Below are 108,852 nucleotides of genomic sequence, written 5' to 3' on the forward strand. Positions count from 1 at the left end.
TATCATGCTTGGTCCCGTACTGCGGCACTGCCCCCTGGAGCTCTGGATGCTGACAGGTTTCTTTCCCAGAGGTTATGCTGTTGCCATCAGAGGAGGATGACCCTGCCTGTGGCGGAATAATGGGTTCAAGATCATATATTCATCAGAATGGACACCAAACAGAACGCTTAACCTGCTGTACTTGCCAAAACAGAATCTAAGATGCAAGCAACACAGCAAAATTAATTAAAATGCAAGTTAAGATTTGCTTTTTGCCAAGATTCAAAGCTGTATCCACATCAGGTAATTGTAAAAATGTATTATCTTGTAAAACTTACATTTAAAAAAAGGGGGCAAAGATGCTAAAAATCTAAGGTCCAACTTTATTTTTCCTACGAGTGTTTTGAGATGTCTGCTTCTGGGATTTGGTAATGTTACCTGTTCTTAAGAACAATACAGAAAATGCTTAGTGATGATACTACAGCTTTAGCGAACCTACCTCACAGCTGGCTTGAGAGGATAAATACAACTAATTTTGTATTAGTTGTATACCACTAATAGTTGTATACAGTATACAACTATAGTGCCTAGAGCAGTCCAAGTGCTGAATAATGACAAATGAATAATCATTTGTTGATTAAAACCAAATTAACCAAAAAACTGTAAACCAAAACTCTGTTAAAGAGCTGCACAAATAACACCAAGTATTTATTAGGGTAAATCTTTGGAACGTAGCCATACGTAAAGTGCGAGTACTGACACGTCCTGGATCACAGTTGTTATTCGCAGCAACTCGTTGTGATACCGAAGTTTGTTCTTCACTTCCTTAGGAAGAAGCCAACTCTCGCAGTTGTGCAAATCTGAGGCGTTGTATCAGGAACATAAAGGAAAAGTCTGATGTTTGAGGATATCCCAGTGTAAATTCTTTTTAACTAAGAGATCACATCCAAATAAGAACTGTCTAAAACTTAATAATTAGTTTCATTTGTCGATAAAATCTTGAAAGGTTAATTTTCAGATGTCTTGAGGACGTGGGGTGAGGGCCTTGTATGTCTGATTGAGGCACACGCTGCAGTAGAAACACTGAAAACGACCTCGGGCTGGTCTAGCCTCTCAGCCTCTGCTGGGATCTCTGCTGCCCCATCCAGACACATTTATATGATTTCTCGTAAACGTGTCTAGCTCTGTATAGTCACTTGCGTGTATTCTGAAAGATTAGTTCTTTCTGTGACTTTTCTAAATACTCTGAAAGTAGTTATGAACCTTGGAGGCTGGTCAAAGAAACTTGGAATTACAGGCGTTTTTAAAGATTAATAAATCAGTCACTTTGATTCCGTTATCACTTTTGGGGGAGACGGTATCTAATAAGCATTTTAGATAATAAAACTGGCTGAACTTATTCTAGTAGGACATGTAATCAAATTTGGGGATTGTTGAGAATATTAATCAGCTGAAATATGGCTCCTAGAACCATAACATCGAGTCTCTAGTTAGATTTATAATCCTAAACTTTGCCATTCAGAGAATTTTATAATTGAATTCTCAGTTGTATGGTTAAAAAAAGCAGTTAAATATTTTACTACTTCATTAAGGGCTTTTAAAATAAATCTGATAGAGGAAAGGAAAATAAATACCTGTGTATGCATTGTGTAACCATGAAGAGCCACAAATAACGAAAACAGAATGGACAGTTTCTGAAACAGGTATGTTACACATACTGCAGTTACTGGTGGGAAACCGATAACCAGCGAGTAGTGTCTTCTTAGATCTACTCCCACCGCCAACCCCCCAATACACCTTTCCTCATGAACATTAAATAGGCATTTTATACCTTGTTAAATTCTGTTGTATAATGCAAAGGAAAACAAAAGCGTTCAAATAATCATAAATTCTACATTACAGGTTATATTTAGATGTAGAACTAGAAGAGACAGGATAAATGCAAATGAAGAGGAATATAGCACACCAAGCTTCTAAATGGTTCATGCTTTTGCAAAAAGAAAAATGAGGTATGGAGAAAAGTGTTTCACCTTTGTTATAAAAATTAAGCTAAGGTCGAAGTAAACACTTCAATTTAAATTGCTTTCTTTAAAAAAGAAATTGATTACAGTTCAAAATCACAGAAAACTCAGATTTAATAACACTCAGCATACCTGGAATAATAAGTTCACTTAGCAGTTGCTGTGGTTCATTTCACTTATAAGGGACAAATATTTTTAAAGTACTCGATACCAACAGTGAAAGCCCTCTCTCACCCTGACAGGAATGGATTTGCTGTATTTCTGCTAAACAGAATTAACCATCCTTAGAAAGATTTTAATCCAGTACTGAATTGTTTATAAAATGCCCTATTATCTACTGTAATGTATTGTAAGTAGTCAAATTCTGTATATACTGCTATTTTCTGTGTCTGTTCATTGTAGTGAACTTTTATGTGTATTAGTGAAATAAATTTTCAGCTTTCATGTTGTTTCCTTAACATTTATAAATATAAGTATTAAGATACTTTCCGCTCTTACAGGAGAATAACAAACTTGGTGATGTCTTCGCTTCCGAGGCAACCCAAAAACTAGCTGTTCTGAAAAGGTCGGTGCGTGCTGTTAAGGTGGAGTGAAATTACTCTTGTCATCTCTTAAGCGAGACACCCCTCTGCCATTCCCCTTCAAGACCACAGGTTTTTTACTGGATATTCACAACTTTTGCACCACCATCAGTCAGTAATTTCCCAGGGGCCTTTATTTTTAGACATTATAGAACTTAAATACTGAGTCAAGAAGACTGATAAAATATAAAACATTTTCTGCTAAGCCACATTTGTAGGCAAGCATTTTCAGTGTCTATGTTCTGAGGAAGTCCATTGTGGATCCATCTGCATAGGTATATTTTTCCATGTGTATATATACACGTTATTTTTTATTTAGTTACAGAAAAAACTTGTAGCTCTAACTCTGACTCTCATCCTCTATCACTTACTCTTCCACTCATTACCTAAATCTTGGATTTCTTTGCAGTGCTGTGAACAATCCACCTAAACCCCCAGGCAGTCCCGTCAGGAAGTTCTTGCTCAGAAAGCCCTCAACACACAGCGAGGTGTTACTTCCCTCTCACGACTTCTGCGCATCGCGGACAGAGTGTGTCTGATGACTCAGCGGTGTACTTCCAACAGCGAGGGCATTTTTCCTTGGTAGTTGGCATGACAATTACTTTATATGAAGACTCTTCACGAATATCACCACCTATGAAAGAAAAACACGTGAAGAGTATTTTTGATAGGCCACTGAACTTGTACAACTCCTTATTTTTTAATTGGTAGGCAGGTGCTCCTTTTTCAAAGCTTCCTCCTTCCTGCCTTGGAAAATACTGCTTCATTTGCACATTTGTACATAAACAGCCAAGACAGTGGACTCACGCACTCATATACAACCTGACGGACTGGGGAGAGAGGAGGAATCTGAGACCCTGAGAGACTGATTTTTCCACAGGTCACTGAGTTCTGTATCTACTAGCTCTTCATCTGGGTACAGTTCTGATAAATTACACTGCCTCTCCAGCTACATACTGGTTTAAGAATTTTAAAAAGAGCCAAATTAGACTGACAATGGCAGTGTCCCCACATTACACTTCTTGGTTTGGACAAAAGGAAACAAAAGCTTCTCCACAATGAATAGACCTCAGACTGGTAATGTACAGTAAAGAAAGTAAACTATTTTCTAGTCATTGCACAGAGAATGTAGATTAACATTTTGAAAAGCAAATTAAGCCAGAATCTACTACATGGTCAATGCTGCCAGGCCTCAGATTTCAACCGACGCCTCCCACCTCCTGCCGGTACCTAAAAGCTATTATGAAAAGCACAGACAGCATCACTTTTCCCAAAATATCTGCATGTTTTTCTCTCTTAACATTACTTGGCCTCCTTTCCATCAACGAGAATGAATTAAGTTGACAAAATCCCCTATCAAACAAATAACTACAAAATGCTTCTATCAGTGTGGGAATGAGTTCAATAAAACTTCCTTGATTCTTCATTAACAGTGGCTACATGACACTTTAATTTGGGGTGAGCATAATAAGAAATTTTAGAAGGGTTATAAAATTTTAGAAATTTAGAAGGGTAGCAGGGCTGGGCAGGACTAAGTATCAAAGGACAGAAGGCACAAAAGTCAACCAAAGTAAGGTAGACTGACTTCACATGCAGAGACAATGACTTATTCCCTCTCCTCCCCCTACCCGTGTTCCTAAGATCGGCAGGTACGACACTTTGAGAGCTAGTTTTGAAACCTGACCATTGTTGACACTGCTTCCATAGAAAACCGTATTCCAAGTGTATATGTGCCTTTAGAATACAAGTAGTCCACTGCAAAGCTGGAGATGACCTATAATTATCATTCAGTTCCCCAGATACCGCTGTTACTCTCACCTCCTTCTTACCTTCTAGGTTGATTAGAAATGTCCCTTTAAGCTCAGTGACATCTGCAGTCACTGCTCGTGGTTCCTGAGAGAGCAAAGTTGTCTGGGACGCCATCATTAATTCATTCAGCTGAGAGGTGCTGGAAGTCTCCTCAGCCTGTAGCATCTGGGCACGAGCATTTGCAAGTTACTATCTATCTAAATTAAGCTGTTACCATAAACAGGTTATAAGAAGAGATGCTGCAAGTTCTTGTGTTTGGTGAGGAACCCTTTGGGACCATTACCTCCTGAGCTAATACTATTAAATAAATCAATTCTTACTAGTATAAAAAGGTAATAACTAAAAACTTCTAATCAATTATATTGATTGAGAATACACTGTAAGCCAGGCACTTCACTTTGCTAGATGGCTAAATGTCCATCCAGTATTTGTAATGATCACAAAACAGCTACAGTGTTTTTCATCCCCATTTTACAAGTGAGGAAGAGCTTGCTCAGAGAGGTTAACTTGCCAGGCGTTCCCGACCTGGCAAGTGCAGCTGCAGTTCCAGCCCAGGTCTGTCCACCTCAGAGCCCATACTTCTTCCCTGTATCATGCTTCCTACAGTAGGAGAGGGGTTAAGATACTATCTAAACAAGGATCTGCTTTTAGCAGTGTAGACCAATGGTGACAATCTGAGTAATGCACAGAGCTCTTCTGAAGCACACAATCTGGATATCTGATAAGCACTCTTACATTTTTTGTTGTAGTTTCCATCTTCAAAACGAGTGTGTGAGCTAAGTAATACAAAATTCCTTAAGGAAAAAAAAAATCAGCTCATGACAAAACAGGAGATTCAGAGATTAATTTGGTTTTAACAAATTCATACAGTTAGTAACTGACAGATCCAGGACTCCATTAGCTAGTGTAATTCCTAAGAAAAATACATTCACATTTTTGAAAATCACAAAGTATTTTTTTTCCAATATAAATGATCCAAACAAGCTGTATTGTTTTCAGCTTATTACTCAGACCTAATGAAGTCAAAGGAAACATGACATGTTGGGGAAAAGCCCAGTACTAGGCTGTGTGGCCCCAGCCAGGTCACAGCTTCAATGGGGCTCAGTTTCCTGGCTCATAAAATGGAGTCATCAGCTTCCCAACTTGTAAATTTTAAAATGTGAACATCTTACCAAAATTCTGTTATCTGATCAACAATCTTATACCTACTGGCTATTTCAAGCCTCAAATCTTAATCAATTTAATTATATTATTAAAAGTTTAAATTGAAGTTCCAACCAAATGAGACGGTCATTTTTTAGTAAACTATGATACCAGTAAAACTTTTTTAAAAAACATATTCACTACCAATTTTCTTCTCAAACGTTAAAACTAGAGAAAAATCTTGAGTCTATGTTAAGCTCTAAGTCAGTCTGCCCAATCAACCCCTAAGAATCCCAAGAAGAAACTTCTGATGGCCCTTTTGAAAATTAAAAAATAGGATGAATGCTTTGAGATCACATGATAATTTGCTGGAGCAAATGAATTTTCTTCAGATCTCATGAGAAAAAGATAAAAAATATTTTTGGGGATTTGATTTGAATCTGGTCCAGATGGACAAAATTCTCAAAAGCTCCCGATTTTTGTGTATTCTGATACGACTGCCATATTGTCTAATTAGCCCTGAGGGCTTACATTTCAAATAGAACTTTATTACACCTTCCCATCCCAACCTAAAAAATAAGTATCAACAGTACATGTTTCATAAGAGAAGAAAAAGGAAGCACAGAGAAGTCGGAAACAAAGAATCAGTGATTAGTATTAGGATTAGATAACAGAAATCCTAATTTATAAATTTTTAAAAATATATTATTTACACTGAGATTTTTTAAAACTAAATTTCACATGAAGCTGTATGATATGAACACCATTTCAAAAGGAACAAATTGCTGCTTACTTCTATTATCTCAAAAAGCAGTCCAGGCTCAATCACAATGATAACCTCATACTCAGCTGCATTTCTGCCAGGGATGCTTCCAAGAAATGAATCTCTCATCGCACACGCACTCTCTATTGCTTCTTCCAGTCCAGGCTTCTTCCAGATAGAACTGGTTCTAATCCATCCAGTACGAAAAACACTCTTGGGTTCTTATTAAAAAAAAAAAAAAAGTTAACCAATTTACATATATTTTAAACTGTATATAAAGCTCAAACCATTAAATATTTACTATGCATGGAAAATAAGAATTGTTATTTATGACAGTTAGCATGGAGCCATCCTAAATGCTTACCAAACATTTATATCAACATTTGGAAATGTAAACAAAGGATAAAGATATACAGTGAGATCTCAAAGGATGCCTAGAAGAAAATAAAATAGAAATATCCCAATATTACAGTAGTTGTCTCTGGGTTATAAGTAAGATCATGAGTGACTTTTGTCCTCTTTCTAAAAGTATACAGTTTCTAATTTTCTGTAAGCTTATTAATACAACCAGACAGAAAAAACTATTATAAAAATATTCACAGGCACTGTATGTTTGTTTTAGTAAAAGCCTAAAATATATTTCTGACATTTATAAAGGTATTTAAGAAAAAGTGATTTCTCAATATAGTCAAGCTGCTAATACATTTCAGAAAGCACTTTAAGGTGGCATGAAGACCACGCTGAACTTCATCCTACTCCACACACAGGTGCAGAAACTCCTAAATGATCGAGATGCAAAATGATCGAGGCCACAAAACAGTCACTGTAGATGAATAAGTGCCTCTTTTGTGAAGTAGATAAAATGAGAAGCTGCACCCTTAGCCAGGGCCTTTCTCATTCAGAGAACAAATCAAGTATTTCTTACCTTTAATGTAAGGTACGTACTGGAATACCTCTTCAGCCAAGTGAGGAAGAATGGGAGCAAAAGAACGAACCATTACATCCAAAATTTCGGCTAAGGCAGTCTGACAGGAGCGTCGTTTGGGATCATCCGCATTTTCACAATAAAGCCTGTTGAAGAACAACTTGTTGAGCGGTTGGCAACACTCTGTACGCGATGACTGCCAGGATGGGATCTGCCTCAGGCTGGGTTCATTCTGACAGTGCCTAAGCCTGTGGCTCCAACGTCTTCTAATTAAAGGATAAAATATTCCATCATACAACTTTTTTTTTTTTAATTTATTTATTTTTGTGTGTGCTGGGTCTTTGTTTCTGTGCAAGGGCTTTCTCCAGTTGCGGCGAGGCCACTCAACGTCACGGCCTCTCCCGTTGCGGAGCACAGGCTCCGGACGCGCAGGCTCAGTAGTTGTGGCTCACGGGCCCAGCCACTCCGCGGCATGTGGGACCTTCCCGGACCAAGGCACGAACCCGTGTCCCCTGCACTGGCAGGCGGATTCTTAACCACTGCGCCACCAAGGAAGCCCCATACAACTTTTTTGATAACATCCTCTATGCCTTCCAAGTGTGCCCACCTCCGGAAAAACTCTCATACCTACGCTATGTCCAATTCTGTTTTTCCGATCAATTACAGCTAGAATCTAGACAACTGTGTTAAAGGAAAATTAATGTTAGTTGAAGGTATTTAAAAATGTGACTCCCCACCCCTGCGACCCTCTCAGTGCGTCAAGGGAAGGACTGGGAGTTACAGTCCCATTGAAAGGTCCCTGAGGTGCGGATAGACTGCGGCTGACACCTCACACTGGCTCAGTTACTGTCACACATAAGAGTCACACCGTGTCGCCTGCATTCTGGAGCAAAACATGAAGACAGCACCAAGCCTGCCTCTAAAAGGCTATCGCTGATGTTATACAATGTCATTATATTAATAACTGGCTGAATACTTCTCTCTGAGAAATATCCCCCTCAAGGTCAGCAAACTCCTGAGGACAAGCGGTACGTTCGCTACCTCATATTCACAGCTGGTACTTACTGAGCACTTACTCTGTCAAACACAGCATTCAGCACATGACTTATATTGTATCTTTTCATTTCCACATTCTGAGACAGGTATTATCGTCACCATTTTACAGATTAAAAAACTGAGATTATAGGATAAGTTGCCTCAGCTCATAAAGCTAGTGACAGGATGAAACTTCCTAATCAGACTTGACTCAAGAACCCAACTTCTTAATAACGGTACAGGGCAGCCCCCCTTGCTCGCCTCTGCTTTCCAACATCTGCCAAGCAGTGCAGACGTTCAAGCAGTGTTTGCTGAGTATTTCAATATTCAGTCATACATACCTATCTTTGATTATGCTGAAATAAAAGTTGGAGAGCTCTCTGGTATAAAATGCTCGTAATAGCCGAACAACTTTTCCAAAGTCATACTGCTTATATGAATCGGTAATCTAGGGAACAAAGCCAAAATAAATTTGGAAGCTGGGATAAGCAAATAAAAATGCAAGTCATCATGAACAAAATATGTTCCTTTTCAAAATATGTTTCAAAGGCAGAACGCGAGAGCACTTAAGGATCTTTAAAACGTCGTTTCTGGATATGAAAGTCACCATCCTCAGAAAACACTGAATAGTCTACCCTGAAAACTACAAAAGAACACACAACAAATGAAAAGATCAGGTTTTAAATGATGAAGCCACACCATTTTAAAACAGCAAAGAGTTTAAGTTACCAACGTTCCTTCATTTATGCCTGAAAAGTAAAATTGGGCGAAAATCTGCATGTACGACTCTTAAGGGTATGTGGAAGCAATTCTAATTTTTGAGAAAACACAAAATATTTGTGTTTATATATGAGAGGATATCTTATAAGACAACATAGGAATCATCGTTTCAGTTATTTCTATACTTTTGAGATGTTTATTTCTATACTTCTGCAGTTAAATAAAGTACAACTCTATTTTATTCCTTCCTATTAAAGAAATACACGGAACTGATTTCAAGAGAAAAATGTGGTCTGAGGGGAGGCCTGGGCCTACTGCTGCCACCAACTCCTGTAGTCTTTTGAGAGACCAGGAAAGAAATCATAAGACTTCATACCTAATCAACCTAGGACCATGTGGAATTTATCAACTTTTTTTTTTTTTTTTTTTTTTATTTGCAGTACGCAGGCCCCTCACTGTTGTGGCCTCTCCCGTTGCGGAGCACAGGCTCCAGACGCGCAGGCTTAGTGGCCATGGCTCACGGGCCCAGCCGCTCCATGGCCTGTGGGATCTTCCTGGATCGGGGCACGAACCCGTGTCCCCTGCATCGGCTGGCAGACTCTCAACCACTGCGCCACCAGGGAAGCCCAAGTATAACTTTTTTTTAGTGCTTTTAGATCCTATTTCTAACAAGGAATGCTCCAATCATGTACAACCCAAATTTCAACATACAACTGTGCTATTTCCAAAAGCTTATAAATGTACACTTACCTTGTTTGCTAAATCCTGCAGTAAGTGTAGCATATACTGGTCTATGAAATACATATTGTTAACAGGGACAGAATCTGTTTCTGGGTTGAAACCAGCCACATTTCCCAAAAGAAAGCGGAGAGTATTCCTAAGCTATAAATATTGAGGAAAAAAATATACAGTCAAAAAATATATGAGTCCTTCAGTTATTACTGAAAAATTATTTTCTTTCTCTATAATTTTTATCCAACTCATGTTACTTTCTTAATGGGATACTTTGTTATATCATTCCTATAATAAGACTACAAATGCAGAAAACAAACTCATTTCAAAAGCTCAGTTGCAGAAACAACCACTGTACTTTATACATAAGAACTGAATTTTCATTATATTTCTTTAAAATCTAAGGGCAAATCGCCTTTCAGTGGCCCAAGTTTGTTCATCTGTGTCGGTAAGAATGTTGTGTAGGTAAAAATAAATGGAATAAATGTGCACAGTCATTGAGCACATAAAAAGTATACAAAATTAGTATAATTTCATATTATATTAAAATATAAAAAGACAGTGTATAAAATTATCAGCATTACTACTTATATTTTTAAACAAATAAATTAGCACAGGATATTTTTAAAAGCTCGTAACATGTGGAGAACTCATTTTCATTCAGTTGTGAAGTGCCAACAAAAATGTGCCTCATTTTTTTTTAACAACGACTCAGTAAACTTTTCATTCGGGAATAGTACATAATAGAAAGAGTAGTGACTCTGACCTTGTTAATATCATCTCTGGCAGCATTCAGTACAAATGGACTAATTATCACTTCAGTGAAGACATTGGACTCAGCGACCCACCAGCGAAGGACATCAGCACCATAGGGAGGCTCTTTGCTTTGATCCTTTTCATTGAAGGAAAAAACCATATAAACATATAAATGGCTTTCGATTACAATTTGGTGAACAGAGGCTTTAGGTAAGACTCCTATTTAGAAATGTTTGAGCAAAATGTAAGCATAAAATATAACCGTACTGTAACGAAATAAGGGCTAACGATCTCAGAGATCAGGCTGAATCTAAAACAACAACAAAACTGGAAATAGGGAGAGTTCGGCCCGCAGTCTTGTTCAGCGGCTTCCTGTCATGTCTGTAAACAGCCACTACAGCAGGTGGACAGAGTACTGCCCCAGATGCGTCTGTGATGGGGGAGCGGGCCGGGGGAGGGGAAGGATTGCTTTTCCCTCGCAATATTCCCAAGCTACTCCGACAAAGAGAGCTGATTACTGGACACTAGGAGGGCAGTAAAAAGCCAAGGGAGTAAAATAACAGAGAAGGGCTTTCTTTTCTGAAAGCAACTCCAAAATAAACCAAAGTATCAGCAACCCCAGACTGATGTTCATTAATGACTTGCTTTAAAGTGTATCATTTCCAAGAATATAACAACATTCATTCATTCACTTACTCATGGCTGCGTGGCTTGCGGGATCTCAGTTCCCTGACCAGGGATCGAACCTGGGCCCCCAGAGGGAAAGCGCCAAGTCCTAACCACGGGGCCTCCAGGGAATTCCCTGAAACATGCATTTAGAAGATGCGATCTAATTTTTTTCCTATACTGTTTCTGTTTAACTGTAAAACTACAGTTTATAAAGTTTTAAAGTTCAGACAATTAAAAGAGGGATAGCATGGCTCAGAACCTAACTGGAGATTCAGACCTGAAATGAGTCAAAAGGGCCACAATCCCAACCCTGCCCTTTTTCAAAACAAAAGAAAAAATCACATATCATTTGAGAGTCTAGATTTAAAACACGGTAAAGCATTTGTTATTAGTATAGAAGATAGTTTTGTGAGGTTTTTTTTTACATTGGAGTAACTATATTAATGGTTCTGGCTGCCAACTTAGCCTTAAAACAAAAATAAAATGAATTTTTAGGGAATCACCTACTTGTCCTCCATTAATGACAACATCAGGATCAGTGACATTCCCGAGAGACTTGGACATCTTTTCTCCCTTTTCTCCAAGGGTAAATCCATGAACAACCACTGTCCTAAGAAGACAAATTAGCTATTATAATAATGAAGACGATGATCGTCTTTTCGAAGATGACTCACAGCTTAAAAAGAGTAACTTAGTTTGACATAAAAATCTTTTTTCTTGACAAATTATGTATGAAAACTTTTCTTCAAAGTCTGACTCTCAGCTACTTGTTTATCCTGATAAATAGTAAGCTCTCTTATACACAAAATTTTTATGTTTACATTCACTAAACAATTATCTCCTGAGCAACTATTATGTACTGATTTTGAACATTAAAACTAACCAGGAAAAAGTATGTCTTAAAAAATTATCTTCAAAAGGACAATTTGAGAGAAATATATATCTGCTGTTCTATCGACTTTTAAAAGCATGTCATACAAGAAACATAAAACATGCAAACTGTAAGATGGGTTTTCACTTTAAGATAGCAAAAATCTTAAGCTATTAAAGAATCTTTCTGATTAGAACCTCCATTCACATATTTGAATAAGGAAAAGCTATTCTCTGTAACTAAATAAGAATCCCTAATTTAATAAAATTCACTAAAGAAATATTTCCATCCATTAGCCACTTGTGGAAATTACAAATGTAAGGATATCTGACTGAGGCTGTCCTCAGTCAAGCTAGAATATCCTTCTCCACATCCATCGTGTGGGTTTCTCCACTATTCCAGTCAATGCCGGTTTTAGCTCTTCTAGGAATTATGACCTGTGCTGGAGTGACAAGGCTTCTTTGTATTGCTGTCTCCATTTTTGTCTCTTTTTTTTTTTTACTTCAAACCTATTTCTCTCCTGAGATTGCAGACTGTAAGCTAATTCAGGGCAGTGTTTTATCACCTACATATTATTCAGTAGAGTGCTTCACGCACTGGCGAGTATTCAGTAGAAATACTCAACCGTGTGCTGACTTGTTTAGCTCAGGTGTAATACTTACTTAAAAGGTGATTTATTCCTTGCTGCCACACTTGTTAACAAGGAAGACTGAAACCAACCCCCAAGCTGGTCTTTTCCTTCCAAGTACAAATCTGCTCTTTGGTCAGTACCTCAAAAATAAATATGAAAAAACAAATTTAAGTTAATTAAATAGGAAAATGGAAATGAATATTTATCAAGGTATTAAAATATTAAAAGTAATCATGTTACTTATTTCTTTTTTTTTTTTTTTTTGCGGTACACGGGCATCTCACTGTTGTGGCCTCTCCCGTTGCGGAGCACAGTCTCCGGACGCGCAGGCTCAGCGGGCATGGCTCACGGGCCCAGCCGCTCCGCGGCATGTGGGACCTTCCCGGACATGGGCACGAACCCATGTCCCCTGCATCGGCAGGTGGACTCTCAACCACTGCGCCACCAGGGAAGCCCAGTGTTACTTATTTCTTGTGTCATGCTATACCCAATGGCTAGGTTGCATTCACTTGGGCTGTTACCCTCACTGCCAATTTATTAATCAAGATAAAGAAAATAAACCTTGGAGTATGATCTCCCAAACCACAGATAACTAAAATATTATCTAAATTAGGGACTGATTCATATTAACTACCAATATCAATATTTCCAGTTAAATCTTTTATGAAAATAAACTATTAATTCAACAATTATTTGCTAAGTATCCAATAACTTTATATGTTGTCATTTAATTCTCATAGTAACTCTAGAAAGTAGGTATTATTATTATCCCCATTTTACTGATAAGGAAAGTGAGACACTGAGAGATTTTATAACTTGCCCAAGGTTATGCAGACAGTAAGCAGTAGACATGGAGTCTAAATGTAGACCATCTGACCACGGACCATATGCACTTAACGAAGATATTAAATAAATTAGGAAAAAATGTCTTATAAAGGGCAAGTTATTAACTTCTAATTTCACAACGACCCAGTCAAAAGATGGGCAAAGCATAAAAAAGCCCTATGAGCCAGGGGTTGAGGCACGAGGTTGGTGGCGGGGCAGGGGAGGAATGAGCAGGCAGAGTGCAGAGGATTTTTAGAGCAGTGAAAATACTCCAAGTGATACTATAATGATGGATACATGTCATTATACATTTGTCCAAACAGTAAACCCTAATGTAGACTATCTACTTTGGATGATGATGATGTGTCAAGGTAGGTCCATCCGTTGTAAGAAATGTACCACTCTGGTGGGGAACCTTGATAACAGGGAAGACTGCCTGTGTGAGGGCAGAGGGTACAGGGAGATCTCCGCACCTTCCTCTTCACTTTGCTGTGAACCTGAAACTGCTCTTAAAAAATTAAGTCTTGTGAACCTGAAACTGCTCTTAAAACATTTAAGTCTTTAAGAAAAAACACGGCAAAAGAAAAAAAAATGCCGTACAAATAATTTAGCCTCAAATTCGTTAGAACATATATGTACCCAAGCTTGAGAGCTACTTCAGCATTCAACAAATAACAACAGTTAATTCAAGAGTTAAAAATCCGAAATACGGGACCATTTGGCAAACATCGTAAGTAATGATCATTTCAGTCAAAAATCATCAAGGACGCTTAAACACTAGGTGAAAATCTGGTGAGAAAACAGGGTATTTCCACAGTCTTAAAGTATCTCTCTACAAGATACGGTTGACCCTTGAACAACACTGGTTTGAAATGTGAGTGCCCACTTACACCCTGAATTTTTTAACTAAATACGTGCTATAGTACTACATGATCTGACGTTGGCTGAATCCGTGGATGTGGAACCACGGATATGGAGGGCCAACTATGAAGTTAGACTTGGACTGCATGGAGGGTTGGTGCCCCTACCAACGTTGTTCAAGGGTCAACTGTATGTATAATAATTACGATGGGGAGATGGGGGTGGGGGAGGAGTAACCCTGTAAGAGAAGATGGGCAGGCACCATCTTAACCAAGTGATCAAAGTTAAACATCACCAGCAAAAGACATCATGTGACTTCTGACATGACGCACTGAAAAGGACACAGTATCACTTCTGTGATATTTCTGCCAAAAATGCACAATCTAAATCCAATCATGAGAACACGTCAAAGAAACCCAAGCTGAGGTACTATCTTCTATAAAATAAACCACCTGTACCTTCATGAATGTCAAGTTTATGAAAGACAAGGACAAAATGAGGAGACTAAAGAGATAACTAAATGTCACATGAGATCCTAGATTGGGTCTAGACCCCTTTTTATTTATTTTTTTCTTTTCCCATATAGGACGTTACTGGGTGAAATTGGAGTAAGATCTATAGATAGGTAACAGTATGGAATCAGTGCTAATTTCCTGATTTTGATGTTCATATTGGTTATACAAGAGACTGTCCGTGTTTTTAGGAAATACACACTGAAATATTTTGGGATAAAAGAGCATCAAGTCTGCAACTTACCTTTAAATTGTACAGAAAAAAGTTTGTTTATATATCCATATAGAAAAAATATATATAAAGCAAATGTGGCCAGATGTTGACTATGGAAAATCTAGGTGAAGGTATGTACTTCTTTATACTATTCTGTGACTTTTCAGAATAAAAATGGTTTTCAAAAAAAGGAACATGAGGTCTTTGGGGAAGATTACTTCCATATTTTAAACCTAAACTCAGAACTCTAAGAAACCCCCACAATCCCTTTTTATTTGTAAAATGATGGTGATTTGCTCTCATGTCCTAACATTGAGGATTCAGTGTTGTAATCCTTATGTGACAAAGACTATCTGGGTGAAGGTGGGAGACAAAACTGAAATAATGTAATCAAACATTAAATTAGTTATCAACTAACATTATCAAGCATCTAGCAGGCACTGTGCTATCTGCTCTCTTGGAGATGACAGCCAATAGGGTAGATTTTCTGTTAAACAAGAAATACCTATGTTGTTATCAGGGTGAAAACACAGGTTAGCCTAGTCTATGTAGTTAGGAAAGCCTAGGATAATATAAAATGATAAATGCCTATGCAATGAGAACAAAAATTTTATCCTCAACATCTAGAATGTTACATCTATATCCTACTTTCCTTCTTCCTCTACCAATCTGTAACCATTTAAACGTTTACAATACCAGTACTTAAACCCCATCCCACCCAAAATGTGAACTTCCTACTGGAGACCACATTTTGGATGTAGCAATAATTAATGAGAAGATTAATAACAGAATACTAGGGGAAATCCTTCTCTGAAATAAGTGGAAAATGAAATAGCAGGAAGTATTCCCAAGAAATTTTCATTTCTTCAGAAAATACCTACTTCTGGCCTAATGAAATGACAGTCCATAATCATGAAATCCAACTAACATTCTGTCATCTTGGAGAAATCATTGCTTCCAAGCCTTGATTAACACACCTAAAAAAACAAGGGGTTTAAATAATCTCTAAAATCTTTGCCAGCTCTAAAATTTTTAGTTTTAAGAAAGCTGGCTGTTGCCTAAGGACTTACACTATGCCGAATAAAAGCAATTTGAAGACTGCACAGTGGCTAGAATCAGACTGCCTGGGTCCAAATCCTGGTTGTGGTGCTTACTACCCATGGGGCCTTAGCATACATAACCTTTCCATGCTTCCATTTCTTCCTCACTGAAATGAGGATAACACCAAAATCTACTTACAAGGTTGTTCTAGAGATTAAACACGTAATATAACATGCTTAGGACATAGTAAATACTCAGTAAATGTGAATTATTATTAAGATACATCATAAAGAGCACTTGATAGTTGCTGATGGTATATTTTTTCAAACAGTTTTATATGAAGGAATACTTGCAAAAATGTGATTAGGTATACTAAATTACTTTTAAAATACATGGTCTCCGATTCTGTCCTAGAAACACATGTTGTACCTAATAAAATCAGGCCATTAATAATAGCACAACAAAACAACTAATTCATATTAAGGGTAAAGTCTTGGTGTCTTTCTCATTTCTCATATATGCTGAATTACTGGAATTGGGTAAGGAGCAAAATATCATTCTGGAAAAGAAAGTGTAACCCTAGAAAATTTCTGCAAACAAGAGCCTGTCAAGATGGTGTATGAAACCAGAAGAAAAAGATGGAGGTGGGGAAGTTTTGGAGTAGCAAAGCACTGAGTAAGAAATGAAAAGATAAAGTTTATAGGAACTTTCAAAATGAAGATGAGAAGTTTAGTCTTGGATGGTAAGTAATACGAACCACAGTCAAACTCAAGTGCTGGTATACTGTAGAATCATTTAACAACCTCATATAATTAATTACTGGGACTATTTTCTGTTCTAGTAAGTTTATTTTTAGTAATGCTTAATTTTTTTTCTAACAACAAAAAGCACATTCTCACTTTAAGAAACTTGTAAAACAGTAAAGTTCAAGAAAATAAAATCACATATATTCCTGATACCTGGAGATAATCACTTTATTTCAGCATATTTCCTTCCACTATTTTGTCTATGCATACCAATATTTACATGAGTAAATATCCTACATCTTTGTATTCTGCACTTTTAAAAATTTAACACGCCCTTAAATAATACTTTCCCATGACCATTTAATGTTCAAAAACATGACTTAATGGAGGCATGTCATTCTATCATATGAATGTATGCCATATCACTTTAGCCATTTTTCTACAGATGGACATTGGGTTGTTGGTCAATGTCATTTACTATTTGAAATAACACTGTAATGAATATCTTCACACATAATTTTTCATCCAGATCTGATTACTTCTATACTACAGAACAGATTCCTATAAGTGGAATCACTCAGTCAAAAGACAGAAAACTACTTCAAAGCTTTTGACGCATAATGTGAAAACCCCTTCTGGTAGGTCTGTGCCAATTTACACTTCCACTAGCAGTGTACAAGAGGGAGAAAAGGTACCGTTTTTTTTCTGCCTATTTTTTATCCTTTTTCCTTCCTGCATAGATTTTTTTGTAATTTTATTATTATTATCATTATTTTTTAATATTTTCTTGGCAGCATGTGGATCTTAGTTCCCCAACCAGGAATCAAACCTGTGCCCCTTGCCCTGGAAGTGTGGAGTCTTAACCACTGGACCGCCAGGGAAGCCCCTGCATAGATCTTTTAGTGAAAGAAAAATTTAGAACCTTCTTATGGAGGCATAGTATGTTTGGTGTCTTAAAATTCCAGGAAAAGTAGTGATTAACCATGTGGTAAAAAGTATTTCTTTACAATAACTTTCGCTCTTATGAAAAGTGTAGGAATTCCCTGGTGGCCTAGTAGTTAGGATTCTAGGCTTTCACTCCTGTGACCCGGGTTCAACCCCTAGTCAGGAAACTGATATCCCCCAAGTTGCCTGCGCAGCCAAAAAAAAAAAGTAAAGATTCACGTTTAGAGGAAACAACTGTTCAATACCTCTAGGATTGTGATTTAGGTATGGTAAAAATTTAAAGAATAAACCAACTGCTAAAAAATTACTATCAAAGAGGAATTCGCAAAAAACTGAGTAATCTACAATTTCATTACTAAATTTGTATAATTTTGCTGAATTGATGAATTTTGAGCAAGATTATTATATTGAACTAAGAAGGCAGGTTGTAGAACCAGCACAAACATTTGGCAAAACTACTGTTTAATGTACATACATTTAAAAATAATTTAAACAAAAAATAATTGCTAAAAATAATCATTAATTTTTGAAAGTAAGCTATTAGTACTGTATATGTCCTTAAAAGGGTAACTTTAAAAAAAACTTATTTGTAAATCTAAGTTTCTGTTTCAAAAAGTGATCTCTTTTCTCTACTTCAAGTTATTTATCTGTTAAAAAGAATCAGAAATGATGTAGAATAAATATTTTAAAACACTAATTACTTCACCAGGTGAATGGATAAACCGTGGTACATCCAGACAATGAAGTATTGTTCAGCACTAAAAAGTAATGAGCTATCAAGCCATGAAAAGACATGGAGGAACCTTGAATACATATTATTAAGTAAATGAAGCCAAAGTGAAAAGGCTACATCCTGTATGACTCCAACTATACCACATTCTGGAAAGGGCAAAATTAACGGAGACAGTAAAAAGATCAGTGGCTGCCAGGGGTTAGTAGGGAACAAGGGATGAAAAGGTGGAGCAGAAGATTTGGGGGGCCATAAAACTATTCTGTGTGATACATGCCATTATACATTTGTCAAAACCCACAGAATGTACATCACCAACAGTGAACTCTAATGTAAACTATGGACCCTGGATGATAACGATTTGTCAACGTGGGGTCATCGAACGTAACAAATAGACCACCCTGGTGTGGGATGCTGATAATTGGAAGGCTGTGGGGAAGGGGTTCAAGGGGTATGGATTCTCTCTACTTTTCTATTTTTAAAAAATTTTAAACATTAATTAGTTTTATTTTTTAGAATTTTTATTGGAGTATAGTTGCTTTACAATATTGTGTTAGTTTATACTGTACAGCAAAGTGAATCAGCTGTACATATAAGCCCTCTTTGGATTTCCTTCTCACCACAGAGCAATGAGTAGAGTTCCCTGTGCTATACAGTAGGTTCTCATTAGTTACCTATTTTATACATAGTATCAACAGTGTATATATGTCAATCCCAATCTCCCAATTCATCCCACCACCCCCTTTCTTTCCCCTTTGGTATCCATAAGCTGTCGTCTGTGTCTGTATTTCTGCTTTGTAAATAAGATCGTCTATACAAATTTTTTCAAAAAAATAAAGATATTTTTTAAAAAGTTTAAATATTAATTAGTTTTAAATCAATGCAATAATTAATATCTTTGGTTAACATTTAAGGAATGTTTTAGAAATATGGATATGACTTATTACTTATATTTAATTCACTTTAAATGCCATTCCCTTTCAGAAAGTGTTCAAGTTTCAATTTCTTAAGTTTTACTGACCTTGAACTCACTCACAGTGAAACTCACAAAGAACTCACCAGGTACTTGACCTGGTGTGAAAACAGAAGCGAAATCTCTTTCACTGCCATAAAATCTGTCACCAAAAAGTAAAACTAGATATGTATGCTATGTAATCACCAAATTCAACTCGTTAAACATTAGTAGATACTGATGAAGACTGGTATCTAAAATTAAGCTCAAAATCAAGCTGATTTTACTTTGCAATAATACACTCTCAAGGAAACATGCAGACATTGAATCATTTCATATTAGACTTGATACAAGCCATCTGAGAATGAAAAGTACAATAAGCCTTCCCAGGAAAGTAGATGACTGCTCATTTTGTTTTGTTTTTTAAAGGAAAATCACCTTTGCTTTATGGTTTTTTGAACTATGAATTCACCTAGTATCTGGACTCCTTCCCACCTCATTCTTTCTGCCTATCTTTTGAAATTTTTTATCATGAAAGAAGAAAAGGGAGGAAAACAGGATGAAATATAAACCAATTAATCTAAGTTACTGATCAATCTCATAAGTTTTTTATTTTATTTATTCTTCACTTTTTTTGAGGAAGAGGAATATAAGATCTCAGTGAAAAAGTAGAAACTACAGTCTAAAATTGGGTTTGTGGGAATTCCCTGATGGGCCAGTGGTTAGGACTCAGCACTTCCACTGACGGGGGCCCAGGTTCAATCCCTCGTCGGGGAACTAAGAACCCACAAGCCGCACAGTGCGGCCAAAATGAAATAAAATAAAATAAAATAGGGTTTGTGTATTATCTGTGAAGATAGTTTACTTATGTTCTGGCATCCTCCTATGCATGCAACACACATGTTTTAATGGCAAAATGATTTTCTTTCTTTGAATTAATTAGCTATATATGACATGGAAGGGAAAAATGATTTACTGATTAGGTGCATTTTTACCACTAATTTCATTTGATAAATTATTTCTGTCACTGTCAAATATTTGGTTAAGAACAAACTTGAAATAGTACGACTAAACTCTATCTGTACCACCGACAGCAGCACAGATAGGTTTTAATGACAATTTTCACACAGTTTAACAGTCAGTGGCTCCAGGTATAATTTGCACGTGCTGCACTTGGCAACATAAAACCACTTTAGAAATGTGGTTTTTTTTGCTGCTACAAATGCCAGTAGCAGCAATGCTAGTAGAATTGCTGCTACAATTGTAGCTGCTGCTACAATGCCAGTAGCAACAATTCTCACCAAGGCTGAAGCAGCTAATGAACTTTGAAATATACTTTATAAGCACTATTTCACATATGGCATATTTATTCTATTTTGAAATTCAGGATGCTGCCCCAAATGTGGTAGAAGGTAACTCTTTTTCCTGTTTATAACATAACACTATTTAACCTACTACCTACGTTCTGTAGTGTTATCTGCTGACATTTTCAATAAAACTTAGGGAAAAAAGTACCTAAACTGGCAATATTTTCTCTTGAGTATGGTGGGAGAAACGTATGAAATAGTAATTCTGAAAATTACTGCATACAATATTATAAAAATTATATTAGATCATTATGAATTTTTATGTACAGTTTAGCTATAATACAGAGTAAACATGAATTTCTGTGTATTTTGCTTTTCAAATTTCCTACGCTGAAAGAAAGGCCTAATTAGAGCATTCCTAGCATTTACCTGCTAGGAATCACATTGCTGTCCTCTCAGTAATAAGGTCTACTACCAGAAGTATACCTCAGGTAAAACTTGACCACGATCCCTCTTCATCCCTTTAACAATGGTCAGCTGAACAGGCAAGCTGTTTTCCCACATTCCTTTGCTCCAGAAAGCAAACAGGATCTCCTGGGTAAAACCCAGCACTCAGCAGCAATGTGAGGACCTATCTGATGCAGCGTTGCTTCCCTGGCACCTCATCCCAGTCTTTAACCTCACAGTGGGGACAAGCTCTATTTCATTTCACTTCTAGCTTCTCACTTAGTATCCTTGAAGGTATCTTCTCACATCCAAACACGTCCTCTGTGTGCCTGCTACTACTCCCTTCTAATTCCTGCCCAATCTCGCCTCCCTTTTTATCCATGGAGTCAAAAGCTTCCCCTAACTGTGAGGAAGTAGCAATTAGTCAGCTGTCTGCATAGACAGGGGTAAAGCTGTGAGAAGGTAACAGAGTACAGACGAATGAGAACCGGAAAGCAGGGTACCCGACTTCTAGCCTGACACTAAGCTATGTAACCATCACCTAATTGGACCCTAATCCAATCTCATCTCCTCTTCTGAAAAATGATTGGGTCAGGCTATTTCAGTGATTTCCAAACTTTGTTTTACAGAACTGAGGGCCTTGGGGTCAAGGAGAATGAGCTGACCGAGAGGAGGAAGAAAATTCCCATTTTTATTAATCTTATATATTGTGGTTCTGTATAAAAATTTCAAATGGAAAAAAAAAGTTTAGAAAGCATTGGATTAAATGATTTTTAATCTTTTTTTTAAAATGATTAAAAGATCCAATAGCTCTTCCAGATCTAAAATTATATTATATTATAGCTGATGTACTTCCAAATAAAGCATAAAAAAAAAAGAGTTCTTGATTATAGATTTCTTCTGATAGCATTTATTTATTTTCAAAACTGCTTGATTGGTAGTTAATCTACTATTTTAAATTACCTGGAAGAACATAAGACCATGAAGTTCCACTGTCAAACCAGATGTCCAAAATATCCTGACCTGGCACATACTCCAAAGCATCAGGACCACCAACCTAGTAAGATAATGTAAAAACATTTTAATTACACAGCCATCACAACATTTACAATTAATACCCAAAAAGGTCTTAAGAAAATGAAATACTTACAACCATCAAATTCACATTTTAAAATGAAATTTCAGGCATTTTTAAGTATTTTGCAATTAGGGTACAACTGCTTCATTTGCATGTAAAAGTGATTGTGGCCACTTAATTACACGTTTACTAATGGAAATAGAAACTTTTTATTTCTTGAAATAATCTTCCAATTTGGATTCTTCAATATGTGATGCCATCAGTTAACTCGAATTCATGTCCTACAAAGTCCTGATACACCAATGTTAGGCACTGTTCCCTCACAGTCACAAGTGCCTCTCTCTGCTCAGCCAACAAAGCAGTTAAAATCAATCTTGGCCCTCAGTGAGACAGCAAATATCCCTCACACTCTACTGCTAAACTATATATCCAGCTTCTCTAGCTAAATAAAAATGTCTACTCTCAAACTGCACCGGCTCCTCATTTATGATGAATAAACTCATGAACTTGACATGATAACATAACTACTTTTTAACTCCCAGGGAATCTCGTGTTGTCATTAAATCATGCAATACATAACAAAGGCTGTTAAATACGAATAGAAATTTACCTGAGATAAGACTTCTTTTGGAAGAAGCTGCTCCGGGGGAAGAGTCCACCAGATATCACTGCCATGCTCTTCCACTAGTTTAATAATATGCTCAATAGTCTGGCTATTTTAGGGGGAACAGAGTAAAATTGTTCACTTAATTATTGTGGTTAATACCTAATATTTTAAATTTAAGAAACAGTAGTATTTTTTTCCCTATCTGCAGAATATTTATCCCAATATGCAGGGTATTTTTTCCTATCTTTCCCCCCAAATTTAGTGGTATTATCTTCAGTTACTTGCTTACTTAGTTCCTGCTGTCATCTTAAATTCAATAAAATAAAATAAAATTGATCATATGGAGCCCTTAAAAGAAAAAGAAAAAAAAAAGACTTCTCCTGATATCCCTATTTCAGTTACTGATATCCCTGTTTCTATCAGTCTATTTTCTATCAAGTACCTATATTCAAAACCTGCTAATTATCTACCTCCTCCAATTTCTGCTCAAATTAAGCCAACACATTCTGTCAGTTTCTACCTTGAAATATTACTCAAATTTATTCTTTGAGTAAATAAAAGAATATTAGTCCAATCTCACTGCATCAATACTAGATTGATGCAATGGTCTGACTTTTCCCCTATGCTCATTCCTCTACATGACACATGAAATTTAATTTATATGACACATCTTTGAGAGAGTTGCACTCCTAAAACTGCTTTTATCACACCAATCCCCTCAAAGACTTGCAGTGCCCCCTCACTGCTTATAGGACTGAGTCCACATACATCTGCATAAGAGGCAATACTGTACCAGAGCACAGATTTTGATATCTGATATTTGATAACAGATATCCAGGCTTATATCTTGACTCTGCTACTTTTTATATATATGACCACACACAAGTACTAAAACTTCTCTAAGTATTGGTTGTCCCTTCTGTTAAGAAGAATAGTACAATTTTTGTTCAAAAATAATTTGAGTACCTCCAATGTTTTGGACGCTGTTCTAGGCACTGGAGATACAGCAGTTAACAAGGCAGATAAGATTCCCACTGCAGTGGAACTTGCATTTTAATGATCCTAGATACTCTCGTCAGAATGACTGCAAACTAAATGAGATGATCCAGTAAAATTTAACACATGCCTAACACACAACAGAAAGCCAATAAATGCATATCAAATGAGTACTGAAATTGATCATTATCTTTGGGAAGATAAAATACACAGTTATAAATTGTCTGAAAATTAAACTCAGGGGAAATCTTATACCAAATTTTCTCACAGGAATAATATACTTTTAAGTTATTATCACAGCTTTACTGACATTACAACTTCCTCTAGTTGCTTCCCACTGAGTCACAGAATATATTGGTCAAGAACATAGACCCTGTGTGGAGAGAGGGGAACCCTCCTACATTGTTGATGGGAATGTAAACTGCTGCAGCTACTATGGAAGACAGTTTGGAGGTTCCTCAAAAAACTAAATGTATAGTTGCTATATGATCCTGTAATCTACTACTGGGCATATATCCAGAGAAAACTATAATTCGAAAAGTGACAGATGAATGGATAAAGAAGATGTGGTACACATACACAATGGAATATTACTCAGCCATAAAAAAGAACAAAATAATGCCATTTGCAGCAACATGGATGGACCTAGAGATTATCATACTAAGTGAAGTAAGTCAGACAGAGAAAGGCTAATACCACGTGGTACCACTTATATGTGGAACCTCAAATATGACACAAATGAATTTACCTATGAAACAGAAACACATTCATAGAGAACAGACTTGTGGTTGCCAAAGGGGAGAGGCAGGATGGATTAAGAGTCTGGGATTAGCAGATGCAAACTATTACATATAGAATGGATAACCAACAAGGTCCTACTGTATAGCACAGGGAACTATATTCAATACCCTGTGATAAACCATAATGGAAAAGAATATGAAAAAGAATTCAGTGTGATGCACTGAATCACTCTGCTGTTCAGTAGAAATTAACACAACATTGTAAATCAACTATACTTCAATAAAATAAATTTTAAAAAAAAGAACATGGACTCCAGAGCCAGACAGCTTTCATTTAATTCCTGGCTCTATAACTTACTAGCTATGTGACCCTAGGCAAACCACTCAACGTTTCTGTACCTTGGTTTGAAAATGCATATAGTAACAGTATCATTAATAGAGCTATTATGGATATGAATTGAGCTTATATGTAAAATGCCTAGAACAGTGTCTGGCACATATTAATAGGTATTATATAAGCATTAGCTATTACTTAAACTGATTCTTTTGGGGGTTTTTTGGCCTTGCCACGCAGCATGTAGGATCTTAGTTCCCCGACCAGAGATCAAACCTGTGTGCCCTGCACTGGGAGCACAGAGTCTTAACCACTGGACTGCCAGTGAAGTCCCATAAACTGATTCTTTGAAGTTAGGAAACTTAAGACAGTTAATTTTGTTAACCAGTTACCAAAACACATATCCATATTAATATTTAGAGATTAAAGTACATATACTAAAGCAAACTTTCCAATTATCCTCGTTTCTACCACACTCCATTAATGCAAGTAACTAAAAATGTAGGTCTATGAGAGTCGATGGAAATGGAAGGAGGAGTGGATAGGAAAAAGTTCTAAGTTCTTAATCTGGATCTGCTTCTTAATAATCATGACTATGTATGGCAAATCACTGAACCTCTCTGGGTCTGATAATTCAGATAAAATGAAGTGTTTATGAAAAATTGTTGTGGGAAGCAAAAATCAAATGGGCATTATAAATTAAATATGCTCTACAAATTGATATCCAAAATACCTAAGTTGATTACACTATGAAGGACAGAATGAAAAAGTATAATGCTACCATATCTGTTCTGAAGAAATTATGAATAATAAGAATGTTTAAATGGGCACAAGTCCATATTTCTAATACAGTCACACATTTCAGATGGACTTTAACAATAAAGATAAACTTTTGTGACAAGAGACCATAAAAACTTTGCGCAATAACAACCTAGTTATATGACAATATTTAGTTACATATTACTATTTTAATAGTTTGCACAGAACATTTTATCAGTTAAGAAAATATGAATATACTGTAACAGAAAATCTGAATAAACCTAATGCTATTACTCTTAGAACTAAAAAAAAGACAGATACTAGCAAAGTACATTTATACACAGATATCATACCAATTATGAAATTTTCATTAAAAAAAGATTCTAAATATGAGTGTTATTTTTATTTTGCCCTTCTTTTTTTTTTGGCCGCTTCATGCGGCATGTGGGATCTTAGTTCCCTGACCAGGGACTAAACCCATGCCCCCTGCATTGGAAGCTCAGAGTCTTAACCACTGGACTGCCAGGGAAGTCCCCTCATTCTGCCTTTCTATCTTTACAATGTTATCATTAGATTGTACTTTTCGGTAAACAGTAAAATAAAAACAGTGAAGCATCTTTAAATGTGTTGGAAATAAACAGATAAAAAATACAAACATAAAGGAAAATCATTCAAATTTCATATTAATTTAGAAAATAAGGTAGAGACGTTAATATTATTATTAATCAAAATAAAAGCATTGGGCTTCCCTGGTGGCGCAGTGCTTGAGAGTCCGCCTGCCGATGCAGGGAACATGGGTTCGTGCCCCGGTCCGAGAAGATCCCACATGCCGCGGAGCGGCTGGGCCCGTGAGCCATGGCCGCTGAGCCTGCGCGTCCGGAGCCTGTGCTCCGCAATGGGAGAGGCCACAACGGTGAGAGGCCCGCGTACCGCAAAAAAATAAAAAATAAATAAAAGCATTTATGTGTATACCACAAATTATATACACACATTTATGTGTATACTTTTAAAAGGACTTTACAAACACTCTCTAATTGGATTCATAAAAAAACATATTTATAGCTAAACTGACAGATAAACTGTTCTGTGCCTTGGGGTTCCTTAAATCATGAGCCTAATAAGCAAGTAACACAACTAAAAGCCAGGCCTCGAAACTGTCTCTCCTAAATCATGGCTCGATTCTGCTTTTACTTCCCTATTCAGCCTTTCTAACTCATTTATGAAGACAAACACTGTATCTGTGAACTCACACTCCCCTTCTCTGGGGTTTGCTAAGCAAAGGCAAAAAGACTCTTATTACCCATGTGTAATGAAAGCGTGAACCAGAGACCAAGTCAGGGCAGCAGGGAGTCTCGGGAGATTAGTGTGCTGACAGAGCAGGCACCAAGTCCAAAGAGCAGAGGCTATCTGCGACTTATTAGATACTGACAGGAATACATCATGCTTTTTTTCTGAGCTTCAGTTTCTATGAACATTCGGAAAAGCTGGGAGAAGAAAGGCTCTGTGAAAAATTTTATTCTTAAAGAAGTCCTAACATTGTAGTCAGTAACCTTAACAACTGTAGATGATACTTACATATCCGTTTCACAATGCCTGATTCAACTCTAATGTAACGAAGTTCTTTTTTATATCACTAAATAGCAGATAAGTTCAATGAAGTTTCAGAATTATATTTTAAGTATTACTTAACTATATTCAAGTATCTTAGAGTGTCTGTAACTAAAAATACCCAACAGCAAAGAAAGATTCCAATTTTGCAGCTGGCATGTTATTAAGGCAACTATAAAATCCTACCAAGTTTAGTCAACCAGCTCTAGTCTAACTAAAGTTGAAGTTTTAATTGCTACATTTTCTTATAAAGATATAGGTTGTTCACTTAGATATACAATATAATATTTCAATATGAGAAGAAATTTAATCTTGTATTATATAAACCTTATTTGCAAATATACTTTTTAACTCATAAAGGTCTCTTATTTCAGTGAGGAGGAAAGTTTGGTTTTGTTTTTTTAGTTTACCTAATAATACTTACTAAAAATGGCATAACCATACAATGTTAACTACACCAACGAAAATAATCCTGTAGTAGCTTTTAAAAATCTAGTTTCAAAAAGGCTGTCATAAATAAAACTACATACTACTAAAAATATGACTCATTATTTTTGTGTCCCTTCTGACATATACAGATGAATTTGGACCCCCAAAAAATGTTTTTTCCAGTGTATCGAAAAGAAATATGAAACATTTTAAAGAGGGGAGAGAAGCAGCTCTGCTTCATTAATAGACCAATTCCTACTAATATTTAGAGCAAGACTTGCTTCCTTTCTTTTTATTGTGAAATATAAAAATATGATGTACTAAATGTACTTTAATGGGCATTATCTTCTGTAACTTAATTCTATTTTGAGATCTTAGACAACTATACTACTTAAGTTTTTAAAAACAGGAAAATAAAGACAACTCTGAGTTAGAGTATAAAAACTGAATAAAATTTATGACAAATAAGAATGCAGATTTCAAAGACAAAAACACTCTCACAATCCAAACAAATCAAAATTTAAGTGCACGGAATTATATCACTAAGTGAAAACTTTCTCCTGACTTGTACTCTGGTGGTCTGAATGCTCCTAAAAATATTGTGGCAGAGTTTTAAAAACAAAATTTGCAATAAAAAAACACATATAACCTCCAAACTTGAGAACTATAGTAGATTGCAAAATAAAGATAAATTTAACATTCAAACAAAATCTGAAAAGATAATTTCGATAAAAAATACAAGTAAATGCTGCACAAGTGCTCAAAAGATACTCATTATAGCACTAGCAAAAACTTAGAAACAGCCAAATGTCAGGATGGGCTACATTTATTTGATTTTCATACACAACCATTAAGAGCTAAGCTACCATTTTTAATGGCTACCTATTCATTCTTCCAGAATTGACTTTAATTATTTCTTCTTTTTCATATAATTACATTTCTTTATAAACAACTGTATTAGACATCCTTACAGATATATATATATATCTTTGTACAAGAGATGTTAGTCCTTTTGTTTCCTTCGGATAAATACTTAGAAGTGTAATTTTTTATTACAAAACTTGAGATGGTGATTTAAAAAGTTTTAAGACAATTTTATGGGCATTTCTAGTGATATTAAATATTCTTCCAAAAAACACAAGTAGTCAAAATTTGTCTTTTGAAATGTAAGAATTCCCCCCTTTGTTAATTATACCCTATACTTAACACAAACACACAGTTAACTTATAACCTAAAGATCGTATAAATTACTGTTGATAAAAGTGGGTGAAACCACTTATCACTACATAATCTCTATGCTTCCATCTTAATGCTGTATTTCATAAAGCAGTAAGTCCATCATAAAACTTTGTACTTTACGCAACGGCCTTATCTAAACACACGCATTATGTGTCCTTCTTAGGTTTCAATCCATGAAAATCCGCTAGGTAGTATCAGCCACTACAACACCAACCAATCATTCTAAACGTCGCTATCAACTGGGCTGAAGCTTATTTAACGTGTTACCAGAAATTAAACAGCATTAAGATTGCTAGGTAATGAACAAACTGTTGCTGTCATTTCATTTTCCTGTATTTCGTCCTTATAAAAGCAAAAATATTAAGGACTATAATATTCTTTTCTTCTGGAAGTTACTGGAATAAGAATGAGGTAAGAGGCTAAATGTTTCATATTTATTTACTAAGTTTAATTCTAACACAATGAAATGTGGGGGAGCTCTATTTTTAATTTAATTCTATACTTTATGTTTTGAAGATGACAGGAAACAATTTTAGAGAAATTTTTATTTGATGAACATTATCAAACTTTTTCACCAAAAAGTCATTATTATTAACATGAGCAAAAATTTGAGGTAGCTAAAGCTAACACCCAAACTTGAAAATCCTTGCCTGCTTCTAGTGAATTTCTCACAATTTCCAGAATTTGGGGGCTAAGTTTCCTAAATGCATGTTAACTATTGCATTAATACTCTTAAATTGATTAAATGGTCTGAAATGAAAGAAATTTAACTAACAACCTCTTTTCCTTCCTAGGTGGCAAATGTTTCTACATTTTATCTTTTTTATGCTAAAAAGTATTTGTTTTATTAATTAGTAATAGATTTCCACCTAAATTATAAAGGCATTATATTACAGATTAAGAAAAATGATCAATGATGTTAAAGTCAAAAATGGAATTATTTCTTGAGAAAGTGCAAATGAGAACATTAATTCAAATCAAAATTAAACATCAGAGTTTCAAATCTACCCATCTCTCAGCTTATTCAGAACATGAATAAATCAAGATTTTCTTCTGTGAAACTAGTATCCTTAAGAGAGAATTTATAGACTTTCATCAAGAAAAGCAGAAAGGGGCTTCCCTGGGGGCGCAGTGGTTGAGAGTCCGCCTGCCGATGCAGGGGACACAGGTTTGCGCCCCGGTCCAGGAAGATCCCACATGCCGCAGAGCGGCTGGGCCCGTGAGCCATGGCCGCTGAGCCTGCGCATCCGGAGTCTGTGCTCCGCAACGGGAGAGGCCACAACAGTGAGAGGCCAGCATACCGCGAAAAAAAAAAAAGGAACCTTCTGATCTGCTTAATGGGGTCATCAACTGTAACAGCAACTCCATGTGGACTGTGCACCAATTTCCAGTGGAGATGCTGTTACTTTTGATGGCTACCAACTCACTTCAATGTAGAGGCGTATTCAAGAAAGACAAAAAAAATTATGGTCACTTGATTCTCATTGGATTAAGGAGGAAAAAAAAGACAGCCTTTCATGCCGTCTTTAAAAGCTGACAAATAATTAACATCCATTTTAAAAAATTAACTGTTATGTCACTTAAAGGACCAAAAATGGAAGAGGATTAGAGTCATTATTCAGAAATGGTGTACAGGAAAATGACCTATGAATTGACAGACAGTATGGCTGTTTGTCTGTCATTTCTGTAGGCCAATATTCTGTATATCTCTGCGACTTCAGCATCAGAAATCAACTACACCATGCAAGCAACACAACGGCAGATGCACAAAAAAGAATCTGCTACATACCATGTAAATGTATTGACTGTAAATAAAACATAAATGATACCTGAAGAAAATCTGCTTCTGTTTCTCTGACAAAGCTCACATTTATTTCACCTAGGTCACTGACCAATCGATCTATGTACCATTTTATTGTAGTGATTAAATAATGGTCAAATAAACCAGCTTGCTCTACTTACTTAATACGTACATCGGTCCACTTGAATCACTTCAAGGAAACACCCTAAAAATCCTGCTCTCTAAATATGGAAAAGAATGAGGAACAATGGCAGCGTCTTATAAAGGTTTCCTTAAAAGAAAACTCTGCAGTGTGGAATTTTAAGCAATTCTTGTGTAAACTTATCTCAACTTTAATTCTTAGTAGGGGAAATAAGATATTAGTTTTTATGTGATCAAGCTCTAAATTTTAAGAACAACATATGCAACAATATTTAGGCCAAACAGTCTTAGCTCCAAGTTGTAATAATATTGCAATAGCCTTAAAATCACTTCCTGGTCTCTAACCTCTAGTTTCTTTTCCTAAAACATACCGTGACTCTTCATGCCTACTTAAAACTTTAAATTCCTTAGCCTGGTATTTAAGACTCACTTCAATTTGCCCCAATCAATCTTTCTTAGGTGTTTATCTTTCTGTTCCCCTCACACAACCTGCAGCCCCATTATGGTTCCTGTAAACATGCCATGTTTTTCCCACTCTGGGTCCTCAGCTCCTAATCCCACTACCTTCCCCCATTTGCCACCTAATCCTCCAGGCCCTACTCAAATGCCATATCCTTTATAACTGAAGCAAATGAGCTGTTTTAGGGTTCAATATTTGTTAAAGGCAGAGCCTTTAGTTCTTCCCTCTGAACCACGTTGCCATAAGGTGTCAGATTACCCATGAAGCAGTGATACAAGGAACATTTCAAAGTGAAAAGGAACCTTCACACCAAGGATACTAAGAACTAACTAATACTGGCTAAAGGTAATTAAAAAAAAAAAAAACCAACAGTGTAGTCAACAATTAAAAAAAAACCTAAAATGCATATATTTACAAAAGTACCACCTAGAGAAATACTAATAATGTTGACAATGAAAAGCAGAACCTTTTTACAAAAATGATGATGAACCCCAAGGTAGGACATTCAACTCTGTCATCTCTCCATTACTTAAATTCTCCATTACTTGCTGGCGTCCATGCCTTCAAAACTCTCACTAAATCCTCAACTGATGAAATGTGAAAATACTTACCAAAACACAGTCAAACTCTTTGCTCATGTTCTAGAACTTAGTAAAACGTCCAAAACAAAATTACTCCAAAAAAATGATAACCCAGGATGTATTTGAAAAGAAATGATTAATATTCCCCTTTCCACATCTGTTAATAACAGCAACAATACTGAGAGCCACCTTAATTTACTAGAAGATAAACTAGCTAGATTATCACCTCATCAAGAGCAGGGACCATGTCAGTCTTGTTTACTGCCTCAAAAAAGGGTCTAGTATATGATTAGGGAAAACAATCTTCTTTTTACTGTATAAGCTTTTCTACTCTGAATTGTTCACTAGGTTCATGTATTATCTTTCCAAATTAAAAAAAATTAAGGAAAAAAGAAATAACTAGGAATGTAATCATCACTAGAGTTAATTATGTGCATTCAATTATATTATAGTTTCTTAAATTTTAAATTACCTATACAATTACCTAATGCCATTTCTACTGAGAGGGAGCGTAGACTCGGAGTGAAAGACTGACACTAATTCCTGAAGAAAAATCACATACTGGGCTCCACCACTCAACACTGCTTATCTCTGGGCTCCTGACACCTTATCCCAGCACAGGGCACAGTCAGGGATAATGAATTCTCATAGGAAAATATTCACGGTCTTTGCTTCTACCTATCAATACTGAAAAAATAATCTAGTGTTTGTTAAAATTTCATCCATCTGAAAGGATCTTTCTGAAATTTATATTTTACTCCCCTCAAAAAAGATAGCTATTTTATAATATTTTATTTAACATATATCAAGAGTTTTCAATAGTCCACTATTTTTCCATTTTTGAAGAAAATACAACTCACTTTAAAATGCTGAAAATTTTAGAAAGAGTTCTACCTGTTGATCAAGAATTCATCTTTTGTCTTATGATGAAACACAGGAATTGGAACACCCCAAACTCTTTGCCTTGATATACACCAATATGGCCGCCTGTCCATCATTTCAACCATGGCATTCAGTGCTGATCCAGGAATAAATTTCACTTTTTTTAACAATTCCTGCAATTGATTCACAAATCAAATCCAGTGAGAGCAGAACAAATTTTCTAGAACTGCCACTATTTATCCTAATACAGTTCTTTATTTTAGAGGTTTATAGTCATTTACATGCCCCCTTCCCCCACCAAAAAGAAACTAATCTAAAAACACCATAGATTTCAGAGCACATGAGACAATGTTAAAATAGGACCACAAATGATCTAATAAATAACATCCAGAGCAGACTTCACCTTTGGAGGATGTGACAAGAAATTTTATACTAATTTCCAAGCACCCTAGATCAAAACTGGTAATAACAGGTTTAGTAGAAGTATTATACTTTATTAAACTACAGTTAAAATCAATTCAAACTTGATTTCAATAATTCTTCTTTAATTGCTTAAGAAATAAGCTACTATCTTAGGTGGACAAACAAGGACTGCAATGTAACCTAATTTTACATAGTATGGTTTACAACACAGAAAACACTTTCTCAAAATAAGTTACTTCCTATTTACTGGCTGTCTCTCAAGAACTCTCCTTCCCTCCACCTCCCGCCCCCAAAAGTTGTAAACTACTAGCATTTGCTTTCATTTGTTAATTACCAAGAAAAGAATTGTATAGCAAAAATGTTTAAAAATATCCGTAAGTGAAATATAACTTCATTTTAAAAAGTCTCTCTACCCATCAATAAAAGCATTTTTACATTTTTAGAGCATGTTTAAACAGTTTCCTCGCTTACCTGAACCACCAGAAATCCCCTCCCCCAAAGCGCTTTGTAGCACCACCTACTGGTAGAATGGCAACATTCGCAATTTATTTTGATTAAAAATTGAAACGTGATACTGACTTGATATTTGATTTTGTTAAGGAATAACTATTATTTTTTTAAGGTGGTAAAAATGGCATTAAAATTATGTTTTAATTTTAAATGTCAGATATACATGATGAAATATTTATGGAAAACATAATGCCTAAAAGTTGCTTTAAAAGAATCCAATGGGTAGGAAGTGTAGATAATGGGTAGGGATGCAGATAAAAATAAAATTGGCAAAAAGATGATGATTGTTGAAGTTGGGTGATGGAAACATGGCAGTACATTATTCTCTCTATTTCTGCGAGGAACAACTGAAAATTTTCTATAAAGAAGTTAAAAAAAAATATGGCTTCAGCGTATTGCATCAGCATCAGACTCAGATGTTCTGCAACAAAACTCCGTGCAGAGCTGAAAGTTACAAATTATAACATCTACAGGTAAGAAAAACAGCCTTCACAGAAATGTAAAAAACAGAAGAAAACAAACGGCCCATAGCACAGTTATCCACTCTACATGAATGTAGAAAGCATAAATTGCTTGCATAGCTTTGGCATGGACCCCAAATTGCCATGTCAACAAATGAACCAACTATTAGCAATGTTACATGCAAGCTGTAAAGCAAAATACCTGTATACTCAGCCTGGTTACCAAATATATATTTGAGTTCTTTCACTTAATAGAATCAAGTTGTTCATGAGATATACACACACACAGATACATAAACATACTGAATGAAAGAGCTCAAATATATATTAATATTTAAAATGCCAGTTATACGATATTTGTTAACTCAAAAGAAATAGCTTTTCAAATGAACTGCAATTTCAATTTTAAGGAAGCAAAGAGTTTTAAAAGAGTTTTGCTGAATGCCCACTATGTGCCAGACACTGTTCTGGGAACTTTTATTCACTTATCTTGTGAGGCAGGCATTATTATCACTTTTATACAGATGAGGAAACTGAGGTTCTGAGAGGTTAAACAATTTGCTGAACTGAAGTCCTAATTCTATGCTATTTTCACTACACTGGGCAGGAAATTAGAGCAAGTTAAACTCTTTAAGCATGTATAATGAAGGGATGGAAACCCAAGGTCCTTCCAGATCTAAAATTCTACAAGTTTATGAAACCAAATAATAATAGCATTAATCCCTTCTACTCCCAAAACCCTACCCCAACCTCACATGTAAACCGTTCATACTGAGGGAATGATAAACCCAGCCCTTACAGTAGGATGCCTTTTATACCTTGGCTGTAGTCTTAATATCCATGATATTTACAAACCACTGCTTGCTGGCACGAATAACTACTGGTTTCTTAGTCCTCCAGTCATAGGGATAGCTGTGTACCAATTTTTCCTCTTTCAACAAATTCTTTGCAGCCTGAAGCATCTTTATAACTTAAAAAACAATTAATAACAATTTACATTAGACACAATTAAAAAGCACTATGAAAATCCTAATAACTCTCTAAACTCCCAGGGAGTACTAAATCTGGGCCAACAGGTGACAGTAAGATTAGCCATCTACCAGGTAGCAAAGGCATAATCTGGGAATCTCAGGGCAATAAAAGCAGAAACTGTAAAACCTTAATCAGACTCCCAATTATGCCATTCCCATGGCTCTTCTTTTCAAAGATGACAGAATACATCTAAAATTCTACATCTCAAATTCAGAGTCACAATCTTTCATACTATGAATCTTAAAATGGTCTCCAGGTAATCCAGCATAAACCAGGTATACTGAGTTGAATTCTGTCCCCCCAAAAGATAGGTTCAAGTCCTGGCCCCTAGTACTTGTGAATGTGACCTTATTTGGAAATAGGGTCTTTGTAGATGTAATCTGCAATTAAGATGAGGTCACACTGGATTAGAGTGGGCCCTAATTCCAATGCCTGGTGTCCTTCTAAGAAGAAAGGACACACAGAGACACACAGAGCAAAGAAGAACATGTTATAATAGAGGCAGACTGGAGTGATACAGCTATAAACCAAAGAATGCCAAGGATTACCAGGAGCCACCAGAAGCCAGGAAGAGGCAAACATGAATTTTTCCATAGAGCTTTCAGAGGGAGCAGAGCCTGGCCAACACCTTTGATTTCAGACTTCTTGCCTCCAGAACTGTGAGAGAATAAGTTTCTGTTGTTTTAAGCCACCCAATTTATGGTAATTTGTGACAGGAGCCCTAGAAAATTAATATACCAGATCTAATTAGCCTTAGTCTTAGTGTGAGCAAAGAAAGGTTTTCACAGTACCTGGTCCTTGGATCCATATTTATAGAAAGGCAGAAAGAAAACTCAAGACTGGAGGACCCCTAAAACTGTTGATACATCAACTATCCTATAGGTATCAGTGATATAAGGGTTACAAATGGAGTGCGAGTGTCTGATTCACAGTCAGCATCTAGTCCCAAGGTTGATTTCATCCTTCCACAAAACTAACACTGCTGATGACTGTCTTTATAGTCCTAAAATAACATCACTCTCTGTTGACTGCCTTGATTTGCTTAAACAAGTAGAGCAACTTCAAAGCAAAAGATGAAAAAGTGCCAAACTCCATTTTAAACCATGTGGCAAAATAAAATATAAATAAAATATAATTTTAGCTTTTTGTTTGTTGAAAGTACAAAATGAGAGAATTGTCAGCAAAGGTTACTTCTGGCTGCTTTTCAGAAAATACATATTTATGATACCAACATAAACAGTACTCACCCGCATCTGTTCCCTCTTCAAGAACAGCTTTGTTTTGCAGTTCAGGACCCGCAGCATCTGTGAAGACTCCATCTTCATTCACTAAACAATCCTAAAAAGAGTCATTTTGAACAATTAAAATAAAGTATCAAGACATTTCGTCTTATGACAATATCTAGCAAAGCAGTATACTATATAAAACATCTCATTATAGTCTAGTCTTTCACTACACTGAAAATTTGGGTACTTCTTATTCAGTCAATCAGAATTTGTGAATTTACACATTTAAATCACCAAAGGCAAAATGTATTATTAAAACATACACCTAAAGTTTAATTACAAAAAGTAACAAAATATACTAAAAACCTCAATTTACAGATCTATGGCAGTGTACATACATTGTGGCGACTTTGAGACTTGCCTTTAGCTAAATGGAAAAACTTGCTAAGTAACTGACGTGTGTAAAATAAATTTAGAGAAGACTGTTTAGTCTGAAAAAAATTTAAAAACCGGCTCTTTTCAACTATTTAGTAAAACCCACTTGCCATTTTTCAGGGATTGAAAGTAATTTGTCTATGTGACTTAATACTTGGGGAAAAAAATGCCCCCATTTACTATGCATTCTTCAATTCTAACTCTGACAATTTTGTGCTAATTCTGGGAAATCGTTCTCAATTAGTATGAGTTAATGAGGCTTTGGAGGCTTATTGCACAGAAGCATTTCACAACTTAACTACGATGACAAAAATTATTGTTTATAATCAAAAGTAAAGACATTAGTTAGGGTTTATCGCTTTAATTCTTCAAAAGCAATAATTTAAAAGGAAAAAAGAGGAGCAGTACCATGGACAAGCTGTGTTGAGAAGCTACACTGTAATCTTCCATACCATGAGCTGGGGCTGTGTGAACCAACCCTGTTCCTTTTGTCATGGTCACATGACTGGCAGGTAAAAGAGGAGACACCCTCTCAGAAATGAAAGGATGAGCACAAGTACCATCTTCCAAGTCAACACCTGTGCGGAAAGAAAGCCACAATTAAGAATTATTTTAGGGCTTCCCTGGTGGCGCAGTGGTTGAGGGTCTGCCTGTCGATGCAGGGGACACGGGTTCGTGCCCCGGTCCGGGAAGATCCCACATGCCGTGGAGCGGCTGGGCCCGTGAGCCATGGCCACTAAGCCTGCGTGCCCGGAGCCTGTGCTCCACAGCGGGAGAGGCCACAACAGTGAGAGGCCCGCGTACCGCAAAAAAAAAAAAAAAAAAGAATTATTTTATATAGCAATTCTTCTACCTCTTTAAGATTAGCAACAGACATCAGCTGAAAAGAGCAGAATCTGGGATAAGACTGGGCTCAAATTCTGGCTTTCCCTTTTATTTGTTCTGTGACCTTCAGGAATCTATAAAATGTGAACAATTACGGTTCCTACCTCAGAGGTCTGCTGTGAACATAAACTGGGTTAATGCACGTTAAGCATTTTGGGTACTTATCACAATACTTGCCACACTGTAAATGCTTTAAAATATTAGCAATTATTATAAAAAATAGATAATCAAATGAATCCAAAAAAACTTCTCTAATTTATGTGCAGTTATGTACCTTTTAGAATAGAGGACAAAAAATTCTAGATCAACAGGTCAATGACTAGTACGTTCTAATACTATCTCTGTGGAAACTCGTAGCTTTTCATAATGTTACCCTAAAAAGGTAAGAGATGATAAATAATACCCTACAGTTACTGGGCACCCACATGTACTAGACTCAACATAAATTCTTACCTCATCTTCATAATACTACAAAGCAGCTAACATTATCCCCAATTTACAAATCAGAAAACAAGAAAATATAGGCCACGAATGAGAAGCATATATATTCCTCTGAAACATGGTGGCTAAAAATGGCAATAATTAATTTTTCACAAAGTAATAATTTGAAACAATAATACAGTCTAGAAAAATGACCTTTAAATTTAACCTTAATACTTTCAAAACCCTTTGAGAAGCCACTCAACTTCTGTAACAACATCTAACATGTCAAGGAAGTCTATTAATACCTTTTGCACTTAAAAAAGAGGTGGGCTGTGGTTAATAATACTGTGCTATATATTTGAAAGTTACTAAGGGATTAGATCTTAAAAGTGCTCATCACAACAAAAAAAATTTGCAACTATGTGTGATGATGGATGTTAACTAGACTTATGGTGATCATTTCACAATATATACAAATATTGAATCATTATTTTGAATGCCTGAAACTAATATAATGTTATATATCAATTAAATATCAATTTTTTAAAAAAGAAGTGAGAGAGGTGTATGGAGTAAAGAATATACTGGAGCCTCTAAGTTACCTAATACACCAACAAGGTCCAAAGGGTATTAAATATTAAACATTCTGGAGCTTCTTTCATGCCTTTGACATTAAAAACCTTTTGATTTTTGTTAAGTTTGTTTAAACCTCTAACTGGCTTATATCTAAAGCAGTGCATTTTGAGGCCTTCCTTACTTTGCTAGGCAATCTTTCCATTTTTGAGTATCTATTCTTGTGATTTTTTTTTTTCTTTTGTAAGAAACTCAAAGATATATCATCCCTAAGGATCAAAGGTAATTTTAAACTCCCCTAGATTTCCAGTTATACTTTTTTTTTTTAACATCTTTATTGGAGTATAATTGCTTTACAATGGTGTGTTAGTTTCTGCTTTATAACAAAGTGAATCAGTTATACATATACATATGTTCCCATATCTCCTCCCTCTTGCATCTCCCTCCCTCCCACCCTCCCTACCCCACCCCTCTAGGTGATCACAAAGCACCGAGCTGATCTCCCTGTGCTATGCGGCTGCTTCCCACTAGCTATCTATTTTACGTTTGATAGTGTATATATGTCCATGCCTCTCTCTCGCTTTGTCACAGCTTACCCTTCCCCCTCCCCATATCCTCAAGTCCATTCTCTAGTAGGTCTGTGTCTTTATTCCCGCCTTGCCCCTAGGTTCTTCAGGACCTTTTTTTTTCCCTGAGACTCCATATATATGTGTTAGCATATGGTATTTGTTTTTCTCTTTCTGACTTGCTTCACTCTGTATGACAGACTCTAGGTCCATCCACCTCATTACAAATAGCTCAATTTCGTTTCTTTTTATGGCTGAGTAATATTCCATTGTATATAGGTGCCACATCTTCTTTATCCATTCATCTGCTGATGTACACTTAGGTTGCTTCCATGTCCTGGCTATTGTACATAGAGCTGCAATGAACATTTTGGTACATGACTCTTTTTGAATTATGGTTTTCTCAGGGTATATGCCCAGTAGTGGGATTGCTGGTAGTTGTATGGTAGTTCTATTTTGTAGATTTTTAAGGAACCTCCATACTGTTCTCCATAGTGGCTGTATCAATTTACATCCCCACCAACAGTGCAAGAGGGTTCCCTTTTCTCCACACCCTCTCCAACATTTATTGTTTGTAGATTTTTTTTGATCATGGCCATTCTGACCGGTATGAGATGATATCTCACTGTAGTTTTGATTTGCATTTCTCTAATGATTAATGATGTTGAGCATTCTTTCATCCATAGTTATATTTCAAAATCAGCCACTACTTCAGAAGTCCCAAATTATAGCTTACTAAGGATCCATTTCTATGCTATCTTGGGAATAACTTTCAGAATTTATTCAATTTCCTTATTAAAATCATATACCCCAAAATAAATGTATTTATTTCCTTCCTTGCTCCTTTGATCAAATCAGATAAAAGTAATTTTCAATAATTTAATTTTGAATAAAATTTTAGAGGGAAATTTGTACATTATATGTTGTACAAAGGGCATCTGTCTAATTTTCCACTGGATATTTGCCAAAAATGTTTTTTTAATCTATTGTGCCTTTGTCAATGTTCACATTTTCTATACTCCTATCATGTTCAATGCATATTCTCCTTCAGTTTAATCAATGTAAAATATACTCTAGAAAGGTAGAGGCCATATCTGTTTTGATTCACAGTAAGAAATCTTCAGCAAGGCACTAAACTAAGATCAACCCAATATTTTGATGACTTTGATGGTCAGAATACCTGTAAATCCTTACCAGAAAATGTTGAAATAACCTCAAATGTTGTTTCCAAAGTAGAAGCAACAGATGTTACTTTATCTGCAGCTAAAACGTATAAGTCTCCAGATTTGGAACACTTCACGACAGCATACCTAAAATAAAATTTTCGGAGTAAATTACTAATAATGAAAAAAGAAAAACCACAGATAACATTTTAAATGTTTTACATTATTTTAGAAAAACTAACTTTAAGATCAAAAAAGTACTATTTTCAAGGGACTTCATTCCTTACATTTCTGTTTTCTTTTCCAAAAAAGGTAGAAATAAGGTCTTAAGTAGAATCCTCTAAAGCTTAATAAAATCTATATGAACTGAAACTTATAATCTTTTTTTTTTTTTTTTTTTGCAGTACGCGGGCCTCTCATTGTTGTGGCCTCTCCCGTTGCGGAGCACAGGCTCCGGACGCACAGGCTCAGTGGCCATGGCTCACAGGCCTAGCCACTCCGCGGCATGTGGGATCTTCCTGGACCAGGGCACGAACCCGTGTCCCCTGCAACGGCAGGTGGACTCTCAACCACTGCACCACCAGGGAAGCCCTATAATCTTTAATCTATATGAACTAAAGCTTAATAAAATCTATATGAACTAAGTTATAATTCACTAATTTTAAAAGGATAATAAGGATTAAATAAGATCAAAATAATGCTAAAAATGGAATTGATCCTATTTGTGAATAAAACAAAAATTGCAATAATATACCTACTTTGATTCTGGCATATAACAAACAGCCTGATTGGCTGGAATTGTCCAAGGCTGGGTGGTCCAGACTAAGAAACTAACAGGAGATGAACCATCTGTGAAAATATAATTTTAAATATGCTAGCAAATCAAATGTTATAATTCCATAACTTTAATAAACTCAAGCAACAGATAAATCTTACCTATAAGAGACGCCAACTTAGGAGAAGGTTTCAAGAGAGGAAATTTTACATATACTGAGCAACTGACATGCTCTGGATTATATTCAAGTTCTGCTTCAGCCAATGCAGTCCTAAGGTTTAAAAATATTAAACATAAATATCTGGAACCCTCACAAAATTCTCCCCTTGAATACCAAAAAGACATAAATACCTTGATGAGGGAGACCAAAACACAGGTTTATAAGATCGATAAATCAAGCCCTATAAAAGACAAAGAAAAATGAAAGCTGGAATTCTGTAACACATATTTTAACACACTCAAAGAAAAAAAAAAACTTTTACTACCTTATCATACATTTCATAGAAAATTCTCAACTGTCTGGCTTCATATCTTCCATCAAATGTATAGTAGCAATTATTCCAATCTGCCATTATTCCCCAACGAATAAATGCCGATTTTTGTTTCTCAATAGCTGCCTTGGCAAATGATCTAGCTAAAAACAATAAAGAAACAAAAAGCTTTTGAAAACAAATTAATTCAAATTCTTATTTAGCATGTATCTCTCTAAATGCAGGTACTATACACAATTTAGACTATAAAAACTTTTTAATAGGAAAATTATCTGAAAGTTAAAGTGTTCAGAAGATACCTACAACAAATTCTAAAATTAACTAAAATTTCAAAAGTTAAAATTTTGTTACCATCTCCTCTATTATTGAGAGATCATAAAATGGCCTTACTTTTAGAAAAAATAAACTGGAAAAGTTATTCTTCCTATTTCTCAGTTTAAGAAAAGGTCAGAGAACAATTCTTATTTCATTATATATACACACACACAAAATTAACCAGTACAACCAATAATACTCTTTCATAAGGAAGTATGAAATCTTCACAATCATATCCAATTATAAAATAGTTTAGGGACTTCCCTGGTGGCACGGTGGTTAAGAATCCCCCTGCCAATGAAGGGGACATGGGTTCGAGCCCTGTTCCAGGAAGATCCTACATGCCATGGAGCAACTAAGCCTGTGCACCACAACTACTGAGCCTGTGCTCTAGAGCCCGCAAGACACAACTACTGAGCCCGAGAGCCACAACTACTGAAGACCATGTGCCTAGGGCCCGTGCCCTGCAACAAGAGAAGCTGCCACAATAAGAAACCCATGCACCACAACGAAGAGTAGCCCCCGCTCATCGCAACTAAAGAAAGCCCGCACACAGCAGTAAAGACCCAAAGCAGCCAAAAGTAAATAAATAAATAAACACTGAGGAGCCCTTAAAAAAAAACAGTTTAACATATAAGAACAGAAGGGGGACTTCCCTCGTGGCACACTGGTTAAGAATCCGTCTGCCGATACAGGGGACACGGGTTCGATCCCTGGTCCAGGAAGACCCCACATACCGCAGAGCAACTAAGCCCGTGTGCCACAACCACTGAGCCTGCGCTCTAGAGCCCGTGAGCCACAACTACCGACCCCTGTGTCACAACTACTGAAGCCTGTGCACCTAGAGCCCGTGCTCCACAACAAGAGAAGCCACTGCAATGAGAAAACCGTGCACAACGAAGAGAAGGCCTGGCTCGTCGCAACTAGAGAAAGCCTGTGTGTAGCAACGAAGACCCAATGCAGCCAAAAAAATTAATTAATTAAAAAAAAAAGAAAAAGGGTAGAAGAGTCCTCCCTGACACATTCTATGGAAGGAAAGGATCAAAACAAGAGATCTTTTAAAACAATTTTTAATTTAAAATTTACTTTTGGTTTAGCACCTAAAATAGGTCAAGTCCTAGCCAAGAAAGTAAATAAAAACATTGACCAAAATCATAATTTCAACAAAATGTGAAGACTAAAGAACTGAAAAATGTATTTGGATGTGTTCACAAATCTTTCCTTCATTTCTGAACATAAGTTCTCATAAAAGTCAATTACACAAAATCTTAATTTTCTTTGACACAAAGTGGTTTCCAACAGATGTCATTATAAGCGAAAAACAATAGCAAAAACCAAAAAACAACAGGTGTCTTTGATAAAGCCCTGACTTTTCCAAGGAAGCAGTGTTTACAAATACCATTTTAAAACAGAAATAGAGATTATTTACCTTTCTCTCTAATTTCCATAGCTGAAAGATTCTGAGCTTTTCCACCAAGTTCTGATAATACTTTTATTTCAATGGGTAAGCCATGACAATCCCAGCCTGGCACAAAATGTATTTTGGAACCTCTCATCATATGGTATCGGTTGGCTATATCTTTCAAAATCTGCAAAGATAAAACGATAATCATCATTCACACATAAAGCATGTGGCCTACAATTTATATTCTCTTCTTCTTTTTTTTTTTGCGGTACGCTGGCCTCTCACTGTTGTGGCCTCTCCCGTTGTGGAGCACAGGCTCCAGACGCGCAGGCTCAGCGGCCATGGCTCACGGGCCCAGCCGCTCCGTGGCATGTGGGATCCTCCCAGACCAGGGCACGAACCCGTGTCCCCTGCATCGGCAGGCGGACTCTCAACCACTGCGCCACCAGGGAAGCCCCTATATTCTCTTCTTAATATCATTTTAAAACACTAAGAAAACCTAATTTTAATAAAATTTATATAGAATTACCTATTAAACCTACCAACTCCCTCAAGTTCTACATAAACACAAGAGTAACAAATACCTGATTTTTAAAATGCCATTAACTCCCCCAGAAGAAAGTTGAATTATAAAAGATTCTAAAGTGAAAAGCATTACATCCACATTTACTAATATGTTTGTAAAGTTGGAGTATGCAAATATGCAAACCATACTACCTTTTTAAGAAATGATTTGAGGGCTTCCCTGGTGGCGCAGTGGTTAAGAATCCACCTGCCAATGCAGGGGACACAGGTTCGAGCCCTGGTCTGGGAAGATCCCACATGCCGCGGAGCAACTAAGCCTGTGTGCCACAACTACTGAAGCCCACGCGCCTAGAGCCCGTGCTCTACTACAAGAGAAGCCACTGCAATGAGAAGCCCGCACACCGCAACGCAGAGTAGACCCCACTCGCCACAACTAGAGAAAGCCCACGCACAGCAACGAAGACCCAATGCAGCCATAAATTAATTACTTAATTATTTTAAAAAAGAAATAATTCGAACTTTCTAAATATCAGAGTACAAATTACAAATTAGCTTTACTCTTCTGAAAAAAAATTATTAATGTGAATAATCCAATATTATCTATATTTAGTTAATAAATATCATAGAATCAATGCAGAATTTATAATGCACTCAGAGTATGAAATATCACAGTTAACTTTTGTTTTTTTTTTTTTGGCCACACCTCACGCAGCACGTGGAACTTCCCTGATCAGGGATCAAACCTGAACCCGCTGCAGTGGAAGCATGCACGGAATCTTAACCACTGGACCACCAGGGAAGTCCATGGTTAACTTTGTTATTACTAAAACCCTAAATAAAACAATAGACCTCTTCACTTAGTATAGTTCTAGAACTGTTTCTCAGCTCATTTTAGATAGTAGGGGGCAGCAGAGTCTTTTAAAAAATATATTACCACTAAGAAATGGGGGCGGGCTTCCCTGGTGGCGCAGTGGTTGAGAGTCCGCCTGCCAACGCAGGGGACATGGGTTTGTGCCCCGGTCCAGGAAGATCCCACCTGCCGCGGAGCGGCTGGGCCCGTGAGCCATGGCCGCTGAGCCTGCGCGTCCGCAGCCTGTGCTCTGCAACCGGAGAGGCCACAGCATTGAGAGGCCCACATACCGCATAAATAAATAAATAAGCAAACAAACAAATAAATAAAAATTAAAAATGGGGGCTCAGGGACTTCCCTGATGGTCCAGTGGTTAGGACTTCGCCATCCATTGCAGGGCATGCAGGTTTGATCCCTGGTCTGGGAGCTAAGATCCCACATGCCTCTTGGCCAAAAAACCAAAACATAAAACAGAAGCAATATTGTAACAAATTCAATAAAGACTTTAAAATTGGTCCACATGAAAAAAAAAATCTTAAAAAAATAAAAAATGGGGGCTCAAAGACAAAGAACAGATTTGGCTCCAAGCTTAACTCCTTCTTCCCAAAACTGAACAGTGCAGTAGTCTAGAAAAATATTTCTTCCTTTCCATGTCTCTCAAAAGTAGAAAAGAGAATACACATTCTTCCCACTCACCCCTTCTTCCACGTAAAAGTCTTTCAAACTTCTTACCAAAGGGCAGGGGGGTCTTGTGATCTGGGTGGTAGTCATACTGCATAAACATTCATCTACTGATATATACTTAAGATCTGTACACTTTATGTTATGTATATTACTTAAATCAATCAATATAAATAACATCCTTCCCACTTATCCCTATTCAAAGTTATTTTATTTATTTAATTATCTGTCCCTTTGTGAGAAAATATAAACTCTCTGAAACCAGAGATTCCATCTGTCTTCTTCATCCATAAACTCCAAGCATTTAGAATGGTATGTGGAACTATTCTAAAGTACTTACTGAATAAAGGAATGCATGCATATATGGTCTAGACTGTGATGTCTTATACAGTAGTCACTAGCCACCAGCAGCTAATGAGCATCAAAACTGACTAGTCTAAATTGAGATGTACTGTAAGTATAAAACATATACCAGATTTCCAATACTTAATACCCCAAAATGAATGTGAAATATTTCCAACAAAATTTACAATGGCTATATGTTAAAATGATGGCTCAGATATGTTGAGCTAAACATAATATTAATTTCATCTATTTCTTCTGAAATATTTTTATGTGGCTACTAAAAAGTTTAACTTACCTATGTGGCTCACATTTGTAGCTTGCAACATTTCTACTTTACAGTGCTGCTATCCATCGTGTTAACAGAAAGGCATCATTTAAGCTACTTTTAATTAACAAAAATTTTAATTTAATCATGAGCTAGTAATTAACAATGTCCCTAATAAGGAAAGACAGAAGCCTTTATTAGAAGCCTCTAGTAAAAGAAACAGCAGGGATGCAACAGGAATATGTTCCTAATTGCTCAGTATCAAACATTACCCTCCTCCTCTCCAAACAAGTTCCTCCACACTTTAAAAGCCATTTGTCTCTTTTGGTCATGACAGTCCTCTCTGCTCTCATTTCTCCTTTTGTCTTTCATTTTCCTATCACAATACTCGTGTATTCCTTTGTTTAACAAATATTTGAATGCCTGCAATGTGCCAAGCACTGTCCTAGGAACCTAGAGTATGGCAGTAAACTGGAGAAACAAGGTGCTTCTTCAGATGGAGGAAGACAGAAGATAAACATATTCACTCACTATGAAGTTAAAAGCATGGCAAAGGGTTTGAAAGAGGCATGTGGCTGGTGGTGGTGGCACTATTTTACAGGGACATCAGTAAGCCTAAAGAGATGACATGTGAACAGAGATATGAAGGAAATGAGGAAGGCATCCATCTGAACATCCGGGATGTATCCCAAGCAGAGAAAAACAAGCAAAACTATACGTGGCACTGTCTGAGGAAGAACAAGAACTGTTCCTCCTCTAGTTCCAAAGTGCCCATGGTCTTGGACAGAGCCTCCAACTAGGCACAGAAGAGACCGTTTTGTGGGGTGCCTCAGTTTTTCAGAGAATTACTCCTCGATCCTTAAGCCATGTGGAGCCTACTGCCCTCCATTCCAGCTCTAAGGGTGAACACATGATCCACTGCAGCCATCAACATATTTTATCCCCAAGTCCAAATTGATTACTTCGGGGATAGACTTGTGACCCCAAATAGGCCAAGTACTTGTGTAAGAACTGTTAGAAAAGAAAGGATGGAAGAATGTAAGCCTGAAAATGTTGGGAAATGAGGGGCGGGGGTAAAGGTGAGGGTACAGACATCAAAAGGGGGAAAGGCTGCCTAAGAGTGAAAGTGAGAGAAAGCAACCCCTAATATTATCTGAGTCCCTGGGTGCAGCCATGCAAGGAGCTAAAACTACCATTAAAACAGTCAATAAATTCCCTTTTTTGATTAATCCACATAGAGTTGGCTTTTCTATTCCTAGGAACCAAAAGAATCTGGAACAGTAGAGTTTTGTTTTGGACTTTTATTATAACATACAGTCTCACTGAGTGTATTAAAAACAAGAGACTAGGCTATCTTTCTCAAATTAATTTAAAGTGTCTTCACTTATCATATGCAGCAGAAAGTTCCAGAAGAAGAATGGAAAAGTCAGCCTTAAATAATTTAAAATAGAAGAAATGACTTAAAAGCAACAACTTTAAAGCAAAGATAATACCTATTCAAGCTTCTGTGTGGTAAATAACAATATATTAGACTAAAGATTAGTCCAGACACCTGTTTTGTCTTGTTGATCTGAACCACAACCAGATAATACTGCAGGATACTCCTAATGGATAGAGCAATTCAGTCCTCAGTCTTCCTCTAAATTTTCTTGACTATTTAAACTCATTAACTTTCCAGATTTACTTTTTATCCATTAAGAACATTTAAAAATTTCTTCTGTAAGTGATGGCCTTCCTTTGCCAGAGAGGTATCAGTGAAAACTAGCTAAAACAGAAAGTTCTAAATAAGATGCCAAATCTCACAATACAGAAAATGCCAAGGTTTCAACAAAACTTCACTCATACCCAAAACCAGGAAGATCTGAAACTGAATAAAAAAAGACAGTCACTAGATAACCAAGACTGAGACAAGAGAAATGTTAGAATAACCTGAAAATGACTTTAAAGTAACCATGATAAAAATGCTTAAATGACCAACTGTGAACACACTAGAAAAATATGAAAAAAGAGAAAGCCTCAGCAAAGAGTCAGTAGATATCCAAGAAAAAGTAAATGGAAAACGTTTTTTCTTATATTTGATAGCTCAATTTTACTGAGCTATCAAATGCAAATTTTAAAAGAGAAAAGTGAAATAAGTGAAATAAAAAGTTCTGTAGGACTTTCCTGGTGGCGCAGGTGGTTTAGAGTCCACCTGCCGATGCAGGGGACAAGGGTTCGTGCCCCGGTCCAAGAAGATCCCACATGCCGCAGAGCAGCTGGGCCCATGAGCCATGGCCGCTGAGCCTGTGCGTCCGGAGCCTGTGCTCCGCAACAGGAGAGGCCACAACAGTGAGAGGCCCGCGTTATCACTGAAAGAAAGAAAAAAAAAGTTCTGTAGTTGGGCTCAACTACAGAATGGAGGGGAAAAAGAGAAGAACCACTAACCTTGAAGTCAGAACAATAAACGACCCAATCTAAAAAGAAGAGAGAAAAAGGACAGAAAAAAAATATCATGGAGCTGTGGGACTATAACAAAGATTTAACTTTGGTGCCACTGCTGCCCTGAAAGGAGACTTTTTCAGAGCTGAAAAAGGTACACAAAAAAATAATGGCTGAAATCTCCCCAAACTGCCATGAGACATAAACCTATAAACTCAAGAAGCTTAACAAAATCCAGAGGAAAAATCCAAAGAAATCCATGTCAAGACACATAATCATTAAACTTTTGAAAATAAAAATGTCTTGAAAGCAGCTGGAGAAAAATGACATGTTGTTTATTAGGGGAAAAATAATTTAAAAGACAGCAAAGTTTTCATTAAAAAACATGGAGGACAGAAAGAAGTGGAACAATATTTTTCAAGTGCTAAGAAAAAACTATCAATCCAGAATGCTATATACACTGAAAGAATGGAAAGAAATCAAGACACTATCAGATGAAGGAAAACTAAAAGGATATGTGACCAGCAGACCTACCCTAAGGAATGGCTAAAGAAAACTGTCTAAACAGAAAAAAAAACAATAAAGCAGAGATGCTGAAACATCAAGAAGGAAGAAAAAGTATGGTAAACAAAAATATGGGTAAATATAATAAACGTTCCATTTCCTCAAGTCATCTAAATTATGTTTCACAGTTGAAAAGATAACTGTCAAACACTGTCTTATATGGACCAAAATACATGCAGAGGAAATATGTAAACCAAGCTAAAAGCAAGGGAAGAAAAAAGATATAAAGGGACAACATGCTTCTAAATAATCCATGGATCAAAGAACTCTCAAAGGAAATTTTAAAAATACGATGAGATGGGGCTTCCCTGGTGGTGCAGTCGTTGAGAGTCTGCCTGCCAATGCAGAGGACATGGGTTCATGCCCCAGTCCGGGAAGATCCCACATGACGTGGAGCGGCTAGGCCCGTGAGCCATGGCTGCTAAGCCTGTGCGTCCGGAGCCTGTGCTCCACAACAGGAGAGGCCACAACAGTGAGAGGCCTGCATACCACAAAAAAAAAAAAAAAAAAAATACGATGAGATGAATAAAAATGGAAGTTCAACATGACAAAATTTGTGGGACACAAGCTACAGGAGTGATGACACAGAAATTTATAGCAATAAAATACATACATTAGAAAAGAATAAAAGTCTGATCAATAATATAAAGTCTTATCTCAAAAACTAGAAAAAGAAAAACAAATGAGCCCAATGCAGGCAGAAGCAAGGAAACAATAAAAAAAAACCAGAAATTGATGAAATTAAGAATAGAAAAATAAAAGAAAAATCAATGCAACAGAATTTGACTTCAGGCATGACAGTGTAAAAAAGCTACATGGATGGGATTGCCAGGAAAACTGGTGAAAATAATTTAAAACCCTAAACATTTACAGCTTCTGGAGGGACTTCCCTGGTGGCGCAGTGGTTAAGAATCCCCCTGCCAATACAGGGGACACAGGTTCAAGCCCTGGTCCGGGAAGATCCCACATGTCACGGAGCAACTAAGTCCGTGAGCCACAACTACTGAGCCTGCACTGTACAGCCCGTTAGCCACAACTACTGAAGCCCACACACCTGCAGCCCGTGCTCTGCAACAAGAAAAGCCACAGCAACGAGAAGCGCGTGCACCCCAACAAAGAGTAGCCCCCACTCGCTGCAACCAAGACCCAACCCAGCCATAAGTAAGTAAATAAATAAATTTATATTTAAAAGTAAATAAAGCTTCTGGAAATGGTCCTAAGGGCATATAGCAAAGGAAGAAATATCTAAACAAGAAAAATGCCATGAAAGTTTGGCAAGAAAAATGAGAACCAAGACCACTCCCTCCCTCCAGCCTGCCAGCTCTGAGGCCGACTCCACTCCAGACCGTGCAGCCAAGGACACAGGGATCCTGGGGAGAGCAGGGGGTCGGCATTTATGGTCCTGTCCACCTACCTGTGGCTGAGGCTACAAGGTCGAGATTCTCTGCTTCTAAGACCCCACTCATGGAACAGAAACTTTACCGTGTGTGAGGGTCTGCTGGGAATACTGGAGCTCTAATCACCCTTGTTTGGGCTCATGAAATGGTGGTTCCACACCCGGAAAGGCAGTTCAAGAAGATCTCAGGCTACTGACCCTCCCCATGGGTGCTCAGCTCCAAAAGTCGGAGTGTCTCTCACACAGAAGTGTAGTTTCCCCCACTCCCAGTTCCAGAGCCCTGCCTGGCAGGTTCTGCCCGGGGGAAGGAGAAGCGGGCAGTAAAACAAATAGCTCTTACTCTCCTCCCAGCAACAGAGCAAAGAGAGGTTCAGGCCTAAGAGGGCTCTGAACAAGAGTAGAGGCTGTGGTGAAAGGTAATTGGGAAAAGGTTCACAGATTCAAGATGACAGAGCTAAACTCTAGGCCAGCTCATTTGCAGGAGAGAAGACGGCTGGGAGGAGTCCTCCTGAGATCAGAACAAGAATCAAAGACTGACCTCAGGAACCAATACTTCAAAGGACCCCAAATTTGATTGAATTAGTTTACAAAACAGTTTATGCCCAAGGGCACTGTTGAAAACAACAGAGCCAAGAGCTGGAAAATTTCAGAACAAAACAGATGGGTGTTGGCAGGGAAAGAGGATGGGAGCTCTGCCCAAACCACTACCCTCTGAGGGTGAATGAGTATACCCAAAGCTGCTCCTCCCCGGGAAACAACATCAGAGGCTTAACACTAGAGACACACGGGACGGGGTGGGACCAGACCTCATGAAAATAACCCTGCCAGTCACCAAACATATAAACAAGCAAATTACAATGAAAAGCCAGGGCAGGAAGCAGGCGGTGGCAGAAAGACCAATATACAGACTTATTATATTACTAGAATGCCTAATTTCCAAGAACAAAAAAAATTACAAGGCATACAAAGAAACACAAAAGTATGACATATAAACTGAAAAAAAAAGCAGGCAACATCAACTACCTATGAGGGCAACCAAATGTCAGGTTAACAGAAAAAGAATTCAAGACTGCCATTATAAACATGTATAAAGGGGAATTCCCTGGCAGGTCAGTGGTTAGGACTCAGCACTTTCACTGCTGTGGGCCTGGCTTCCATCCCTGGTTGGGGAACTAAGATCTCACAAGTCACTTGGCATGGTCAAAAAAAAAAAACAATGCGTAAAGAAGTTAAAAGGAAACCAGGATTAAAGAGATAAAGGGAGGAATGATAATGATAATGTCATATCAATAGAAAATATCAATAAAGAGACAGAAATTGCTATTTTTGTTAAAAAGACCAAAAGGGGAATTCCAGAGTTGAAAATAATAGCTGAAACAAAGAATTCCCTAGAGGGGCTCAACAGTATATATGAACTGGCAAAAGAAATAACTAGTGAATGTGAATACAGAGCAACAGAGATTACATAAGACAAAGAAAAAACAGAAAAAACAGAAAAAAATGATCAGAGCCTCACAGAAATGTGGAACATGCATATTCAGTATACGAACATAATGGAAGGAATGGGAGTTTCAGAAGAAAGGAAAGGAGCTTAAAAATATACAAAAAAAAGGGGACCTTCAAGATGGCGGAGGAGTAAGACATGAAGATCACCTTCTTCCCCACAAATACATCACAAATACATCTACAAGTGGAACAACTCCTACAGAACACATACTGAACGCTGGCAGAAGACCTCAGACTTCCCAAAAGGCAAGAAACTCCCCTCGTACCTGGGTAGGGAAAAAGAAAAAAGAATAAACAGAGACAAAAGAATAGGGACGGGACCTGCACCTCCGAGAGGGAGCTGAGACGGACGAAAGTTTCCACACACTAGGAAGCCCCTTCACTGGCGGAGACTTGGCGGGGGGGGGGGGGGGGGGGGTGACGGGGCGGGGAGGGGGGAAGCTTCGGAGCCACGGAAGAGAGCGCAGCAACAGGGGCGCGGAGGACAAAGCGGAGAGATTCCCGCACAGAGGATCGGTGCCGACCAGCACTCACCAGCCCGAGAGGCTTGTCTGCTCACCCGCCGGGGCGGGCGGGGTCTGGGAGCTGAGGCTCGGGCTTCGGTCAGAGCGCCAGGAGAGGACTGGGGTTGGCGGCATAAACACAGCCTGCAGGGCGTTAGTGCACCACGGCTAGCCGGGAGGGAGTCCGAGAAAAGTCTGGAGCTGCCGAAGAGACTTTTTCTTGCCTCTTTGCTTCCTGGTGCGCTAGGAGAAGGGATTAAGAGCCCTGCTTAAAGGAGCTCCAGAGACGGGCGCAAGCCGCGGCTATCAGCGCGGACCCCAGAGGCGGGCATGAGACTCTAAGGCTGCTGCCGCTGCCACCAAGAAGACTGTCTGCAAGCACAGGTCACTATCCACACCGCCCCTCCGGGAGCCCGTGCAGCCCGCCACTGCCAGGGTCCCGTGATCCTGGGACAACTTCCCCAGGAGAACGCACAGCGCGCCTCAGGCTGGTGCAACGTCACGTCGGCCTCTGCTGCGCAGGCTCGCCCGGAATTCCGTACCCCTCCCTCCCCCCGACCTGAGTGAGCCAGAGCCCCCGAATCAGCGGCTCCTTTAACCCTGTCCTGTATGAGCGAAGAACAGACGCCCTCAGGAGACCTACACGCAGAGGCGGGGCCGGTCCAAAGCTGAACCTCAGGAGCTGTGCAGACAAAGAAGAGAAAGGGAAATCTCTCCCAGCAGCCTCAGGAGCAGCGGATTAAAGCTCCACAGTCAACTTGATATACCTACCCTGCATCTCTGGAATACCTGAATAGACAACGAATCATCCCAAAATTGAGGCGGTGGACTTTGGGAGCAACTGTAAACCTGGGGTTTGCTTTCTGCATTTAATTTGTTTCTGGTTTTATGTTTATCTTAGTTTAGTATTTAGAGATTATTAACATTGGTTGGTTTGTTTACTAATTTGGCTGCTCTCTTCCTTTTTACACACACACACACACACACACACACATATATACATACATATTTTTTTTCCCTTTTCTCTTTTTCTGAGTGTGTATGTGTATGCTTCTTTGTGTGATTTGCTGTATAGCTCTGCTTTTACCATCTGTCCCAGGGTTCTACCTGTCCATCTTTTTTTGGGTTTTTTTAGTATAGTCTTCAGCACTTCTTATCATTTGTGGATTGGTTTTTTTGGTTTGGTTGCTCTCTTCTTTCTTAGTTTCTGTTTTATTATTATTATTATTACTTTCCTATATATTTTTATTTTATTTTATTTATTTATTTTTTTTGCGGTACGCAGGCCTCTCATTGCTGTGGCCTCTCCCGTTGCGGAGCACAGGCTCCGGACGCACAGGCTCAGTGGCCATGGCTCACACGCCCAGCCGCTCTGCGGCATGTGAGATCCTCCCGGACGAACCTGCGTCCCCTGCATCGGCAGGCGGACTCTCAACCACTGCGCCACCAGGGAAGCCCTATTTTTATTTTTAATAATATATTTTTTTTACTTTTTATTTTAATAACTTTTTCTTTTCTTTCTTTCTTTCTCTCTCCCTCCTTCCCCTCTTCCCCCTCCCTCCCTCTGTCTATCTCTCCCTCTCTCTTTCTTTCTTTACTCCCTTTTCTTCTGAGCTGTGTGGCTGACAAGGTCTTGGTGCTCCGGCCAGGTGTCAGGCCTGAGCATCTGAGGTGGGAGAGCTGAGTTCAGGACATTGGTCCACCAGAGATCTCCAAGCCCTACGTAATATCAAGCAGTGAAAGCTCTCCCAGAGACCTCCATCTCAACACTAAGACCCAGCTCCACTCAACAACCAGCAAGCTACAGTGCTGGACACCCTATGCCAAGCAACTAGCAAGACAAAAACACAACCCCACCCATTAGCAGAGAGGCTGACTAAAATCATAATAAGGTGACAGACACCCAAAAACACACCACCAGAAACGGTCCTGCCGACCAGAAAGACAAGATCCAGCCTCATCCACCAGAACACAAGCACTAGTCCCCTCCACCAGGAAGCCTACACAACCCACTGGGGGCAGACACCAAAAATAACAGGAATTATGAACCTGCAGCCTGCAAAAAGGAGACCCCAAACACAGTAAGTTAAGTAAAATGAGAAGACAGAAATACACAGCAGATGAAGGAGCAAGATAAAAACCCACCAGACCAAACAAATGAAGAGGAAATAGGCAGCCTACCTGAAAAAGAATTCAGAGTAATGATAGTAAAGATGATCCAAAATCCCAGAAATAGAATGGAGAAAATACAAGAAACGTTTAACAAGGACCTAGACGAACTAAAGAGCAAACGAACATTGATGAAAAACAATAAATGAAATTATAAATTCTCTAGAACGAATCAATAGCACAATAACTCAGGCAGAAGAAAGGATAAGTGACCTGGAAGATAAAATAGTGGAAATAACGACCACAGAGCAGAATAAAGAAAAAAGAATGAAAAGAGTTGAGGACAGTCTCAGAGACCTCTGGGACAACGTTAAACGCAACAGCATTCAAATTATAGGGGTCCCAGAAGAAGAAGAGGAAAAGAAAGGGACTGAGAAAATATTTGAAGAGATTATAGTTGAAAACTTCCCTAACACGGGAAAGGAAATAGTCAATCAAGTCCAGGAAGTGCAGAGAGTCCCATACAGGATAAATCCAAGGAGAAACATGCCAGGACACATATTACTCAAACTATCAAAAATTAAATACAAAGAAAAAATATTAAAAGCAGCAAGGGAAAAGCAACAAATAATATACAAGGGAATCCCCATAAGGTTAACAGCTGATATTTCAGCAGAAACTCTACAAGCCAGAAGGGAGTGGCAGGACATATTTAAAGTGATGAAAGGGAAAAACCTACAAGCAAGATTACTCTACCCAGCAAGGATCTCATTCAGATTCTATGGAGTAATTAAAAGCTTTACAGACAAGCAAGAGCTAAGAGAATTCAGCACCACCTAGCTTTACAACAAATGCTAAAGGAACTTCTCTAGGCAGGAAACACAAGAGAAGGAAAAGACCTATAATAACAAACCCAAAACAAGACAATGGTAATAGGAAAATACATATCGTTAACTACCTTAAAGGTAAGTGGATTAAATGCTCCAACCAAAGACATACTCTGCCTGAATGGATACAAAAACAAGAGCTATATAATTGCTGTCTACAAGAGAGCCACTTCAAACCTAGGGACACATACAGACTGAAAGTGAGGGGATGGAAAAAGATATTCTATGCAAATGGAAATCAAAAGAAAGCTGGAGTAGCAATTCTCAATTCAGACAAAACAAACTTTAAAGACTATTACAAGAGACAAAGAAGGACAATACGTAATGATCAAGGGATCAATCCAACAAGAAGATATAACAATTGTAAATATTTATTCACTTAACACAGGAGCACCTCAGTACATAAGGCAAATGCTAACAGCCGCAAAAGGGGAAATTGACAGTAACACAACAATAGTAGGGAACTTTAACACCCCACTTTCACCAATGGACAGACCAACCAAAATGAAAATAAATAAACACAAGCTTTAAATGATACATTAAACAAGATGGACTTAATTGGTATTTAAAAGACATTGCATCCAAAAACAACAGAATACACTTTCTTCTCAAGTGCTCATGGAACATTCTCCAGGACAGATCATATTTTCGGTCACAAATCAAGTCTTGGTAAATTTAAGAAAACTGAAATCATATCAAGTATCTTTTCCAGCCACAATGCTATGAGACTAGATATCAATTACAGGAAAAAGTCTGTAAAAAAAATAACAAACACACGGAGGTTAAACAATACACTATTAAATAACCAGGAGAACACTGAAGAAATCAAACAGAAAATCAAAAAATACCCAGAAACAAATGACAGTGAAAACATGATGACCCAAAACCTATGGGATGCAGCAAAAGCAGTTCTAAGAGGGAAGTTTATAGCAATACAATCCTACCTCAGGAAACAAGAAAAATCTCAAATAAACCACCTAACCTTACACCTAAAGCAAGCAGAGAAAGAAGAACAAAAAACCCCCCAAAGTTAGCAGAAGGAAAGAAACCATAAAGTTCAGATCAGAAATAAATTATAAAAGAAATGAAAGAAACAATAGCAAAGATAAATAAAACTAAAAGCTGATTCTTTGAGAATATAAACATAGTTGATAAACCATTAGCCAGACTCACCAAGAAAAACAGAGAGAAGGCTCAAATCAACAGAATTATAAATGAAAAAACAGCAGTAACAACTGACACTGCAGAAATCCAAAGGATCATGAGATTACTACTAGCAACTATATGCCAATAAAATGGACAACCTGGAAGAAATGGACAAATTCTTACAAAAGGACAACCTTCCAAGACTAAACCAGGAAAAACAGAAAATATAAACAGATCAATCACAAGCACTTAAATTGAAACTGTGATGAAAAATCTTCCAACAAACAAAATCCCAGGACCAGGTGGCTTCACAGGTAAATTCTATCAAACACTCAGAGAAGAACTAATACCTATCCTTCTCAAACTCTTCCAAATTATAGCAGAGGGAGGAACACTCCCAAACTCATTCTACGAGGCCACCATCACCCTGATACCAAAACCAAAGATGTCACAAAAAAAGAAAACTACAGGCCAGTATCACTGATGAACGTAGATGCAAAATTCCTCAACAAAATACTAGCAAACAGAATCCAAAAACACATTAAAAGGATCATACACCATGATCAAGTGGGGTTTCACCCAGGAATGCAAGGATTCTTCAATATACACAAATCAATCAATGTGATAAGCCATATTAACAAATTGAAGGGGAAAAACCATATGATCCTCTCAATAGATGCAGAAAAAGCTTTCGACAAACTTCAACACCCATTTATTATAAAAAACCTCCAGAAAGTAGGCATAGAGGGAACTTACCTCAACATAATAAAGGCCATATATGACAAACCCACAGCCAACATCGTCCTCAGTGGTGAAAAAACGAAACCATTTCCTCTAAGATCAGGAAAAAGAAAAGGTTGCCCACTCTCACCACTAGTACTCAACATAGTTTTGGAAGTTTTAGCAGCAGCAGTTAGAGAAGAAAAAGAAATAAATGGAATTCAAATCAGAAAAGAAGTAAAGCTGTCACTGTTTGTAGATGACATACTATACATAGAGAATCCTGAAGATGCTACAAGAAAACTACTAGACCTAATCAATGAATTTGGTAAAGTAGCAGGATACAAAATTAATGCACAGAAATCTCTTGCATTCCTATACACTAATGATAAAAAACCTGAAAGAGAAATTAAGGAACCACTCCCATTTACCACTGCAACAAAAAGAATCAAATACCTAGGAATAAACCTACCTAAGGAGACAAAAGCCCTGTATGCAGAAAACTATAAGACACTGATGAAAGAAATTAAAGACGATATAAACAGATGGGAGAGATATACCATGTTCTTGAATTGGAAGAATGAAGACTGTGAAAATGACTGTACTACCCAAAGCAATCTACACATTCCATGCAATCCCTATCAAACTACCAATGGCATTTTTCACAGAACTAGAACAAAAAATTTCATAATTTGTATGGAAACACAAGACTCCAAACAGCCATAGCAATGTTAAGAAAGGAAAACAGAGCTGGAGGAATCAGGCTCCCTGAATTCAGACTGTACTACAAAGCTACAGTAATCAAGACAGTATGGTACTGGCACAAAAACAGAAATATAGATCAATGGAACAGGAGAGAAAGCCCAGAGATAAACCCACGCCCATATGGTCACCTTATCTTTGATAAAGGAGGCAAGAATATACAATAGAGAAAAGACAGCCTCTTCAGTAAGTGGTGCTAGGAGAAGTAGACAGCTACAAGTAAAAGAATGAAATTAGAACACTCTCTAACACTATACAGAAAAAAAACTCAAAATGTATTAGAGACCTAAATGTAAGGCCAGACACTATAACACTCTTAGAGGAAAACATAGGCATAACACTCTGTGACATAAATCACAGCAAGATCCTTTTTGACCCACCTCCTAGAGAAATGGAAATAAAAACAAAAATAAACAAATGGGACCTAATGAAACTTAAAAGCTTTTGCACAGCAAAAGAAACCATAGAAAAGATGAAAAGACAACCCTGAGAATGGGAGAAAATATTTGCAAAAGAAGCAACTGACAGAGGATTAATCTCTAAAATATGCAAGCAGCTCATGCAGCTCAAGATCAGCATCAAAAAAACAAACAACCCAATCCAGAAATGGGCAGAAGACCTAACCAGACATTTCTCCAAAGAAGATATACAGATTGACAACACACACAGGAAATGATGCTCAACATCACTAATTATTAGAGAAATGCAAATCAAAACTACAATGAGGTATCACCTCACACCAGTCAGAATAGCCATCATCAAAAAAACCTACAACAATAAATGCTGGAGAGGGTGTGGAGAAAAGGGAACCCTCTTGCACTGTTGGTGGGAATGTAAATTGATACAGCCACTATGGAGAACAGTATGGAGGTTCCTTAGAAAACCAAAAATAGAACTACCATATGACCCAGCAATCCCACTACTGGGCATATACCCTGAGCAAACCATAATTCAAAAAGTCATGTACCACAATGTTCATTGCAGCTCTATTTACAATAGCCAGGATATGGCCGCAACCTAAGTGTCCATCGACACAGATGAATGGATAAAGAAGACATGGCACATATATACAATGGAATATTACTCAGCCATAAAAAGAAACGAAATTGAGTTATCTGTAGTGAGGTGGATGGACCTAGAGTCTGTCATACAGAGTCAAGTAAGTCAGAAAGAGAAAAATAAATACCGAACGCTAACACATATATATGGAATCTAAAGAAAAAAAAATGGTTCTAAGAACCTAGGGGCAGGACAGGAATAAAGATGCAGATGTAGAGAATGGACCTGAGGACATGGGGAGGGGGAAGGGTAAGCTGGGAGGAAGTGAGAGAGTGGCATGGACTTATATATACTACCAAATGTAAAACAGATAGCTAGTGGGAAGCAGCCCCATAGCACAGGGAGATCAGCTCGGTGCCTTGTGACCACCTAGAGGGGTGTGATAGGGAGGATGGGAGGGAGACGCAAGAGGGAGGAGATATAGGGATATATATATATATATATATATATATATATATGTATGTATATATGTATAGCTGATTCACTTTGTTATAAAGCAGAAACTACCACACCATTATAAAGCAGTTATACTCCAATAAAGATGTTAAAAAGTTTTTAAAATATATACAAAAAAATAATAATTGACAATTTCTGAAATTTACTGGAAAACATTAACCTACTCAACCAGAAAGCCAAATGAAGTCCAAGTAGAATAAACACAGACGAATCCAGAAAAAATACATTAAAAATGCTGGAAGTGAGAAATAAGGAGAAAACCTTGAAAGGAGCAAGAGAAAAAAAGACTACGAGAACCCCAATAACACTAACAGCTGAGTTGTCAGCAGAAACAACGTAGGGCAGAGAGCAGTGGGATCACGTATTGAAAGTGCTCAAAGAAAACATTCTCAAGCAAGAATCCTACATCCAGCAGAGCTAAATTGAAAAAATGGAAGCAAGATAAAGCCACTCTTTTATTTAAAAAAAAAAAGAAAGAAAGAAAAAAAGAGAAAGAGAGAGAGAGAGAGGGAATGAATTTGTTGCCAGCAGACCCATCTCATAGGAAAGGACATGAGAGGACGTTTTTCAGGCTAAAAGCAAGTGCCCACCGTTGGTAATTCAAATCCACAGGAAAAAAACATTCCATAAGATGTTACAGAAAAACCCTGAACGAAGTTTTTGGCCAACTGAATACTCTCTTCTCCTAACTGATGTAAAGGGCAAATGTTCAAAAATATGTATGTAATGTGTTGTCCAGTGTAAAACATATAGAAATATAATATATTTGCAGATAACAGCACAAAGGAGGTATATTTCTTAGCGATGGGCTAAGAAAATGACTACAGATGGGAATGTAATTTGGTGCTGCCACTATGGAAAATAGCATGGAGTTTCCTCAAAAAATTAAAATAGAACTATGATATGATCCATCAATTCCATTTCTGGGTATTTATCTGAAGGAAATGAAAACACTTGGAAATATATGTGCACCCCCATGTTCATTGCCCCATTATTTACAACAGCCAAGGCAGGGAAACAACCTAAGTACCCACTGATGGATGAATGAATATGGAAAATGTGGTCTATATATACAATGGAATATTATTCAGCCATAAAAAAGAAGAAAATCCTGCTATTTGCAACAACATAGATGGAACTTGAGAGTGTTATGCTAAATAAAGTAAGTCAGACAAAGAAAAGCAGATACCCTATGATCTAACTTATATGTGGAATATAAAAAAAAATCAAACTCCTAGAAAGATTCTAAGTTTGATGAAATCAAATTTATCCGTTTTTCCTCCTATATATCCTGGATTTTTTTTTAAATCAAACAGAGAACAGATTGGTGGTTGCCATAGGTGGGGACTGGGGGGGTTGGAGATATGGGTGACAATGGTCAGAAGGTACAAACTCCAAATTATAATACTTACCAGCTCTGGGGATGTAAGGTACAGCATGCTGACTATAGTAACAACACTGTATTATATATTTTAAAGTTGCTAAGAGGGTAGATCTTAAAAGTTTTCACCATAAGAAAATAAAAATTTAGAACTATGTGACACAATGGATATTAACTAAACTTACTGTGGTAATCATTTCACTATATGTGTGTATATATATATTATATTATATATGATATATATATAATATATATAATAAATATATATATAAATAAATAAAACTGGGGGTAATTTTTAAAAATTAGTTCTCACAAAAAATTTGCATACTGCTTGCTGTTTGCTACCTACCCACACAATTGACCTGGTACCTGCTAATACTCCCAAAATTCAAAGTCAAAAAAATTATTCTAAATTTTTTTTTTTTTTTTTTGTGGTACGCGGGCCTCTCACTGTTGTGGCCTCTCCCGTTGCGGAGCACAGGCTCTGGATGCACAGGCTCAGCAGCCATGGCTCACGGGCCCAGCCGCTCCGCGGCATGTGGGATCTTCCCGGACCGGGGCACGAACCCATGTCCCCTGCATTGGCAGGCGGACTCTCAACCACTGCGCCACCAGGGAAGCCCTCTAAATTTTAATGTAAAGGCAAAGAAACCAAAATAGATAAAGCAATTTTGAAAAAAAAAAAAAAAAAGGGAAGAATCAGACTACCAAATTTCAAAACTTACTCTACAGCCATAGTAGACAAAACTGTGGTATTTGTGGAAAGAGAGATATACAGAAGAAAAAAACCAAACAGAATATCCAGAAATAGGCCCACACAAGTTTGCCCAACTGATTTTTGACATTGGTACAAAAGCAATTCATTAGGGAAAAGATAATAATGGTGCTGGAGCAAGTAAACAACCATATGGGAAAAAAATAAACCTCAATCTAAGCCTCACACCTCATATAAACCCAAGACAGATCATGGGGTTTAAATGTAAAGTGTAAAACTTTTAGAAAAAAAAAAATCTTCAGGACCTCAGGTTAGGCAAAGAGTTCTTAGACATGACACTAAAGGCATGATTCATGAAAGGAAAAACTGATAAATTAGACTTCATCAAAATTTAAAACTTTCAATTTGCAACATACCCTGTTAAGAGGATGAAAACACAAGCTACAGGCTGGGAGAAATAGTTGCAAACCACGTATCCTGGCAAAGATTTAGTACCTAGAATATGTAAAAAACTCTCAAAATAAAATAGTAAAAAATTAAACAATCTAATTAGAAAATGGCCAAAAGACATAAAGAGACATTTCACCAAAGAGGCTCAACAGATGGCAAATAAATAGATGGAGAAGTGTTTAACATCATTAGCCATTAAGGAAATGCAAATTTAAAACCAAAATGGGATACACAGCCATCAGAATGGCTAGAATAAAAAACAGTGACAACACCAAATGCTGCTGACATGCAGAGAAACAAGATCATTCGTACGTTACTGGTAGGAATGTAAAATGCTAAAAGCCACCACTTAAACCAGTTTGGTATTTTCTTAAAAAACTAAACATGCAACTACCATATGACCCAGCAAGTGCAGTCCTGGGCATTTATCCCACAGAAATGAAAACTTACGTTCAGACAAAAACCTATACGTGAATGTTTATAGCAGCTTTATTCCTAATAATATAAAAAACTGGCAACAAGCCAGGTGTTAACAGGTGAATGGTGAAACAACCTGTGGTACATCACACCAAGGGATACCACTCAGCAATAAAACAGACTATTATTGATATGCTCAGTAACCTGGATGAGTCTCAGGGAAATTATGCTGAGTGAAAAAAGTCAATCCCCAAAACTGTATGATTACATTTACACAGCATTCTTGAAATGACAAAAATATAGAAGTAGAGAACAGATTAGTAGTTAGAACAGCTAAAGGAGGGGTGGGAAAAGAGGGAAATGAATATAGCTATAAAAGGGCATCATGAGGGATTCTTGATGGAAATGTTTGGTATCTTGATTGTATCGATGTCAACATCCTGATTGTGATATGGTAGTTTTGCAGGATGTTACCACTGGGGGAAACTGGGTAAAATGTACAAGGAGTCCTCTCTATTTTTCTTACAAATGCACTTGAATCTATAATTACTTCAAATACAAACCTTAATTAAGACAAAATTTGAATGATATTGCTTTCAAATAGCATGTACTTAAAAAAACAATAAAAAAAAACCCAAGCACTTCAGTTTTGTCCATGAAAAGAAATAAATGCCCTTTTTACCATCTGATGTAATATGTCTAATAATTTGAAAGTGAGCTATCAAGCAGCATAATTTGGCCTCTGTGGAAGCAAACAAACTTAATACTGAGGAATGTGCAATATGTGTAACACATCTCAAATGCTTCAGAAGTTTTCAATACAATTAACTGTTCTAATACATTGTATAATACATATTATAATTCTGCTTTAATAGCAATACTGACTTGTTTAATGACCAGATTTCTGGTTTTGAAAATACAGACAGATGTCAAAGGTCGTGCCCTCTCCAAATTTTCCATTAAAGTATACATAAAAATAAAGGACTGAAAAAAACAGTGAATAAATTTTGGTACATTCTCTCAGTGGAATGCTACTAACCAATTAAAGACAATTCAATTAAAAAGGAATCAATTATTGACATCTATAATAGCACCTATGAGTATCAAAAAATACTACATGAGTTAAAGAAGCCAGACACAAAAGAATATATGTTATGATTCAACCCACCTGAAATTTTACAATGGGAAAAAAAATTAAAGCAATAGAAACCAAAACAGTGATGAGGGCAGGAACTCCTCATTCTATGAGGCCAACATTACCCTGATACCAAAACCACACTAGGACACTACTAAAAAAAGAAAATTACAGGCCAATATTACTTATGAACACAGAAGCAAAAATCCTCAACAAAATGTTAGCAAAGTAAATTCAATAATTCATTAAAAGGATCATACACCATGATCAAGTAGGATTTATTCCAGGGATGCAAGGATGATCCAGTTTCTGCAAATCAATCAATGTGATATATCACATTAACAGAACAAAGAATAAAAATCATATGATCATTTCACAAGGTGCAGAAAAAGTGTTTGCCAAAGTCCATTTATGATAAAACTCTCAACAAACTGGGTATAGAGAGAACATAACCTGAAATAATAAAGGCCATATTTGACAAACCCACAGCTAACATCATACTCAGTGGTGAAAAGCTAAAAGCTTTTCTTCTGAGATCAGGAACAAGACAAGGGTGTCCACTCTTACCACTTTTATTTCAACATAGTATTAGAAGTCCTAGCCACAGCAATCAGACAAGAAAAAGAAATAAAAGGAATCTAAATCGGAAAGGAAGAAGTAAAACTGTCACTGTTTGCAGATGACATAATACTATATATAGAAAATCCTAAAGATGTCACAAAAAACTATTAGAATTCATCAAGTTCAGTACAGTTGCACGATACAAAAATAATATACAGAAATCTTTTGCATTTCTTTACACAAACAACAAACTATCAGAAATAGAAATTAAGAAAACAATCTCATTTACAACTGCATTAAAAAGAATAAAATACCTAGGAATAAATCTAAAGTAAAAGACCTGTGCTCCAAAAGCTATGGCACTGATGAAAGAAACTGAAGATGACACAAACAAATGCAAACAAATGGAAAGATATATTCTGCTCATTGATTGGAAGAATATTGTTAAAATGACCATACTACCCAAGACAATCTACAGATTCAATGCAATCCCTATCAAGATACCAACAACATTTTTCACAGAACTAGAACAAATAATTCTAAAATTTATATGGAAACACAAAAGACCCTGAACAGCCAAAACAATCTTGATAAGGAAGAACAAAGCTGGAGGTATCATGCACTCTGATTTCAAACTACACTACAAAGCCACAGTCATCAAAACAGTATGATACTGGAACAAAAAACAGACACATTAATCAATGTAACAGAATAGAGAGCCCAGAAATAAACCCCACATTTATATGGCCAATGAATCTATAACAAAGGAGGCAAAAATGTACAATGGGAAAAAGACAGTCTCTTCAATAAATGATGTTGGGAAAACTGCATAGCTACACGGAAAAGAATGACACTAGACCACTTTCATATACCATATACAGAGATAAACTCAAAATGGATTAAAGACTTATATTTAAGACTCCTAGACAAAAACAAAGGCAGTAAGCTCTCTGACATGGGTCTTAGCAATGTTTTTTTGGATCTTTCTCCTCAGGCAAGGGCAACAAAAGCAAAAATAAATAGGACTACATCAAACTAAAAAGCTTTTTGCACAGTGAAGGGAACAATCTAGAAAACTAAAAGGCAATCTAGAGAATGGGAGAAGATTTTCAAATGATATGTCCAATAAGGAGTTAATATACAAAATCTATAAAGAACTCATACAATTCAACAGCAAAAAAAGAAAGAAAAGAAAACACACACACACACACACACACACACACACACACACACACAACTCAACTAAAGAATAGGCAGAGGACCTGAACAGACGTTTTTCCAAAGAAGATATACAGATGGCCAACAGGCACATGAAAAGATACTCAATATCACTAATCATCAGGGAAATGCAAGTCAAAAGCACACTCAGATATCACCTCATATCTGTAAGAATGTCTATTACCAAAGAGACAACAAATAATAAGGACACAGAGAAAAGGGAACCCTTGTCTACTGTTGGTAGGAATGTAAATTGATACAACCATTATGGAAGACAGTATGAAAATTCCTCAAAACTTAAAATCAGAACTATCAATACCATACTATTTAGCAATTCCACTTCTGGGTATTTGTCTGAAGAAGACAAAGACACTAATTTGAAAAGATACACACATTTCCATGTTCACAACAGCATTATTTACAATAGCAACCTAAGATATGGAAGCAACCTAAGTGTCTATCAACAGATGCATAGATAAAGGGTATGTGGCACATATATAAAATGGAATATTACTCAGCCATAAATAAACAATAAAATCTTGCCACTTGGGACAACATGGATGGACCTAGAAATAAGTGAAATAAGTTAGACAGAGAAAGACAAATATTGTATGATTTCACTTATATGTGGAATCAAACAAAACAAACAAATATAAAAAAAAGAAAAACAGACTCATACAGAGAACAAACTGGTGGTTGCCAGAGGGAAAGGGGGTAGGGCGATGTTCAAAAAGGTGAAAGGAAAGGTGAAAGGGATTCAGAAGTCCAATTTACACTTATAAAATAAGTAAGTCACAGGGATGTAATGTACAGTATAGGGAATATAGTAATATTGTAATAAATTGTATCGTGACAGCAACCAGACCTACTATGGTGATCATTTTGTACTGTATAAAAATATTGAATCACTATGTTGTACACCTAAAACTAATTAATATTGTAAATCAATTATACTTCAATAAATGTGTGTATATATATACACATATATACATATCTTCTGTATCTTGCACTGGGAGATTAACAGATGTATACAGCTGTCATAACTCATCAAACTGAATAATTTAAGATTGGTGCATGTTACCACAGGTTATTCTGGAAAAAAATTTTTGAGAACAATGAAATTATACATTCGTCCAGTACTATGCAAAAGTGCCAGTCTATTTCAAGAGAAAGAGCTTTACATCAAAATGTAAGTCAACTCACTGCTTCCTTCATCAAGAAAGTCTTGCTACAAAAATAGTCACTAAACTGTGTGCTTAGTAACCAAGTTGATTTACATTCTGGTTGAAGCTCTCTATTTCAACACAGGCAGGCCTGTAACATACAATTGGATATCAACAGCCACTCAGCTGGGCTAGCAGCCTGTGGGAGAAGGATGAAAGAAGAAATGGGGCTTAGAGCAAGCTTCAACTTGAAAATCCCTTCCATTCCTCTCAAATTCAAAGGAATTTTGTATTCCATTTCATATCATGTGTTACAGTCTGAATGTCTGTGTGTCCCCAAAACCCCTCCTTTCATATTTTAGAGCCATAACCCTCAATGTGTTGGGAAATGAAATTTTGGGGGTAATTAGGGTTAGATGATGTCATAAGAGTGGGGCTCTAATGATGGAAACAGTGTCCTTATAAGAAAAGCGTTCTTCCCCTCTCCCCCTCTTCCCTCCACCACCCCCTACCCCCATGTGAGGACACAGTGAGAAGGTAGCTTTCTGTAAGCAAGGAAGAGAGCCAAGATCAGCTGGCACCTTAATCTTGGACTTCCCAGCCTCCAGAACTGTAAGAAATAAATGTATGTTTGTTAAGCCACTCAGTCTAAGGTATTTTGTTATAGCAGCCCAAGCAGATTAATATGTGTCTTAACATAAAATGGTTTTGAATGACTGGTTAAATATCTTTTTTCTCCCAAACTACAAATAAAATTGATATTATGGGAAGATATACCACACTTACCCTAGTTTTAAAAATACCACCCAAGACTGGGGTATCATAATACCTTAAATGGATCAATCACATACCTGCCTATTTTATTTTATTTTATCTTATTTTTTAATTTAATTTTTCTTTAATTTTCTTTATTTTATTCTATGCTATTCTATTTATTTATTTCTGGCCTTGCGATGCGGCTTGCAGGATCTTAGATCCCCTACCAGGGACTGAACTCAGGACCCCGGCAGTGAGAGCCCCGAGTCCTAACCACTGGACCACCAGGGAATTCCCAGGCCTCTTATTTTAAATAGAAAAACAAGGTTTAATTTATGAAAGTGCTCAAACATATCCATTGTAAATATTGGATAATACCCATAATGCAAGAACAGAAGGAAAAAATTACACGCCATTTTGTCTACAAATGGGGGCATTTGGGGCTTCCCTGGTGGCGCAGTGGTTGAGAGTCCGCCTGCCAATGCAGGGGACACGGGTTCATGCCCCGGTCCGGGAAGATCCCACATGCTGCGGAGCGGCTGGGCCTGTGAGCCATGGCCGCTGAGCCTGCGCGTCCGGAGCCTGTGCTCCGCAACGGGAGAGGCCACGACAGTGAGAGGCCTGCATACCGCAAAAAAAAAAAAAAAAAAAAAAGCGGGGCATTTCAAGGAGTCTTACAAGGCTCATCCAAATACCTGAGTAAGTTGAATAAAAGGGAAAAAAAATTCTGACTGGATGCTAGAAATTAAGATTTAGATACTCTTCTAGACTCAAAAGGAACACTGATGTCAAGCAACAAAATCACTGCTTTGCAAAGGGCATGCATGTGTAATTACTGCTCTACTTGGCAAAAAAGTCTCTTGGGGTTCTGTAGGGGGTGGGAGGGAATGCCAAATGAATTTAAAAACTCAAGGAGAATACTAATATAAAATGATTTAACCTAATGTAGGTGAGAAATAAGAATCAGTAAAGAAAGGTCAGCTGATAAATAGCCTGTAATAAAAACAACTGTTTCCTGGAAAGCAGACCACTTAACTACTATTACCTCAGCATAACCATGGAGCAAGCTATAACCATTCTTACTCTTCATGGTAGAAAGCAGAGAAAGCCTACGTGACATCCAGGGAAGTCAAGTGAGCTCTCTTAGAGGAGAATCTAAATTTCTCACTCAATTCATTTACTATTTAAAATGCACCTAGCAGCCACCCCTCAAAAAGAAAACAAAATGCAACCCTAAACTGTATAGGGTGATGACCTATCAATTTACATATCCAGTATGGACCTCTCGCCTCCAACTGCCTATTTAGTATCTCCACCTGCACGTCTCATCTTGTCTCAAGGGAAACATGCCCAGGTCTGAACTCCTGACTTCTTCCCCCAAACTGATCTTCCCAGTCTTCTCCATCTCAGGTAAGAGCTCTTCTGACTTTCTAAGTGCTCGAGATGCTTCTTGGAGGCATCCTTGACTCTTCTCATTTTCTCACCCCACACATCTAATCCATCAGCAAATCCTGTCAGCTCTACCTCCAAACTATACCCAGAACCTGACTATTTCTCACACCACTTTCATGGCTTCAACCCTGGTCAAAATGACCATCATCTCTCTCCTGAATTATGCACTAGTCCCCTTCTTAGTCTCCCTATTTCCAAACTCCCTCTACCTCTACAGTCTATTGCTCACATAGCAGCCAAGAATGACCTAACCACCTCTCAAAGGCCCCACCTCCAAATACTACCACATTAGGGATTAGGTTTCAACGTATTATTTGCAGGGGGCGGGAGCCAGGACGACACACAGACAAATATTCAGTCTATAGCAGTTGCTATATTATATTACATATTTTACTTATTTATCTTATTATGCCTTCCTGTTTAGAGCACAAGCTCCATAAAGCCAGGACTTATCCTTATTTTGTTCACTGCTGTTTCCAAAGTCTAGACAATACCTGGCACATAATAGGCGCTCAACAATGATTTACTGAATAAAATGATACTTACTAATATAAAATAAGTTCAAAGCAAATACGAGTGATGTTATTTTTCACACAGTACTGAAACTGTTTATTGCTACTTTCTATTAAGACATTTTAGTTTAAGTATGCCAATGCAAATTTACATAACTGTCATAAAACTAGAATATACTCTTTTGCAAAGTGTATTTAAATAAAGGTGTTCCCTCAAGTCTTGTAACTTAAATTATAATTACCTTATTTAAAGCATGTCCAACATGAGGGTCACCATTTGCATAAGGAGGTCCATCGTGAAGACAAAACTCTGTCTTCACTTTTCTTTCTCTTTGCCATGAATAAAGTTCCAAAAATCCACATTTCTGTTTAAAAAGAACAATAATGTCTGAACATCATGTAAATACATACTCCTGAATCTTACCATAAATAACAACCAACACTTGCTTATTTCCTATCCCATTCTAATGTATTCAACTCTATAACACAAATGGTGAGGTTTCTAAAACGCACATCTGAGTATTCATCTTTTAATACTTTTGAATAGCTTCTCCGTAGACTTCAGTTTAAAGTCTAAGTGCTTTATAAACGTATACAGGACCCTACAAAGGTTTAGTACCACTAAGTTCTTGGGCAGTCTCTCAGCACTTCCCACCCTCCACTCCATGGTGAAGGACCTGAAGATCCTCTCTCTCTCTCTCTCTCTCTCTCACTCACACACACACACACACACGTACTCACATCTTATTCCTGCTATCCTTTGGCCTCAACACTTGCTACTCTCTTAATTTGGAATAACACTGATTGTAATCCCACTCTTCTTCCCCCACTTGCTGTGTAACCTTGACCAAGTCATTTTGCCTTTGTAGGCCTATTCCCTCATCTGAAAAAAATGTTAATAATATCCAACTCACCGAGCTGGTGTGAAGATTATATGAGAAAATCTCTGCAACTGTCACAGTTCCAGAAATACAGAAGGTACTGGATAAAACACTTTAAAAAATTAGATAGCCAAAACAAGTTTGTGAGTCTAGAACTCTGAGAGCTGTCATAAGAATATTTAATCTAAGCATATTTACTTAGACAATACATCCAAAATATCAGGGATTTTAAAGACTCTATAATTACACAAACTAACAGTGAATCTCTGCCCTTAGAAAATTCAGTCTAATACAGGAGACAGAGGCACAGTTTAGGAAGCAGACTCTGAGGAAGTAACCACAGCTACCTGACCTTTCAAACAAGCCGTAATTCCAACTAGGGACCTACTGATACCACAAGACTGAGCTTCAACTTCTCATAATCGAATTTTTATTTATATGTGTACATGTTAATTTACTTTTTAAAAGCCACTGTTAAAGCGTCCAAATTCGACTGGTTCTGTCTAAGCTAAAACTGGGACTTCTATTCCATCCGTGCTGAGCATCGCTGGTTCCTCCTTAGCATTCCGCTCTGGATCCGGCCACCTCTATGGTACTTGCCTAGAGGTTTCTGCACTTCTGTTTTCACCCAATACAACCTGTGGGAAGCGCATGATTTCCACTGACCTGGTCCCAATACCCCCGGCCCAAAAGGGCCTGGAGCCTGCGGCCGGGTCCCGCCCCACCCGGGGTGTGAGTGGCCCAGGCGTGGCTCCGGGAAGGGCCCGTGTCCCCCCTCCCGGCCCGCGCCGCGCACAGGCCGGCCCGTACCTGTTGGACCTCCAGCTCCGTGTCGGGCTGCTGGCGGCCCAGCAGCTTCATGGGGAAGCTGGTCTGCGGCAGCAACACCGTGTCCCGATAGCTGCCATTACTCGAATTCTGCAGCTGGTTACTGGCCCCGGTGACTGACCGCACCAAAAGCCTCCTCGTCGCCCCCCGCCAGCCAGGCCGACGAGGAAGGCGGGGCGGCACCCACAAATTCCGGGCCACGGCCAGGGCCGCTGCTCCCGGCCCGCGAGGACGCAGCCCGCAACGCATGGCGGGCCAGGCCAAACCCAGGATCCGGAGAGACGCCAAGGCCTAGCTTCCCGCCCGGCTCTGGGGAAGAGGGAGACCAGAGCACCTGCGCGAGCCTTAGCAGGAGTGCGCAAGCGCGGGGCGGGGAAGGGGCGGGGAGACGCAGGGGGCGGGGCCACATCCGGGTCCCCGCGGCAACCATCCCGGATCAGGGCTGATACCCAGGGGCCGAAGGAGATGGGGCAGGCGCGACCGGCTCATATTTCAATCACAGCGGCCTGCCTTTTAGAAAGTATGTTTTCTTTAATCCAGTATAACCCAGATATTATCACTTCAACAGGTAATTAACAAAAATTACAAGTATGATATTTCACATTCTTTCTCTTCATGCTAAGTCTTCGAAATGTGCTATGTATTTTACACATACAGCACATCTCCATTTGGACTAGCAGCTTGCCAAGTGCTCAACAACTACATGGGGCTAATGGCTACCTTACTGGGAAGCACCGCTTTAGCAAGTACAGCCTACCTCCACATAACATGTTGTTGAATGCAACAGTGCTCTCTGTTTACTCCTAAAACCTGCACTGAGGGTACACTGGGCTATCAGCATAAGGCAACTCTCTAGGACACCCGCACACTTCTCTTCCCAACTGTTGGGCTCACAGTCGGTTGTGTTTATCCTTGAACTTATTCATGCCAGTTGTACTCGCTGTGTAATTATACAATTTAATTATAAAAACCAATGGATGGTAAATTTTGTTATTTGTAACATAATAAAATAAATGGTCTGACTTAACTCAGTTATTATGAAAATCAAATGAGATTGTGTAAGTAAAAGTCTTCTCAAACTAGAACTCCATGTAATGGCAGCCATTTGTTGATACTGCTCTCTGGTGAGTTGTTTTTTTTTTTTTAATAGAAATTATTGTTTCTTTCTAATTACAAAACTTTGGGAGTTACAGAAGAGCACGCAAGTGAAAATTGTTCACTAACCACCCTCTCCCCGAAACCAATTTTTTTTTTTTAATTTTGGGCCCTGCCACATGCAGGATCTTAATTCCCTGACCAGGGACTGAACCCATGCCCCCTGCATTGGAAGCACAAAATCCTAACCACTGGGCCACCAGGGAATTCCCAAAGCAATTTTTTTTTTTTTAATGAAAACTAAGCTGATGTTCTTAAGAATCTAGTAAAGGCATGTCTCTAAAAAACAAGAACAAACTGCTGTTGAATTAGATGAAGCTAAAACAATTGTAAAGTAGTGGGGAAAACATTGTAAAATTTTTGTAAGTATTCTGCTCTTAGAGTTTTCCTAATTGTCTAACCTGCAAAACCAGATGATGCAGTATGGCTCTGCAATATCAGGAAAGATAAAGCAAAATTCCAATCTGGGGACAGAAGCTCTAAGAAGGTCTGAACACTCCTACACTGTTGATGGGAATGTAAATTGGTGCAGCCACTGTGGAAAACAATATGGAGGTTTCTCAAAAAATTAAAAACAAAACAACCATATAATCCAGCAATTCCACTGTTGGGTATGTATCCGAAAAAAACAAAAACACTAACTGGAAAAGGTACATGCACCCCAATGTTCATAGCTGCATTATTTACAAAATTGTCAAGGTATGTAAGCAACGTAACTGTCCATCAACAGATGAATAGATAAAATGTATTATGTCTATAAACAACGGAATACTTCTCGGCCATAAAAAATAATGAAATTTTGCGTTTGCAGCAACATGAATGAACTTGGAGGCCATTATGCTAAGTGAAAAAAGTCAGAGAGAGAAAGACAAATACCGTTATGATATCACTTATACGTGGAATCTAAAATATACAATGAACTAGTGAATAAAACAGAAAAGAAGCAGACACAGATATAGACAGCAAACTAGTGCTTACCAGCAGAGAGAGCGGAAAGGGAAGGGGCAATATAGGAGTAGGGGGAAAAGGTTATTATGGGATTATATGAAATCATGTGCAAAATTTTTGAAAATTGTATAGCACTATAGAATTTAATGAATCTTTTACCCAATAAAAAAAATGGGGCTTCCCTGGTGACGCAGTGGTTGAGAATTCACCTGCCAATGCAGGGGACATGGGTTCGAGCCCTGGTCCGGGAAGATCCCACATGCCTCAAAGCAACTAAACCCGTACACCACAACTACTGAGCCTGCGTACCACAACTACTGAGCCTGCGTGCCACAACTACTGAGCCTGCATGTCACAACTACTGAGCCCACAAGCCACAGCTACTGAAGCTCGCATGCCTAGAGCCCATGCTCGGCAATGAGAGAAGCCACCACAATGAGAAGCCCACTCTCCGCAACTAGAGAAAGCCTGTGCATAGCAACGAAGACCCAATGCAGCCAAAAATAGAAATAAATAAATTTATTTTTTTAAGTGAAAATAAAATAAAGCATATGAAACTAGGAAAATAAGACAAAAAAAGGCTTGGACAGATTGTTGTGGGGTTTTTTGATTGTTTTTCTTTTTTAGCAACGAGAATGCAGTGATGGGTTATTTAATTTTAAAATGTTTTAAAATAAAGCAGTTTTATTAATATAAAGGATACCTTTAACAAAAAAAAAGACTGTTCCCTTTGATAATTTTTCTTACCCCGAATTCTACTCTGATGAAACAGTGGGTTTGGCTTTCTAATTAATCAGAGAATTTCTGTCTTTGAATGGATGAGTTTAAACAATTTACATTTGTTGTTATAACTGATATGTTTGCTATTAACTCTGTCATCTTATTTTATGTTGTTATATTTTAATCACAGTGCCCTACTTTTCAATACTGAAAAAAAAGATCATTGCCTCTTCGCTCTGCTGTTCTCACCAAAGGTCGGCTCCCACGTGGACACAGAAATACAGGCAGACACAAGAAGTGTGCTCCTTAAATATATGGTGAAAGCCAAAATGAATAAACAGGCAATTTTTGGTTTTGCTTGTTTGTTTTTACCTTTGGCAGTGCAATAAAAGTCGTAATTAGGTTTTTTTTTTTTTTTTTCTGTGCTTCAAAAAAACAAAAATACTTAATATGGCACATCCGACCAGGAAGAGAAAAAATCTCCCAGGACTAATCAGTAGACGAATGAAAGGGTCACAGACCCTTTCAGGAATCTGATAAATGCTTAAAAAAATAAAATAAACGCTAGTAACACACTTTTGCATAAAGTTTTCTTAGGGGGAACAGAGGTAGGGGCGTCGCGGACCACCCGAAGCCAGTCCACAGTCTCGTAGGGTTTCGAGGTTAAGTAGCCGCCTGCCGCCACGGGGCGGTATCACTAACCCGACAAATATCTTAAGAGTAAACTGTGCGCACAAAGTGGATTGGAAGACACCTGAAACCAGAATCATTACTTAATACACCTTTCGGTTTGACTTTAGGGGACTGGAGCCTATGGAAAGCATGGAAAGCTTGGAAAGCTTGGAGAAAACGCGGACGGGTGGAACTTTCCGGCGGGTCTAAAATCAGACCAGGCGGTGGCAAAGTAGCTGTCCTGCGCCTGCGCCGAACTTCCCGCATGCTCAGTAGCTGAGGTAGGTTTAGTCTGCATCCACTGATGACCTATCCGCGGAGGGTAAGCGCTGTACTGGACGCTGCGGGGGACCTGTTGCTTGGTAACGCTTTTTTGGTTACCCCTGAAGTCTCTTTCGTCTGACTTGGTGCCAGTCTTGTCACTGTAAGTAATTTTCTCTCCTGCGGGGCAGCGCAAGGGCCTTAGGCGGATCTGAGTAGTTTATTGGTCCCCTAACTCCACCCCTCTGCACAGATATGAAGAGATTCAAAGGATTTATGTTAAAAAAAAAAATACGCAAATCAGAGTACTTCTCCAGATATTCCGATATCGGACCTAGATTCTTCAGTGTCAGCATTTTGAATGTTTACCTGTACTACTATTTTCGTGCCCCGGGATCTTTTTATGGCCATATGTTGTTGAAATAACAAGGCAGCCTTAGACGGTGAGTTCTTTAGTGCATCCAAATTTAGAGACTGTCTTACGCCTAAAATTAAATATCGTTAAAATAGCAGACATTCTTCCTACTGCCTTTTCTGGTTGTAGACTTGTTTTATTCATTTAGATTCCCTGAAAATGTGATTGCTAGTTTAAAAGATGTGTACATTTTACTGTTAATAAGATTTTCAAAAAAGCGGTTTCACCACTTTACATCCTCGCTAATAATGCTCAGGAGGATCTTCCCTCACACTCCAGCCAACACTGGGCAAACTTTCTTATCTATGCCAGTCTTACATATGAACAATCATTTCTCATTGTTTTAGATTGCATTTCTTTCATAATTAGTGAAATTGAGCATTTCACGATTTAATGGCCTTTGCTTTTATTTTTCTAAGTATTGCCTATTGGCGTCACTTGCACATTCTTCTGTTGAATCATTCATCTTTTACATATTGGTATATGTAAGCCCCTTATGCAACAAAATTAGCACATTTGTCTAGTATGTGATACAAATTTTTGTTATCATTTTGTCACTCATCTGTTTGCTTTGTTTATGGTATTTTGGCTATATAAACATTTTAATTTTTATGCCTTCAGATTTATCAATATATAATGGATTCTTGGTTTTAGTCATGTTTAAAAGTGCTTTTCCAAATTTATAAAACATTTCACTCATGTTTTATCCCCATACTTTCGTAGTTTCATTCTTTACTTTTAAAATCATGCATTGATCTGGAATACACATTGATATAAAGAAGGCAAAAATATTCCAACACTTTTTTAAAAGATTAGCAATTGTCCCCACCGTTTTTTGCACAATTAACTTTCCTCCATGATTTGAATTATCACCTTTAGTGTATTTGGATCTATCTCTGGAATTTATTTGATTGCATTGATTTGTCTCTCAAATTCTGCCCAGGACTAAACTTTTAATTACTATAGTTTTATATCATATTTTGATATATGCTCATTTCTCTTTTTTTCAGAATTTGCTCTGTTATAGTCAAGTTCCAAAAGATAAATTATCTTAGTATTTTGATTGGGAACTCACCATTTATTTAGTTATTTATTTTTCTTTCTTTTTTTTTTATGGTTCTGGCAGCTTTATTGAGGTATAATTATCATACAATCAATGTAAATATTTAAAGTGTATAATTTGATATAATTTGTTTATCCACTCACCTGTTGAGGGACATTTGGGTTGTTTTCAGATTTTGTCTGTCACAAATAAATCTGCTATAAACATTCACGAAGAAGTCTTGGGACTTCCCTGGCGGCCCAGTGATCAAGAATCTGCGCCTCCAATGCAGAGGGCACGGGCTCGATCCCTGGCTGGGAAACCAAGATCCCACGTGCCGTGCTGTGTGGCCAAAAAAAAAAAAAAAAAAAAAAACCCAAACAAACAAAATTCATGAAGAAGTCTTTGTGAGCACTTACACTTCTTTCTCTCTTGGCAAATAGCTAGGAGTGGAATGCTGGGTCAGCCAAACTGTTTCCCAAAGTAATTGCACCCTCTTACATTCCCACCCGCAATGTGTGTTACTCTAACCAGTGTCTTGTGAATGATGAGGTCTCCCACTGGCTAGTGGGTGCATGAACTCCCAAGCCGTGTGAGCTCTGAAGATCACACCTACTGTTCCTTCAGGTAGTTTCCTCACCTGCCTGCACTGATTAGCAGGTCTCCAGAGGTCTCTCTGGTACTCTGCCCTGCACACTCCTATCATCTTGGCCTCCGCAGACACCCAGCTCCATCTCCTCAACTTGGATACTACTGCACTCCCCCTGGGTTCCGATTTCATCATTTATTTTAAGAACCTAATCCTCATATGCTCACCACCTTTATATTGAATTCAAGATACCTCTCCCAGGCTATGAGAAGAAATGGATCATTGATTCCTATTGTTTTTGTCCTTCTGAACTAGCCATGTTGACAGCTGTAAAGATTCCTCAAATGATAGGATATTAGGTTGATTGCCTTAAATGTTGTACAACCTTTTTTCATACTCCAAGCCTCAACCCAGAACATTATGAAAAAGAACCTGTGCTGTGATTCTGGGTCATATTGGTAATATTATATCCTCAGAGTCAAAATAATGTTGCAGAAGCTATAGGATTTTTTTTTTTTTTTTTGCCATTAACGCTGCCCTAATGTCCCTGCAGGATAGCCAGCAATGAGAATAATCATTGTAATAATGGTTAGCCAGCATTAGTTAGTGCTTACCTTGTGCCAGAGACTGATTTAATAATTACCATGACTCACTATTGCTAGCTCCATTTTACCAATCGAGGCACGGAGAGTTTAAGTGGCTTTCCCAAGGTCACACAACTAATGTGTGCCAGAGCTAGGAATTGAACACAGGAAGTAGGCTTCAGTGCCTGTGCCTTTAATCCCTGTTTTTGATGAGCTTTCAGAGAGACGTGCTTACCAAAGTTAGTGTTTTACAAGCCAGAAGGTGTAAAACTGGTAGAGAAGGAAGTACAGTGGATGTAATCTGAACTGCTATAAGGAAGTTAAGGACTTGCAGCTTCATTTTATTGACATATTTGATAAGTATCCTTTCTACATCCTCCTCTTCCACAGCACTTTTGAAAAGATGCATTCAACAAATTTTTAAAACTGTATTTAAGTTAATGGCTAAAGAGAAAAAGACAGTCAGGGCCGGAGTCCTGCAATCTGTCAACCAGCGACCCTTTTCCAGCTTGAAAGTGAATCATGAATAAAATTATGGGGTAACATTGCTCACCTAGTTATGAGTACACCTAACAGTGGCTCAGGATGGGGGATGAGGGCAGTTGGACCATGATTCAGTCCCAACTAAGGCTCAGCCCACCCCACTGGGAATTTGGAAGCTAGGAAGGCCCAGCAGAATTGGGGTGGCAGCCCAGCTGGAGTGAGGAATGGCCTTTACACCCCCCTGTTGACCAGTTTCAGGTGAAATGACTCTTTCTCAGCAGATAAATTCCTAAAGAAAGGTGGCAGCCAAAGACCATCTGTTGGCAGCCCTCTCAACAGTGGGGAAGTAAGTTGGCAGCCCCAGAGGGAATCTGGGTGATGTATCCCAGCATCAAAGCAGTCAATAAAATTGCAGGATTTGAATCTGTATTTTCAAAAAGGAAAGTACTTGACCCTAAAGACTGTTTTTTTCATGTTTTTTATTGGGCCAGGGGCTGCTTGACACTCATTACTTTTCCAAATGCTTGGTCTTCAGTCCAGTGGTTATCCTGCTTGTTCTCTTTATTTTGCTACTGATGAGGATGGTAGCCAATAACCAGCAGATTAAATTTTATTCAATCTCTAAAGGAATATTCATTGAGTTTCAGAAACTAAATGTAATCACATGCAGTCCCTCCCCTTTTTAATTATTTCCCACATACACACACATCCCTTATGCTCTTCATACCTCTGTCAGCACTTACCAGTTTTATGTTATAGACATTAGCTTACAGTATTTTACCCTCAGCCCACCAAAATATTAGCTCCTTAAGGGCAGATATTATACCTTATTTTTTAGCCCCTGCAGCATGTCCACAGCTTTTGTACATTACACTTGTCATACATAAAACTTATTCACATGTTTGTAGTCCTGGGTCAGTTACCCCCATGCCTCAAAATGTCCCATCTGCAGAGAAAAAGAATACTATAGAATTTATTGGGAGAGCTAATGCTGAAATGGAGTCTTTTTCCAAGTCTATCTTAGTAAATGTTTATTAGAGAATCTATACAGTTAATTGAAGCAGTCTCAAGTAAACACTCAATACCAATATGTTGAATTGAATTCAAGTAAATGAAACCAGCAGTTGGCTTTGAAAGTAACATAACATTTCTCTCGATTTTCCTTTAGGGCACATCATGGCTTCCAGTCACACTGTGTTGATGCGGTTGGTGGCTTCAGCATATTCTATTGCTCAAAAGGCAGGAACGATAGTCAGGCGTGTTATTGCTGAAGGAGACCTGGGTATTGTGGAGAAGGTACTGAAAGTCTCGTCTCATTTTATACCAACTCTGTTTTTGTCCCTTGAGGTTTAGCTAAAAGGATATAATAATCTGGACAGGCTTTAATAGTTGAAATACTCAATGGCTCCCTTATGGAGATTGCAAGACCCTTAGTTCAAATGGGCTCCATTTCTGCTCTGCAGAGGACTCTAGACTTCCTACCTCCAAAACCTTTACTTATATGACTGGACCTTCTAACCACTGTCTAGCTCCAGAGCACTGGAACCAAGCTTCATATCCTGAAGTAATCTACTTCATGCAAAGCCGTGCAGTCCTTGGTGAACTTGACATGTTTGGTAACATCTGGCATTTAAATAAGTATCCCCTATATTCAAAGCTTTAAAACGTTTTTTCTGCATGGAAAAGAAACCTAAAGCAAAGGTTTTCTTTCCAGCATGGTAATTGAAAACTTAGGTAAATTAACAGAAAGATAGTTTATAGTGGTAGTTGATTCTTAAAAGAAATCCCACCGTGCATGTGTTCTAGTTTAAAATATAATTTCTTCCACAAGATTTGATAATTATTTCACATTACAAATTTTTTTGTTTTATTTTTGCGGTACGCGGGCCTCTCACTGTTGTGGCCTCTCCCGTTGCGGAGCACAGGCTCCGGACGCGCAGGCTCAGTGGCCATGGCTCACAGGCCCAGCCTCTCAGCGGCTTGTGGGATCTTCCCGGACCGGGGCACGAACCCGTGTCCCCTGCATCGACGGGCGGACTCTCAACCACTGCGCCACCAGGGAAGCCCTGTCATAATCTTTAAGGAAAATTGTATTGTAATTTTTCCCAAGTGGGAAAATTTTAGGATGTGATAAACATTTTAATGATTTGAAATAGAGATGTAGTTAAGATGCTCCTTTATGATTAGTCAAGCATCTATTTAAGGCTATTTGTATAAAAAAAAAGGACCTTATATATAAGTAAAAGACAACTTAGAAATAAGTTCCTGTGAACTAATTATAGGATGTTCAACATAACTACTTTTTAAAATTAAGAATAAATATCACAAGAACTAGTGAAATAAATCTCATTTCCTTTTTTGATAGATTTATGGGCTTAATAGTATAGGAAATAGATATAGGGTATCTTGATTTTGAAATCAAAATTGATTTGAATCAACTTTTAAAAAAATTTGTTATGGTCCCTCATTTTCTATTTTCAAAAAGCATTCAAGCTATTTATAATATATAGATGATATCTCTCATCCCCCATCCTGAGCCACTGTTAGGTGTACTCATAACTAGGTGAGCAATGTTACCCCGTAATTTTATTCATGATTCACTTTCAAGCTGGAAAAGGGTCGCTGGTTGACAGATCGTAGGACTCTGCTCCTGACTGTCTTTTTCTCTTTAGCCATTAACTTAAATACAGTTTTAAAAATTTGTTGAATGCATCTTTTCAAAAGTGCTGTGGAAGAGGAGGATGTAGAAAGGATACTTATCAAATATGTCAATAAAATGAAGCTGGAAGGGCTAGTTGTTGTATTGGATTACAGAATAAGTATTCAAAATAGTTGCAAACTCTGAGAAAGGTGGGCCAAATTCAACAAGATATTACAATAGGAATAAAGTCCTATATTAATGTTCAAGTAATAAGGGGGGAGTCTGATTCAAATTTGTGTGAAAAAGAGGTTTTAGTTGATCACATACATGCTCAATGACAAGCCAGCTACTTGTAAAACAGTTGTTTTAGTAAAACAGTAGTTTTAGTTTTAGTTTTTAGTTTACTACTAGTAGTTTAGTTTAGTTTTTAGTTTACTACTACAGTAGTAAAACAGCTACTTTCAGAAGGCTACTAATCTTACTGTCTTTTCTTTTTTATTGTTTTCTCTATTATGAAACATAGGAAGTAGAGAAAAACAGCAAAAAGTACAAAATCATCTATTAGGCCAGCACAGCCAATATTTTGGATCATATCTTTGCATATTTTTCTCTTAGCATTATTTATTTTGCTTAAATTGATTTTCTCTTGTGATTATATTAGATGGACCACTTTGTAGCCGATAGCTAAAGAGTAATAGAAATATAGTGTTCAAGTTAGAAAGAAAGATAATAACCTCACTGTCCTCTCTACTGGTCAGACACTTCTAGTACTTTATATCCACTTGTTGACACCTCATTTTAAAAGAGACAGGGCAAAGACAGATTTGTCACACAAAGTATCTAGAATGGTGAGATCTGGCACTATGTCGGTAGAAAGAGCAGGGAATATTTTATCCTAGAGAAGAGTTGGGAGAGCTTTCCTCATAGAGTTGAATGGCTATCAATGTGTCTTTTTTTCTCTGGAGCAGTGGTCTCTAAACTTGATTGATAGGTAAGTAATCTTCAATTTCAACAATTAATTTAAGTAGTTTCATTCCACAGATATTTACAGAGCACCTACTGTGTGCCGGGCACAATTCTTTAGAAAATAAAACAAAGATCTCTGCCTTTGTGGCACTACATTCTAGCAAAATTGTTCTTTACATTGAGATAACCAGCAAACTTCACTGTGGCAGAAAAGAGTTTGATTTTCGTAGTCATTCCTTATCTCACTACGAAGTATTGCAAAAGATCTGCTATTTAAAATAAAATAATGTGTAAATCCACCTAAACAGGCATGTATAAATTGCAACATGTCCTAATTCTCTGAAAGCAAGCTAAGCAAGGAAGTGGTCACTGTCTTTCACAAGTGTGACTATATGAGTTACGGATTGAGTTGAGTGCCATAGGTGAGTTATGTAGTAAATACTACTGCCATTCACTTTCATTTTTTTTATAGTTTAGAAATAAAAATTTTGAAATAAGAAATAACGAATCATTCTGAGGACCTCTTGAATTATTAAAATTAGGATTGAGTGGAGTTTATAGAAAGATCCATATAAGAAGTACCTTTTAAATAACTAAAGAGTTATTTATTATTATTAACTGCCTTGAAAATTGTGAATTTCCTGTCTGTCAACCTGCTTAAGCAAAAGATTAATGTAGAGATCTTATAAAAGGAATTTGTGAACTGGGGGAGAAAATATTCTAAGTAATTTAAAAGCTCCTTTACAAACTTTAGCCACTATAAATCCCATGAGAAAGACCCAGCCAAGAAACTGTCTCATATGATGTTAAGCTTGATCAGTCTTAAAACAGACAGTGTAATTTAAATGGATATAGATAATCACGCATGAGGCATCAAAGATGCATCAAAGATTTCATACTTAGTTCTGCTAAAATGTGCATTCTTTGTTGCAGACCTGTGCAACAGACTTGCAGACCAAGGCGGACCGATTAGTTCAAATGAGCATATGCTCTTCTTTGGCACGGAAATTCCCCAAACTAACAATTATAGGGGAAGAGGTAAGAGTATCATATATTTTTTTAAATCCCTGTTTACTGTATGGAGTTGTAATTGCCCCTTTAGTGATTTATACCCTACTTTTATGATTTCAAGCATTATATTTTTGTGTTTTAACACAAAAATAACTATCATGTTTCTTGGACTTTCAGAAAATATCTGCTTTTAATATTTTGGTTTATTTCTAGGCCACATATGTCAGTTCTTGACCATAGATGATACGGTTACTGTTGTGACATTCAACATACAAAGTATAAGAAGGGTAGAGTTCTAGAACTTTGGAATAAAATGGGTTTTATTGGTCCTTTTTTTTTTTTTTTAAATTAAGGCTTATTTGCGTACTTATTCAAAGACTAACACTGTGAAGGTGAAGGACTTGACATCTCATGTATTTGAGAGTTAGACATAGCTGATAGCAGAGTCACTTGTGTAAATAGGTGTATAATACTTAAAAATTCTTTTCTTTTTAATCCTTGTTCAGGATAATGAAGTTGGGATCCTTTGTAATCCACTTTGATGAGCCATACGTGGTTGTTTTTGCAATTTTATTCAGTGTGCTTTAAAAGCTCTAAATAGAAATGGTAAACAGGAAGGACTAGTGAAACCTGTGATACTGCATTTCTTCTTGTTGCTGAGACAGACGGTATTCTGTAAACAGGAAACAGCTTTGGTCATCATCAGTGTTCTCTGCTTTAGGATCTGCCTCCTGAAGACGTGGATCAAGAGTTGATTGAAGATGGTCAGTGGGAGGAGATACTGAAGCAACCATGCCCATCACAGTACAGTGCTATCAAAGAGGAAGACGTATGATCCATGTTATTACTTAACTTTCTATTAATCTTCAGTTTTTGTCGTAGTAAAGGAAATAAACTTTGCCATCATGATGAAAACTTGGTAGTTATAAAACACGGGAAACCAGGAACTTGAAATCTTTCAGAGCCAACATATAAGTGCCTGGCAACCATATGGGATGTCTGACCTATTAACTTCGAGTTCATTTTCTCATCCTATTGATTTCCTCTTCACTCTAAAACTGTTATTAAAAACACTTTTGGGGGAATTCCCTGGCAGTCCAGCGGTTAGGACTGGGTGCTTTCACTGCTGGGACCTAGGTTCAGTCCCTGGTCAGGGAATTAAGATCCCGCAAGCCGCGTGGCATGGCCAAAAAACAAAATACTTTTAGGGAGAAAATCTTATTTGTTATTTAGTAAATTTGGTAGGAAAACATTTCATTGGTAGTTGGGGCTGGAAGGAGATGAAATGGATTGCTACCTTATATTTTTGGAAGGCCATAAAAATTACCCCCCTTGCTTTTTATTGCTTAAATTAAATCTATGACTTCAGATAACTATCAAACTTCTTTAATTTTTGAGTTTTAATTTATGTAACACTTATTTGTTGAGCACTTACTATGAGTAAGGCACTTTGTTCTGTGATATGCAGTATAGAAAAAAAAAGATGTGGTGTCTCCCGTCAGAAATATGCCCTCACAAATTTACATCAAGCATCTAGTGTTTAATGGCTGCGTATCCTGAATCATATTAAAAGTCCTAAGAAGAGGGGACTTCTTTTTTATGCTACTGCCAGTTTTATAAACCATTCATTTTTCTTGGCCGCATATACATGTGTCCTTACGATAATCAGACTGTCATTATTTATCTTAAATCAACATTTATATATAAAAATGAGTAGCATCCACACAAAACGTTTTTGGTGCCACTTTAAAGTTTTCCTTATATCACCATCTAGAGCCCAGGATGTTCATGGCCACATGTTTAGTGTTCAGGTAACAATAAACTTTTACCAGTTAACCATTTTATATCAAAAATTTTTTTTATTGAAGTATAGTTGATTTACAATGTTGTGTTAATATTTTACTTAATATTTTACTTTTTTACTATTATTTTTAATTTTTAAATTATTTTTATTTTTTAAAATTATTTTTAATTATTATTATTTAATTATTTTTATTTTTAAAATTATTTTTAATTATTTTAAATTATTTTTATTCTAATTATTATTTTAAAATTTTTAATTATTATTTAAATTATTTTTTAATTATTACAAAACTGATGACATTGGCTTAAGCCACCCATAATATAATTTCAAAAATTAAAAAAAAAGGTAGTTTTAGTTTATCCATTTAAATCAATTTTTTAAATTTTATATGCTCAATTTGGACATTTCCTCTTTTTTAGCTTGTGGTCTGGGTTGATCCTCTGGATGGTACCAAGGAATATACTGAAGGTTGGTATCTCTTTTATATTTGTATTTGACAGCAGTAGGACTAATATATGATGTTTAGTTGTAAACATTTAATCTCCTTCAAATACCACCCCCCCCATACTCCACCAGTCCCACAATCCTAATGTCCCCTAGATGAAAATAACTAACATTAAACCAATGTAACCGAAGGGACTATACTGAACCCCCAGCTTTATTGGGTAGAAAAATGATGAAAAGTGTCACTGTATCGCCTTGCTCTGCCACCATCCCATGCCCATCCCTCGCTCGCTTCCTCTGCGAACTGCTGTCTCACTTCACAGCCTCACCTCTAAAGATGGGTTTTGAAACACAGTGCAATATTTCTCCTTCCTGAAATTATCTAAGATGAGCAAAATTAGAAGGCAGCAAATTAAAATAAAGTTGGCAACGTTAAAGTGAGAAGTGCCAGGCTCAGAGCCAGAGTGGTAGGTTTTAGGAGTGTAGCATAAGCTTAGATTCTTATTTTTGAGAGGAAGATCAACGTAGGTTTTCTTATATTGGTTCTCAGCTGAAAAAAGAAAACTGTCTCGTAATTCCTAGAAAAAACTCTCTCTGTCCTTGGATGAGACATATCTACGATGAGTGAATCCTGTAGTCCGTGTGAAAATGTCTCTGTAATCCATTGAGAAATAGGGGCGCTCTAGGCAGCTTCAGTGAGTGTAAGAACACCTAAACAGCTCGTTCAGCTCTCAACCCCGACCTCCAGAGGTTTTTTTTTTTTTTTTTTTTTTCCTCCAGAGGTTTTGATTCACTACCTCTGCAAAGGAGCCTGAGAATCTGTACTGAAAAAATTGAGCCAGTTAATTCTAATGCTGCTTGTTAGTCCATTGACCCCACTGTGAGAAATCTTAATTTAGAGGCTTGAAATGCAAACCTAGAGAGTAATCCTGCAATTGAGAGTGATCTAGCAGGCAGAGGTGAGTCGGATGGTGGTAGAGGGGGGCACAGAGGAATCTACTGATGATGGCTGCAGAGTTATGGCTGATTTACTTGATTGGTTTACAGATTATTACTAATGAGACCATGAGACCATGTGTATCAATTCAATTAAGTGGCTGTAGTCCCTACTTCTGTCCCTGGTCAACTCTCATAATTTGTGTATCTTGCCAGAGTAAGTTTAATCATGGATGAATCATTGTAAATTCCTTACCTTTATTGCAAAAATAACTTGGAGCCATTGATGTGCTGTAACCTGAGAAGGTCATGTAATTGATACAAATTTCTTCTTTTTAGGTCTTCTTGACAATGTAACAGTTCTTATTGGAATTGCTTATGAAGGAAAAGCCATAGCAGGAGTTATTAACCAGCCATATTACAACTACCAGGTATTACTATAAATGATACCAAAATATTTTATTAGATAAATAATTATGGTATTATATGATTCTTAATGTTATCTGATCCAATGATTTCTAGCTTGGTTGCACATGCAGTCATCTGGGGGAGCTTTTCAAAGTAAGGATTCCCAGGTTATACCCCAGATGTATTGAATCAGGTCCTCTGGGGGGTGTTGATGCCAGGAATGTGTGTGTATGTATGTGACTGTACACAGACACACTGTATGATTTGCACATATTTGTTATGTATGCCTTATGTTTCAAATCATAAGCAAAAGTTTGGGAATTACTGATATGGCTCTTGGTTGGCTTGGTCATTGAGACACCTGATTTACAGGTGGTGCTTGAAGCACGTTGAAGAAATGAACCATTTCAACCAAGAAAAGAGGCTAGCCATGTTGTTTTGCAGGTAATACTACATAGTGCCTAAATTATAGTCAGCATTAACTAAACATGTTCTTGTACTCTTTTCTCTCATTTTGTCTCTCTAATCTGCTTTGACCTTCTACTATACTCCCAAGAAATTGTCTTCCTTAGAAGGGAGAGGCTAATGTAATTCCAAATCAGGAATATACTGTTAGATCACATTAAATGTTAAAGGAAATGGTTGCAATAAAATACTTAAGGTATTTACGTTAGTGTGACCTTGATAGAACTTTGGAGAAACAAGGTAACCAGAGTGGGGACTATTACTTCTGAATCTCCAATTTGAGTTAAGAGCAGAATTAATCTCTAGTTCTAAGATAAGTTTGTTGTTTTTAATATCATTTATGTGATTATAACTTTTTATTTATAATCGTGTGCATCTTACGATTATTCAGCAAAACTATTTATGCATTCATTACTGGGAAAGTCTCACATTGAACAGTCCATTAATTCTTTTTTTTTTTAATTAATTAATTTATTTGTTTATTTTTGGCTGTGTTGGGTCTTTGTTGCTGTTCACGGGCTCTCTCTAGTTGCGGCGAGCAGGGGCTACTCTTCATTGCTGTACACGGGCTTCTCATTGTCGTGGCTTCTCTTGTTGCAGAGCATGGGCTCTAGGCTCATGGACTTCAGTAGTTGTGGCACGCGGGCTCAGTAGTTGTGGCTTGCAGGCTCAGTAGTTGTGGTGCACGGGCTTAGTTGCTCCACGGCGTGTGGGATCTTCCCCGGCCAGGGATCAAACCTGTGTCTCCTGCATTGGCAGGCAGATTCTTAACCACTGTGCCACCAGGGAAGCCCCATTAATTCTTTTAATATGACTAATGTTTATACAGTATTATATGCAGACACAAGTTTGCAGTTATCATGTAAACTTTAAAGCAAGCTAATACTGTTACTTGAAATAGGGGCATTTAATTCATAGATAATATTGCAGTGCATGGCACCTTCTATCAGAAAAGGATCTAAGCGCTTAGGAATTGTTAAAAATTTCCATCAATTATTTCTAAGATTAGAAAAATTGTATTCATTTTCCACAGAACAATGAAAATCAAAAGTTAAGGGAACCCAGGAATGAAGCAAAGGTGAGAAAAATAGCTAGGCTTTTGGCTGCACTGGTAGGCAGAAAAGAGGTAGGCAACTTGTGGTACCCCGGTAGTCACTGTCTCTCCCACGTACCAGCTCATTTTCTCCTGCTCTGCTTCTCTCCTTTGTTACCTGTCCCTTCACCACATTCCCTTCTGTACACTTTCTTTCCCTCTTCTCTTCCTTCTCTCTTGCTTATGCCTTAAAATTTGTTGCAACAAGGAGAAAAGTTGCTTAGCTTTGTTGGTGGTTTTCAAGGCTGAATGTCCAACGTAAAGTCATTATCATCATAGCTAACATTTATCAAGAGCTTACTGTGTACTGACAGACTCGAGGGATTCACATGCATTATCTCATTCTGATACTCAGCAAAGTCCTTTAAGGAAGCCTTTATCCCTGTTTTAAAGAAGAGGAAACTGAGACAAGTAACTTGCCCTAGTTGGTCAATGGCAGGTCTGGTATCTAGACTGCAGTCCAAGCTCTTACCCACTGCTCTACATTGCTCTCTTGAGCCAGATAGAAGACTTTTTACACTTCAGACTTTATTACTGCTTCTAACAGATCCTGAAGCTGGGAAGCACTCAAAGGAAAGAGCATGGAATAGTGCAAAGAAACCCAGTCTGTCTGTATATCGGAGGTAGCTCCTTAACCATTAGGAATCTTACTGAACTCATCGGTAAGGTGAAAATGTTAGCCTTTTTTACCCCCAGACAGTTGGTGTGGGAACTCTGAAGGAGAGAGCCAGCAAGAGAGGCTGAGAGATCAGGAGCACAGAGGAAGGCTAGCTGGCTGCCTCATGGGATTGCGTTTACCTCATCAGGGGGCCAGATTCCACGGTCCCATTCTCTTTGCTGACATATTCATTCACAGAGGTCATATGAGTTTTTAGGGACCAGAATGCTCATGTCCTCAATTTAGTATGCTTTCCTTTCTTTTTCAGAATAACTGGAGAGCTGAATTAATAAATAGGTTTCTTGGGCACATGAAATTAGTCTCAGCAATTGAGCTGAAGCGTAACGAGCACACAGAGCCTCTCTGTACTTTTCCCATTCCAGCCTCTCCTATAGTGTAAACTCAAGAGGGAAGAGGGGAAGCACTTGAACATACACTGAGCCCCCAGTGCTTGTTTTTTGGTTCCTCTCTTGCCCCATTTGCTGGGAGTGCTGTCCGCACAAAGCCTTCAGCTCTCAGCCTCTTTGGGGATCGCCTCACCTGTGAAGAACCGCCTTGCCAGTGACACGCCCATTCCCAAGGCAGTCCATTTCTAGTGACTGATGATTGGAGGGGTGTAAAGTCCTGGCATTTCATCCCAGTTTGGGATGTGTTCTCCCCAGTTTGGTACAACTCTGAAGAGCCATTCTGGCTCCAGAGCTCCCATGGGGTTGGCTGAAGCTGTGGTCGTGTCTGCATCACAGCTCGGTTTCTCCCTCTGCCCACTCCCCTCCCTTCCACAGGTGTTGATCTCCGCTTCCCAGGGAATCCAACCCTGCAGCCCAAGCATATTTCACTATAACAGCACCCAGAGTACTGCTGTAGGGTAAATAAGATGATGTGTGTGAAAGCATTTCGAGAAGTAAACCGAGGTAGTCTACTAGTTTAGTGACGACAAACATTGGCTTTTTAAAAAATTTTTTATTTATTTATTTTTGGCCATGTCCTGTGGCATATGGGATCTCAGTTCCCCAACCAGGGATCGAACCCACGCCCCCTGCAGTAAAAGTGCAGAGTCTCAACCACTGGACCACCAGGGAGGTCCCGAAAAATACTGGCTTTGAACACAGATGAGCCTGAGTTTGATTATGATCTTCTTAGAGTCCTTGGTCAGGTTACGGAATGATTCCAAAACTCATTTTTCTCATCTGTAAAATAAGGATGATAATACTATCTCATGGGATTGTTCTGGGGATTAAATGAGATAATATATGTAAAGCACTTAGTATGGTGTGTGGTACATGTTTAGTATTAAGTAAAAATATATGTCTGTATGTCTACTCTATTGATAGAGTGGTATTTTGACGACTTTGTGTTAATCTTTTATGCATCAGGTTTACTTTCCATGAAAGCGGCCGGTTCTGTTTTTCTATATGAAGTGTATAGTTATAACAGTGTGGCTGAAAGGTCTTTGAGTGCTGCAAAGGAAAATACAGATTCTGGGATTGCACTGTCATTGTCATTTTACCACCCCAATTGTCAGTAAAATCTTTTAACCCTGACCCCATTATACATGGCCACTCTTCAGTATCGGCATATTTATTCACTCACTTTGTCTCTGTAGCAGCATTATTATATTATCACCATTACCTATTCCCATAGTAATGTGATCCTCATTGTTCCTTGGACAATGAAAAGTAATCAATACATGGTGTTTCATTTCCTGGGGACTTTACGTACCTTTTGCAAACAGCTATTTTCAAATACAGTAATGAGATTGTTGGATAATTCTGAAAGGAACAGGAATCAGTATGTGATGTTGCCTTTCCTGAAGACTCCAGGGAATAACCAGAAATTCCTTTCCGTACCGTTGGAACCCAATTATTATTATTTTATTTGGCCGTGCTGTGTGGCTTGTGGGTTCTCAGTTCCACGACCAGGGATAGAACCCAGGCCACGGCAGTGAAAGCCCAGAATCCTAACCACTAAGCCACCCGGGAACTCCCTGAAACCCAATTATTAACCAAAACAACAATGAGAACGATCAGTTGATGTTCTCAGGAAAATTTCTCTGTCGATGATACTGCTTTTGTACTTTATAACATTATCATGTTTTTATTTTTAAAAAATCATGTTGCTAATATAACTAAATGTTCTATTTATGGCGAACGTTTCTCTCCAAATGATGACAAGCTTTGCCATTGTTTCACCCATTTACATAGGCAGGACCAGATGCTGTGTTGGGGAGAACAATCTGGGGAGTTTTAGGTTTAGGTGCCTTCGGGTTTCAGCTGAAAGAAGTGCCTGCCGGAAAACACATTATCACAACTACCCGGTCCCATAACAGCCAGTTGGTTACGGACTGCGTTGCAGCTATGAACCCTGATGATGTGCTGCGGGTGGGAGGAGCAGGAAATAAGGTACCAAAATCCATCCATCATCTACCCTGAAATGCAATTGAATTATTAAAAGAAATACTGCGCTGTTACAAAATGTGAAATAAGAGTTTGGGAGAAGAGATTAAAGGTTGTAATTTGCCATTAAAGACACATTTCAGCAACATTTGAATTTTTTTTTTTTTTTTTGGCCATACCACGCGGCATGTGGGATCTTAGTTCCCCAACCAGGGATCAAACCTGTGCCCCCTGCAGTGGAAGCGTGGAGTCCTAACCACTGGACCACCAGGGAATTCCCTGAATTTTTTTAAATGTTGTGGTTCAAGTCTTTTTTATCTAAGAGAATTCAGTGATAAGCCATTTGGATAAGAACCCGGGCCTCTTGCCAGTCCTCATTTTCTCAAGGATCTTCTTGGATTACTTCCCAGACCTTTCTTCTACAGACTCCAGGATGGACCTGCCTGCCCCTTTCTGGATACTTACCCCATTCATTCACCTAGGCTCCCATCCTCCTGAGAACATTGTGAATTGGAACACAATTTGATCTCCATCCCTGATCTCTTCTCATCTGATTGCCCCTTGGTTGTCATGATGACATCCATCAGGTATCTCAAATTCGGCATCCCCAGTTGGAACGCATCCTCTTTCTACCTGCCCCCAGATGTGTTCCTCTCCCTACTTCCTATCTGCTTAATGGCACCGCCATTTTTCTAACTGCTCTAGCCAGACATCTGAAAGCCATCCTAGCCTCCTTCCTGCCTCACATCCTATCAATCTGATCCTACCTATAGATCTTCTTAATTCTTCCCTAATGTCTCATCCATCTCAACCGCCAGTGCCTTAGGTGAAACCTGTCATCATCCCTCAACCAGCCTTTACAGCAGCTTCCAAAGTGATCTCCCTCTAAAAGCATTTACTTATAAGAGGATGAAAAATGGAAGTTTAAAAATAGCAGTATTTTGAAAAAAATGTAAAACATTTCAAAGTAAAAATATATTCCTGATAGTCACTGAAATATGATTTCTCTTTGCCCCTACTTTTGTAACTACAAAATGCCATTACCTCTTTTATTCCCAAGGAAGTACCATTCCCCGTAGGAGCAAAGTCCCCACCCTACACAGCTCCCACCTTTTCTCCTTGCAAAGACCTTGTTGGGCAGTTCTTAACTTTTCTGCATCAAGGACCTCTTTGAGAATCGGACGAAAGCCACAGTCCTTCTTCCCTGAAAAAATATACCTGGCATAGTTCTTGGCACATAATAAGACTTGACACAGATTTCTTAAAAGAAAGAGAAAGCTTTTACTCAGAAGTCTGCAGCAAGCGTTAATGGTTTGAACGTGTCATTGAATACAGTAATCCTAAAAAGAATAGCTGGTTACCTTGTGTTCACTGAGGCTCTCCTGATTCTCCCAGGCTGGCCTCTTCATCTCAGTATTTGAAGTCTGAATTTTATGGCACTAATTACTTTACAGTATAACCAAAAAATAAGACAAGCAACTAATGAAAGGCTGATAGCAAGTTACTGCTATGAGTCATGCGGTTTCTGTCGGTGACCTCAGATTTTTTTTTTTTTGGCTACACCACGCGGCATGCGGGATCTTAGTTCCCTGACCAGTGATCAGACCCGCGTCCCCTGCGGTAGAAGCATGGAGTCTTAACCACTGGACCACCAGGGAAGTCCCTCAGTGACCTCAGTTTTGTATGGATATTACAGGGCATTAGTAAGATGACTGTTTGATTTGATTTGATTTTTTTTTTATTTATTTACTTTTTGGCACACTGTGCAGCTTGCGGGATCTCGGTTCCCCGACCAGGGATCAAACCCGCACCCCCTACAGTGGAAACACGGAGTCTTAACCACTGGACCGCCAGGGAAGTCCAAGATGACTCTTTTAAAATTCATACTTTGGTAGCAGAAATAGCAACAGACATGATACCAAAACAAAGACTTATTAAACTGCTTGTTAGACTAGTCAGCATCACATATCTGTTAGGACTTATTACAACCTATACATTATTGTACTGGTTGATATTTCTGTATCCTTTATATAATAATGGTCAAATTTTTACAAGATTAAAAAGCTTTATTTTTTCTGCAACAAATATATATTACTTTTATTGTAAGAAGAAAAGACAGCATAAAAAAGAAAACCTTATTTTAACTAACTTAGAATATAGAGACCATTCAGATATCCTCCTTGTAGCTCATTTGACTTCTTTTTTTCCCATCAGATACTACATTATTATGCATGTATTCTATATGTTTCTTCATAATACTCATTTACACCTGCTAAAGGCTTTAACCCAAGTCTGACAGCGGAATTGAAATATACTGATAGAAACAAGCAGTTTCTCTTTTATTTGTACCTCAGTTATTTCATGGTTGAGGGATGATTATTCTCTTAACCTTACAGATTATCCAGCTAATCGAAGGCAAAGCCTCTGCTTATGTATTTGCAAGTCCTGGATGTAAGAAGTGGGATACCTGTGCTCCAGAAGTCATTTTACATGCTGTGGGAGGTTAGTCCATTTTATTTGGGGGAATTACAGTTTTTATACAGTTTTCATATTATGCTAGGACATGATATTTCAGTAATGTTACTTTACCTAGACTCTTAGGATATAAAAGATAGAAGGAAAGTTAGAGGTTATCCAGTCTAAGCTTCGCATTTCATAGGTGAGAAAGTAGATTTTCAGTGAATTCATTTTCCTTTAGTTACAGTTTCTCTTTGGGACCTCGATCTGCACACAGTTCATTTAATTAAACCCTTATTAATTTATGGCTTTAATGCTTTTAAGGTTTTTTTTTCTTGAAAAGTAAAATATTCATCATTGTCCTCATTAGTTGCTTTTGAGCCAATATTGTATTGGTAAATGTCTCAGTGCTAGTGCTTAAAGATCATAGAGTTGGAATGTTTTTAATCTGCCTGCAAAAATACTACAGATATATACATAGCAAGATGATTTTTCTAATTCAGATAGACATCAGATCACATCTACTCTTAAACACTTGATTTTTATTTTATCATTTCTCCTGGTACATTATTGTGTCGATATCTCAGCATATTACATGACAAGGAAGTTAAATTCATCGCGATCCATTCTCATTAGAATATTAAATGAGACTGTAACACAGTTATGTTTTATGAACATACTTCACTTAAACTCTTACCAAATAAAGTGTTACTAATAAATGGTAGAATGAAGAAAACACTTTTGAAACCGGGAATCGTGGGTGATGGAGTATAACCAATAGGAAATGTAATCACTCCAGGAAAAGAGAAATTAATTGATACTGAGAAGTATAAATTGAAAATACCAAGTGAAATTATTTTAATCAGGTAGAAAAAATAATGATTTAGCCTTTAGTTAGTCAAGTTTCTCTGTAGTCTTAAATTGCAAGTGAATTAATACTTAACCTTTGTGGTCATGCATTGTCTTCCTTATTTTATCCAGAATTCAATGGATATTGTTATATAGGGAAGCAAGAAGCTGTTAGAAATAACTAGAAACATAATGATCCGATCAGCCATTGACATTGTATTGATGTTTTTTTCCATAGGCAAGTTAACCGATATCCATGGAAATGCCCTTCAGTATAACAAGGAAGTGAAGCACATGAACTCGGCTGGCGTCCTGGCCACACTGAGGAATTATGACTACTATGCAAGTCGAGTTCCCGAATCTGTTAAAAATGTACTTGTTCCTTGAAGGGAAATCCCGTCGACTCACCAGGAGAAGGACTTGCTCCTCAAAAACTAATTGGATGGAATTTGAGCTCTACCTTTACTTCATTCATTGTTGATCACCGATTTACATTTGGTTACTTAGGAGTAGAAAATTGAATTTTTAAACGTCTTGATTAATGAATCAACCAGACCAATTCTGACATCTGGAAAACTTGTAAAGTCAGTATATTTCACATTTCATTTCTCCTCCTTTTATTTGGAGCAGTGAAAGTAAAGCTTAGTTCCAACTGGCCATCCTGGCGCCCTGTTGAATCAGCATTCCTGTTTTGTAAACCAGATTTCTTTAGGGCACAGAACCACAAGTTATTACTTAAATCTCATTCTTGTCTTTCACAGTAATGTAAAACGTTTTCCTACTCCCATTCTGAATACATTAAAATATCATTCTATATGTTGATGAAACATTTTGGAGAAATATTTCTTTATAATAAATTATTTAATTCTAGCTCTCTCTGTTATTCACCAGCTTTTTTTGTTTTTAAGTAGTTGGAAACTATGTATTCTCTGCTGTGGGCATTACTTTATCCTTATGGCATCATTATGCAGTTTAACTGTGGAAAGTTAGGTAATTGCTCCTATTCCTTCCAAAGGAAGATTATAATGTATGCTATCAAAATTATTCTGACATTCTGCCTAGGTTTTTATTGTTTAGGTCTCTGTCCTGTGCTTTTAAATAAATTTCTCTCGTTGTATTAAGCAAGTGGTTTAAATTAATCATTCCCAAACCCACTGCATGTCAGAATTACCTGGGAAGCTTTTCAGAAAATACGAATTCACAGGCTCCAGCCAAGCGGTTTTGTCTTAAAATTCCATGTATTTTAAGACAGCTACTCCAGAGATTCGGTAGTCATTTAAGTGTAACACTCACTAGAGACGGTGTTGGAGTACTGTTTTCACAAGGCAGCTGCAGGAAGAGGTCTTTGTGGCTTTGACACCATTGGCCCCTCTCCCTCTTGCAACTCTCTTCTCACTGTCCTGTTTTTCTTCTTCTCCCTAATAGCCACTCCTATTCAGTCTCCTTTCTTGGTTTCTCTTTGTCTCCCTTTCCTTGAATGTCAGTGTTCACCATGATTCTGTCCTAAATTCTCTCTAGATGATCTAATCCACAAATATGGCTTCACTTAAGGGCCTTTTACCCAGAATTCCAAAATCTGTATCTAGAACTCTCAAACTCTAGATTTCTATACCCAAAAGCCTACTTTGATGTCTCACAAGTATCTCTGAATTATGTCTAAAAAACTCTTCATTCTTGCCTACCCCTCCCTAAATTATTTTACAAATCCCCAAGGTGATCCTGATAATTGGCCATGTTTGGAAAGTACTTCCTTCTAAGAAACGAGTTTTCTGTCTACATGAAAAGAGTGGACTAGAACTAATTTTTTAAAAAATCTAAGTACAATATGAGAATAACTTTGAAGTTATTTTCTATAGGCTCTTATATAAAAACTTTATCCAAGTGACCTATTTGGAAGTCTGCATTCTCTCTCCACTCCCATTTCTTCTACATTAATTTACACACTCACACAGCTTTATTTCTTCCTTGAATCACTGCAGTGTCTTCCTGTCTAATCTTCCTTCCTGCACTGTTACTCCTCTCCAATCCATCTCTCATTGGCTCCAGGTTTTTTAAAAAGTCAAATCTAGTAATGCCACTCACTTCCTCAAAAATCTTTTATGGCTTCCTATTGCCTTTAGGATAAAATGCAAGTTCATTACAATGACATGTGAACCTCTTGATGTTATAGCTTCTTCCTTCTCCAGGATCACCTCTGTTCACTAACCTGTATTCCAGCCATGCTTAACTATTTAAAGTTCCCCCAAAATACCCTGTTTTCTCTCACCTTGGCCTCCATTTATTCCATCATTCATTTACTCAACAAATATTTATTGAGCACCTGCTGTATATTAGGCATGGCTCTAGGTACTGAACATTCAACAGTGGACTTAAGTCTGTTCCATTGTTGAGCTCATGTTCTTGTGAAGCAATACAGATAATAAGTAAATGAAATTATTTTAGATTGTGGAAAATGCTGTAGAAGAAATCAAGCAGGAAGATGAGCTGGGAAGCGGCGGAGGCAGGGAGGGAGGTGGGGGAAGAAGATATCCGGTAGATAAAGTGGGGATGTCTTCTCTGAAGAGGTGATGTCTGAGCCGAAAACTGGCTGGAAAGAGGTCAGCCATATCGAGAGCTGGGATTATTAGTAGGAATAATAAGCACATTGTCTCTGAGAAGAGAAAGGAAAACTACAAACACAGAAAGGAAGCCAGAGTAGGCGGAAGTAAGGTGAACAAAGAGAGGAGTGTTATAAAGTGAGGTCGGGGAGGCAGGCAGGTGCCACATCATCAAAACCATTTTTTTTTTTTTTTTTAATTTTAAGGGTTGAGGGAAAATGAGAGTGGCTATTGAAAGGTACAGAGCTTTTTTGGGGGAGGTGATGAAATGTTCTAAAATTGATTGTGGTAAGGATTGGATGATTCTGAATATAGTAAAAGGCATTGAATTGTACTCTGTAAATGGGTGAATAGTATGGTATGTGAATTTTATATATATATATATATATATATATATATATATATTTTTTTTTTTTTTTTTTTTTTTTTTTTCATGGTATGCGGGCCTCTCACTGTTGTGGCCTCTCCCGTTGCGGAGCACAGGCTCCGGACGCGCAGGCTCAGCGGCCATGGCTCACGGGCCCAGCCGCTCCGCGGCACGTGGGATCCTCCCGGACCGGGGCACGAACCCATGTCCCCTGCATCGGCAGGCGGACTCTCAACCACTGCGCCACCAGGGAAGCCCCGTGAATTATATTTTAATGAAGCTGTTAGAAAAAAATAGCCACATGTGGCTAGTGTCTACTATACTGTATAGCACTTCCCTATATCCTCTTTCTGGTTTATCAACAATTTTAACAACCACTCACATCTCCAGCAAGACATTTCAGCTAATAAATGAAAAGGAGTCAAAAGGTACAAAGTTCCAGTTATAAAATGAATAAGTCATGGGGATGTAATGTACAGTATGGGGACTATAGTTAAAATACTGTACTGCATATTTGAAAGTCGCTAGGAGAGTAGATTTTAAAAGTTCTCATCACAAGAAAAAATATTTGTAATTATGTATGGTGACAGATATTAAGTAGACTTATTGTAGTGATCATTTTGTGATCTATACAATATTGGTATCATTTTCAAAAACACCTCAACTAAGCCCCAGATTTATAATATGCAACTGCTACAGGATATTGACATCTAGGCATCTAACAAAAATTTCAAAAAACCGTCTGGGACCAAAGACTTTGCCAAACCTGTTTTCCCTCCTGTCTTCCCTTCTTAAGATGATGTAACCATCCACCCAGGCATCCAACTGAAATCTAGCAATAAAACTAGACATACCTGCTTCCAGCATCTTATCTCCACCCCTCCTGCAGCATCTTATCAGTTACCATCAATTCTACCTCCCAGATATGCCTGAAACTTGTTCTCTAGTCTCAATTCTCATTTCCACTGCCTTTGTTTGGGCCTTTTATCTTTTATCTTCTCCATATGGACTTAACACCTTAACTGATCTTTTTACCATCAGTTCTGCCCAGTCCAGTCCACCTGCTCTGCTACTGTCAAAGGCATCCTTATAAGATGCAATCCTCATCGTATCTCTCATTGCTACTTAAAACTCTTTGCTGACTTCCTATCATAGGATAAAATCTTGGTCCTCATCATGATATGTAGAACTCTTCATAATTTAGGCTCTGCCTACCTTCCAGCCTTTTAATCTCGAATTGCCAAAGTATTTTACATTCTGGCCATAATGAACTAGTCAAAGTTTTCCAAATACACACAGCTTCCAAATATATGCAGCTTCCAAATACACCCATGTTTTAGCTCATGTTCTCCTCTGACTTCTTTTTTCCATCCCCTAGATGGGTTATCTCTTACTGGAAGCTTTCCTTTACTATTCTCTCCTCCCTCCCCCATTCACCATGGATAATCATTTTCCATCTTCTTAGCTACCTTTGTACTTTGTGCAAACATTTATTATTTTTACTCTCATTTCCAAAATGTTTTTAGAATGAACGTATTTTTTCTATAGCTGCATGTATCCCCCTGTATAGTAATTTTTATTTATCTGTCTTTTTCACCTATAAGACTAGGCTCCTGAGAGCAGGGACTTTGTCTTTCTTCTCCATATATCCTGTTCATGTACAAATTAATAAGGGTTAGGATGTTGTCTGAATCTCAGTAGATGTTGAAAATACCTATGCTTGATTTAAAAAAAAAAATCCTGTTAACCTTACAAGCAATTATCCTTAACTGGATAATGAGTATCTATTAGAAACCAGCAGCAAACACTATTCTTGATAGTGAAATAGTGACATTCTCACTAAAGTCAGCAGCCAGACCAATATGCTTTTGTTCAACATTACCACTGCTCCTATTCAGTGTTATTCTGGAAAAATGAAAGAGCTAAGCCTTCAGAGATACAAATGTTGCATAGAAAGAAAAAACATATCTATCTAGAAAACTCAGCATAACTAAAAAAGAACTCTTGGAACAAATAAAAGCATTTAACAGATAGTGACATTAAGATCTAAGACACTTAGTGCTGTGTCTCGCTTTCCTGAATGCAGGTTTCTTTTTGTGTACCACAGCTCTACACTCTTTTTATTGTTTTTATTGATGACATCCCCTTCCTTGATGATTCCATGCTTCTCAAAATCAGTGATCTGGGGATGTAATGCTCAGCACGGTGACTATAATCTGGGACTGGGAAGAATAATAAAACTGGAAAACTCTAAACAACTGGAATAGGTATCATTACTTCCTAGTACTAATCTCACCAGTAAACAGTCCCACTCTCTTCTGAACTCTTAAAGCATCTCTGGACTCAACCATCATTGGGCCCCTGGAATGTTCTGCTTTGTATTGCAGTCTTTTTAGAACCTTCTGTTCTGTTTGACAGTAGTAGATGTACTGAATGACAGAGATGGGACTAAAATGATCTCAAAAGTTAAAATTTAGCAATATTTTAAAAGAGAATATTGGCTCCATCAAATCCTCTGTGTGTCAAGATAAGGGTAAACTGATACATGCAAGGTCTTATATTAGATAACTGGAGGATGGAGAACTCTGGGGATTTTCATTGTTTATAATCTTACTATGAGTCAACAATTTAATGTGGCTGTAAAAAGCTGGTATGGTGTATGTTAATAGCACTGTGATGGGCAAACTAAGAGAGGCAATGCTTCTGCCTTCTGCCCTGATCACACCACACCCAGAATGTTTTGTTCAGTTCTGAGTATCCCATTTTATTTTATTTATTGTTTTAATAAATTTATTTATTTTTGGCTGCATTGTGTCTTCGTTGCTGCACATGGGCTTTCTCTAGTTGTGGCGAGCAGGGGCTACTCTTCATTGCGGTGCACGGGCTTCTCATTGCTGTGGCTTCTCTTGTTGTGGTTGTGGAGCACGGGCTCTAGAGCGCAGGCTCAGTAGCTGTGGTGCACGGGCTTAGTTGCTCGGCGGCATGTGGGATCTTCCCAGACCAGAGCTCAAACCTGTGTCCCCAGCATTGGCAGGCGGATTCTTAACCACTGCGGCACCAGGGAAGCCCTGAGTATCCCACTTTAAGAGGCATACTGAGTAGCAGGAGTTATGTTTGGAGGAGGACAGCCGGGATAGTTTAAAACTATCACTTGAAGGAGACATCTATCCTGGAGAGCAAAGGAATGGGAGACATCATGACAGCCTTCAATATATGAGAGATTGTCATGTGGAGGATTCTAAGCCTGTAAGCCTCAGAGGAGAGTGGACAGAGGTACAAAAAAGCAGATTTAGGTGCATCTAATAGTAATAGGTGTTTAGAAACAGAGGGAGCTGTCTTGGGCAGTATTAAGTTCCTCATCACTGAAGGTGTTCAAAACCAGATTATTTGGTTATTCATTTGTTGAATAAATGATACCAGGATCCTCTGTACCCCTAGTGCATTATGTGGTAGAAGACCATATAATGGTCAGCATGACCAATCAGTATGAAAAGAAACTTGAAAAGAGATCCAAGGAGTTCTCAGCAAATAAACAGAAGTATCTAACAAAAGATGATTTAAGACTACCCTAATTTCAAGTAGAACATTTTGTCTAATTTACTGACTGAGATATAACATCAATAGAGAATATGAGGCTGAACAGGTTATGGGACCAACTTTACAAGGCTTTTTGTGTTTGTATATAGGTTTAAAAGACAATCTGTAAAGACGATGTTTAAAAGATGATAGATAAGAAAATCCAAGATTAGCAAAAAAAAAAAAAGCTAAAGACATCAAAAGAAGGTGAAGGTATATTCAGATCTCAGATTTGAATAAGAAGTTGATCATGAAAACCTGGGTGAAAATTATTTCAGGCAAAGGGAATGTGCAAACAGATAAAAGGTGTGAAACGAGGGTACAGTCTGCAGGAAGCTTATAATACAAAAGACAACATAGGCAATTACAGTGTAAAATGATGTCTGAAACAGTGATAAATATAAGATGTTAACAATGCAATGATAATAAAAGGTATAAGTTGTGCTAGTATTTTCTCTTTTTTGTTTTGATTTGAGTCAGTCATTGTTTTACTGATAATTCACTTTATAAAACAAAAAATAGGCATTTAAGGGCCCCAGATATAACCTAAATGAAAAGAAATGTAGGTGTCCAAGTTAACAAGTTTGGAGAGCAGGTGTAATTTGGTTTGGTTCATTTAAAACAGGTCACATACAGAACAATATTTCAAATTTAGACGATAACAGTATTGAAATATCCCCTTACCTTACCTTAAAGTTGAATATTTTGTCCAAAGGGAATTTTTTTGCGGTACACGGGCCTCTCACTGTTGTGGCCTCTCCCGCTGCGGAGCACAGGCTCCAGACGCGCAGGCTCAGCAGCCATGGCTCACGGGCCCAGCCGCTCCGTGGCATGTGGGATCTTCCCGGACCGGGGCACGAACCCCGTGTCCCCTGCACCGGCAGGCGGACTCTCAACCACTGCGCCACCAGGGAAGCCCCAAAGGGAATTTTAATGGGACGAAAAGAGGGTTTCTCTTGTGTGGAGAGAGATTGCCTGACATTCTATTTCAACTATTAAATTTTTAGTGATGACTATGATATTGGAAAGGAAAATGAATCAAAGAGAACCTATTATTTCTAGCAATCAATTTACTGGAACAACTCTGTGATCTTTTCCCAAAAGTAGTGACAGGCTAACAGCATCTGAGGGAAAGAAGCTCTGCCAAAGAAGATGATGCCGTTGGTTTTACTGTGCTTTTTAAAGAGAAAGGATAATCACAATAGAAGTGTTCATAAATTGGTAATGATGCTAGAACAGTTTCCACACCAGTGGCAGCTGCAGCCTCCATGCTCTGCTCAGTCACCTCCACGTAGAACTTGTGCAGGAGTTTAGACACCATGGTGCCTGAGAAGCCGGTGTCCTACTGACTGAAGGTGTCCACCATCTCCATGGCTCCCAGCATGGCCTTGAGGTCCTAGCTCTCTTCCATTTTGAACTGAGGTAAGTAGAGATCCACATCACTCTTGCTCGTGTTCTGTGAGCTTGCTCAGGCTCTTAATTTCTCAGTGGTGAGTTTACCCTCAAGCTCCTGCAGACCATTTACTTCATTTGACAGCAGCAGAGTCATGCTTGGATCAGCAAAATCATGCTTGCTTTGTATGGTATTTTCGGGATCTTGGCTTGCACATCCTTCAGGAAGGTGAAGTGAAGGGTCTTGCTCTGTTTCATCATCTGCATGGATTTGCTCACATCCTTGTTCAGCCAAGAGTCTCCTTCTTCAGTATTTTCTTTATCAAGGTCCTGGTCCCACTGCCCTTTGTAATAGACTATGTCCACCAGAACCAGGATGGCAGAGCTGCTGAGAGAGCCCTTGGGAAATGGATCCTTGATTTTATTTCATTCGTTTGGCTTTCCACCCAGGAATTAATCTTTTTACTTTCTTCTACAGCATTTACAAAACCAGCATATTCCACATTGACTAGGTAAAATTTCCTAACATTATTCAAGTACTCCTAAAGAAATCTATACATCATTTCTCCTTAGAGTCTGTTGGTGATGTTCAGTTCAATATATATCAGTGGTTTCTTTAATTCAGAAGCTTTCGAAATTGGGGAGGCACATTTCCCGACTTTTCAGCATGATCTATTGTAGCTCTTAATTTTGTGTTCATTAAAGTAAAGGACCTTAATTTTGAATAAAGTGTTTTCTCAGGCTTCTACACAGAGCAGGCCTAAGGCTGATAAGATACTGATGGGAAAAGAAAATATTGTCCTCTCTTGACTTTATGAACTTATGAAACAGATGAAATGCAAATTGGGTGTTTGCTTCACTGAGTCATGTGCTAGTATTTTCAAACTAAAGACCTATTATGCTTTTAATTTTTTGATCTATATCTTCTTCACCTCAAGCTTTTCTTTTCCACGAATTACTGAACTGCAGAATTTTTGCCTATAAATATTTTAAAATAAAATATACCTTTTAAACTTAAAAACAATACATATTCACTAAGTGAATATTCACTGTCTTCACAGTACACATAAACTTTTTCATAGTGCTTTCCTCAGCAGTTATGAAGAAAAATAAGTTATCCACAAACACCATTTTCTTTTTTAGTGTCTGCTAAATATGGCACATATCATGACAACATTTATAATTACAGTTCACTGCACTACCTTCTATAAGAAAGAGGTGGGCTTCCCTGGTGGCGCAGTGGTTGAGAGTCCGCCTGCTGATGCAGGGGACACGGGTTCGTGCCCCGGTCCGGGAGGATCCCACATACCGCGGAACAGCTGGGCCCGTGAGCCATGGCCACTGAGCCTGCGCGTCTGGAGCCTGTGCTCTGCAATGGGAGAGGCCACAACAGTGAGAGGCCCACATACCGAAAAAAAAAAAAAAAAGAAAGAGGCACAGCCAAGAGTAGAAAACTGTTATCAATGACACTATGATAAACATGATTTACTGTATACAGTAAGACGCTGAAGAATTTTTAAACCTTGTAGTAGCCAGTCTCCAAAGATTGCCCATCTATTAGTTTCCCAGAGCGGCTGTCACAAATGACCACAAACTTGGTGGCTTAAAGCAACAGAAATTTATTCACTCACAGTTCTGGAGGTCAGAAGTCAGAAATCAAGGTGTTGGCAGGGTTGGTTCCTTTAAAGGCTCTGAGGGAGACCATTCCATACCTCTCTCCTCCTTTCTGGTAGTTTGCAGTAATCCTTGGCATTCCTTAGCTTGTGGCTGCATCACTCCAATGTCCGCCTCTGTCTTCACATCTCCTTTCCCCGCTGTGCGTCAAATCTCTTTCTCCTGTCTAGGATGATGTCATTGCAAGATTCTTAACTATTTCTTATGCAAAGACTCTATTTTCAAATAGTTAACATTTAGAGGTACTGGGGGCTAGGACTTGGACATATCTTTTCCAGGGGACACAATTCACCCCACTACAGTCCCCCGTGAAACACACCTCCTGGTACTCATGCCTTTGTATAGTACCCTCTTTTGTATCCAGGCGGGTCCTGTGACTCATTGGTCACCAATCTAGTGCCACAGAAGTGATGCTGTGTGACTCCCAAAGATAGATCAGGAGAAGTCTTGCAGTCTTCATCTTGGTCTTTTGGAACCTCCACTCTTGGGGCAGCCAGCCACAACTTATAATGTCTTACTACCCTGCTTGTTGTATCACAGGGAAAGTACCTGAGAAAATGTGGAGAGTAAGCACGGTCCATCTGAGCCTAAGCTACCAGACTTCCTATCCTAAGCACCAGGTGAGTAAAGTTTTTTGCAATTTCAACCACCCTAACCTCCAGTTAAATAGCACCAAAAGACCCCACTTGATGTTACTTGGGGCTTCTATTGGTTACTCAGTCAAGGACTGTCCAAATTCCTAACCCACAAAAATATGCGATCTAATAAAATGGTGGTGTTGCTTTAAGCCACTAAATTTTGTGGTGATTTGTTAATAGCAAGAGATAAACAGAAAAAGTTACTTTGAATTTCTATTTTTCTATTGAAAATAAATAAGTCACATATTAAAATAAGGGGACCAATAATAGTTACATAAATTTAATTGTAAGGAACCAATTTATAATTAAAGCATCAAGAATCCTGTTAGATAAGGAACTAAATTATTCCTCTTCCAGTTCTCACAAATCCATATGTGCACTTGACGTTTAACTCATGTCTTTAGTTTTTAACTCTTCACGTGTGTTATTAGGTGGGTTTTTGAGTAAGCATAGTATATTATAGATTGCTTTACATGCATTTATCCACTCATTCATTCAACTCAACATTTATTGAGACCCTTCTATAAGTCAAGCATAGTGAATAATGTTGGAGACCCAAAGAGGAATAATACATAGCTCTTGGCATTGGAGGGCTCAGGTTCAGTGACAATAGTGGGTTGGTTTATATCAGAGATTTGCATCTGAAAGATTCTCCAAAGCAGGATCTACAAATCTTTCTTTAAGAAATAAGTCAACTTTCCCTCCAGTGATGAAACATCAGATCTTTGAATACATGTATCCTTCTCATTGGACTGGGCTCAGTGTACATGCCTTCTCAAAGAAGACTTTGACAACTGTATCTGAAGTTCCCCTTCTCTGATTTCATCCCTTTTAATTCTATCATATCCTTTTGTTGTCTTTATTAAACTTATTATTTTATGAAATTAGCTGGTTTATTTTTTGCCTCATCCCACTATAATGTAAGCTCCACGAATTTAGAGACCTTATTTTTGTTCACTACATATTCCTAGGACAAAGAACACTGCCTGGCACATAGTTAAAATGTTAACTTCAAAAATGTTTTTGAAAGAACAATGTATCAAAATTACTGTAGTATGTGTTGAAACCTTTTATGGTGCCCTCTCTATAAGAAACCTTGAGAATGTCTCTGTATTTAATTTAATTCTGGTCTCTGTATTAGCACAGTTGTGCTTTCCTAAACATATAGTAAATATTTTTCCTCTTGGCTTTGATTCCAATTTTTTAGCTCATCCCAAGAAGGTGAATAGAGTTTCATGCCATTTATTTAGTGTTCTAGCTTCTCTCTTGATGTCACCTTCCTTTTACATTCTTATTGTCTGCTTTCCACAATTAAAATGATTTGTTTTATCACGTTTCTAAGTGAGGAATTGAAGGATTTACTCCTCAGAACAAGATAAGGCAATATAAGTAAATAAGTATGATTTAAACTTGGTAAGATCCCAGGTGACTGTTTTCCATTTTGCAAGTCTCTCATAGACCTGTTTTCCTGATATCCCTCAAACTAGCTGGTCAAAGAGCAGGCCCAGGGCTTCCATGGTGGCGCAGTGGTTGAGAGTCCACCTGCCGATGCAGGGGACATGGGTGCGTGTCCCGGTCTGGGAAGATCCCACATGCCGCGGAACAGCTGGATCCATGAGCCATGGCCACTGAGCCTGCGCGTCCGGAGCCTGCACGTCCGGAGCCTGTGCTCCGCAACGGGAGAGGCCACGGCAGCAAGAGGCTCGCGTACCGCAAAAAAAAAAAAAAAAAAAAGAGGAGGCCCACATTTCTGCATTTGCCCTAAAATGGGATGAATCATAAACGATTCTAGTTTGGTAGTGAGTCACTAATAGGCAAAAATGTAAAGTTTTGTTCTTAAGCCCTTTCTAGGCACTTGTGGTCAGTGCTTTCCAAAAGGACAGCTCTTAGGTTCCTGGCCCAAAACTCTTGCCTCATTCCCTTTGCTCAGCAAAAGTCAAACAATAAAAAGAAACATTCAATATCTAATTTATTCTTTGTTCTAAGATAAGAATTAACACATAGTTGCAAGAATACCTAAATTTTGTAAGATAAAAGATGCAAATTTATTTATTTTAAAAAATTTATTTATTTTTATTTTTGGCTGTGTTGGGTCTTCATTGCTGAGCATGGGCTTTCTTTAGCTACAGCGAGCAGGGTCTACTTTTCATTGTGGTGCATGGGTTTCTCATTGTGGTTGCTTGTCTTGTTACAGAGCTTGGGCTCTAGGCACGCGGGCTTCAGTAGTTGTGGCACATGGGCTCAGTAGTTGTGACTCACACGCTCTAGAGTGCAGGCTCAGTAGTTTTGGTGCACAGGCTTAGTTGCTCCACGGCATGTGGGATCTTCCCGGACCAGGGCTTGAACCCGTGTGCCCTGCATTGGCAGGCGGGTTCTTAACTACTGCGCCGCCAGCGAAGTCCTGCAAATTTATTTTCATTGTTTCATAATTCTTAATTATAGTTTTCAAAGTCAATGTTTAAAAAATTAATTAATTAATTAATTTATTTTTGGCTGTGTTAGGTCTTCGTTGCTCCACCCAGGCTTTCTCCAGTTGTAGTGAGCGGGGGCTACTCTTCGTTGTGGTGCGCGGGCTTCTCATTGTCGTGGCTTCTCTTGTTGCAGAGCATGGGCTCTAGGCGTGCAGGCTTTAGTAGTTGTGGCACATGGGCTGAGTAGTTGTGGCTTGCGGGCTCTAGAACTCAGGCTCAGTAGTTGTGGCGCATGGGCTTAGTTGCTCTGCAGCACGTGGGATATTCCTGGGCCAGAGCTCTAACCCATGTCCCTTGCATTGGCAGGCAGATTCTTAACCACTGTGCCACCAGGGAAGTCCTGAAAGTCAATTTTGTATCACTCCCCACTGCCCCAGCAATCAATGGCTTTCTGTCCTTTTCCCTGTACCAATTATGATAGAGTAGGAAGGACCCATAGTATGTGCCAGGCATTGTGGGGAATCCAAGGATGTCTGTAAGATAAGGTTTCAGCAAACAAGAATGTGGAGAGCTAGCAGAGTGTGCAGAAGGGAAATCAACTTCAACAAAGAGGTAGAAAGGTGCCGTATACATAGGATCACCTGGGGGACTTGATAAAATGAGGTTATGGATCCCAGCCCTACAGATTCTAATAGGAAGGTAGGGGTAAGGGGACTGGTCCTGTTCTGATGCAGGTACCTTACCTACTCTGGAGGATGGCCATACATAAGACGGAGCCATCTCTGATAGTGGGTTAGGACAGGCACGGATAACGCCTCTATAGCTGTATTAAGCACTCAAGGTTCATATTTAATTTAAGCAACACTCACTTCCTAGTGATAATAGAGATGTCTTTGGGAAATTGAGGTATTTCTGTAATCAGTCCTTGGTCCCTTAAGCTCTAATACCGGCCCCTGGAGTATGCTTGCAGAACACTCGCCAGCACACAAGTCACAAGGTTTAAGAGGAGGGCAGACAACCCTCTAAAAGGCACGCTTGCACAGCCCAGGCAAACAGAGCCAAGACAAACTGGGGCAATGGCTTTTAGCATTGCCTTTTATAAATAAACCCTTTATTACTCAAGTAGGAAAATCACTTTTTAAAATACATTCTTCTTTTGAAAGAACTGAGGAGACATGAGAAAAACCTCCCCCATCCCCAGTGTAAACATGGCTGTTGGTCTACATGCTTCCAGGACTTTTTTTGTGTTTACATACAGTACCCCCCAACAGTGTGATCTCTGGTGGCCTCGGCCTGCTGTGGCTTGAAGCAGGCTTTCGGTTCCCGGCCAGAGATTGAGGTTGGGTCACAGAGCGCCAAATCCTAGCAATTAGACCGGTGGTCAGTGACAAAACCCTGGCCGTTCGGCTTTGCAGAAAAGAATTCCCACAAAGACAGAAAGTAGTGAAACAAGTCAAATATTTATTAGGAGGAAAAGGGTACAGTACACGTGGATAGATACACGGGAGGACTCTGAGAGTCGTGCCCTTGGCGTAGTTTAAATCACTAACGAGGGGCATTTCTTCCGGGTTCCCTTTGGCCAATCATTTTGATCCTCCTGGTTCTGAGTCCATGTTTGGTTTATCTCACGTTCCTCCCATGTGCACACGCATCTCTCAGCCAAGATGGATTCCAGCGAAGAGGCCTATGGGCAGCTTGGCATCACTCCCCTTTTGACCTCCAAGGAGCTCTCTAGTCGGGAAGGTCTCGACTTCGAGAAGGAGAAATAGGTGGTCTCTTATCTTTTACCTGTGCAGGGCCCAGCCTCCTCTCTTGACTGCCCTGCTATTGGTATTTCGGGGTTTCTGTCCACAGGGAACGAACTCCAATTAATCACCCTGGGGGCGGGGCGCCCATCTACCTCCTGCCTCAAGTATACCACCCGTTTGTGCGTTTTGTTTTGGGCTTCCGGTGAACGCCCATCACACTGCAGAAACCGTCTTACCACTT

The 108,852-nt window shown here is 38.1% G+C and overlaps 2 protein-coding genes and 1 pseudogene across 3 annotated transcripts; 1 reads left to right on the plus strand and 2 right to left on the minus strand.

Annotated features, from left to right (window-relative positions):
* Nucleotides 1-3,072: 3,072 nt before the first annotated feature.
* IARS2 (isoleucyl-tRNA synthetase 2, mitochondrial) lies at nt 3,073-71,584 on the minus strand. Its single transcript, XM_065875304.1, has 23 exons — nt 71,197-71,584; nt 69,748-69,870; nt 43,578-43,737; nt 41,828-41,976; nt 41,694-41,743; nt 41,504-41,613; nt 41,326-41,416; nt 40,599-40,714; nt 37,366-37,535; nt 36,544-36,634; nt 35,083-35,234; nt 32,883-33,043; nt 22,904-23,006; nt 22,179-22,272; nt 12,667-12,775; nt 11,641-11,743; nt 10,475-10,600; nt 9,727-9,858; nt 8,598-8,704; nt 7,222-7,367; nt 6,327-6,517; nt 4,411-4,555; nt 3,073-3,215 (listed from the first exon to the last, which is right to left on the minus strand). The coding sequence occupies exons 1-23, from the start codon at nt 71,461-71,463 to the stop codon at nt 3,073-3,075; spliced, it is 3,039 nt and encodes a 1,012-aa protein (XP_065731376.1). The 5' UTR covers nt 71,464-71,584.
* Nucleotides 71,585-75,009: 3,425 nt separating this feature from the next.
* On the plus strand, nt 75,010-95,037 carry BPNT1 (3'(2'), 5'-bisphosphate nucleotidase 1). 2 transcript variants are annotated; one of them, XM_065881362.1, is made up of 9 exons: nt 75,010-75,133; nt 79,252-79,379; nt 82,624-82,728; nt 83,423-83,530; nt 84,925-84,973; nt 86,225-86,316; nt 90,711-90,908; nt 93,299-93,404; nt 94,447-95,037. In XM_065881362.1, exons 2-9 carry the CDS (start codon nt 79,260-79,262, stop codon nt 94,593-94,595), a joined length of 927 nt encoding a protein of 308 aa, XP_065737434.1. In that variant the 5' UTR covers nt 75,010-75,133; nt 79,252-79,259; the 3' UTR covers nt 94,596-95,037. The 2 variants fall into 2 exon arrangements, with proteins under 2 accessions (XP_065737434.1, XP_065737444.1); XM_065881372.1 differs by lacking the exons at nt 75,010-75,133; nt 83,423-83,530 and having other exon boundaries at nt 79,260-79,379; nt 94,447-94,595.
* Nucleotides 95,038-101,818: 6,781 nt separating this feature from the next.
* On the minus strand, nt 101,819-102,840 carry LOC136118610 (serpin B4 pseudogene; annotated as a pseudogene).
* Between the last annotated feature and the right edge of the window lie 6,012 nt (nt 102,841-108,852).

The sequence above is a fragment of the Phocoena phocoena genome, chromosome 1, assembly GCF_963924675.1.
Source record: "Phocoena phocoena chromosome 1, mPhoPho1.1, whole genome shotgun sequence".
Classification (NCBI taxonomy): domain Eukaryota; kingdom Metazoa; phylum Chordata; class Mammalia; order Artiodactyla; family Phocoenidae; genus Phocoena; species Phocoena phocoena.

Bases quoted from the DNA above. Each gene is read 5' to 3' on its own strand.
- BPNT1 (XM_065881362.1), top strand. From the start codon at position 79,260: ATGGCTTCCAGTCACACTGTGTTGATGCGGTTGGTGGCTTCAGCATAT. The intron at 82,729-83,422 runs GTAAGAGTATCA...TCTCTGCTTTAG, and splicing joins TAACAATTATAGGGGAAGAG to GATCTGCCTCCTGAAGACGT. The intron at 93,405-94,446 runs GTTAGTCCATTT...TTTTTTCCATAG, and splicing joins CATTTTACATGCTGTGGGAG to GCAAGTTAACCGATATCCAT.
- IARS2 (XM_065875304.1), bottom strand. From the start codon at position 71,463: ATGCGTTGCGGGCTGCGTCCTCGCGGGCCGGGAGCAGCGGCCCTGGCC. The intron at 41,977-43,577 runs GTAAATAATCTC...TATTGTTTTTAG, and splicing joins TATGGAAATTAGAGAGAAAG to CTAGATCATTTGCCAAGGCA. The intron at 6,518-7,221 runs GTAAGAAATACT...TTTTTTAATAAG, and splicing joins GTACGTACCTTACATTAAAG to AACCCAAGAGTGTTTTTCGT.